The 144,179-nt window shown below is 40.0% G+C and overlaps 3 protein-coding genes across 4 annotated transcripts; 2 read left to right on the forward strand and 1 right to left on the reverse strand.

Moving 5' to 3' along the window:
• Nucleotides 1-8,416: 8,416 nt before the first annotated feature.
• Nucleotides 8,417-71,689, forward strand: LOC139199572 (melatonin receptor type 1B-B-like). The gene is made up of 3 exons (XM_070828622.1): nt 8,417-8,582; nt 69,863-69,981; nt 70,940-71,689. Exons 1-3 carry the CDS (start codon nt 8,417-8,419, stop codon nt 71,687-71,689), a joined length of 1,035 nt encoding a protein of 344 aa, XP_070684723.1.
• A 35,813-nt stretch (nt 71,690-107,502) lies between these two features.
• Nucleotides 107,503-120,505, reverse strand: LOC139200322 (vascular endothelial zinc finger 1-like). 2 transcript variants are annotated; one of them, XM_070829586.1, is made up of 6 exons: nt 120,402-120,505; nt 113,166-113,920; nt 112,303-112,372; nt 111,540-111,708; nt 109,249-109,290; nt 107,503-108,361 (listed from the first exon to the last, which is right to left on the reverse strand). In XM_070829586.1, exons 1-6 carry the CDS (start codon nt 120,432-120,434, stop codon nt 107,997-107,999), a joined length of 1,434 nt encoding a protein of 477 aa, XP_070685687.1. In that variant the 5' UTR covers nt 120,435-120,505; the 3' UTR covers nt 107,503-107,996. The 2 variants fall into 2 exon arrangements, with proteins under 2 accessions (XP_070685687.1, XP_070685688.1); XM_070829587.1 differs by lacking the exon at nt 109,249-109,290.
• Nucleotides 120,506-128,010: 7,505 nt separating this feature from the next.
• Nucleotides 128,011-129,114, forward strand: LOC139200209 (gap junction delta-2 protein). Its single transcript, XM_070829451.1, has one exon. It carries the CDS (start codon nt 128,011-128,013, stop codon nt 129,112-129,114), a length of 1,104 nt encoding a protein of 367 aa, XP_070685552.1.
• The last annotated feature ends 15,065 nt before the right edge of the window (nt 129,115-144,179 follow it).

Genomic DNA, 144,179 nt, shown 5'->3' on the forward strand with positions numbered 1-144,179 from the left:
GTTTGTTTGTGGTCTCACTCAGGCGTTGATTGTACCTGCTGTTATGATTGTATCTTGAAATGGTTTACATCAGTTGAATCACAAGAATCTTAGCTTTCCAATGATATGTCGCATGAGTACCCCACATAACACAGGAGTTGTGTAAATGACATAGTTTTGTACTCAACGATTTTGAAAGAGTTGATTATTGAAACTGTAGTTGTCAGAGTGGTGCTAATAAAAACTGAAGAAATAGACTTCTAGTCATTCATGTCATTTCATGTCACTTTGCTTCATGCATCAGGTAGAGATGAAGCCAAGACAACAAATTTATAGGCTTGTAAGTCAAAACCTACAGAAAGTATTGTTTTATTTTTTTTAATAAAACAAATATAAAATACACAACTGTCTTTTGCTGAGAGTTTCCAATTTTTAAAGGTAAACTGACTTCCCTTATTGAAGGCCTGGACAGTGTCCCTGTCAGAACTATGTAAGCCTCATGAAAAGATATAGGAGCGTAGGAAGTTTGTCAACAGCAAGGTGAAACTACGCTTTGCACAAATTAAGATCATTATCAACATTTTTAATAAGATACAACTTTAAAAGTGACAAACCTATCCCCTAATCAACTCTTTCTGACTTAGAGATGCTACAAAAGGAAAGAGACCCTCGACTAAGCAGCGGAAGTCTCCAGTCCTTCGCACTCAAGAGGGGGAGAAAGGGAGATGTAAGGTAGAGAAGAGGAAGATAATTAAAGGGAGAGGTCAGAGGGCTGTTGAGAGAAGTGGAAAGAGAGAAGTGGAGAGAGAGAGAGAGATACCTAAAAAAGGAGATTAGGGGAGGCGAAAGCTGTGTTGATAGTTTCTGTTAGAGCAACAGTCCTGGTTAAATTATGCTATGTGGTTTTGTGTTTGGACTGACAACTGTGGTTTGTAACTTTCCGGAAAGATGCTTTAGCATATGTCTCAGGGTTATTTAACATTCTTCATTCCTACAACTGCTGTATTTTGGATAGGTGTTATGCTAAAATGAATACCCATTCCAGGTGTGTGCACACAACTGATGTTCCTTGAAATCAGAGATACCTTTAAAGGGAGATGAGGGGAGGCAAAAGGTATGTTAATCTTTACTGGAAGATGTTTGTTTCAGCATAGATGTCAGTCTTCTCCAACAATGTTCTCATAGCTGCTGTGTTTTGGATAGGCACTATATTCCAGTTGTGCACTACAGGTGTGTGTATGACTGAAAATTCAGACATTTCTTTCAGGGAAATATTCTATTGTTGCGTGAAGACTGAACAATAAATTATACAGTGTTCGACCTCAATATGATGTGTATTGTATGAATGGAAGGCTTGATTTAGGAAAATTTTAACCATCATTGTTTAGTATGGATTGGGTGTGGCTTGTCTGTGTTTACAGTTGGAACAGGAACAATTTCAGAGAATTTCTAAAAAAAACATGCATCAACTTCCGAACTAGAACCGTGATTAGATTATAGAGGTGTAACAGTTAACCATGCCATAGGCTATAAAGGGTTTTTTGGGGCCTTCTGACACAGACACAGGGCAGAGATGGTAAAACAGATCTTTTATTGCAGGGAATTGGCAAGATGTTCACAAGCCAGGGAGCAGATGGAGGCTCTCTTTGTGTGAAGGTATGGTCAGTTTAACCTGTGTGCACCAGCACTCAACGTGATTCCCATATCTCACTAAAAAATAACCACGACAATACAAATGACAGGACTCTGATGCAGGCTTGCCATAGCCATCACAAAACTACCCAACCTAAATGTCCATAACAAATGAAAGTCCCCTTTTCAGGAGACGGGTGCCCCGGAACAGAGTGGTAGAGGCCACCAGTGGGCACAGCTGGAGGAGGCTGCTAGCGACATTGGCCACCCCTTGTCAGCTGTTGTCTGGCAGTCTGTCCGTCTGGCTCTCCTGTACCCATTCCCTGTTCCGGAGGAGCACCTCATTGAGCACCACTGTAACTGTTAACCATGCTCAGATTGTTTTCTTAAAACTATAACATGCAATACGATCATGAGTCATGTTTTCGCTGAAGTGTTGTAGGAAAACAATCAAAAGGAATTATCATCTTAAAATTACAAGTTATTGTTTTTGGCAAGTGGAATTAGTATTGTTAGGTGATATTCTAGGTGAAAAATAAGATATTATAGTAAACTTAACCTCTGTAAACCTAGATTGTGTCTTTATTTAATATTACTGTTGAAACAGTCCGAGTCAATAAAAACAGAAGCTGAGTGCTTGGTCCTCTGTCAGTTGGCCAAAAACTTTTTTTTAATTATTTGTTGTGTCATGAAATTTAAGGCAGTGTATATGGTAAAGGTGACATCTAGTGTCCAGAATTACTAATCTTAAGTTTATAAGTATAGTAGAAATGGTGGTCCTTGTTCCGCCGGGCATTTAACCCGGCATTTAACAGTACTTGGTAAGTACAGGAATGTGTGTGTGTGTGTGTGTGTTAATGGAGCAACTCCCCCAATTCTTTCTCACTCTTTACACAGAATACATCCCTTAAGCATTCCCTTGCTCCTCTCTTCAACACCAGCACTTGCCAGTACAGCAATATCGACTAAGCAGCAAAAGGGAGAGCACTGGCCAATTTCACTGTAAATGAATTAAACTGGCACTCTTCCAAAGCATCTTCGTGTATGTGTATAGATTGTATAGGCTTTACATACTTCTTGGTTTGTGAGGACCATATGTCTGCACAGTCCATATGCCTTCACTTCTTTGTATCCCAGTCTAATTCTCTATGTGGGCTAAACCTCAGCCCTCAAGGAACCCATTTAAGTGCTCTTAAGGATAAAACTTACATTTAGAGGCAATCAGGCGGCAATAACACGTTATTTGAAGGGGTGTGCATAAAGGTCATGGCGTGTATATATCACGTCAGAAAAACTAACATGAACAAACATGGATTATATTATATATGTTATTAAAGCGGATCGTTATTACAATGTATTGACATTATTGAAAGTGCAGTCAAGTGTTGAAATGTCTGAATTGTAAGACTTAAGAGTATTTTTACATGGTACAAGGCTTAATTTGACATTCAACAACACATGGTTACACAATGAAATGCAAGTTATAGTCACAAAAGAGAAAAATATTTTTTTTTAGTGGATGAGTTATGTCTTGAAAGATGCTGCTCCGTAATCAGGTGGCAAGACAGAGGTTGCTTACCACATGATAGCAGGCTGAACAGGTTGTGGATGGGGTGGGTTTGGTTTTTTTTAATATCCTTTGGACTCTGTGCAGGCACCTCACCTCACTGATATCAGTACCGTGTGATGTTCTGGATGGTTTTAATCAATTATTCTCTAAAAGTTGACATGGCTGGATATGGAGCACACAGAGTGGAGGAGGTGTAACCACCAATCTGAGTTTGTTTGTGAGGAAGTCCAGTATCAAATTGCTGAATGTAATACTCCAACCCTGATTGCTAAGCTTGCCAGTCAGTTTCATGCAGGAGATTGTGTTGAATGCTGAGCTGAACTCAACAAACAGCACTCTAATGGAGGTGTTGCTATTTTTAAGGCCCTGAGTGGAGGGCAGTGGAGATGGCAGCCTCTGTGAATCTATTAGTGACTTGTTCTGACAGTCCAGTCATGTAAGGGAGTCCCACTTGAATGCTCCTGGTGGTCCCTGTTGATTTAGCAGTGTCTGCAGGTCATTAGTCTTTTCATTGATTCCTAAAACCCTTTGAAAGATGGTCATAATAGTAGTTGTATTCAGCCCTACCCCACACGCAACTCCCTGATCAAAGTTCTGTAATTGATGAGATACTTCACTTGATGATAAGTGAACCAACTCCATGACAACTGAACAAACTCAATTTGCTGATGAAGATCATAAGATGCAATTGAAAGCCCCAGAAAAAAGCTTGTTAGTAAATTCAGGGTGGATCCACATACATATACACTGATATGCAACTACCATTTATCATGTTACCAAAGTTCCTTACCTCAGTCACATGATGTCAACTAAACCCTTTCCAACAACAAAAAATAACAAAATCCATTTTCTGATGAAGGCCATGAAGCTCTGAGAGAAATCTAGTAAGCAGCCCATGAGTTATATTTTTTGGTAAAATACTGTGCATCAATTTATATCAAAAAGCCCCCAGCTGTATACTCCCATGGATCTTATTAAGATCAATTATTATTGATCTTGAAAAGCTTACAATTTGTAAAGGTGTGAATTGCATTGCTCTCTGATCTATGAAACTGCTTTTGCCATCACAGATCACAAGTAAGATTCTCCTTTGCGTTTTTAGATCAGACCAGAGCAGGCATGATAATAAACTTTATCTGTATCAAGTCTCAAAGACTTAGTGCTGTCACAATCATTAAGAACAACCATCAAATTTGTGGAATGCCTTATACTAAATAAAAACTGGAAATGTCCTATTCAAGTAAAAATGTACATAGCTGAATATCATGGTGAAATGAAGGGTTATTCTTTATGCATGCTTGGTAGCATACTGAAACAATGTGGTAGACAAAATAAGTTCAATAATTTAAAATTGCATTCTTGCCATAATTTTCAGCACTACTGCCCATTTTTCCACTCCATGTACTTGCAATTTAGGCTAAAATAGTATGGCCTCCTTTCTAATAGTGGGTAGGGTGAATACTATGAATTAAGATCTCGCCAAACTTTAGTTTACTAGGAAATATATATTCAGGCACCCATGATTTTTAGCAAATATGTGCACCTGCATAAGGATTACTGTATTAAAATAAAGACACCTCCACCAAACCTAATTAATGTTTTCATGTAGCTGATTCAAACCTTAAAATGCCATTATTATGGTAATGTCACTGGGTGCACTTTCAGGTTTCAGCTGGCACCTCACAGCTGTGTGGTTTAATATTGTTTACCATCCAGGGTTGGCAACTCTCATGCTTTTGGTGTGAGACACCTGCTTTCAGGCTCTGCTTCACACTGCCTTAACAAATCTCACACCAAAGAAAGAGGAATGAATGAAATGAATGAATGAAAAATATTATAAAGGTTATATATGTAAGACACCACAGCATCATGCTGGCCACTGGCGCTGCGTCTTACCTCATAAGACAGTACCAAGTGCCAAGCTGGTGTTGGAGGATGCTGCTGCTGAGATACGGTGGCTAACCAGCAGCAACTTTACCATTCAATGTGGCCCTTAGGCTTGTGTTATGGGATACTGGGTCCAATGTTTCACTTGATAATGATTTGTTTTTCTCAGACATGAGTGAAGCTGATTTAACAAATGGGACACCTTTGCCACATGTGGGATATCTATGTGAAAGCTGAAGGTGTTTTGTATAGCCAGTGTGGACTGCTGGTGGTGCAGTAACATGTTTCACTATTCCAGGACAAGGAGGAAAGACTGGAGCTAATATAGAGGCTCACCTTGGCAGTTTATGCTTAGGCACCCTGAAAGACATTCTGTTCACCTTTATTGATAATTATATAACATACTATATTACATTAGCTGATGGTTTTTTCCAAAGCTTCTTACCACAAATGCATTCAATGTGTATGCAACCCAAAAATTGCAAGAATCTTGCAGATAAATCAACTTCATCAAACATGCTAAACCACCCCCAGTGCTACAATTAGAAACAAGAAGAGGTAGAGAACAAGTTTTTGTTTTGTTTTGTTGAGTGGTAGCTGACTGCTCCTCACAGTGCAGTAAAAAGACATTTGGCAGTAAAAAAGACATTTGGCAGTAGCAGAGTGGAGTCGTGCTGGGGTGTGGTTTGACCATGTCCTAGATGTTGGACGGGCCTGAGCCATTTACAGCCTGGTAGGCAAGTATCAGTCATGATCAGTGCAGGGTGTGGAGCAGTGGTATGGGAAAATGGTAAATGGAATGTAATTTGTGTAGCACCTTTCTAGTTTTTTCAACCACTTAAAGTAATTTTACACTATATTCACATCCACACATTAACACAAGAGGAATCTAATTTTTAATTCACACACATTAACACTCCAAAGCACAGCTTCGATAGCAATTAGGGGTTCAGTGCCCAAGGACACTTCGACATGCAGACTGAAGGAGCCAGTGATCAAGCTGCCTGATTGGTGGACGCGTCACTCATCAATTTGTCGCTGTTCTGTCCAGTTCTACTGGCATTTTGTCGACAACAATTTTTGAGATGCCTACTTTACCTCGCTCCTATTCCTTTTAGCATTGCTAAGCCAAATTATTTAATGAGTAAGCACAAGAGTTGTGAATTGTTGGGTGAAAGCACATCTGGCTGGGATAGTTTAATTGGGGAAAACAACAGCTCTGAGTTGTGTTAAGACAAGGGTGGCAAATAAAATCACAATACAAGTTGTTAGTCCAGTGTGATTCCATTATGAGCCTCCAGTGCTCCCTGTCAGAGAATCTCCAAGTATGTGGAACTGGAGGGATGAACAGCATTCTCCCAACAGATGTTCTCTCATTTGATGTTTTGATGATGGTGGTGGACAGAGACGCACTGCAACAACCACCACCAGACAGTATTCACATCACTAATTGACAATTAACAAACAAGATTATTCTAAACTCAATAGCGTGAAAAAATAAAAATGGGCATAGAAAAAACTGTAAGGGGACTGGATTATTGCAACTTCTTATTATCAGTTTGCCCTAATAAGTCTGTGAAGACTCTCCAGCTGGTCCAGAACGCTGCTGCTCGTGAACTGACAAGAACTAAGAGAAGAGATCCTATTTCTCCCATACTGGCTTCTCTTTACTGGCTTCCAGTAAAATCTAGAACGCAATCCTTCTCCTCTCCATTCTCTCCTCCATCATATCTTAAAGAACTCATAGTACCATACTACCCCACTAGAGCACTGTGCTCCCAGACTGCAGACCTACTTGTGGTTCTTAAAGTCCTCAAAAGTAGTGCAGGAGCCAGAGCTTTCAGCTATCAGGCTCCTCTCCTGTGGAATCTCCTTCCAGTCTGGGTTCGGGGGGCAGACACCCTCTCTACATTTAAGAGTAGACTAAAAACCTTCCTTTTTGACAAAGCTTATAGTTTAGGGCTGGCTCAGGCCTTGGACCAGCCCCTAGTTATGCTGCTATAGACTGCTGGGGGACTTCCCATGATACACTGGGCTCCTCTCTCCTCCTTTTCCTCTCCGTCCTGATGCTTCATGTTCCTGTAATGTCTGTTACTAACTTGGTATCATCCCCAGAGCCTTTTTGTGTTTTTTTCATCTCTCAGGTTCCTGTGGATCCTGGTCCTGGTTCTCTGGCTTCATGAATCACTGCTGTGGTTCATCGGCCACCACCACTTTTTACTAATATTTGTCATGTTATTATTATTTATATTTTAACTCTTGTCATGTTTTTCACTGTTACCATATTGCTCACTATTAGTCATACTCCTATTGTCAGTAATATAGTGGCTTATAGTTACAGTTATTATTATGGTTGTTGTGAAAAGCTTTCCCTTAAAGGGGAGTTCTTCCTGCCACTATTGCTTAATACCTGATGCTTGCACATGTGGGGATTCTTGAATCCTTCATTTTGAATTCTTGAATCGTTGGGTCTTGAGTCTAGACCTGCTCTTTATGTAAAGAGTCTTGAGATAACACTTGCTATGAATTGGTGCTATATAAATACAAATTGATTGAGTGATTAATTGCAAAAAACAATCAGAATTTATCAACAAGAAAAGCACAATTAGCAGGTAGGAACATCTCTGCTGAGGAGATATCTTCTCCATCAAAAAATGTTCAATGAGAAATACCTTGTTTGCTTAATTAGTAATAAAAGATAACACTAACTGGACCAAACTAGTGACCATAATCACATACAGTCTTTATGTTTACAGCTGGATGCCTGTCATTCACGCATTCATTCATTCAACTTTATTTCAGACACATAGATCCATATCAGTATCAGTGTCATATCACTACAGTGAACAAAAAACATCTAATGTACACTACAGTATGATATAGTGCTGTAGAGACTGCAACGGAATGCCAGAGTGGGCTCGGAGCGTTGCCTCCAGTCCCATACACAAGAGAGGAGAGGGGAGGGGAGGGCTGGCGTAGTGGAGATGTGTCTGGAGAGGCTGAGAAGAGGAGCGATGAGGAGCATGAGGTCTGGAGAGACAGAGCAAGGAAAAGAATAGGAGGAGGTGTCGAGATTCAGGCGGCGCATCTCTGCTCCTAGCTTCCAGGGTCCCTGGACTGTCTATGGGTCTCAGCGGGCCGCTGTCCGCTCCAGGTGCACTGGCAGCGGGGCGGCGGAGCGGCTCCGGACTCTGGTGCAGGTTACGGGGCTGGACGCAGTGACAGGGCAAGGAAAATCCGCGGTCACTAAGGGACAGAACTGACATTTTTGGGTGTCACGGTGAAGCAGTATGCCAGCGATCACTCATACCGACCGCGGGGTGTGAAGGAGGGGGAGAGAGAGCGGCTATGGACCGGACGGAACACGGGCCAGAGCCGAGACGGGGTGCAGCGCGACCCGCATGGGCAATCACAGCGCTGGCCAGCGTGCTGATCTTCACCACGGTGGTGGACGTCCTAGGAAACCTGCTAGTCATCCTGTCAGTGCTTCGGAACCGTAAACTACGAAATGCAGGTAAGAAGCTTTTGATATAGGAAACACGGTATAGAAGGTACTGTTGTTTGTGCGTGTGTGTGTGTGTGTGTGTGTGTGTGTGTGTGTGTGTAAACAACACGGAGCGGTTCTCATACATGTGGGGTCTGCAGAAGAGAAATGACATTCAGAGGTGAGATGGGCATTATTGTTATTGTCAAGACAATCGTATAAACCGTCAGTGTGTTCACAGTGAAGGTATGTCCTGCCTGAGGCGACAATAAAAACAGGGTAACCCGTTGCCACGTTGTCTCTATATGTGAATCAGCATGAATGAATGAATGAATGAATGATATAATTAATTAAATTAAATTAGATATTCCCATGGATCCTGCAGTTTTCATTCATTCATTGTCTTTTTATTTCATTCAGTGCTTTAGTGGTTGAGTTGTTTTCAACAGTCTCCCTCATTCATCACTGTCTCACCAAACTTGTCAGTCAAATGGATCCATTTTCAGCCCATTCACTGTTTGCAGATTCCATAGTGGGGCAATGCCTCCAGGAGATTAAAGATTCCACCTAAATATATGTGATTTATTATATCATAGTTCAGGACATATGAACTTTGAGTAGTCGAAATGACTAGAAAGGTGATGTACAAATACAGAACATAGGCCTATATGAGATTTAAGCCGGGCTCATACAACTTGTTTAACCCTGTTCAAGTTTCTAGCTCTAAATGTCCAAAGTCAATGTATTATAAAAGCAATTTATGTGAATACTAGGCATACCTTATGAGTTACTGCCCTGCACCGACTGTTAACATTAAAATGTAATCATTATATTCAAGAGCACTTTGAATAATATAAAAAAAAAAACGTAAGCGATTGAAACATTAGCCTTAGTTGTATAAAGGAATCATAGTGCTCTATACTCCCTATCGTGGAGCATGGTGATGTGGTGGTTGGCACTGTTGCCTCACAGCAAGAAGCGAGGTTAGAATCTGCTGGCTGTTTGGTTTGCAGTTTGAACCTGGGGCCAAACGGTACACCACATGTTATGTTCTTGAGCTGTTTGCTCAGTTGTCATGGAGACAACTTGTCATTGGTTAAAAGCTCTGTTAAAAGCTAGTAAGAGGCTCTTGAATGTTTCTGTCAAATGCGATTGTAATTCAAAGCCACATCAGCAGCCTCCACATGGTACAAAATTCAATACAACCCATTAGGACCATAGCTACGTTTAGCACACTAAATAAACGCCCTGTCCCCGGTATCTTTTCTAGGAATTTGGAGTTTTTAACACTAAAGACAAGTTTATCTGCAAATTATACACAACAATACATGAAAGCTAACCCTAGTATATTTTAGGCTAAAATCTTTAATAAACACATAAGATTAATGACCTTGAATATTCTAACAATATTTCATGGCAATCTGTGAAAAAGGTGTTGAGAAATCTGACAGACAGACCTACATCGGCATCCTCAGGTCACTCTGTCAGCGGAACAAAAAAGAGGAGTTCTTCAGATGTTCCTAATTAGAAATGCCAGATTAGATATGCTGCATAAAAAGTCACTTCCCTCTTTTGTGTCCAACTCATGCTTGTGTTAGCTTTGTGGAAGATTGAGAGAAATACCCGCAGATCCTCTATGGCTACCTCTCTCTCTCCAAGTCTGACTGCAGCAGTTAAAGTGTCCGATTTATCTGCTGTCTCACCTGCTCTGACACTCCCTGTGAGGCAGCATTCGCCACACAAACGGAACCAGCTCAGACGCAACAGAATTAGCATGCTGTATATTTATGTTGAGTTCAGTAACGTCTCAGATATCTGATGGCTGACAGGTTATCTGCACGCGCAGTATGACAGCCTTTGTCATTCCAATGACATTGACATGCCCTTCATATTTTGTTATGTAGATGATAAGACCTAAGGCACAGATACTGATAAACAGCACTGAATTTTCATTTGTAAAAATCTTTATTTACTCATTTTCAATGTAGCTTCCACAGATGCTGTTTGCTTTTCATGACTACAGGAGGACAGTGGAAAGCAGGGCTTACCATCATCATGCTGCTTCATAAATTTGATATGGCTCACTATTACACCCACAAAATATATTTATCTAAATCCTACAATTCTGATGTCTTTCCATGTCAGTGTGTGAGACACCCTACGACAATCGAGGGTCCAATGCCATGTGGATTAAAAATCTGAGGTTCAAAGTTTATTCTCAATCTTGTAAACAATTGAGTGAACAATTGAGCTCTTCATGACCCTGATTATTATTATTATTATTATATAACAGAGGAAACCCTACATGGGGATAAAGATCATGATATTGTTTGCTCAAGAAAAGCAAAAAAAAATTGCTCTTTTTTGTGAGATTGTTGTTGATTGTTGTCTGGACTGAAATATCTCAACAACCGTATGGATTGCCATGAAATTGGGCACATATATTCATGGATCCCAGATGCTGAAAAATCCTTGCAAAATGAATAACCCATTAGCCTTAGCTGTCTTATTGTATTTAGGGCTAATTAGCAAATGTCAGCATGCTGACAGGCTTAACTGAGATAGTGAACATAGTAATCATTTTACCTGTTAAATGCAACATTTTGACATTCAAAGCACAGCCGTGCCAAAGTACAGCATCACAGAGCTGCTACCATGGCAGTAGGGGTAAATTGGGATAAATAATGACTTGTTTTACAAATGGATTGTCAATGTTTGCTGGAGTAAGGTTTTTCAGAAATATAGAGAGGAGTGAAGAAAGGAAGCCATGGAAGTCAAAAGGATTAATTAGCGTTGACTTTGGTACTAGTTTTTTTGTTCAATAAGTTAGAAATCCCTATATTTTATATATCTATCCTTAGCGTATATAGGAGACCTTTGTGTCGGTCTGAGCAAGACTCACTATATTCTTGTAGCCTTTAGGCATCTGAGTCACTGCCAGCATTTGTTCAGTCTTCCACAATGTGTCTTGGGTTTCTATTTAACATTTAGCAAAGTTTTAGCTTCTCTGCAGGCAAAACATCCAAGCTTTCAACTCATGACATCCAGCCATTTATTGCGCATCTTCCATTAATTTGTTTTTCTCTAATCCAACCTTCTGGCAAGTCATTATCACCGGCAAAATTCTTATAATTCAATTATAACAATTACGACGATTCAAATTGGCTATGTATATGTATTATAAGTATACAAAATAATTAATTATGTATACATATAGTTATTATTATTTTTTTTGCTTTAATGAGACCCAGCAGATTTTACTTGCCGTTCCAGGTGAAACAACTCGTCATCGCTCCGCTCATATAACAGTGTCTCAATCAGTATAGTAGATTATGTACAGTGCATTCAAATGCACAAGCAAATTACCACAAGCACATTATCACATATTCAGCTCTGGTGGATTATCAGAGAACATCAAAATCCCAAATGAATTGAAATGCTCAGGCTTATTGCCACTCCACTCATACTCATAAACTTATACACTCATCACATAGTTCTGCCAAATAATCAAACAATTAAACTGCCAGTTTGTTGACTACCTTATCCATTTCTGGATAGGATTAGTTTTACACTTGGAATTGGGGCAATGTAATTGTTACTTAATCTGTCATGTAAGTAATTACTACTGTGGCAAAAATTCCCAGCTCTTTGAATCACTGCAAAGTAAAAATAACCTCAGGTAGAATTAGTTCCATCTGAATTGACATCCTTGAGATTTGTCGCCACAATTCTGCAGAGGCCTATACGGCTTCCCAAACCATGTCATCATGTATCCTCTACTTAAATTGCACTTGAAAGAGGCTGAAATGAATCAGCCAAAAACTCTCAAGTATGACCCAGTTGTGAGTTTGCTCCTGCGGCCATGCTGTATTGTTATTATTCAACGTCAGCTGCAGGAGGGATGTACGATGCACCATTCTTTATGCAATGACAACACATAAATGAAGTAGACAGTCACATTTAGGTATTTTTGAAGGCAGATTATATTAGTGTGGCCACAACAGTCCCGTCCAAAAAAGCTGTGAAGAACATTTAGGCAGGAAGGCAGGGTCTAATGAAGAGATTGTATCAAGTTGCATTATGAGAACCATTAGATCTATGGACCATTATTTATCTTGGCCTCTGCTGTTTTCATTTCAACCACTTTTTTCTGCTGTTTCATTTGAATTGCTCAACTTGATGGCAGTGAGGTACAAAATTGCTGGAGTAGCCCCTTTAACATGTCAGTAATTGCACAAAAACATACCCCAGTGTGCTGTATTGTCTCCTCCTAGAGCATTTTTGTCTATAATGACTCGTGTGTGTAAACAAATCTAAACCAAACATAATTCAAAGATGTACAGACGATGCGCTGTTCAGAAATGATAGAAAAGATGTAATAAGTGCTCTCCGTTAGAGAGAGTCAAATTCGTCCCCAATAAACTTCATCAGGTTAGTTGTGCAGTGCAGAATAAAGCGCGACTGATGTTCAGCATATGTTATTTTCACCTTGTGATCTGATGTTGAAGCCTGCCACCTGCACCACTTGACAACAAACTAGAGAGTGGAATTTTGAGTTTTCGAGGTTCAGTGGAGAATGAAAAAAATGAAGAAAAGTGACTTTTTAATGGCTTCAGATGTAAGCCACACCCACCCTAATACACATCGTCTTGTGACACACACAGATAGAGATAAAAGCATTTAATGACACAAATGTTAATGCAACTAATCATATATCATCACACTAATGGGCACACACCAAAAGAAAAAAAAGGATTGTGTGTTTGCATAATCAACCATGTTTTCATACTCAGTAGTCAGTATTCAGATATTAACCCGTTAATTTCACAATGAAGTGACATAATGTGGATCAGGAGTATTATTTCTATAATGATCTGCAACCTTATACTGCCTGAGCACTGATTCAGAACAGTTAAATTGTAGTTTAATGTGTTCCAGTACAATATTTTAGCAGATGACAACTATTTGATGAAATTTGAAGTAATTTCCCTACCTATATCTCATATATACTTATATATTTTATTACATGCAAAGTCCTTACAATAACATAATTTTTTATTTTGTACATGACTATTTTTATATTTCATATTTTCATGTAACAGAAATGGGTCCTTTCCATGACTGTGGTATGAAAACAGTTGACAGTATAAGTGCCTGCTGATGGTTCCTTGGATAAGACACAGAACCATCCATTTACAATTCTGACACTTGCGATATTAAGTGTTGTATGATACACTAGACAATATTTGTTAGTACATTTAAAAATATTTATGAAAGAGGTATGATTTGATTCTGATTTGCTTTAGTTAATTGTTCATACTCTTGAACTTTAAGCACTGGCACAAGCCTGTGGTGTAATCGCCAACCACCTTCCTCCCTGAGTATATCCATCCATCCATCCATCCATCCATTTTCTATACCGCTTATCCTAAAGGGTTGGGGGCTGGAGCCAATCCTAGCTTACACTGAGCAAGAGGCAGGGTCCCAGAGTATATGAAAAGAAGAAAATCATCAGATCCTACAAAAACTGACTGTGTTCCTTTAAGTATTCAGTGTTATACTGACCTCAAAACATATGTACAGCGTGTAACACTGAACCAGAATTCCTGCTTCATGTTTGTGTACCTGCAACAATGAACACAACAGCTCCATGCGCCTCACTAGCACATCATCTTGATTTAATGCTGATGGATCGTCACATATCACGTTTCTAATGTGTCACATAAAGAATGATCTCATACCACCCTCTTTTCCATTTGAGGATTAAAATGTGATGTGATGTATAACTTTTCATTCCAGCAACTATTTTAATCCTGGGAAACCATGGCCGAAACAAAGAGACATGCCTCTGCAGGGCACTGTGGGCCATCACATATCTGGTCTATGTGTGAATGTGTTTTTATGGATGAAGTGCCATCTTATGGTGACAAGATGCAATGGAATGAATGGCTCTTGAATGGGTGTGTTTATTGTGTTTGCTGGACAACAGCTGGAAACTGGATTGCAGCCAGCTGGCAGCCAGCGAGCCTCCGGCTGGCAGCAAAGAGGGCCTCCGGCTGGTGTGGCAATTTTAGGTGGCGACTACTGTAGTACGCCAAAGCGTTTTACTGTAACATTGCTTTGGGGTCTTTTTGCTCACTGTTGGTCAAAAATAGCTTCATTGCAGTTCTAAAGGAGCACTCCTGATTTTACACATCAAAGCTAATTAACAATTGAGGTGGAGCCCAACTCAGCAAGGTGAAACCAGCTCTATAATGTATTCTGTGGCTCTCGAGGATCTTTTAGTAATCTCACTTTAGGCTTGGAGAGTAGATTGTACAGTTTGCAAAATAAACAATTTAAAACTTTTTCTCTTTTCCTACACACATTTTATAGTTTGCTTTGTCTATGTGATTCACTAATTAACAGAAAATTGAGGAAAAGGAGTTTAACAACACTGATAGTGCTTCTTGACAAAGATACTTATAGATACCCTTACTGATACAGTACTTATCAGCAAAATGTACTGAAAGTATCAAAAGTAAAAGTAAGTATAGTGCTGGAAAGTCCTCCCTGTCAGTATCTTATCCCGAAAACCCTGCAAAGCGTTCCAGCTGCCGGTCTGACTTCCTGCCTGCCTCATCTGGTCTGTGCTGGTTGATGCAGTTGAGCTGTGGCCAGTGTCGAAAATAGACCTGGTGTATCTTTAGCGGAGTGGAGGGCCGAGCCGAGCCGCTTCTGGGACACACACACACACACACACACACACACACACACACACACACACACACACACACACACACACACACATATATATATATATATATATATATATATATATATATATATATATATTTTCACAACTTTTGGCTGTTGTTTTTCTGTGTGGTTTTCCCTTGTCTAGCGATTAAGAATGGGTTGGACTTGGCTGTCTCACTCTTGCTATGCACTGATGAAGCTGTGGCTGTTGCTGCTGGAGTATTTAGAGACAAAAATTACGAGTGCTTCAAACTATTATTTTACTTTTTTTACTATTTTACTATTTTATTGCACTAATGATAAATGTTACCTTGTCACATTTTTAGCATTGTAGCTGCACTCAGGTAAATTTAGATGCAGCAGCTGCTTTACTAAAGTGGTCAAACATTCTGCACTACTTCAGATTTATAGAATGTTGAATGTGTAAGTGCTTCATAAGGTTGCTGATGTTACCCCCTTTACATGCAACTAGTTTTTTACATAGTATTTTATATTTACATAGTTCATGAAATTTAGCAAAGTGAGCCCACACTTTCAAACATTTTGCCCTGACTGGAGGGCACAAAATGTAAACACACAGTTACACAATGTCAAATCCCCTGATGCCACCAGAATGGTTTGGAATTTGAAAATGCCTGCTGTTTGAATTAGTAAACTTAAAATACATAACAATAGCGGACCAGTTTGTCAATCAATATGTCGATACTGACCACTCAGGAAACGGTGCCTGATTAACTGTTCTTGAAACCCATTGCTACTAACAAGCCTAACAGGCTTAAGTAAACTGAAATTTAGTAAATTAATGAATCAAGCCTAAATAACTGCTACTTTAACTACCGTAGATACAACTGCTGTTAGGATGACCGCAAAAACTGGTCCGATTTTTATAACTCTGACTCCATCTACTAAAACTAACACCACTTGTAGTGCTAATCACTACTGCTGTAGAATAAATACATACATTTCATTGCTGCTTCCCACAACACAATGTGTAACGTGATGTGATATAGAGCTTTTCTATAGCTTGTAGAATAATAGGGCACATTTCTGGTATAGACCTATGGATGCAGAAGACCAGATTACCAAAACAAATAGATTGCATCTCAGCTTTTGTTCATTGTTTTTACTGACTTTCTTTTTGTTTATTCATTTAAACAGTACACATAAGATAACATATTCATTTTGTCAGATAAAACAACAGCCATAAAAACATCCACATCTACTGCTATGTGTGTGAAAGAATAGTCTCCTCCAATTTAGATTCCTCCTGTGTGAATGAGGATGTAATGTAAAAGCGCTTTGAGAAGTCAAAATGACTAGAAATGTGCCGTACAAATACAGACCCTTTTACCATTTTGAGGAAAATCAAGGTTGAATCAAAAGTCAGTCAAGACATGTGCAAGTTCCACTGAAAGTCAGCGATGGCCCTATCATGGTAATACTATCAAAATCTAAGCTGTCACCCCTCCAGTTTGACAAACTGAAACTGTGGAACTTGAATGGTATGGGCATCAAGTTGCGTTTTGGGAAGTGCGGAATCCAAGGTTTTTAGAGCTTGAGTCATAGGGACGAAATCTAAGGATGTCTTCATTGGTAAATGGCTGCATTTACATCTCCAGTCTGCCTCCCATTCAAACACATACTCACATACTGATGGAAGTAAGCTATCACTGAAGATGCTGGTCTAACAGTTAGCAGCAATTCTGGTTTCAGTGTGTTGCTGAAAGACACTTGGACATGTTGAGTTAGAGATGGAACCAACAACCCTGTGATTAATTGACAACTCGCTCTTCCTCCTGAGCCACCGCTGCTACATCTTAAACACTGCTGCACTGATTAGAAACATTGATCATCATGGGTCAAAACCAGAGGGCTTTTCAGAGCCACCTTTATCAATATCCACACTCACTGTCTAGAGGCAAAGCATGTCTGTATGATCTAGTTTTTCCATGGTTGCTTATCAGGCTTTCTAATGCTAGCATTACTGTCAGCAGCTACGTGTGAGAAGCACAAACCAGGGCTACAATCAGCAAGGGTTCTGCTATCTATACTTGGTGCAACAGCTGAAATACTTACAATGCAATATGTGAATCGTTTAAAAAATCACCTGTATTATCATCATCATGCCAACACAAACCAGTGCAATTGTCTGTACTGTGCAAAAACAGACAGGGCGGCAGGGCGGCTGTGGCTCAGTGGTAGAGTGGGTCGTCCCTCAATCAGAAGGTCGGGGGTTCGATCCCCAGCTCCTATGGGTCAACATGTCGAAGTGTCCTTGAGCAAGGCACTGAACCCCAACTTGCTCCTGAAGCATGGCTTCAGAGTGTGAATGAGTATGAAAGAATAGTCTCCTCCAAATTACATTTCTCCTGTATGATTGATGTGTGAATGGGTGAATGAGGATGTCATGTAAAGCGCTTTGAGTAGTTGAAATAACTAGAAAGGCGCTATACAAATACAGACCATTTACTAGTATGCAGTCCCACTTTGAGACATGATCCTGCTTGAGCTCATGTTTGACATCTTACTTTTTTAATTGCTGTAACTTGAAATGTTGCTGTTTAACTGAGCTTCAGTAATGTAACACTCATTAAAATGAGCTAGACTACTTAAAACTTTATTTGGCCAATCAGCAGTGGCAACATATGGAAAGTGGTGCATCAGAAAGCAAAGTTCGGCCCTATTCACTGTCATCAATTTTGCAAGCCTGTTACTGATAATCAAAGATATACTTTCAGTGCTTAACTTTGTGAATTGAACACTAACATTCCGTAAATCCCAGAGATCTCAGTTTTTACATCAAGACAATGAATAATAATGGTTATAAGGTAAAACATCCAATGACCCATCAAAGGCCCCTTGTGGTCAGGTTGACCAATCAGTTCAATCAGAGAGGGGAGTGCTCATTGATATGCCAGTACCGTTCGAAAGAGTCTCAGAAATCCCGCAGCTAATGAAAAGGAGCCAATTAGAGAGCACTACAGAGGGAGAGAGGGGACTCCTGAGGCACAATGGGTGAGAGACCTTTGATATAAGTCATCCACAGAGAGAGGGAGAGAGAGAATGCCTTCAGCACTGCTCACTCTGCCTGTCTCTCTCCACCTTACCCTTACTTTATGGATTCTGTATTTCTCTCTGCTTCTGTCTGCATCTGTCCTTCATCTTTTTCCAACCATTTCACCATTACATGACCAAAAGCATGTTGACACGCACACATTTTGCACGTTATTCTGATACCATGGACAATAATGTGCTCTTGTAACAGCCCCCACTCCTCTGGTTTCACTGTTTGGCTTCCCACCAGATGTTGAAACATGCCTGCAGGGATTTGCGCCCAATCAGGTCCGACACTGATGCTCAGTGATATGGTCTGACTCCCAAAGATGTTGGATGGTGTTGAGGTCAAGGCTCTGTGCATGTCAAATTAGCGTTTTCCTTGGAGAACCTTTTGTTTATGGAGCTGATTTTGTGTACTGGGACAAACTGTGTACTGTCATGCCAGGTACATTTTCAAGACGAGACCAGGAAAAGCATGACCATATCCACATGTCCACATACATTATTTTTTGCAATGCAGTGTAGGATACAGAAAACATTAATGTTGCAGAATGGCCTTCTGGGTGCAGGTTTTCAACAGTTACTGCTTGGATTGGTGTTTATATATATATATATATATTTTTTTGATGTTGTTTGGTTTTCTTTGTGAATAATGTGGTTGTGACAAATAAACTAACAATTGATGGAAGGCCGTGTTATCTGTTGTTTCAGGCCAAACCAAGGTTTTTAGATTTACAGTACATACTATTTACATACTACATACTATGAGTTCAACTTATTAAGTGGAGTGAACTCCACTTAATAGCACAGGACACACAGTGTCACTAAGTACATACTAGGGGTGATTTCGATTCTATAGCGGAAATTGCTTAAAATGAGCTTTCGATTTTGAATTTCCAAATAAAAAACAGGTTTGGTAATACACCACCACCAATTTTTCAGACACAATGGCCACTGCTGGAGTTGGAGATGATGGAGAAACAACACAACTGCTTTCCTCAAGTCACTGATGTGGCAATATTTTTCCTTTCCTATAAAATATGTTAACAACAAATAAATTTATTGTCTAGATTAGTGTCACAGCTTCATACTATATATATATATATTGAAACATGCCATAGTACTTATGTACATCAATGTTTTGCTTTACAAACCTTTTTTGTTCCATCCACTGTGAGTCCTGCCAATGTGTCTCTTGACCTAAAGGTTTTGTAAACAGACATTCAAGTCACCACAAAAATACATTTTATAAAGTGCTTTACAGTAAAAACGAACACAATTAAACCATGGAACTATAAAAAATAAGTACTTCATAAAGCACAAAGGGCATATTAGGCACGGTTAAAATAATTAAAATAATAAGCAAGAAATTAAAACGAACAAAATCAAGTAAAACACAAGCTATTCAAGAAACTCAGGAAATGAAATACCGTGTGTATAGATGACATCACCTGACACCAGACCATGGTGAGGGGAACATATATAATGAGAACAAGACTGGCCCTAGAATTAACTTGAGGCACACCATACTCGATATGGGAAAAAGACAAAAAGAGATTATCTGAGAAGCAAAACATCCCATGTGACAACAGTCCAATGCAGTACCAGATATGCCCACTAAGAGCCTCAGTCCATCTAAAAGAATGCCATGATCAATTGTGTTGAAGGCTTCACTCAAGACAAGCAGCACAAGAATAGATCATATGCCTGCACGAGCATTCATTTAAAAGGTCACTGTCTTTCAGAAATATTGTTTCGGTACCGTGACATTCACAAAAACCCAATTGAAATGTATAAAAGACACTATTGTTTTCCGCAGAAGCAAGAAGTGGCTTTGAAACATTTACTTCAATGATCTTACAAATAAAGACAGTTTATCAAGGACAGTGGGATCAAGTCCCAGTTTTTTTAGAACTGGTTAGACATTAGTTAGATATATATATTGGCATTTAAAATAATCTGGGACACAACCAGTAGACTGTGAACAATGGAAAATAGGACGTAAATGGGGCCTCACACATTCAAAGCTTCACACAAAAACCTGGAATTATGTCAAGAGGGCTGAATGATATTCTCATATGAGACATAATTTAGAGTTGTAGAGGAGACTTGGCTCGGAGAGTCCAGATGTAGGTAGATCTTTCACCATCCTGTTATATACAAGTAATAACTTTTCATGGCCGCAAAGTGGACCTTGTGACCTGATTTCCTCCATCTATGTTCAGCTTTTCTGCAATTCCTTTTACAGCTTCAAGAACTAAGAACTATGAGCTAAATGTAGTTTTTAAAGGGGTGATTCTATCTAAGGTTGAGGAACACAGATAATTAAAATAATTCACAAAATCATTGCCATGGGAGTTCAATGGTCAACAGAAATTAGAAGCACTGTGCATGACTGTGGAAGAATAAGACTGCGGATACAAACCATAGAAAAGACCTTATCGCAGCAGCAGGGGTTTGAATCCAGCCTGGGCCCCTTGCTGAATGTCATCCGTCCTCTCTCTCACCCCTGCCATTCCTGTCTCTCTCTGTTCTGCCAATAAAGTAGAGAATGCCGAAATGATCTTTAGACAGGAGCCAGTTGAGGTGGTTCAGGCATCTGATCAACTGGAAGATAACCCTAGGCCTGCTGCCACCGCGACCCAGTCCCACTAAATAGTAGAAAATGGATGAATTTATATTTATATTTATTTGATGTTTCCCTTTATTACTACTACTGGTCACCTGTTTTATATCAGTGCTACAATTCCCTGATCCAGCAATCAGGGAATATTGTGCCCTGATTATCTTATTGAACATCTTGAGATTGGCTCTCTCTGCTCAGGATCATATACTTTTACCCCTTTAGAGGCCTTGTGCTAGGTTTCATGTTTTATTTAATTTTGCATTTACTCCAGCTGTTCAACGAGAAAGCCTTTAAAAATTGGTCAACTCCAAACCAAACCAAACTAACAATAAATTAACCACATCCCTTGGAATAACCATACTGGAATTATGCAGAGAAAGGGACAAAACAATAAAACAAAAATGACTACGACTAAGCATTGTTAAGTGAGGGTCATTATTTACCTCAATACAATACAATACAATAAATAAACACTTTAACAGCAGAATAAAGCATCTCCAAGGCAGACAAAAAGATGTACAAATAATAAACTGTAATCTCCACAGAGGTTACAGCCGACAAACACACTCTGTGTGCAAATGTGTAAACCTGCAAATGTGTAAAACTTTAAAGTTTTTGCATATACTGTACTGCATACACATACTATGCAATGTTTCTAGACAACACAATAGTTTTTGGTGTTCTTCTTTGACAATAGATTACATTTGTCAGTGAGTTTATTGTTGTACTCACCATCACAAAGTCATTCACATTTGATTGCAATGTTATGCAACTGTGCTGTTCACAAACTGGTGAATGTGATCTGACCAGGTATAACCACACTCCTAGCACCCCTTGATACTTAGTGAACATGAATATGTATCTTTTCTAGAGTGTCAGCCCAGTGCATTGTGGAGCAAATCTCCTGGACATGGAGCTCTGCTCCACAGAGACACACCTCTCTGCTGTAGCAGCTGATTTGGTTCCTTTCTTTTGTTTCAGTATTATGCAGTAAACAAAAATGTGTTAAATAAACGAGAATATGTTTTATATTTTAGATTCTTCACAGTAGCCACCTTTTGCTTTGATGACAGCCTTGCACACTATTGGCATTCACCCATCCAACCACACCCCTTGACACTCCTAAACCCCCACCACCACCCTGTGTCCATCCTTGACTTCTTCCCAAACCATGCCCTGGACATTTCAGGCATCTTCCCCTGCCCTCAACTGTTCTCCTCTCATTCTTGCCCTTGATGATGCCTACCCTAGCTACGCTCCTTGGTGGATCGCTAAACAACGTTGCTTTCTCCATCCCCTGACCCCCCAATCTCCATTAGCTGTTTTCCTGCATAGATGTATTAAGACACAGTGTCCACGTTACTGCAACTAAAAATATCCTCTGTGGCCCAAAAAGCCTTTCCCCCTATAGACCACCATTACAAAGAGATGTCCGTAAAACTCCTTGAACACCAACCAAACAAGGTGAGTTATGAAATTTTAAGACTTTGAGACTTTCTCATAAGAGTTTTATGTGTGAAGACTATCCGGTTCTTTTAACATAGCCATGCCTTACTCTCTTTAATTTCCTGACCTTTATTCTAACACTAACTTTAACTGATCTCCATTGTGAGGTTTGAACAATTTCATCTGTTAGTCCTCTCTTTCAAACCCTACTTCTCATGTGGCTCTTCATTTTATTTACAATTGTTTTACTTCTCTGTCTGTCCTCTGACATGTTTTGTCTGTTGGATCTCTGGAAAATGAACACAGAAGTGTGATGCCAACAGCAGAGGTGGTTTAGAAAAGAGATGATGTACACTGTAAGACATTTCATGTTATTTCAACTTGCAAATGAAAGTTCACCTGCTGCCTTGAAAACACAAATTAACTCAACTTGAAGACAACCTTTGTTTCAACTCGTGAATTAAAGTCCATCTAGTTGATATGACTACAATGTTCTAGTTGTCTCAACATTGTTTTTTAAGTTGTCTAAGTTTGGACTCAGAGTTAAAACAACAACTAACCTTACATTATCAGTGCAAGAAAACCTCATTTACCTAGTCAAACAAACTCACATTTTGATATTGTTATAACTTTCAAGTTCAGTATTTATATAACTTGCATTTCAAGTTAAGAGGATTAAATTTTAAATGTTTCAACTTCGATGTATAAGTTATATTGACTCATTAGTGCAAGTTTGCTTGATTTATTAATCACAATTAACAGTTGCTTTCCTCCAAGACTTTCTGTATAATTTCCTTAATATTTTGACCATCAAGTTCTCCAATGTCAAGTAACTCATTCCTGTATTGCTGAATTAGAAACATGTAAAATGGTTTGCATGCGGAGAAATAAAGATGCCAGCTGGTTTTTAATCGCCTCTCCATTTCCAAGAGGAAGTTCAGCACCAGAATCATATTGCAGCAACCGTTGGGGTCACAGATGGCAGAAGTGGCCGACCTCTTAGGGAATCACAACAAGTATTGCTTCAGAAAATCATTTATTGTTGAACACACATAACAGAACAAATCACAGCATGGTATTGAACCCAATGGGCACCTAACTTATGGTTCTCCCCAAAACACATTAACCCTACCCATAAGTCCTTGCGGCGCTGCCCTGCCGATGCCACAGTATGAAAGTGATGCCTCAGGATCATTAACAGAATCCTCCCCTTTGTTTTTTCAACTGATAACTTGATGAAGCAAGTTCAGTCAATTTGACAAAATGTTCAATTAGTCAAGACAATGAATAAATGTAAATTTAACCTACAAAAACTAGAATAGCTGAGTTCAAAATATAAAACTTATCAGAGCACTTTGAGTTAAAGAGAACATGTAAATTGACATAACTAAAAGGGGCTGTGATGTTTTACAGTGTAGGTATCAAATGTGCTTAGCCTGCCAGATCTGCCAGATTTTGAATGGCTGTAGTTTGGAAAATGAAAAACTGCCAATTGAATGCTAATTTAGACAGCAGCATTTGATTTCTGTGGTAAATTGTTAACAGGTTATGACTGACTGTTTATCGTACCAATGAAAGAGCAGAAGAGCCACACCTTACAGACTCCCCCATTCTATTTAATGACCAATCTCAGAAATGCAAAGAAAAACAATGTAAGCCATAAATATGAAACACAAACCAAGACGGGGGTAATATGCAAATTACATTTCTTTGCGTTTCACATTCTAGCTCTTTGTTGTATTCAGGAATTATAAGAATTTTGAATAGCAGTTGTTATTGGATAGCGTGTGATATTGCATGTCTTTGTGTATTTATTAATGAACAAAATTACTTAGATAGAACTCTTATTTTTCTGTGAAATTTTAATCATGATGCCTTTGGCCTTTCATTTCTTGCTTCAGTTACCACTACATTACTGTATTTGCTTTCAGTCAGACTGAAAACATGATAAATTTCATTCACACAAGGGATGGGGCAGTTAAGTTCAGTTTATTCTCAGTAGGGTTTATCATTCTTGACATCCCTGGACTTGCAATTTACAGACCTTAATGAAGATTCTGCACCAGCAGCAAAGTATCCCTAAGCCTCATCAGTCCTGCTCTCCTTCCCCCTGCCCTCACTGTGAAAGAACCAACACAGTCTATATTAAGCATCAGAAGGAATTGACAGAGTATCTTTCTATTAATACCTGAGAGGATGTCGGCAAGCATCTATAATTGATAGAGCTGCTGCTTGTGTTGCTTTTGAGAATCTGCTGTGCTCAGATCAGTGTTTTCTTCAGGTCATACACTGTAGTGCTAAAACAAGGGGGAAACATACTGTTCGGAGAGCATTAAATCTTCTCTCTTTCAGATTATATAACCTTAATCTGCCTTTGCATTGGCCTCTGTAGACATGTGCGTTAGTGTGAGAGAGGCAGAGCTTCCATTCAGTGTTGCCCCCCAGAGAGAGATCTGCCTCAGATGACCTATGAAGCCATCTCTCATCCTTCTCTCTTGAGCCATATATGCCGTCCTCGCCTATTCCTTTCCTCTTCCTCTTTAAGGCATTTCTCCTTTTCTCCTGTCATCCCTCTTGTGAATCTCCCCTCTCCTCTGTCCATCTTCCCTAAACAAAAAACACAGAAAGAATTTTTTTTTTCAGATTCAATTTTTTGTTGTCTTTGCATCAGCCATTATAGCAAAATGCCTGCTATCGATTCATCACCTATACCCACTTATCCAAGCTGATATTGGGCGAGAGGCAGGACAACACAAAGAGACAGATAACACTCAACATTGCAACTACAGGTAATTTGTAGTCGCAAATTACTCTAACCTGCAAGGGAGAACATGCAAGGAATGCACAGAAAGGCCCAAGCCAGCCCACAACCCTCTCGCTCTGACAATCTAACCGACAGTGCTAACCACTACACCACTACGTCACCCATGGCATGATGGTGTAGTGGTTATTCTAGAGCATACACAAAATATGCAAACTGACAGAGCAGGTTACCATGGACTTCACTGTGTACTTTTATGCTCCCCAAGAGGATTAACTGTTATTCTGTCCTCTATGACACCACACGTAAAGACATCTTTGCAACATTGGCATAGATGTCTTTTAATAGGCAGACTGCACACTCATGCTCCCAAAGGACTGCTTCGATGTCATTGATCATATGGTATTTCCTCTAGCACCACCATCAGGACAAGTGCCACGATAGGTAGTTGGACAGTGCAGAAGCATGACATGCTGATTTCTAAACTCCAATATTATTGAAAGAACATGGTGCCAACCAAAGCAGTTCATTATTTATAATCAGTCCCACTTTTCTGGCCACAACAGCTGTTTGCACTCCCAATAACATTTAACACAGCCAAAGTGTGTTTTTAGTACACCTTTTATGACGTAAGCACTTATTATGCTAGGATATGCTCCTCACTGCAGTGAACTATGCAGCACATATTTTTATTAACAGTGTGTGTGTGTGTGCGTGTGTGTGTGTGTGTTCGTGTGTGAAGGCTGCTGTCTCTCACACACCCTAACAGTCAACAGTGTTCTTGAGTGCATATTTACAGTGTGTATGCGTGTGTGTTTGTATTCACTGAATGTGTGCATTTTTATCAGTTGGAGTGGAGCCAGCAGCTCTGGTGTCTCTTCTCCTCCCTCTGCTTCCCTCTGTGACTCGCTCAGCTTTCTGCTCTGCTCCTCACTAATGTAACCTGATTTGGTGGATTCCCCTGACATTTACTTATCTGAAAGAGTGCAGGCTGCCATCATTTCACAGTGCTGTAGCTTCCACATCATTACCAGCAAACACAGCTCCAGACAACAAAGGCTGACCCAGCAGCTGACAACAAACACAAACCTAGTGCTTGACAATGAACCCAGCACCTGACAATCCACCTAGCGTCTGCTCTCAACAACAAAATCTAAACCTTGACAACAATCCCTGCACCTAACATCTCACACCTGTGCCTTTAGCAGTAAACCCTTATTCACACTCTGTGTCATGATGCAAAGTCATCTTTGGGTCATCAGACTTCTCTAAACATAACACTGGCTGTCCCGGATAATGCACACACTATGATGCTGATCTTGATACATCTGGTGGACATGTGTTGAAAAAATGTTAGCTCAGCATGAAGGAATATTTCTGTTTATAATAGCCTACCACTTGACTGAAGAAGTATCCTGAATTAAACAATCTAGCATTCCATGTTGTTACAAGCCTGAAGGGTGTTTTCACACCTGTAGTTCAGCTCTTTTGGTCTAGGCCAGGGGTGCCCACACTTTTTCGGCTCGCAAGCTACTTTTAAAATGACCAGGTCAAAATGATCTACCTACATTAAAAATGCTAAACATATATTAACTTCTATATATACTGAGTATACTTTATATTTACAATACATGTTGGCATACACTGCATAACTGCAGCTAATGTAATCCTTGGTATTACACATAAAAATTGACAGCAGTAATGCACATAGGTGACAAACAGTGATGGAACCATCAATATTGCACACGAGTGACAAGAGTAACTGGAACATTCAATACATTTATGGTCACTACCTTCCTCTGATGACTTGCACTGAATGGAGTAGAATATCCCTTCCTATCCTGTTCCCCATCCCAGAGTATCCCTTCTTTAGTAGATATAAATTGGAGGGCTAGCTAGTAGCTAGCGCGTTTGACCGCGCATGTCCCTTCCCGGGACCCGTAGGCCGCCCTGTACGTCAATCAAGTTGCAAACGCGACTTTTTTAACTTATTTTTTTTAACGTCAGGCGATCTACCGGCACTACCTCCGCGATCGACGTATTGGGCACCTCTGGTCTAGTCTTGATGAATCAGCCTGTATCATGGTGATCACTGGTCCCCCATGGACTACTTTGGTTCAAGTCTCTCTCCTTTTCTCACTACTCACTCACCCAAACTCACTACTGTATTCTGTCAGGTAGAAAATATATATATTCAATTAAAAGTCAACAATATGACCAGTTAATGCTATGACCTCCATTTCAATTTATTTCTCCTTCGATTGTGGAGAATCATTTTTGGTGTTTTTGTCACTTTTTAATAGCAGAAGCAGCTCTACTACTTCTGTGGAGGTGAAAATGCTCTGCTTTTGCTGCTTTCCTGTTAAACATTTCTTAACACAAAAACCCTAGTTAGTCTTAGTTTTTGAAGAATTAGAGCTATCTGTAACAGTCCCTACTTTGTAAACCATCCATCCATTATCTATACCGCTTATCCGTCAGGGTCGCGGGGGAGCTGGAGCCTATCCCAGCTGACTCCGGGCAGGGTACACCCAGGACTGGTCGCCAGCCAATCACAGGGCCACATACAGAGACAGACAACCACTCACACCACACCTACGGGCAATTTAGAGTTATAAATTAATCTAGCTTGCATGTCTTTTGGATTGTGGGAGGAACCCATGCTAGCATGGGGAGAACATGCAAACTCCACACAGAAAGATTTCAGGTTCAAATTGGGATTCGAACCTGGAACCTTCTTGAGGCAACAGTGCTAACCACTGCACCACCATGCTGCCCCTTCTGACATGAACCAACATATTTAATTTTCTTTAACATAGGTCATCTAGATGCAGTGGAGTTCCTAGTTGTATACTAAATATGTGATATATTCAGTATACACTACTCACAAAAAGTTAGGGATATTCGGCTTTCGGGTGAAATTTCAGGATGAACCTAAAATGCATTCTAACCTTTCCAGGTGAACTTAATGTGACCTTCTCTAAACCTTTGAATGCGCATGTCCAACTGTTCAGTGATTCAGTACTTTTTGCACAAGTTGCTGTTCTCTAACAAGGTGATTAACAGCAAAATTCACAACAGGTTTGATCCATGAATCGACCAATACATTTCCTGCTTCAGTTAGAATTGGTATTTAAACAGTCCTCCTCATCATACTGTTCACATTGTGACATCACGAGACCAAGACGACACCTAACAATTGATCAACAGCACCTCGCCATTGCGAGGCTTCAAACAGGAAGTCCTCAGATGGAAGTTTTCACTGAGTTTAGAGGGTCACAGAGTGTCATCAGGAGGTTGTAACAGTGATACAGAGTGACTGGAAGAGTCACAGAAAGGAGAGGAGTGGACGTCCTTTGGCCACATCCCAATTTATTGAGACACTGAAAATTTTTTGTTGTGGTATACCCACCACTGTTGTTAGCTTTTCTTTCAATAAATTGTTTAAAACGAAGAAATTACCATTGCATGCTTCCACTTAAATGCCCTACTTTCATGATATAATATCACTGTCGCATTAACTTTTTCCATGTTCCATAAATTTCACCTGAAAGTCGAATATCCCTAACTTTTTGTGAGTAGTGTATATGTGTTCTGATGACCCTATTTGCAACCCTGAAATAAGAACTACAACTGTGATGCTGATTTACGTCAAATTGCATGGTGCAGCTCTCGGGAATTGTAGTTTTTGATAACAGCTCTCTACAACAGTTGGTATTATGATGCTGAATTGTAATCCTTCAAACATGCAGGTCTAGGTTCAAAAGTTACTATTACACATATTGGCTTATTACAGAGCCATGTGGAATGATGTATGTTATGTTGTATATGTATATGTTTTAACTATGTATTTGGTTTAGCTCCATGAAAAAGTGTTAATGTACTCATTTCATGGACAAAAGGCATCTCAGTAGCCCAATATTAAAATTAAATTGAAAATTTAAATTTTTTTTTGAAAAGAAACTTAAAATAAGAAATTGACCGTACAACGAAAATATGGACTGCTCTATGCATAAACAAATGAAGATATATGAATGTGACCAGAACAAAAACTGAATGTGACATGTAGATAAATAATTAAATTGTGCAATTCATGCAATTAATTTAAAGTGCTGGGGTTTAAAGAGGGATGTGAATTGTAAAATCCAGTTTGATAACCTCATCTTCATCCTGTTTATATGGCCATTGTGCAAAATCTGATGCACACACACACACACATACACTCACACACACACATAAACACACACAACATGTGAATGCCTTATATTTTTAAAAAGATTAGTTTCATATTAAAAATCCTCAGCCACATATTCTTATAAGTATAAGATTAATTGAGAAATAGTTACACTGCGTCTACATGATCTGTGATTAATTAGTATTGGTGGCGTTATTTTGAATATCCACCAGCCAATGGATGTGCATCTGTCCAAGGCTACAGCCTGTCCGTCCTTGGGAGCTGGATCTCTCCTTCACTGTGGTGCTCCCGGAGGTTTCTCTTTTCCCACTGGGTTTTTTGAGTTTTTCCTTCCCGAAGAAGGAGGGTCATAAAGGGCAGGTGATGCCTCGGACTGATCCATTGGCCTCATCGACTGCTGGACTCTTTATTAGATTGTTTGTTTGCTTACACTTGTTTATTTCAGTGAACTTTGTAAAGCACTATGAGACACTCTGTTGTGATATTGGGCTATACAAATAAAATTGAATTTAATTGAATTGAATATGGCATTTGATAGCTGGTGTCCTACTGCCTGGATGGCTTGATAGATTGATAACTAGCAAAGGCTACATAACAAACATAAAATGGCTGCTAATGTGGCTAAAATAAAACGGGTGAGTTTTACATCTCACAGCCTTAATCATAGAATTGGTTCATTTGTGACCACATGATTGTATATGTGGGGAGAGATTGCCATCCATTTCTGGTCAAAGATGGTGTTAGATATGTATGTCCTTATTGATCTTTCTCCAGCCACCCACCCACAGCTGATGTTGTCTGTTTCTGGTGTTCATTCAGTGTTCGTTCAGTTTCTTGTCCAGGATCCTTGTGGTTTCACTGATTCACTGACAGTATTCCCCACAGCTGTCACACGTCACATGTGATGATGTCATACACCAATCCAGTCTTTCTCTCAGGGGGGGTCATGTCTTCATTGTGTACCAGCAGAGATCTGAAGATGGTTTGTGGTAAACAAATGGCCATGTGAGCATGTGCCATTGAGATGGTTCTGGGTTTATCAGTGCCTGCTCAGGTCTTAAGTCTGGTTGGAATTCTTATCGTCCTTTCCTTGTAACCGTTGGCTGTGAGCACTTCCTGGACCTACTGCACCTCTCCCTCTGTATCCTCCTACTCACTGCCAAGATTATACGGAAAAACAACCCTGTGAGCGTCCATTTGAGCTTACAGTAGAATATACTGTACAGAAGTCCACTCTGAATATGATTATATGCAACTGCACACAAAGACACCAACATTATAAGCATTATGTGTGTATTTGTATTAAAGCTGATGCTTTGTGCACTGTGTGTATCTCCTATGATGTCATGACACAGGGGTTTTGAATGAATGCATCTATTTTGGCTGTTATTATGTGGTATGTGCTTTTATTTGTGGAATTAGGACACACAGACGCACAGTAAAACATATTGGCATACTGGTTTTATATCCCAATTTCATTGTGATTGATAACCCATAATGTTAACAGTTTATGAGCATTTCACTTAACGTCATAGCCGACTCAAGCTGGTGGATTGGCATAGTTAACAACCAACACTTCGACAAACAATCACTATAATGATGATTTTGGGAACCACTTAGCTTGATCTTCACATACTCAGGTTAAACTCCTCAAAAACACATACATTTCTCTAAGTTGGAGGAATACATCGCTGTCTGTTTAACTTATCTTATCCATTGTATGTGTGTGTGTGTGTGTGTGGTAGGTCACCTTGTGTCAGCAGGAGAGGTTGATGGGAGGTGTCAGCCTCTCTGCTTACTCTTACAAACCACAAGACTAGAAAGGAAGATGACACATGCAGAGAGAGAGAAATAATTCTGAAACAATCTATTATGCAGTCACATGGACACAACACAGATTCATATACAAACACAAAATACTGTGTACACAGTTACACTGTCCCTACCTTTCTCACACACAGACACACCAGTGGTGTCAGTGACATAACAAGGCAGCATGAGGCCTTAAATGCACGATGGTCATAGGATAACAGTCAGACATATCAAAATGTAATGTCAGTAGCAGATGAAATAAGTGAATACATGTAGCCTTCAAACAAGAAGCAACAGCGAAATGCACTGCTCAGGTGATGTCTAATTAAATTATTACTGGGAAAACAAACCGCCATGCTATAGAAGATGACTTGTAATAGCAAGATAGTGATAGGTTAGCCTACTTCACCAAATCTGGTGTTGGAACACAATAACAAATGAAAACATTAGTGACCATTCACTGGCACTGATAAAAGTTATTGGTGACTCAGCACTTTGACACCAATGAAAACGTTCTCATTATTACAACTTACATCAACAGTGCACTCTCTGGGCTTTTGACTTTGCAAAGTTGTCTAAACCTTTTAGAACCAGCTGGCAGGCAAGGGCATTCTCGATCAATAGAGTGGCAAGTGTAGATAAACAGGTCTGTCCTGTTGAGCTCCTCAGGTAAAATTTAATAAGATTCAGTTTGGACAAGGAGCATTCAGCAGATGCTACAGTCGCTGAAATTGAAGAAAAGCAATTAAACATTACAGACCTCCCCAATGCAGCGATGTATTGTTGTTTTTGTATTGTTGTCTATGATCAATATCTTGTGTTCTTGGATTGTTTTCACTTTTGAGATACTTTCTCTTAAACACCCTCAGGTGTTCACTTTTGAGATGCTTTCTCTTAAACACCCTCAGAATGTAGGGTTGTATCGGAAATGCAGAGGTACGAATCATCTTTGTAAATATGGCGTAACTTGCTTGCAGACAAAGTGCCACCTCTGTCATAGTGCACAGGGTTTCAGGCTGTAGACGTTTAAGTATATGTGGGAAACTAACTGTATCTCTGTATTTTAGTTGTACTTATTTTCATTCTTTCCAATATCATTGCAGGATATGTGGGTGTGTGTGTCTGTATATATTTATGTATGTATTATCAATCAATCTTTATTTATATAGCGCCAATTCATAACAGTGTTATCCCAAGACGCTTTACATAAAGAGCAGGTAAGACCAAACTCTTTAATTAAGAGAGAGACCCAACGATTCAGGAATTTAAAATTAAGGATTCAAGAATCCCCACATGAGCAAGCATCAGATATTATATTGAGCAACAGTGGCAGGACAAACCCCTTTAACTGAAGAAACCTCGAACAGAAACAGGCTCAGAGGTGGGCAGCTTTCTGTCAGGGTCCGTGTTGGGTGGAGATTGAACAGAGAGAGAGACAGAGAGAGAGACAAAACAAACAGCAACCAATATACTAACAGCAACTATAGCATCGACAATAGGAATGTGACTAAGAAATTTGCAATATGGTAGCATTGAAATACATGACGAATAACGGGACTAATATCAGTAAAAAATGGTGGTGGCTGAAGATCCACAGCAGTGATTCATGAAGCCAAAGAACCACAGCCAGGAGAGCCAGGACCAGGATCCACAAGGGGAGGGATGAGAAAAGCACAGAAAGGCTCAGGGGAAGATACCAAGTTAGTAACAGACACTAAAGGGACATGAAGCATAAGGATGGGGAGGAGGAAGAGGAGAGAGGAGCCCAGTGCATCATGGGGAGTCCCCTGGTAGTCTAAGCCTGTAGCAGCATAACTAGGGGCTGGTCCAAGGCCTGAGCCAGCCCTAAACTATAAGCTTTGTCAAAAAGGAAGGTTTTTAGTCTACTCTTAAATGTAGAGAGGGTGTCTGCCCCCCAAACCCAAACTGGAAGGAGATTCCACAGGAGAGGAGCCTGATATCTGAAAGTTCTGCCTCCTGCACTACTTTTGAAGACTTTAGGAACCACCAGTAGACCTGCAGTCTGGGAGCGCAGTGCTCTAGTGAGGTAGTATGGTACTATGAGTTCTTTAAGATGTGATGGAGCCTGACCCTTAAGAACCTTGTAGGTAAGGAGAAGTTTCTAAGGAGAAATATGATCTCTTCTCCTAGTTCTCGTCAGTACACGAGCAGCAGCGTTCTGGACCAGCTGGAGAGTCTTTAACGACTTATTGGGGCAGCCTGATAATAATGAGTTGCAGTTGTCCAACCTAGAAGTGACAAATGCATGGACTAATTTTTCTGCATCATTTATAGATAAGATGGGCCTGATTTTAGCAATATTACGTAGATGGAAAAAGGCAGTCCTGGAAATCTGTTTTATGTGGGAGTTAAAGGACAAATCCTGATCAAAGATACCTCCCAGATTCCTCACAGTGGAGCTGGAGGCCAGAGTAATGCCATCCAGAGTAGCTATATTGTTAGAAAAGGTGTCTCTAAGGTGTCTGGGGCCAAGCAGAATAACTTCAGTTTTATCTGAGTTTAGCAGCAGAAAATTGCTGCTCATCCAAGACTTTATGTCCTTAAGGCAGCTGATTGGATTCATCTGCTGTATTATGCTTGTAATGTATGTATTTCTGTTGTATTGTTACTGTGTTTCTTCCACATGATGTTATAACATAAAAAATGGAAACAAACACTAACTTAAGCTGACTTACAACACTTTACCTCAGTAAAGGACAAAGCAAATGTTTATGTGGATCACTGTGGGACACTTAACCAATCTTGGCAGATTTTTGGACAATTTGGACTGTTTTGTTCATATTGCAGTCATTATGTAACCTAGTTAAGATACATTATTAATAATGATGATCGGATAAATATTTGCAAAATAAAAGCGCTTTATTAGCATGCTAGTTTCTATGACACCAAATATATGCATACATGCAGTATATCAAGGCCACAATTTACTACATTGAGCATACAATTAAGAGACTAAATAATGCATTTTTAATATAGGTGTCGTGTTTTTGAGCAAAGACAATGTATCCTCCTGACAAACTATAAATCTACACTGTTGCCCATAAAGTTGGAATAATTGTTCAATACCCCCAATTTTGTTAAAGCCTGAATACACAGTTTTCAAAGGTTAATTGTGGTTTAAGTTTCACTGTGATATGTTTGGAAGAGTTTGATCAATAAAGTTGAGAAGATATACACTTTATTTATCAAGAATAAATCACATTGTCACAATCATTTCATGAGAAGAGGTAAAAAAAACATTTTATTCCAACTTTATGGGCAACAGTGTATTTATAATTAAATAGGATTTTAATTAATTTCTAGCAATAAGTTTGGATGAGATACAACAGACCAGCTGTCCATTAAATACAGTCTCTTCTCAGGGTCAGCTGTCTCATAGACATCCCACACACTGTGTAAGCCATGCTAGTAGCATCTCATGAATACTTCTGCTCAGCCCTTTTGGGCCAAACCCTCCCCCATTTGTTGCCTCAGAGAGCACTCAATAGGGCCAAATGGTGGTTGGAGCCTCTGGAGAGCACATTATGCATGAGCGTGCAGCCAGATGCCGCTCATCCGACTCACACTGCATTCAGGGACAAATAGTTTGTTGTGGGGGTTGCCTGTATATAGACTTATCTCATATGCACAAATGAATTAAAACATGGCCACCATGTGTATTTCGCATGCACAAATAAATCAAAACAAACAAATTGCATCTTGTGCACAGGGAATAGTATTTTGTGTGCTCAGTGTAGTAAAATATGGCCTTAATATATACATTTTTTCCTCTTCTTGGCCTCTCCAAGGCTCCATTGGTTTTTGCTATTGGATCAGATTTTTTAAATTCAGTATGGTATTTTTTTCTCTTGAATCAAGCAGTCTGGCAGTGAGAGAGTAGTGTGAGAAAACAGTTAGCACCTTGAGCCTGTACTGGCTTTCCTGTTGATGGTGGAATGACACAAAGTTGTCAGGAATGCAGGTGCACTGCTGCACACACTGCTTCCTTCGCAGCCATTGGATAAAAGCCAGATTTTAGAAAAGCATCAGTCATCAAAACTAGAGCTAGTCAAAATGCAGGACATTGTCACAATATTTATAATGGGATAGAGCAGTCCTCCATAAAGTGGAAACCTGTGCACCATTTACTTTTCTTAAGAACTGACAGCAATGTCACCATAACTGGACTTCATCTGAAAACAATTCATTTTTTAATGTTAAGGTCTAGTGAACATACGGAAACCTTGATGAGGTGGAGGAGGACTGAGAAGCAAGACCTCTTCATGGGAAAGAGGAATGATGCCTTTAAAGGTTTTGAGTGAGTAACAGTCTGCCTGCTGAAATGTGATGAAAGAAGTATTTGTCATCACTGGGCATATTAGCTAATGGTTGGGTCCCCTATCTCCTTAGGATGTTTTTGAGGAAGTGGAAGAACTTAAAGCAGAGATACAAGGTCAATTACAGGAGTTTAATGTACACTCTTGATTAGCGATTTACTATGCTTTAATAACATGAACTTCTCTAATCAAATCTGCAGGATCTGAAGTATCCTCAATCAAGGGTCAGCGCAGAGCACAGTGGCCTCCTGGAAATGGTATGGGGTGATGTATGTGGCAATGGGCAGCAAGCCATCCATCACCCCACCACTGCTTATCTCTTCGGCAAGGCAGGACACTGTTCAATCAATCAATCAATCAATCTTTATTTATATAGCGCCAATTCACAATAGCGTTATCTCAAGACGCTTTACATATAGAGCAGGTCTAGACCAAACTCTTTAATTAGAGAGAACCCAACGATTCAGGAATTCAAAATTAAGGATTCAAGAATTCCCACATGAGCAAGCATCAGATATTATATTGAGCAACAGTGGCAAGGAAAAACTCCCCTTTAACGGGAAGAAACCTCGAACAGACCCAGGCTCAATGTGGGCGGCTTCTGTAGGGGTCCGCGTTGGGTGGAGGTTGGACAGAGAGAGAGAGAGAGAGATAGAGAGAGAGAGACAGAGAGGGAGAGAGACAACACAAACAGCAACCAACGTACTAGCAGTGACTATAGCACTAACAATAGGAATGTGACTAAAAGATTAGCAGTATGATATTATTGAAAAACATGACGAGTGGTCGACGATCCGCAGCAGTAATTCATGAAGCAGAGAACCACATCAGCAGGACCAGGACCAGGATCCACAGGAACCTGAGAGATGAGAAAGCACAGAAAGGCTCGGGGGAAGATACCAAGTTAGTGGCAGACAGTTGGCTGACATGAGACATAATGATGGAGAGGAAGAGGAGGATAGAGAATAGAGGAGCTCAGTGCACCATAGGAGTCCCCCTGCAGTCTGAGCCTATAGCAGCATAACTAGGGGCTGGTCTAAGGCCTGATCCAGCCCTTAACTATATGCCTTGTCAAAAAGGAAGGTTTTTAGTCTACTCTTAAATGTAGAGAGGGTGTCTGCCCCCCAAACCCAAACTGGAAGGGGGTTCCACAGGAGAGGAGCCTGATAGCTGAAGGCTCTGCCTCCTGCACTACTTTTGGAGACTTTAGGAACCACCAGTAGACCTGCAGTCTGGGAGCGCAGTGCTCTAGTGGGGTAGTACGGTACTATGAGCTCTTTAAGATATGATGGGGCCTGACCCTTAAGAACCTTGTAGGTGAGGAGAGGGATTTTAAACTCTATTCTAGATTTTACTGGAAGCCAATGAAGAGAAGCCAGTACAGGAGAAATGTGGTCTCTTCTTTTAGTTCTCGTCAGAACACGAGCAGCAGCGTTCTAGACCAGCTGGAGAGTCTTTAACGACTTATTGGGGCAGCCTGATAATAATGAGTTACAATAGTCCAACCTTGAAGTGACAAATGCTTGTACTAATTTTTCTGCATCATCTATGGATATGATGGGCCTGATTTTAGCAATATTACATAGATGGAAAAAGGCAGTTCTAGAAATCTGTTTAATATGGGAGTTAAAGGACAAATCCTGATCAAATAAGACTCCCAGATTCCTCACAGTGTTAGTTCCTCACTAATGGAGTGCTTCCTGATAGTATTACCCAGAGGAAGCATATATAAGATAAAAAGTATTGGTCCAAGCACTGAACCTTGTGGAACTCCATGTCAAACCTTAGTGTGGACATGTGTGTGGACAGGATTCATTGTTAATATGTACAAACTGAAATCGATCTAATAAATAGGACTTAAACCAGCTTAATGCAGTTCCTTTTATACCAATGAACTGTTCCAGTCTCTGTAACAGGATGTGATGGTCAATGGTGTCGAAAGCAGCACTCAGGTCTAACAAGAGCAGGACAGAGAGAAGTCCTCTGTCTGATGCCATAAGGAGGTCGTTTGTAACCTTCACCAGTGCTGTCTCTGTGCTATGGTTCGCTCTAAAACCCGACTGAAAATCCTCAAATAGACTATTAGAATTTAGAAAATTACACAGCTGATTAGCTACGACTTTCTCCAGGATCTAGGAGAGAAAGGGAAGGTTGGTCTATAGTTAGCTAATACACCTGAATCAAGAGTAGGCTTTTTCAGGAGAGGTTTAATTACTGCTACTTTAAAGGACTGTTGTCATGTCAACCCCCCTGTTGCTGATTCAGTTATTTGGGATGACTGTACACCATTAAGAAAGAGAAGGAGGGAGGGAACGAAACAATAAAGTAATCTAAAGTAGATGGAGAAAAGAGAGAAAAGGGGAGAAGCTGAACAGCAGACAAAAGAGGAGCAGAGATATGAAAAATGCCAGGATAAGAAAGTAGGAGAGGCAGGAAGCAAGATTTTTGCCATTGCTGGTTGCACGAGTTCAAAGATCAGGTTTAATTTATTTGTGTTTGCCTCATTAAATGTTGTCTAATCAACTGTCCCATCGATTGATATGTGCTTTATTATGGCTCATTCAGTCAAAATACTACAATGCTTTGTAGTCAGGGAACAATAGAAATTGAACAATTCATGACTGATGATGATTGGCATGACTTCAAAGTTACAGGTAAAATTGGGACACAGTGACAAGTGGATTACACTATACACAGGTCATGACTGATCATATATAGCACACATTAAACATAATGTGCATTGGTACCAATGAAAACGATGGTGACAGAATACAAAATATATAACATCTGAACATAGCAATCAAATTTTGCTTTGGTAAAGAAGCAATGGGGTGTGATACTGTGTAACCTATCCTATATTCTATGTAACCATGTTCTTGGAGAGTTGGAACATGGTCAAGAGGAGCAGACATTACTGCAGTCAGGAGATCCCTCACAGCCTCATCTGGTTCCACATCTCTGTTTCGAGGTTCTCATCTATCATTGTGGTTATCTCCTGTTTCAACATCTACCTCATCATGCACCATAATGTCTCTGTTGTCTAGGCAGAGGTTGTGAAGGGTGGTGTAGTAGGTGACAACTTGTCCAAAAGTGTTATTCACTTCTAGGGACTTTCTAGGGAAAATTTAACACCAATGGCTCTTGTTGCGCTTGTTTTTGTACCTGGTCTGTACAGCATTCAGGACAGGACATGCAATATTGTCATTAGACAGATGAGGGCAGTCAGATGGGGTAAAAAGTCATTACCCTGAATGATTATTCTGTCTGGTGTGTAGAGCTGCTGGGCATAGACAGGACTGTTTTTCAGCACATGGGTATTCATGGACAGACCCAGGGAAACCCCTGCACATATCTATATCTTTCCACGATGGTCGCCACGATGGCATGAAAATGGATGTGAATAGCTTTCCAGTAAAATAACAGCTAGCATCGTCTATGGCAGCCATCAATGGCATTGCCACATAAAATGCTGGAGAAACTGTTAACTGGGCAAAGCTAGCACCCATGTCCTCATTCTGGGCTGGTTGAGGAATCCAGGCAATCCCACTATTGCCTGGCTGACCTTGTGTATTATCTTTCTGACTGTAGTCTAGTCTGTTTAGAGCTGAATGGGCAAGCCATTGTGATCAGCTTCATGTGTAGGAGTACCTATAAGTGCTGCTTCAGTAAGCTTGAGCTTCAGTAATGACCAATCACATGAACTCCACTCATCCCCTTTTGAAGCAGCAGCAGGTGTAATAGGGGACAGCGGGACCAAGGTCTCTGAGAAGGAAAGGATGTTTACCTCCATGAGGCACCTGAAGTCCAAAATACAAAAACACTACCCTCCAAATATTAATATACATTCCTGGCATACTGGCTGTTGTGCTTCACTATACGGTGAATAGCACATGGTGAAGGCCGCATGTTTCTTTGTCTGTGGAACTATTAGACTCCTTTCCCCAATGTCCCCCAGTTTCACAGATAGGTGTGAAATCACTCCCGCACCCAGCTCCACAGTCGCCATTGGCCGGAGGGGACACGTGATTTTTCGACCTCAGGCCAACAAAACCAGTTCACCCCCACTGAACTTTCTCTTTTCCGATGCCTCTCCTGGAGGAGAGACATCTCCCCTCTCTTTCCGGACGTCTCTCCTGAAGAGGAGAGACCACCAATTCTCTTTCCTGACGTCTCTCCTGCACTTTTTATTTGTTAGTTTAGTCATAGAGACTTAGTTAGATTGTATGGTTGATTTTGTTTCTGTAACAGCAGATGTCTTTAATACCTACTCTGCTTCAGCTGTACTTGCAACCAAAGTACAAGTCCTTCACCTTAATGCATAACAAATGATGTCCTTGTGTTTTGTTCTGTTTTAATAAATGTTTTAATACCTGCTGTCTCCTTTAATGTTGTACAAGGGTGAACACTGCCAACCTCTACACTGTCAAGAACTCCAAAATCCTTCAGCTAGCTATCAATGTGGTAATTTTGGTAGTAATTATTAAATTAATTATAAAACATAATTCAAATTGATAGTTTAGTATTTTTATGAGACTAAATCAATTAGAACGGCTATATTTTCCTCGTTTTTCGAGGTGGTGCCCCAATCGAGGTGGACTTTATTCAAAGTTCCATTCATTTTAATATTTATTAATTATCTTTGATAATTATTAATTATTTCTGATAGCCAAATTGAACATTACCACTTGTTAAAGCACAACATGGCACTATCAATTTTGGTCAGTTACCAATAAGTCCTGGTGTCTTGCAGAAAGATTTACATAAATAATGAAGCATTACACAGTGACAGGTGTGCTTTAAGTGTAGATAATGTGTGCGAGCCAGTGTCATACACTGCCATCAAGTTGCTAAGGGAGACTTACTGTCAGCTACAGACAGGCAATCAGAATAGGACAGAATATGAATTGTCATTGTACAGGTACAACGGAATTAAAATTTGAATTATCAAATAGGTCAAGAAGGGCAGGTAAAATGGGCAAAAAAGGCTAGCTAAGGTTGCGAATCACATTAGACCAGGGGTGTCCACACTTTTTCGGCTTGCGAGCTATTTTTAAAATGACCAGGTCAAAATTATCTACCTACATTAAAAATGCTAAACATATATTTATTTCTATATATACTGAGTATACTTTATATATACAATATATGTTGGCAAACACTGCATAACTGCAACTAATGTAACCCTTGGCATTACATAACAATTTTTATGCAAAGTATAGTAGCTAGTGCATTTGACCCCGTATGCCCGTGCCCATGACCTGTAGCAGAGAAGAGATCTCAGACTGGTCGGCCTGTTCGTCAATTAAGTCTCCCATAGGGAGGATACAGACATTGATTCATTTTCTAAACCGCTTAGTCCTAATTAGGGATGATAGACTAAAATCATTTTTTTTTAATATCACGCAATCTATCCGCACTACCTTTACAATCTACCGGTCGATCGCGATCAACGCATTGGGCACCCCTGCATTAGACCATCTGGGAGAAGACAATGGCTAGAAGGGCTGATTTTTAACTTACTAGGTAATGAGGGGCAGGTGTGCAGGCAGATGATGCATCAGGTGGCTGGCAGACACACTGGTGTACAGAAGAGGAATGACAGATGTGCAATCATGTGTGTCAGAATCTGATGCAGATGAAGATGCAGCCGCTGCCATAATGAAATTGTCGATAGAAGACCAGTGTCATAGTCTTTTCCCATTTGTTATGGGGATAGCTTTTGATCACGTAACAGGTTGTTCTATGCTTTATGTTGAAGGTGACTTTTGTCTCTGTTTAAATATGGTCTTTGGTGTGAAAGTGAATGCCACTGATCTTTATCCAGCTGACTCCTGGTGGATGGGGTTGATCTCTTCTTATTAGATGCTGTGAGTGGTTTTGGTCTGGTGATCAGAATTTATAGGGTGATTTTGTGTTGCATTCTAAGCTAGTCTCCTACCTTTGTTGTAAATAACATATGTGACTGCGGGCCCTACAGCGTATTAGAGGAGCTAAGATGGGGATGAGTGGACAGATCTTTGACATCGGCCAGCATGGTACAACAGATATATATATATAAAGGCAAAGGTGTGTTTTGTTTGTTGAGGACCACATTCTTTTTGATGTCATTAAGCATAGAGGTAACTTGCTGTGACAGAGCTGTTAAAACAATTCTTATCTAACACAACTGTCCTTGTTCAAAAGATTAAGGCATACCATCATTTTATTAAACTAGTTATCACATTTCTGGACATCTGTCCACTGTCTGTACTCCTTAACCTTAAGGGTTGCGGGGGGGCTGGAACCAACCTACAACAGTCATATTTAATTATCTTTTTTTCTATCATGGCTGCATACAGCAGCAACAAGCATGGCAGAAAGAGAAGGTAACACCATTGCTTCATTGTGGGGGAGTTTCCTCCATAGGAGTGAGCAACTTCAGAAGTATGAAAGTGGTTTATTTATAAAAGGCCAGATCTACAAGGAACCACAGTAATTTTTAAGCAGTGAAAGAAGACAGCAACAGCAAACAGAGACAACAAAACAAACAAATATTTCGAGTTTTGGTGAGTCATAATGCCACATGTAATGACACTAAAAGCAACTTATAAGCGGTGAAAAATCTTGTTTTACCTGACAGCTGGTGCTTTGAGGAGCTATATTACTTACAGACACACCCCTATGAATTTCCTTATATCATAATTTCCTTGATGTTTAAGTAATTTAACTGAAGCCGCTTAGTACTTAAAGAGAAAGAGAGAGAGAGAGAGAGAGAAAGTGTGTTCAAATGTGGATTCTATGCCATAAAATATTTTCAGCAAAATGTATGTAACTGTGGACTGGCATGACACCCAGATTAATTCTTGTCTTGTGCTGTAATCACACCGCAAAATAATGGACACATTGGTTAAATTTCACATCGAATGATGATGCGAAAAAGTCTCATTGTGTTAAGTACGTAGGTAGGTAAGTACAAATAGTAAATATTAAAAAAGCCAGGAATCATGTGGTCATGATCATAACAACCAAAACGAGCATGGTATTGCTGATGAAGCTGCTGAATTTAGTATTTTTTTCACTACTTTATTATATTGTTGTGAATGTTGTTATCACAAAAATACCCTGCAATATCATATTATTTTAAGTCAATATAACCCATCCAAAAACTACATCAAAATCGAAATTTTATATTTATATTATTTATATTTCTAAAGCTACAAAAACTCAACTTGAAGCAACACGTGCAATATTATGTGTAATTATGCCATTTTTTTCCTTTTTTATTCAGACCACATGAGAATGACACAACAAACACTGTTTCATCGAACATTTAGGACTTTAAATGTTAGAGACAATTTAGAATAATCTGGAGTGTTCAGCATCGGCCAGCAGTGTCCTGAGTGTCAGACTTTCTGTCAGCCAGCATAACGTCTGCAGAGGGAAGTGCGTGTTGAATCCAACCGTTCTGGGTCAATTGTTTGTCAATCACCACAGCCTGTAGATGCAGAACCGACAGTCCACTGTGGCGTGACCACTAAATACCTGATGGTTTGAAGAATTGTTGGGCTCCCTGAGGGTTTGTTGGTTTACAAATAAAACTGAATAAAATTGAATAAAAAATCCTCGTAATTTCAGTTTTAGTAAAACCACAGGAAACTAAAATCTGTTTTGTTCATATATTATGTAAAAACCCCACTGCATCATTTCCACCTCATCTGGATGCTGGCACACTGTATGTAAAACTGTATGCTAACATGCACAAATACACACACACATACATATGCCTCTGTGTGTGAAGAATAAACATAGAATACACATAGAATAAAAATGTTTCAGTTTTTTTTCCATAAATTTGTAACTACTTTGATCTTTCACAAAACATACAGAGCCAAACAGTTTAGTGAAGAAAGTAATGACTCAGCCTTTAGCTGTCTGCTGCTTTGAAACCATGTTTCCAAAGAAGTACTGCTATTTGCTGCCCCCCTCTCTCTTTTTGAGGAGTTTAACATGCAACACAAAATATAAACATCATGCTATTTACAAAGGTGCAAATGTGCTTCCAGCAAGACATAGCTAGACTTCAGACTTTAGCCTTTATTGTCTGAGAGGCAGATTTTTTTCACAGCCAGTTCAACACAGAAAAACAGATATTAGCGCAGCAGTATGCAGATGAAGACAATGTACAGAGTTTCCATAAATGCACTGATACATCCCAATGCACAACATTGTGAGCGAGGCAGTTTGTTCAATGCTTATTGATGGAGGGGGAACATTACTTACTACAGTTTATATCACTTAAAGCCAGCACTATTAAGGAATTTCCAGATAAAATTTAAATTTCAAACCAATGTATTTCTATGGGATTAAATTTTTGTGTCTATATCACTCCTTTTTTCCTGTCAGTGGGACTTCTGTAGAACCTGTGCTGTTTTTTCTAATTACATGCATTTTTAAACTATAACAGCTACATTACTCACCATTTAACCACCACATTTTGTTTTGTTTTCCTCTCTTTATTTTGTCAGTCTACATAAGTCCGTGGCGGTCAAAAACAAGTGTTTCATAAATCAACAATACAAGCAGTTTATGCTATGACCATCTATTTCAAGTCATTTTCCTTCCATCCTGAATAACATACATCTGAGATGGCGCCGCAGATGGAAGCCTCGGTACTTCGCTCTCTGGTACTTTGCGTGTTGACACGAACAGTTTTGCAGAGATTTTGGTCGGAGGCGCAGCAGCTCTCTATGGGATTTGCTGGAGACGCAGACGAGGTAAACGCGCAGGAGTGCTCGTCAAATTGAGGCGACGAGGATTACATCAGCTTTTGTGAGGACGTGTGTGTGCAGACCAAAACCATCTGCACATACAACAACAATAAACCTTGGTTCACACCTAACCTCAGGAAGCTGCGTCAGACCAAGGAGGAGGCCTACAGAAGTGGGGATCAGGTCCTGTTCAAGCAGGCCAGAAACAGACTGACAAAGGAGATCAGGGTAGCTAAGAGGAGCTACAGTGAGAAGCTAAAAAACAGCCTCTCAGCCAACGACCCTGCGTCAGCTTGGAGAAGCCTGCAGCACATCACCAGCTACAGAAGACCATCCCCCCCACCCTGAAGGAAACCTCAGACTGGCTGACGACCTCAACAGCTTCTACTGTAGGTTTGAGAAGCAGTTCACACCTCCCAACCACACAATTGGACTCCCTGCAGCCCCCCACTCCTTCAAGTTTCTGGGATCCACAATTTCCCGAGACCTGAAGTGGACTCAGCACATAGACTCTGTCCGGAAAAAGGCCCAGCAGAGGTTGTTCTTCCTGCGTCAGCTCAGGAAGTTTAACCTGCCACAGGAGCTGCTGATCACCTTCTACTCCACCATCATCCAGTCTGTTCTCTGCACCTACATCACTGTCTGGTTTGGATCGGCCACCAAGCAGGACAGGCACAGACTGCAAAGGACAATCAGGTCTGCAGAGAGAATAATTGGGGCCGATCTGCCCTCCATCCAGGACTTGTACCTGTCCAGGGTCAGGAGAAGGGCAGGTAATATCTCTAACATCTCTGCAGACCCCTGACACCCCGCACATAAACTCTTCAAACTCCTCCTGTCTGGTAGGCGCTACAGATCACTGTACACCAAAACCACCAGACACAGAGACAGTTTCCTCCCCCAGACTGTCACCCTGATGAACTCGCACTAGCCTCAGAGTCTCAGGATCCACTGTGCAATAGTTCCACCCCTCTGCACATTTGCAACATTTTGCACTACTTTTTTGCACTGCAATTTCTGCACTACACCTACCTCTATTGTACATACCGTTGTTTTTAAAGAGTTATATATTGTTTATACTGTCCTGTATCCTCTTCCTACTACTTCCTCACTGTACAGAAAGTCAAGCTTCACTGAGTCAAATTCCTTGTTTGCCTATTCAAACTTGGCCAATAAAGTTGATTTGATTTGATTTTGATTTGATAAATCTCTGTCAGTTTTCAATAGTGGAAGCAGCTCAGTTGTTTCTATGGAGGAGAGGATGCTCCATTTTTTACGAGCTGAAGTGAACTGTAACAAATTCAAAATAAAAGCCAAGAGGATAGAATAGCTTTCTATAAAAGTGTAACATGAAACCTAAAGGGCCACTATTAGTCACAAGTCCCACAGCGTTTGAAGTAATTATGAATGTCCCCCGGCATTTATAAACACCGTCAGTTATTTAAACAAAAACTACCTCCTGGTGTTGCATACACACCTGCATTTAAAAGCCTGGCCCTTTTGGCAACTTGGCTTTATAGTGTAATGATAAGACAACTACCTTACAATAGGATGATTTTAGGTTCAAAAGGACTTTGACAATGTGAGAATGGTAAAATCTAATTCCAGTCATTTCCACAGTTATTTTACTGAAAATATTCAATCAATTGATATGATTAAAAAGACAAACAGACAAAAGATTGCAAATATATTTGTTAATACACTTCAAACAAACAAACAAGGAAAAACTCAGTGTGTAGACAGTGGTTCAAAACTTCTAATTTAACCTTGAAACAACAACTTATGCACTTTAGGGTTACTGTACAGAAAATATTGGGTTGAAAAATTAGATTGAAAACATTCGATATTCATAGCTATGAGGACCACACAATCAATCAATCAACCTTTATTTATATAGCGTCAATTCATAACAGTGTTGTCTCGTTTTCCATAAAGAGCAGGTCTAGACCAAGCTCTTTAATTAAGAGGTACTATGAGTTCTTTAAGATATGATGAAGCCTGACCATTAAAACCTTGTAGCTGAGGAGAAGGATTTTCAACTCTATTCTGGATTTTACTAGAAGCCAGTGAAGAGAAGCTAGTATGGGAGAAATATGATATCTTCCTCTAGTTCTTGTCAGTACACAAGCAGCAGCGTTCTTGAGCAGCTGGACAGTCTTTAAGGACTTATTGGCAGCCTGATAAAGTGACAAATGCTTGGACAAATTTTTCTGCATCATTCATAGACAGGATGGGCCTGATTTTAGCAAATATAACATAGATGGAAAAAGGCAGTCCTGGAAATTTGTTTAATGTGGGAGTTAAAGGAGTGCTGGAGTGCTATAGTGGTGCTGGAGGCCAGCGTAATGCCACTCAGAGTAGCTACATTGTTAGAAAATGTGTGACTAAGGTGTTTAGGGCCAAGCACAATAACTTCAGTTTTGTCTGAGTTTAGCAGCAGAAAATTGCTGGTCATCCAGGACTTTATGTCCTTAAGGTAGACTTGGAGTTAAGTCAACTGATTGGATTCATCTGGCTTTATTGATAAATATAATTGGGTATCATCTGCATAACAGTGGAAATTAACGGAGCGTTTCCTGATATTACCCAGAGAAAGCATACAAGATGGCGTCGGTGAGTGCAGCTGCCGTTGTACCTGCTCCGGAGAATTTCCTTTTTATTTTAGTTTTATTCAACTTTTTCTTAAACTCTCTGAACATACTTCACCATGTTGTGCCCTCGTCGTATCAAATACGACAGAGGCCATCCACCTGCTGAACCTGAAACAATAGACTTCATAGACAATCTATTCACAACCTGCAATACTCTGTCATGCTTGTATATACATCCATATTCTGCACAGGTTTCAGACTTTGATTTATTTATTTATTTATCTCTATCTTTATGTGTGTGTGTATATATATATATATATATATATATATATATATATATATAAATATATATATATATATTATTATAATAATTGAGATTTATAACCATAGTATCAACATACTTCTAGTAATCATGGAATTTCCCCTTGGGGATTAATAAAGTATATTGATTGATTGATTGATTGATTAATGCACTAATCTTATAGTTCCAGGGGTCATAGGGGCTTTTAGGTCTTTAAACAACAGACCCCTTCACCCAGTCTGTGTCCAAGAAGCATTAGACCACAGCTTGTCCCTTGTGATCCACAGCCATCTTGAAGTGTTTTCTGCAGCCTCTGAGGCTCTGCTAATGGCATGTCTTTTGCGTACCCCAGTGATGCCCAGGAGACTGTAGGCTTTTCACAGTGGTTTTCCTGCAAAGCCCCTCCCTCCTACTTTGATGGGCAGGCACCAAGCCCTTCTGTGGCATTTCTTCACTAGCTCAACATATTTTGCCTTCTTTCTCTTGCTGGCCTCCTCCACCCACTCCTTCCTGGGCACTGTGAGCTCCAGCAAGACCACCTGCTTAGATGTTTCAGAGAACAGCACAATGTCTGGTCAGAGGGAGTCTCGAGCTTTGTTTACAGCTTGAAAATCTTGAACAAATCTCCACTCATTTGGTTCACATTTATCTCTAATCCTCTTAATTGGGAAAATTGGAGTAATTAATGGAGAGTCACAAGGAACAATTCCCCCTGCCTTCAATAAGGAATTAAAAACTGGTGTTACACCATCAGTGGCTTTTTGTTTAAGAGGATATTGCTGTTGGCAGGGCCTGTAGTTAGATTTTAGTGTGATTATGAGGTATTATGAGGTTCAGCATTTTTAACCAATTCTTTATCATGGAGCCTCTTGCAGGGCAGGGACTAATAACAGTTCCGCTTCAGAAAGCAATGTGTGTGTGTGTGTGTGTATGGTGATGAAAAGAGTGGAACCAGCTGAACTGTGCATGCAGCATATGTGACGTGTGAATGGCATTTTATAAGCTCTCATGGAGGGTGGAAACCATACAGTTGGGTCAGGGGTAGATCCTAAGTCTTCCCATTTGTCATTAGATAGATAGATAGATAGATAGATAGATAGATAGATAGTGATAATGTGTGAATATTATTATATAATGAGTTATGCTGTTGTAATAGACGTATTAGGTATTGTATTAGCAATATAGTAATATAGTATAAAAATATATAATACATAATATAGATATAAATCAAATAATGTAATATATATGCATACGTGTGTGTGTGCATACATACACATATATGTATATATTATATACACACAATGTGATGATATATAATATCAATATAGTGTATATATTAACACATATCACAGATGATATAGTGTGATATACAGCATTGTGGAGTGATGGAGTGTGGGATAAGTTGTTTCTACGGAGGAGAGGATGCTCCATTTTTTACGAGCTGAAGTGAACTGTAACAAATTCAAAATAAAAGCCAAGAGGATAGAATAGCTTTCTATAAAAGTGTAGCATGAAACCTAAAGGGCCACTATTAGTCACAAGTCCCACAGCGTTTGAAGTAATTATGAATGTCCCCCGGTATTTATAAACACCGTCAGTTATTTAAACAAAAACTACCTCCTGGTGTTGCATACACACCTGCATTTAAAAGCCTGGCCCTTTTGGCAACTTGGCTTTATAGTGTAATGATAAGACAACTACCTTACAATAGGATGATTTTAGGTTCAAAAGGACTTTGACAATGTGAGAATGGTAAAATCCAATTCCAGTCATTTCCACAGTTATTTTACTGAAAATATTCAATCAATTGATATGATTAAAAAGACAAACAGACAAAAGATTGCAAATATATTTGTTAATACATTTCAAACAAACAAACAAGGAAAAACTCAGTGTGTTCATAGACAGTGGTTCAAAACTTCTAATTTAACCTTGAAACAACAACTTATGTACTTTAGGGTTACTGTACAGAAAATATTGGGTTGAAAAATTAGATTGAAAACATTCGATATTCATAGCTATGAGGACCACACAATCAATCAATCAACCTTTAAATCAAATAATGTAATATATATATATATATATATATATATATATATATATATATATATATATATATATATATATATATATATATATATATGCATACGTGTGTGTGTGCATACATACGCATATATGTATATATTATATACACACAATGTGATGATATATAATATCAATATAGTGTATATAATAAACACATATCACAGATGATATAGTGTGATATACAGTGGGATAAGTTTTAGTCCAGTTCAGTCACCACAGTTCTGGCAGAGAGAGTTGTGTTGTACAAACTGACGGCACCAGGAAGGATTTCCTGTATCGCTCCTTTGAACAGCTGGGTTGAATGTATCTGTTGCTGAAGCTGCTCTTCTGCTTCAGCCTGTCAACCATTATATGCTTTTGAGAGTGGAACACGTGGGTAAGAACCAGGAACATCAAACATCAGTTTTTGTGATGGTGTTAAGTCAAGTGTAGCTATACATCGGTCTCCTGTCCAAACTAACTGTGTAATGGTCAGTCTTTCATTCAAGTGTTCAGGTTTAAACCATTGTTCTGCGTAGGGGTGATCAGGCCCATGAGAAATATATGAAGTGCAGTGTAGTGAGTCACGTGAGCATTCTGGCTTTTTCCAGCAGGCAGTCATCAGTCCAGCAGACATCACCAGTTGGTAGCTTCCATTTAAAAGCATGCAGCAACTGTTCTGGGCTGAAGTACACATGGGCAATAAATCTTTAAATCTTAGGAATTACACAAATTCCCAGTTTGCACATCAAATATCTCTGAATCAAATTGATTGAACAACACTCTGATAATAAGAATGAATGTTTGAATTTTACTTACTACTTTAAAGCACTATGAGACACTCCGTTGTGATATTGGGCTATACAAAAAAATTAAAATTTAATTGAACTTCTTTTTGGAACTGTGAATTTTTCTTTTACAACTTGAAACCCCAATAGAGTTGAAATAGTGCTCAGTTTTGGAGAAGCCCGAAGCTCTCCTCTTCCATCAACCACAAATGTGTTGGCTTGTTTTTCATAGCGAATGCAGCGTCATTATCCAGAGTTTTATCAACAGTTTATAAAGAGATGAACACAGTCCACTTTGGATTACGTTACAAAACGTTTATTATTACTAAGATACCATTATATTGTTTATATTACTGAATTACATCATAGATCATCTATATGCAATGTTATTACTAATTCGGCTGTACTAGGTATTTGATATATTCGATAGATTTATCTTTTTATAACCCTACTTTGTAAACTGTAAGAACTGCCATATGAAAACCTCATTTTCTAGAACACTAGCTTAAATATCTGACATAAACTAACAAATGTAGTTTTTCTTAACATAGATCATCTAGATGCAGTGTTATTACAAATTTGACTGTACTAGATATTTGATATATTCGATAGTTGTATCTTTAAAAAAAGTGCACTGTGTTTTGGGCTCATTCGACTATTGTTTTGGGCATCAGTTGGCTCCATTAGTGTGAATGGTGATTCAGCATTCACACGCTTCTTCTTCTGCATACTTTCAGCTATAGAAACCATTCAAACATCAAAATGTTCAGCTCGTTGGATTTTACACTTGACATCCCTCATTTAATCCTTGCACTTGTCACTTTTATAGATTTCATCACATTTAAATTAATTGCATCCAACCTCCACTGTTATGCAATTTAATAATTTATTCATGTCACATTTAATTTTTGCTTTTGTCACCTTCATATATTTCATAGACCAACAGTTCATTTGTTTATCCACAGTACAGTGCATATTTTCTTTGTATCGTCTATATTTAGGGCCCGAGCACTGAGTGAGCATCACTCGGCGAGGACCTATTGTACTTCACCATGTTATTAGGGCCCGAGCCCCGAGTGAGCATCACTCGGCGAGGACCTATTGTACTTCACCATGTTATTTCGGCCCGAGCCCCGAGTGAGCATCACTCGGCGAGGACCTATTGGACTTCACCATATTATTATTAGGGCCCGAGCCCCGAGTGAGCATCACTCGGCAAAGACCTATTGTTCTTCACCGTATTCTTATTATTAGGGCCCGAGCACCGAGTGGCACACTCGGCGAGGACCCTATTGTTCTTCTACGTATTTAGGGCCCGAGCCCCGAGTGAGCATCACTCGGCGAGGACCCTATTGTTCTTCTACGTATTATTATTATTATTATTAGGGCCCGAGCCCCGAGTAAGCATCACTCGGCGAGGACCTATTGGACTTCACCGTATTCTTATTATTAGGGCCTGAGCACACTCGGCGAGGACCCTATTGTTCCTAACGTCTTAGATGAAGCTATGGAGAAAAATCTGTGACTTTTCGTCAACGAGGAGGGGGTCTGGCGTGGCGGCAAAGTTCGACCCTTCGCCATGAAATTTCGATCACCCATAATTCGGTCACACAAGCTCCTATCTTTACCAAATTTCCTGTGTTTAATGGCAATCCGGGTCTGAACAGCTGTGCAGGACAATTTTGAACGATAGTCATAGCGCCACCTCTTGGCGGGAGGAAGTGTAACGTTTTACTCTCGAATGATTATCTCCCAGCAGGTTAACCACAGACACCTCAAATTGGGTGAAAACCTTCCCAAGACTTTGATGATGCTACGGTACGAAGGACGTGAGCTTTCGTGAAACGCTGTCCCTGTAGCCACGCCTCTTTCGTAAATGGTCTAAATACTCCAAGGGGGTTCATCAGATCTCCCTCAAAGATTTTCGTTTTCAGAGCAAAAAGTTGATGGAAAGTTGATGGACAATGTCCAATTACAGTTTAAACTTCACCAAACCATCTCAAATGTAGTGAAAACATTCCCCAGACTTTGGTGATGCTATGCTGTGAAGCGCATGAGCTTTCGTTAAAACGCTGTCCCTGTGACCACGCCTCCTTCGCCATAAAACTGGAGATTGCTGTAAAACGGCCAGGCGTGATTCAAACCTCACGAAACTTGCCACACATATCAAGAGGCCTAAAATGGGTAATTTGATCTGGTTTATAGGTTTGGATTTGCTAAAACCGCTCAACGGCGCCACCTACAATATTTTTTCAAAACTTTAACGAAGCAGCTCCCGCACAGTGTTTCACCTAGATCAAATTCACTGTGTATATGGCCAATGCCAAGACCTACAAAAAAGTCTCTTGGGTCCATGTCCTAAAACCAACAGAAGAATTATTATGAATTTTTTAAATTGTGTCTAAAAAGAGGCTCCAAGCAGGCAAGCTACACCGACCTGAAATGTGGTCATTTTAACCTTTTAAATCCTCCAAGATGCTTCTTTGACAATCTTTCTTCTTTCAGTGTAACTACATGCATGGTAAAAAACTATTTTAGCTCACAAATCACTAGAAATAGCAACATTTATTCTGCACTTATTTCATCTGCCACCACAGGGCAATACTGGCTTTCTAATGGATATAAACCTCTTTGGAAGGAGTTAAAAATGGGTTTTCAGTGTGTGTTACTCTACTGCAACACTAATAAGGGAACAACTTATAGTATCTGATCTCATGAACACACAGGTTCTTTGAATTCTACGTGTTTTGTATACATTCTTACTGACTGACTAATTCTTCCACACATCAAATGCTGGATAAGAGTTTAGGATTAACGGACATCTACGTGCCCTCGTTGCCGGGCGGTCGCGGCAACAGCCGCAGACGACAGGATCTCAGTCTCTCGTGACAAAGATGGTCAGATTTATGTGAAACTTCGGAGCGATACGCATGACGTATGCCTGGCTTCCGTGAAGGCTTCCGTGCAGACGTCACGCAAATTCGCCCAGTCTCGGCTGAACCGCGCGGCCACGTCCACGGGTGCACACGCCCCGACGCATGCGCATTTGCGAGGGCCCTTCAATGCTGCTTGCAGCTTTAATTCATTTTAAGTTTTTCATTTTATAATTGTTAATATAACTATTTTTTTTATAACTGTTATAAAGTCAACTATTCCATCCTGCAAATAAATTTGAAATTTTCAATATAAATTGAATATTGGGCTCCTTTATTCATTTCATTCCATAAAGTATGCCTTCAAAGTGCTCTTTGAAACTAGACCTAAAATGCCTTGTGTCCATGAAATCAAAAAATGAAAGCTTCGTCATTGAGCTAAATCAAATACATCATTACACAGGTGTTGGCTTGGAGAGTAACAGATATCAGTATGAAGATTCAACATGGCTCCTGCTTAGTAATACTAACCTTTGAACCTTGACCTCAGTGCATGTTTGAAGGCTTACAATTCAGCATCATAAGGGGTTACACACATGGAACCAACTGTTGTAGAGAGCTGTCATCAAAAACTTCGAAAACTACAATTCCCTAGAGCTGCACCATGCAATTTGACACAAATCAGCAACACAGTTGTAGTTCTTAATTCAGGGTTGCAAATAGGGTCATCAAAACATATATATACTGAATATATCACATATTTAGTATACACAAACTAGGAACTACATTGATCTACTAATGATCTATGTTAAAAAAAATGAATATGTTGGTTTATGTCAGATATTTAAGCTACTATTCTAGAAAATGAGGTTTGGTATGGCGGTTCTTACAGTTTACAAAGTAGGGTTGTAAAAAGATAATTCTATCGAATGTATCTAATAATGTAATTCAGTAATCCAAACGATATAATAGTATCACAGTAATAATAAACGTTTTGTAACGTAATGCAAAACCTGGCCAACAACTTATATTATGAAAATGAAGCCAAAATAATTGATGAAAAAAGCATAAATAATGGGCCTTAAGCATTTTATAAAATCAGAACCAGAATCAGAATCAGAATTACTTTAATAATCCCCAGGGGGAAATTGCTTTTTGTTACACACAGCTCCAAAATATAAGAATAAGAATAAGAATACACTTCAAACACAAAGTAAAATATAAATATATAAAAGTATGAATAAAAAAAAAAAGATGTATTAAAAATTATTATTACAAATTATTACACAGAGGTAAATTACTGCACCAGGTGAGTCCAGAGTCTTATAATAATAATAACAATAATACCACTACTAATAATACTAATAATAATACTACTAATAAAAATATATAACAACATGCACAATCATAGTAAGGCGCTGTACTATATAATACCAATAATACTACTACCACTACTACTACTACCAACAATATTATATAACAACATGTACACTCAGAGTGAGAAGATGTATTATATAATACTAATAATACTACCACTACTACTAGTACCACCAACAATAACACATAACAACATGTACACTCAGAGTGAGGCGCTGTACCATATTATAATAATAATAATAATGATACAAATAATACCACTACTAATAATAATAATATATAACAACGTGTACCTTCAGAGTGAGGAGATGTGTTATATAATACTAATACTACTACGACTACCAACAATAATATATAACAACATGTACACTCAGAATGAGGAGATGTATTATATAAATTATAATAATAATGATAATAATAATAATGATGATGATAATAATAATATAATATATACAACAACATGTACACACAGAGTGAGGAGCTGAATCATATAATAAAAATAATGATAATAATAATAATAATAATAATAGTAATAACATACAACAACATGTACATGTATAATATATATCATTTCATAAAATTACATCATCCTTTCCACACCTGTTGTGTTGCTTGTGGATGCTGTTGCATCCTTCGTAAGGCTGTTGGACGTCCATCGTCATTACAATGTCCCTACGGTTTGCTGGCAAATGATGATGTTTGGCTCTTCTCCTGATGTCATTAAACTGTTTACTTCACTGGAGCAGAGTTATTGTAGGACCAGAGCAACAAAAATCAAATATGTTACTTGCCATGATAATTAAGCCTTGGGTGGAATGTTTCACTGGTGCAATCACTCTATATAGTTAGCTTCACCTACAGTATGTGTCTGTATGACCCTGATGAAGACTCATGTACTGTCTTGCTTCAGCCCATGAGAAAGTTTTGTTTTTTGACATTATAGAGAAGGACAATTACAGTGGGGCAAAAAAAGTATTTAGTCAGCCACCAATTGTGCAAGTTACTTAAAAAGATGAGATGAGAGAGGCCTGTAATTTTCATTAGAGGTATACCTCAACTATGAGAGAGAAAATGAGAAAAAAAATCCAGAAAATCACATTGTCTGATTTTTAAAGAATTTATTTGCAAATTATGGTGGAAAATAAGTATTTGGTCAATAACAAAAGTGCATCTCTACACTTTGTTATATACCCTTTGTTGGCAATGACAGAGGTCAAATGTTTTCTGTAAGTCTTCACAAGGTTTTCACACACTGTTGCTGGTATTTTGGCCCATTCCTCCATGCAGATCTCCTCTAGAGCAGTGATGTTTTGGGGCTGTCGCTGGGCAACACAGACTTTCAACTCCCTCCAAAGATTTTCTATGGGGTTGAGACCTGGAGACTGGCTAGGCCACTCCAGGACCTTGAAATGCTTGTTATGAAGCCACTCCTTCGTTGCCCGGGCGGTGTGTTTGGGATCATCGTGATGCTGAAAGACCCAGCCATGTTTCATCTTCAATGCCCTTGCTGATGGAAGGAGGTTTTCACTCAAAATCTCACGATACATGGCCCCATTCATTCTTTCCTTTACACGGATCAGTCGTCCTGGTCCCTTTGCAGAAAATCACCCCCAAAGTATGATGTTTCCACCCCCATGCTTCACAGTAGGTATGGTGTTCTTTGGATGCAACTCAGCATTCTTTCTCCTCCAAACACGACAAGTTGAGTTTTTACCAAAAAGTTCTATTTTGGTTTCATCTGACCATATGACATTCTCCCAATCCTCTTCTGGATCATCCAAATGCTCTACTACTGGCTTAAGCAGGCACTGCAGGATTTGAGTCCCTGGCGGCGTAGTGTGTTACTGATGGTAGCCTTTGTTACTTTGGTCCCAGCTCTCTGCAGGTCATTCACTAGGTCCCCCCGTGTGGTTCTGGGATTTTTGTTCACCGTTCATGTGATCATTTTGACCCCACGGGGTGAGATCTTGCGTGGAGCCCCAGATCGAGGGAGATTATCAGTGGTCTTGTATGTCTTCCATTTTCTAGTAATTGCTCCCACAGTTGATTTCTACACACCAAGCTGCTTACCTATTGCAGATTCAGTCTTCCCAGCCTGGTGCAGGTCTACAATTTTGTTTCTGGTGTCCTTTGACAGCTCTTTGGTCTTGGCCATAGTGGAGTTTGGAGTGTGACTGTTGTGGACAGGTGTCTTTTATCCTGATAACGAGTTCAAACAAGTGCCATTAATACAGGTAACGAGTGGAGGACAGAGGAGCCTCTTAAAGAAGAAGTTACAGGTCTGTGAGAGCCAGAAATCTTGCTTGTTTGTAGGTGACCAAATAGTTATTTTACTGAGTAATTTACCAATTAATTCATTAAAAATCCTACAATGTGATTTCCTGGATTCTTTCCCCCCATTCTGTCTCTCATAGTTGAAGTGTACCTATGATGAAAATTACAGGCCTCTCTCATCTTTTTAAGTGGGAGAACTTGCACAATTGGTGGCTGACTAAATACTTTTTTGCCCCACTGTATTTTAGATGTCACCAATCAGAACACTGACTGATGTATAAATCCTTTCAGTACTATTTTCAGTTGACAGAAGGTAGTTTCCATTTGGTTACTGTGGCTCTTTGCTTCCCTTATGCCCTTCCCTTCTTCGCATCTTGCCTACTCCCAGTGAGGATGCCAGTGAGAGAACAGACATGAGGATGGAGGACCTGGAGTCATGGAGAGCATGGAGAGCAATTACTCATGACACACAGCATCCCAATTATCAAATATACAGTAAAAATAACAGTTTAAAATAAAACATATGCTGCCTGTTGACTACAGTGCCAACATTTAGATATATACTGCGCAGAAATAATAGATAAAATAATAATAGAAATAACACAAACAGTAAACAACAAAACTTCATTACTTAATGAACAGATAGCCCATAACCTAATTCGTTTAGGATCACAGGTACAGTAAGTCTGTCCGTTTCAGTCTCAAGGTGATATTATAGGATTATAACCATTGACTGTGTAAAGAAGTGGACAAAGCTTCTGGGTCTAAATAGTGAAGCCAATGAGGAAGTCTTTTTAGTGGCAAGCATGGGGGCAACTCTGCTAGCTGCAAAAAGAAGCCCAAATATATGGAAGAGAAAATGACCCTTCTTCTCATATGATTTATTATCTCAGTAAGCAATTTCCTAATGAGTTTATGCTTTCAGTCACTAGTTTCAAGTCTTCAACAGTACGACTGTCATTTCGTAAACTTTTGCCCCATTTATAGTAAAATAGATGATCAAGCTGGGTATGCTTAAGGGTGCATTGTGACTAACCAATTAGACACGATCTTTGTGGAACAAATGTCACTTCTGGCTCCAAAACATTGAGTTGGCAACAGCCATGAAACCAAGATGGCGACCCGTGAAGCCTAACTCAATGCTTCAAAACAGCGGTCCACAAACCAAAAGGCAACATCACGATGGCTACGTCCACTTCTTTTATACAGTCTATGACTATAACAAACAAATCTCAGACCAAATAACAGGAAGCCACAACTCCTTAATGAATAAAATATATATATACAGTAGCTGTACATCTTAACTAGAGTTTCTCTGAGGACAAGACCATGTCTGAATGTCAGGCTTTGTCAGTCCTGAAATTTGTCTATAAACCTTACAGAAATTATAAAAGCAAGAATTTGCACAGGGATTCTCCTCTTTCCTCTTTGTCTCCCTCAAGACACATTTAAGGGATTGGAACATCCTTGATGATAATGAAATTAAAGAAACATTCAGAAAGCTGAATACACACAATAGACTAAATGTCCTGTAAAAAAAAAAGAATAATATACCGTTAAATGTTTCAATCTGTTCAAAGATATCTTGACTCACATTTTTGTACCCTTGACTATAACCCTGCCTGTCAGTGAGCACCATGAACACCAAACATGCTATTTGAATCCTTTCGAATATCAGAGATGTGCGTGCAGATTCAGGGGTCTTGGAGGTTAAATGGTGATGAGAAACTTTGCTGGTGGAAGAAGCTGCTCTGTAGTCACCACTCTATGGCTTGTATTCTGTGTGTTTGTGTATGTGTGTCTGTGTGTGGTCTCAGCATAAGCTTTGATGTGGACCCAACAGCACATGGCCATAAATATGTATGAGGACCATGATGGAGCAACACTGGATGTCCCCCTCCTTTGTCCTCCTTCCACATCCACTACCTTCGTCCTTTGCTCTTCTTCCTCATCCTTCTCTGCTTTCCCCTACTAGACTGTCATCATCAATCAACAGCGAGCTTTGTCATCTCTGAGTCGTCCCTGCCAGTTGAGGTGTTGCAGAATTGAAGGAAAGCCTAATCTCCCAAACAACTGGCTTCCATTTTAAGGAACTGGTCCCTGGATGGCTGGTCCAAGTGGAAGGGGGTGGGTGAGGGGCGGATTAATAAAGAATGTGTCAGTGGAAAGAATGAGGGATGGTAGAGAACAAAGGGATGGGAGGAGGCAGATGAGATGATGGAAGGGGGAATGGAATGTCAGGTAATCAGGGGAAAAGAGGGAGAGAGGAGAGCAGGATTTATAACAGTGGGGGTTGTTGGAGAAGGACATGGTAGGTCACACAGACATTTATGAGCTGTAGGGGGCAGAATGTCAACAGTAAACCCCTTACATGGCCCACGTGCACACTCTCCTGTGTGCTGTAAAGAAAGCGCTGCTGTGTCGTGCATACATTACAATGTACTAAGATCATTTGCTTCCACTGATGCATGACTCACTTTTAATGACTGTCGCACATGGACTATCCTTCCTGATGAATAGCTTCAATTAAACCTTCTCCTAGACCTAGCTCCCAGCCACTGATGCCCATTTAAGTGGTATGGTAAAACAAACCCAGCAGAAGAGGAAGTAAGCTGTCTAAAAGGCAAACCAAGGGAATATAGTGGTACTTTCTTGATGTGAGCTCAGAGTTTCTCAGTCCGTTGCACTGTGGTAGTGATAAAGCAAATCCTCTCTAGGGTTTCTTCCATATTGCTGCAAATGACCCCTGAGGAATACACTGTATTGCTTTTTCACTCTCAATTAATAGTACACATGGCCCCCAGCAGCCTATATTAACAAACCTTGGTGTTTCCTTTAAAGGGATAATTCTATTTCATTTCAACCTGGGTATAATTTTCCTAGTTTTGTCCATAATTTCTTTCAGTCATGATAGCTTTGTACAAACACTGCAATCTCTGGTTGCAAGTGGGAGAAATATCTGCAGCAATCCCACCACAGCATAAACAAGTGCGTCTCCCCCTAGATCCTAGATGTAGGTGTATTGGCAAAATTCACAAACGTTCAATGAACAACTCAAACAAGAACAATTGAAATAGCTCAACACAACTCATATTGCACTCGAAATTCAACACAAAGTGACATTTTTAATGACTACTGCAGTCTCACAATGATTCAACCCCCTTATTAGAATCCCTCATAAGAGCACTCAGTTACAAATCAGGTGTTGTCTGAAGAACACTTGATGCGACTATCAAGGGCCTCGATAGTTGCATCAGGTGTGCTTGAGATAGAACACATCAAATATCTGGACTGGCTAGAGGTTTGTTCACAATGACGTTTGGTTACAAATTGACCAAAAAGTAAAGAGAGGAGATCATTGCCTTGCACAAGCAAGGAAAAGGATACAAGAAGATAGCAAAGGCACTGAATGTTCCTAGAGATACAGACCTGCAGAAAGACTTAATGGCAGCAGGCACTGAGGTTTAAGATTCTACAGTAAGGCACATACTAAACGCTGAAGGCCTCCATGCCTGAACTCCAACACGCGTATAAGACGTCGGCTCCAATATGCTCGTTTAGAGGGCAAGATAGATTCAATCAAGTATCAGGAAATCCTAGGAGAACGTCTTGCTGTCTGTGAGGAAGCTGAGGCTTGAGTGTTTCAACAGGACAACGACCCTAAGCATACCTCCAAGTCCACCAAGGCTTGGCTTCAGAAAAAGTCATGGAAGATACTAGAGTGGTCATCACAGTTGCCTGACTTGAATAGAAATTCTCTGGTGGGATTTGAAGAAGGCGGTTGCAGTGAGCAAACACAAGAATATTAGAGATCTGGAAGAAATTTCTCAGTAATGCTGTCAGAACCTGGTGTCTGCTTATGCATCACATTTGCAGCAGGTCATAACAGCAAAAGGATGTTCTACTTATTATTAAAGATGCTTGTCAAGAAGGGGTTAAATCATTTTGAGAATATTGTAGTCATTAAAAGTTGCATACATGAATTTGGAGAAACCACCTGTAATATCAGTTGTGTTGACCTATTTCAACACACACACAATGAGGGTTTAACAATCTTGAATGCAGCTGTATATCTCCAGGTGCACCGATATTGGTTAATGTTCTGTGTTCCAGTACACATCCAAAACGGTCACACACACACACAGTCCAGGTTGGCAAAAGTGAAATTATTTGGAGTAAAGCAGTTGCCCTCCTTATAAATCCTGAGCTTCATTAGAGCTTGAAATCTTGAAAATAAATCATTAAAGAAAACACTTATATATTAATACAACACGCAGTAAAGAAATTGCCTGGAAAGCTCCATAGTGCAAAATTTGAATACTGGTGAAAAAATGGTGAATGGTGTTTTGTAGCTCCAAGACAACAATCTTTTTTAAACAATAGTCAAATTTTGCACGATGGATGTATGAGGAAGAGGGTCAAAGTTCAAGGTGTGAAGTTATGATGAAGAAGAAGACTCGATGAAGTTCTCCTTGCCTGGAAAATGGACAAGATCAGGCGGTGGCAGCGGGGGGCAGACACAAAAAACTGTTTTCAGTTCAATTCAATTCAATTCAATTTAATTTGTGTAGCCCAATATCACAACAGAGTGTCTCATAGTGCTTTACAAAGTTCAGGAAGTTACAGAGATATTTACATCCAGAGATTCATCAAGACAATAAATCTACTTTTCACAGTGTCTAACAGTGTAAACAGGGTCCAACAGTGCTACTGTTATATAAGAGGATCAGAGAAAGACTTTATCCTTTGGAAGTATCAATATTTTATTGAATAAGCCCACATAGAAAATGTTTGTAAAGGCACTGTCATCAATAGATGATAGCATCCCTAAAGTCAAGAAATGGAACTCCTGAATTTACAGTCCAAACGTTTTCACAGCTAGATAAATTGGCAGGGAGGAAAAGCTGCAAAGCTTTCTTAACTTCTTTATTTATTGTTTTATTTATATTTTCAATGTGTTAATGTCTGTGTATCTGGCATATGGATTTTCTGTGTAATTGTAATTATTTGTGGTCAAAACTAAGAGTCAATCAGTTCTATGATCAGATGACAAGCAAGTGTTTCCCATAATGCCTTGGGTTTTGCAGTCTTTTCGAGCTGCAGCGCCTGGCTCAAAAACCTGCTGCCTTGGTCTTGTGAGGTTATGGTTGATGTCAGAGCAAGTTGGGATCAAGTCAGACAAATCTAACCAACACGCAATGTGCAATGATCTCTGGTGACCAATTTTATGCAGGTTACCTGTTGTCTGTCTCCTCTAAGCAGATATCACCAAGCCATTGTGGCACTGAACCAAATTGTTTTCACATTTTTGCTGGGTCTTCAACGCCAGTGCAGGTCATGTGACTCTTACTGCTGTGCTCTGGTCTAGACATTGCTTGCATTTTAGAGAATAGCCCTTCAGACGATGACACTGTGGAGGACCTCTGTCTGCTGTGGAGAGGTCTGATCAGCCAGGCTTTTTGTGAGTCCTTTTACAAAAATTAACCCAGTCAACTCAGCAGCCCCTTCAAATGAACGCTGGTTATGTCACTGCTGATGCTGATACATGTATATTATATAATGCTACGCATTATAACAAAAAAAACATTAGAACAGTGGCCATGTGTTTTAAGATCATCACATATACATTGTACAAACACGTTCTTCAGATTGAGTCTTTATTTGCCATTTTATGAATGGCTCGCGAGTCTCCACTCACCCACATATTGGTAAATTTAAATATACAAACAACCAAGACACACTGAAGACAGGTGGAGCTAATGGGAATGTTATTGTGGGGAGGGAGAATAATCATTGCTTTTAATGAATGCCCCCTGGGAGTATTGGCTAGTTTGTGGGTGTGTCATAGATACAGCTCAAAATGGTACAGGCAGGTCAGGTTCTGGTAAGAATTCCACCAAACAGGGTAAATTACAGACTGGAAAACAAAACATGAGAAATTACAAATAAGAAGGAACAACAGAAGTGAACTTATGTGTATATGAAATGAAGTCTGAGTAGCAAATGAGGTGCAGGTGGGGAGTGAGAACAGGTGTGTGTCAGTCAGGTGATGAACACGTAGGAAAGTCTGAGGGCTTCTACTGAATAGTATGAACATGTCCCAGAAGTGAATCCCCAGCAACTGATATGTCCAGCAGATTTATACTTTATACCATGAGCAACATTCCAAAGTATTTCTGTTAACAACATATTACAAATTGACGTCAGGATGAAAGTCTGTCCAGGTACCGGACATTTCAACAGACGCAGTGATTGGCTGGTCTGAGAAGAGTGCAAACCTTTGATTTGCAGTGCCCCATTTGTGTGTGTGGTAATAGGTCTGTGGCCGAGGGTTAGTTAAGCTTTCCTTTTACAGCTTCTCTAGTTCAACATGTCAGCAGGGAAAATACATTTAAAATCGCAGGTAAGCCAAAAAAAAGTTTGCTTCATAGATAGTTACTGCAGAGTTGAAACAAACTGCACAGAGTTCATCTGTTGTGGAAGCTATAATACTAAGGGTTGCTTCATCATCATGCTTAGAATAAGTGTCACTCTGTCATCATTAAAGAAAATAACACTGACTATTGGTTAGAAAGAGTAAACATTATTACAACTCCAATATTACAGTTTGACATTTAAATGCCCCTACCTCTTCCCTATGTTAACTGTTAAGGCTCTATAATGACACCACAGCAATTATGCATAGTAAACACACTGACTGGTATAAAAGATGGAGAAGAGTGGTGGCTCTCAACTTCAGGCAATCAGAGAGAATCAGTATTACGTGACAAACAGAATGTTATTCCTTTGATGGTTGTGGATGGTTTGCAAAGAAATTCAAGCCTGGAAACTTCTGGGACAAGGCAGGACCAGGGCAAGGCAGAGCGTATTAACAATAACTCAGTGCAGGGAATGTCACCTGACACTGATCAAACATGCACATAAAAAAAAAAAGAAAAAACTGTAACTTTAAACCATCATAACAGGAACACTTAATTATTCAAATGTTTAACTCTAGCTTGGGTTACTGCAGTTGTTGGTTTTTGGAAGTGATGTCCCTCCAGCATTCAGGAATTAAGAGGCACTCATGGTGATTGCTCCCAATAAGTAATTGCTCCAACACTTACCTCTAATGTGTACAAAATAATTTTATTTTTAGATCCACTGCTTGTTAACTTTATAGGTGGGGAAGCATGCATTTTTCTCTTGGGAATCATGCCGCGAAATTAGCACCTCTATTAAGCCCGGGAAAAGGGGTAATCATGTGCAGCTTCTGGGGGTATGTTTAATGACCATTTAGCAGGTGGCAAACAGAGGAATCTGTTCAAGTAGTCCTCTTGCCCTGCTAAGTACAGTCTAATAGTGAGTTAAACGTATGATTTATTACTGACGACACCTTCATTTTTACCCATTGCCAAGAGCAAAGACCTTGCAAATGAGATCACATTTGCAAGGTAATTATTACTAAATTATGAAGTTTTTGCCAAAACAGTATTTTATAATAATCTCATTATCATGCAGTGCATTTCCAAATCTCGTCCCCACACAGTGTCTCTGTCTGACCTCTACCTCCTGTAGTTCACAACAGGTTGGCACAGCAGTGGAGCTCTCTTAAGTATCACTGCAGATAGCAGTCATTTCAAGGGCTGAGAACTTTGATGAAAAGCTTTAATACTTTGCATTAAAGTATTACCAAATGTGTGTTGCTCTGAAAAGTTTGGACCACTTAGGAGTGATGTCCTACTCTGATATTTGGGGTGAGATCTCAGGTCTGTTTTCAAACAGAAATGGTGACTCTTCTTTTCTTTGTCAAATCAATGTTTCATGATTTCATGATTCCATATGGGGTGGTAATATTGTACTTCCTGTGCTGATTCCACATGGTTATCTCAGTGGTTTTGTCAGCAAGGCCTGGCAGGTTTGTCTGCCATATTGCATTTTTGTGAGAATCTGAAGAGTGAGGGAACTGTGTCCATTGAGGCAGAATTGCTGAAGTACAGGCCAGCTTCACACTGACACAGCTTTTCAGGTATTCATTGTGTTCCTTAGCATTTCAACACTGAATCAAGCAGAAGCAAGTCTGCAAGGAGGCAGACTTTCCTCCCATTGCTAAAAGCAAAGCAGAGATCCTCTGCAGCCTCTCATGGATTGGTTGTGAGATGGCAGAGTTGAGGTCTGAGAACTTATTTTTGATGTTTTAAACTCTATGTCCTGCCAATATTTTCCCTGCATCCACCTAGCTAAATGTGAGAAATATCTTGGGTCAGACTGCTGAGCTAGTAACTTCACTGACATGAAAACAGATTAGAGATAAGAGCGCTCCCATGACACTCTGCTATATTTAGTTGCATTTTGTGTTCAGTGAGATTGTGTAATTTTTCATTGCTGTTAAATGATGAACAGAGGTCACCTCTGGGAGGTGAGTGGCAGGCTGAAAAGGTCACAAGTTGGAGGATAGTAGTAGCTGTGCCTGGAAATATATGCTGAAAGGGGTGGCCTCTGCAACTGGAGACTTGACTGGAGAAGAATGGTTTTGTATGTCACTGTGTATGTTGTTTCTGTCCCTTTAGAGCGTTATCATCATCAGCTCTATTTTCACTTATTACAAGCTGGTTAATGTCCTCTACAAAGCACAAGAATGACCTGGGGACCTCACTTGATTTGGGATGTTACCCTTCACCATCTCAGGAGAGAACGCCAAAATCTACAAGCGGATCATCCGCTGTGGCGACCCCGGAAGGGAGCAGCCAGAAAAGGGACAACAACAACTTTCAGATATCTTAAATGTCCTGTAACTATTAGTTCCCCACACCTCTGTTTGGAAACAGACCACAACTTTCTCAATGTACACCCAGCATAGTCTGCCTAATCCACCATTTTACAGGCTTTTATGTCCCCAGGGCTTGAACACTGTCAACTCTCTTCTCTTCAGTTAAAAATTCAGGGCAAAGGTTCCTCCCTGCTTCCAAGATGAGACACCAGATTTCCCCTATGTCCCTCGTCACTGGTTACCAGTGAAATATAGAAGTGATTTTAAGTTTACAGTTGTTTATCTGTTTATTTAACACTGTCAGAAAGGTAGTCATTCTACAGTATGTCTATTATTGAAGTTGTAGTCCATGGTAGTATTGTACTGGACTGTATTATATTGTGTTGTTTAATGGGGGTCTTAATAAATTGGCCAGTGAGTCTAAAAGTATCATTCAAATGGTAAAGGGGAAGAAAATACATTAAAAGCATAATTTAAAATTGTATGTTCCAAAGTAAAGTGCATGCATGTATCAAGCGAGAGCCCATCACAAAGATGTTACACAGGTTATCAAATGTTTATAATATGATTCTTAAATGACCTGTGGGTTTTGTGAAATATGGGTGTCATTTTACTGTATAGATTACAGACATGGCAGGTTCACACAGAATAAAGAACCCAGAAACATTTGCAGTCATTACAAATGCAGAGGGACAGGCCTAAGGCTTGATCTTAGTACATGAAAAAAGTGAGTGAATTCTGCTCCAGACAGTAAATTTACATCTACCAGAAACCATTCCAGCCCCATCCAATTCAGAGCTTTAGACTTTTTAGCAACCTACAAGGTTTAAAACAGAATTAGTGTAAGGCTGATCTCAGATTGGTTGATCAAAGGCTGAAGGTTCGGACCAAGAACAAAAGAAGACTGCTGATCATGACATTTGGGATACTAAAACCACATTTAACACCTTCCACATAAGAATGACAACTGAAATGGCACCAGTAGGTTTAAGTGGTTGAGTCATGTAAGGGGGAATGGTTGGCTTGAATAGGAGATGTTCTGTGCGTTACAAAGAGAGAATTGTGTTGAAGTGCCACTGTTGTCATGAGCAAGTGTTCTTTCAGTTTACTGGTGGTTTGGAAGAGTGTGTGCTCTCCGTCTCTCAGTCACACACATGCAGTGTGGTGTGTTAGGCATAAAGGTGAGGGCAGGACATGCTGTTTGTTTTCAACATTTCATTGCTGTAGTGTATGAGCACAAATACAAACCTTTGTTTCCTTCTTTCTTTCATTCTTTCTTTTGTTTTGCCTTTCGTTTGTTCTCCACAACCAATTGATCTATAACCACAAGGCGCTTTCTCAGTATAGTAGGTGTGTAGGCGTGGCACCTCTTTCCTTTTCTACAGCCATGGCCAAATCAGGTGAAGGCCAAGCTTTCCCAAAAAAGTGCTACACTTGTGTGATTTTTGCTTCCCAAGTTGGACATTTTTGGCAAGAAAAACTGCTTGTGTTTACATCAGGTAGAGGCAGTTGAGATAACTGCGAGCAGGAGCTAAATTGGGCCGGCGCTGTCGGGGCTCAGGCATATGCTACACACCCACTAAACTCTGCTGTAGCAGGCCAGCCTCTGATTTCAGGGAGATCCGAGGTGCACTAAGAGAACACACACACACACACACACATAAAAAAGCCAAATTTAACCCATTATATGAAGTCTCCTCACCAGTCCTCATCACTTGGAACTGCTGCTTGGAAGTTATCTGGACCAGGTTCCCATTCAGAGCTCATGTCATCTGACCTTGCTCTCTCATTCTCATATTCCAGCTCTGCCTTTAAATGATCCTATTCATATTTGTAGAAAAACAAGGTCAGCAGCGTAGGGTACATCTTAATTTCCAGAGTTACGGTCATCAAAACCTTTCGTTGAGAATGACAGTGCTGTTCTGCACTAAACCTGACACCGAGGTGCTGCACTGTGATAGGAAGTGAATACAGACAAGCTTCATCACTGTGTCTCTATTAATTCATGCTAACAGTAAGACAACAGTACTCTCATGTGGCCAAAATGGACAACACAGTGGTACCCACTGTCACTTGCATCCAGCATGTTGTGAACAAAAAACACAAGGCGCGTCACATGGCCAACCAGATTTTTGATATCCTATAAACCCTGTACACTATTTCAAAACCATTAGGAAAACAATGCTTTGTATAATTACCAAGGGAGTGGATCTCACAGAAATACTTGATATAACACCGTATTAACACCGTATTCCATGGTGGTGGCACATCATTTTAAAACATTATTTGCCACCACCACAGAATACGATGTCACTGGAAATCAACAACCCACAAAACGTTTCTATTTCAGTGTTACTATTATATTGTTTAAATAAATAAATTCATAAATCATCTAGATGCAGTGTTATTACTAATTCGGCTGTACTAGATTTTTGATATCTATATCTTTTTACCGCCCTAATTTATAAATAATAAAATTCAGAAAATGTAAAAAAAAATAAGATAAGACCTGCCAATCTAAAATTTCATTTTCTAAATATCTGAAATAAACCATCATATTTGATTTTGATGCAGTGTAATTTCACATTCTGGTGTACATGATACGTGATATATTCAGTAGATATATCTTTTTGTGACACTATTTGCAACCCTAAATTGAGAACTGTGGTCCCGATTTTAAACAATTTGTGTGTCTTTTTTTTTCTCCCCCTAAAATTGTAAATACTGAACTGATTACAATTGGTCCCATGTATGTAGCCCCTTATCATGCTGAATTATAAGCCTTTATATGTGTTCCGAGGTCAAGATTCAAAGGTTAGTATTAAACATCAGTATTACGCTCAGGGCTCAGAGACAAGGTGGACCCAAATGTAGTGATGTGTCCTCCCGTGCCGAGGCTTCGGAGCGTGTGTCGAGTAATCCAAGATTTTTTTTGTGAAGCGTGTATCGAGGCTTGTGTTGATGACGTATGTGGTGACGTTCGAAGCCTCGCAAGCTGACCCTACCATGTGACTGCTTCAGGAACCGGTTCGCGGGTTTGACGTGCGGTTCAGAATATAAGAGACAGCGAAACACAATGGACTCTCCCCTCAGTACTTGTAGATCAGAGTAAATAATAAACCTGCCTTTGTTATATATATTACCACAAAAACTGGAGCGCCTTTGTATAAGTTCCCTTTAAACAGGCATTTAAACTTTAAAAATCAGGAACAAAAGACTTAACAAGAATAATATTCAGACTCACTAGTACCCCTGGTTTGGAATAACTGAAACAGACAATATATTAAGTGTATTTATTGTTTACTGGCATTATCATTTAAACACAATTGAAGCTTCACATGCCTTGCGATTGGCTGGCGACCAGTCCAGGGTGAACCTGCCTCTCGCTCGATGACAGCTGGGTTAGGCTCCAGCCCCCCCCCCCCCCCCCCCCCCCCGCGACCCCTCAGTGGGACTAAGCAGTAGAAGATGAATGAATGAATGAATGAAGCTTCACATAGCGAAGCCATGGTGTCACTTTAACCACTCTGGCTGTCTTACTTTTATTGTCCACTTGATGGCACAGTAGAGCAAATGAAGCACCATGAAGCTTCGACCCATGTGTGACGCAATTGGATGGAAAGCTTCAATGCTTCATGAAGCTTCATCTCGCCATCACTAGAGACAGATGAACAAACTTTTTAATTTAACAGGATACTTACAGAGACAAGATACTTACTACGAACAAGGCATGGAAAACTATGGCTTGGCTTAGAATACAAGAGACCATTGACGCTCGGACAAGACAAGACAATCTGGCACAAGACAAAGGGAAATGTAGACTATTTATACACCAGGTAATGGGGAACAGGTGGAAACGATCAGGGCGGGGCAGACAATCACCAAGGCGGGAAACACACAAGGGCAGGAAGTCAATAGCGACGAGACATGACAATCAGGAGCCATGTAGAATCATCATACTGATATATGTTGCTCACCAGGTCGAGACTTTTCTAACAATATATTTTGTTTAGTTCTATAAAAGGTTCTATTCGGAGCATCTTTGCCTCCATACAAACGACTGAGCCACTCCCACGATTAAAAACTGACAAAAAAGATGATTTTCCAGGATGGAGGGAGAATTAATTTAAATGGATGGACCCCCAACAGACCCCCCAGACTGCAAACTAGGACAAAATCTCGTAATTAAATGTTGAGTAATGTAGTGGTTAGTTGGTTAGTTTAAAAACAAATATAAAATCAGAAATACACAGCTATTAAAAAATTGTTAGAACACTACAGAATATAGGTTAAGATCAGCTTGTATTGAAATACGTTATACTGTAAAAATTAGATTGAAACATGTTTCTGGTCATTTGTCCATCTATTCCTGTGAGTTTGGGTTAAACAACTAAAGTGTAATGAAGAGTGATGCCATGAAAGGAAATGAATGTGACATCTTTTTAGTTTCTTTCCTGTGTTAATATGTAGTTGATTGGTTGACAATGTCAAGGGGCCTACCATTGGCAAGGTGTGGCCATGCATATATAGGTCACATGACTCAGGTGACTTTCATGTGCTTCTGTCCTTTACAGGAAACGTCTTTGTGGTGAGCCTGGCCTTCGCTGACTTGGTGGTTGCATTCTACCCCTACCCCTTGGTGTTGTATGCCATATTTCATGATGGTTGGGCGCTGGGTGACACCCAGTGCAAGGTAAGCCCTAACTGTAAGAGCTTATTCTTAAAGGATTTCTCTAAAAACTTTGATCTTATTTCTGCAGTTCAGTTCAAGTCAAGTCAAGCCTTAAAGGGCCTTACAAGCTGTATAGCGTACCACACCTCTGTCCCTCGATTCAGATAAGGAAAACCTTCCTCCTAAAAAAGCCTTTGAATGAGATAAATGTGGCCAGGATGGACAGATATCCAATACATGTTTTGTGTACAGAACAGAGAGAAATAATGACAGTATAATTACAAAATGTCATATATTGCAAACACATATAAAGAATATTGATCCGAGAAGGTGGGCAGCTTCCAGATGTGGACAAAACAGGACCTGAGCGTCACGACCTAGAGATCTGACTCTCCTCACTCCTCCAGTGTTTTAAGCCATGTTTTCAGTCTCCTCTGCCTTCAGTTGTAAGGATGTAAGGGCCTTGCATGAGTGACTTTTCTGTGTTTCTCAGCTCTAATGTCATGCTCTACTTGCTGGTAATTTAAACCTAAACTATCCTTTTACTTAAAAAGGAAAGATCTCTGTGACAGAAACACTGAAACATTGCTTTATCAAAATAAACACGAGCTATCAGTGAACAGATCTTTTGTTCATCTCCTCTTACATCACAATGATACTGTTTGTTGAACCCAATAATGGTTTTCCAGATAATATTATACATTTATAGACTGAAATTGGTCTGGTGTTGCCCTGTATTTTGTCCCTCAGTGCCGGTGAAAGTCAATATTATTACTATTTTACTCTTTATACAACAGCACTTCACTTTTGTTAAAAGTGGCAAGCTACACTACAAGTTCCTAAGAAAAAAATGTTTAACACTCTGCCAGTCAGTTATTTCTCATCCAGGAACATGTTAATTTGTACAAAAAACAAATGCACTTATTATTTTGTGGTTTCATTTGTGGTTTAACACCAACCCATCCCCCGTTTCTTGCAGGTGAGTGGCTTCCTGATGGGCTTGAGCGTCATTGGCTCCATCTTCAACATAACAGGCATTGCCATCAACCGCTACTGTTACATCTGCCACAGCTTCAGCTATGACAAGCTGTACAGCTACCGCAACACGCTGCTGCTAGTGGCACTCATCTGGCTGCTGACAGTCATAGCCATCGTGCCCAACTTCTTTGTCGGCTCTCTGCAGTATGACCCACGTGTCTATTCATGCACATTTGCACAGACTGTCAGCACATCCTACACCATCACAGTGGTGGTCATTCATTTCTTTGTGCCAATTGCTGTGGTCACCTTCTGCTACCTGCGTATCTGGATCCTGGTCATCCAAGTCAGGCGAAAAGTAAAATCAGAGGTCCGCCCTCGCATCAAGCCCAGTGACCTGAGGAACTTTATCACCATGTTTGTGGTGTTTGTGCTGTTTGCAATTTGTTGGGCACCACTCAACTTTATTGGGCTTGCTGTTGCTATCAACCCTGAAGCAGTGGCACCTCGAATACCCGAGTGGCTCTTTGTGGTCAGCTACTTCATGGCATACTTCAACAGTTGCCTTAATGCCATCATCTATGGCCTGCTGAACCAGAACTTTCGCAGGGAGTATAAGCGGATCATCATGTCTGTATGGATGCCACACCTCTTCTTCCAGGAGACGTCACGAGGGGGGACCGAGGGCATAAAGAGTAAACCCTCTCCAGGCCTAAACAACAACGAGCAAGTAAAAGGTGAATCTCTGTGATACTGTTATCCTGCTCCTTCATCTCCTCATCGGTCCTCTTCTGTACTAACTTGTGCAATGCTATGAATTAGACTTAATCTCTACTGTGCCAAAGCAATGAAATACAGATAGAGAGACCAATACTGAGGTTAAAAAGAAATGAAAAAAAATAGAGAAAAAAGGAATACTGACTAAATTTGCTGTGTTATTCATTTTTTAAGGGTGCCATTCATAAAATTTAGGGCTCATCAACTTCATTGATTTATTTTCAAGAAAACGCAGGTTATTTTCAAAATAGTGGAGATGGGTTTACATTGATTTTCACCTGGATTTTATGTTACATGCCTAAAACATTGCTCCACTTTACTTTACAGTCACCACAGATAATGGCAAGTGTACCTCAGGATAGGTTTCTGCCAACAAAAGAGGAAAATGACAAAACATGAATTAGCAATAGCATTCTAGTATTAAAAGTGAATTAGTTGAGTTCTCCCCTGAAATTTTGCCACACAAGGACTAAAAGTCAGTCCATTTGTCTAACATTTCAGTTAAGACTATAACACTGCAACAATTACTGGCCATGAAACATGATGTGAACATTTATAAACCCCAGATGATGAAGCCTAATGAATCTTGACACTTCCTTCCATCAGTGGGTTGAAGATTTCACAATTACACAACTGTGAAAATTAAATGTGCAGATTACCATGAAATTTACTGAGCATATTCATATAACCCCATGAATTCAATTATTATTTCAAGTCTAGTATGACTGCAGCGTACAATATGCAATATCCAATGCAAGAAGCAGTGTGGCATTCATGTAGCAACAGTGAGTGTGAGGAAGTTGAGATGGTGTCTGACTGATGACAGATAATCCTTTGATGCCAGTATTGTTGAAAATGCATAACATAAAAAACATTCTCTCAGAATTATCAAAATTGCTATGATCTAACTTTATTTGGGGTGTAGCAGAACTATCCATTATAAGAGGGCTGGTACACTCCTTTCCACTGGCGTTGTTTTCAGGCCAAACGTTACCCTTTTAGTTGGACCACTGGTAAGACTCAAGCAAAATTGTCTGTACTACCCAGTTTCAACCAAAGAGTTCCAGGAACCCATGAAATTAAACCCAGGAACTCCATCACAAACTAAAGCTGCTTTGAAGCACTCTGAAAAACAGCAAAGATTAGGCAAACTAGTTTTTTTTAAAAACAATAGTGGCGTTTCAAACAGATTACACTTATTTAGTCTTGTCAAATCATATAACTTGCGTGGGTTTTCTGCGGGCACTCTGGTTTCCTCCCACAGTCCAGAGACACGCAGGTTAAGTTAAATGGTGACTCTAAATTGCCCATAGGTGTGAGTTTGTGTGTGAATGGTTGTCTGTCTCTATGCGTCAGCCCTGGGATCAACCAGTCCAGGGTGTATCCTGCCTCTCGCCCAAAGTCAGCTGGGATTGCAACCCTGAAGGATAAGTGGTATAGATAATAGATGGATGGATTTTAACCTCAAGAATCACTGCTCTTCATCCAAATATTGATGCCAGTGGCACCAAGTGATTCCTTACTGTATGAATTATGCTGTATACAAGTTATAACAGCTTCTATGGTTTGAACAAACAGTGATTGTCAGTGTCCTTATTAAATTTGACATAATTCCTCGTTCCTTTGAGCAAAAAACAGTGAAAGTTCCTGAGATCCTATAAAGGTTCCTTGGTTCTCATGGTGGAAATGGGGTACATTCTAATTTCTGGGATGAAATTTCAGCCTCTTTGTCTTTGTCTTTTAGCCATGTCTTTTATTCCTGCTATAATTAGATTTTCATGCTAATTTTTGCATTGTTGATCTTTGCAATAAGATTTTAATCAGTTTATATCATTCAAAATAGTTAATGATAACATTTTTTAATGACAACAGCAAAGTTGATGAGCCCTAAACATGCATTGTAACTTAATATGTACCATATTTTGTACACCTCAGGGTGCCTGCCTCCTTTACTGTTTGGGCAATATGTATTTGAAAGTGGAGGCACCAAGAGATTAGTAATTTAGGTGTTTTACATCATGAAGTCCATGATGGTTGTCTGAAAGTCCACACAGTGGCTTCATTATCCTTCTGGATTTCAGTACTGTATTAGTAATGTATTATTGTGCTAAGTGTTTTGGCGCACCAAATGTTTTTAAAGGTATACTGTATAACAGTAATTATTGTATCTTTAATTTCTACAAGAAAAAAATATTTTCTCTCTTTTTTATAATAACCATGGGTAAATGCACTATAGCATGATTAATCCCTAAAAGATGTCTTTCAGTCTTTCACTTTGTTACTGGTGGATGCCTCAAATTTCTAATGGTTATTTCCATGGTTTGTCAAAGGTGCCTGATTTATTGTTCATCAAAATGAATATTTTACCAAAAAAGAAAAGAAAAGTAAACATTCTGACATAAGCCTATTGTGGGGTTACAGGTATATTATTCATCTGAGTTCTTTTACTAATGTCACTCATAAGCTGATGGGGTGATGTGTCAAGGTGTGTTCACACTGAATGGGAAGCCAATTTTTTTACGGCCAAAACACCACAGACAGCACACTTATAAAGTCAAAACAACAACGTGGCTAAACATGAACATTTTCAATGCTTGAACTGGTAAATTGGAGTTGAAAATGCTTCATGGCTTCAGTACTCCAATGTATAAGTGTTGTATAAAGACAAGAGGGAATAGGACATACTGGAGGAAAATACAAGAAAGAACTTCTAAGAAAAAAGAAAGAAAAACTAGAGTTTAGAGATGAGACAGAATTTTTCACACAAACATGCACACACACTGTCAGCACGTATCACAAGCCACATGGCCAAAATCAAGTCATTTTGTGTACATTTTATCTTGCTGAATCTTCATGTCTTTACACTGAACTTATCATCTTAACTGGTTAAATCAATTCACAACAAACATTATCTCAAGACACTTTTCATATAGAGCAGGTCTAGGCTAAACTCTTTAATTAATTGGTGTGAATGCTCAAGCATTCACATTATACATTACAATTCACATTCACCCATTCATACATCATTCATACACTAAGTTTCCTGATCTTCCATCATTGACACACACACACAATTTGGGCAGTTTGGGGTTCCTCAGTTCTACACCGGGACAGATGCACGAGTCATGTAAGAGGACGTATGACCAGACAATTATATTCAAAGAAGGTAAGGTTAGCAGTGCCCATCATCAGAAAGGAATAATGATTGAGATAACAAGCCAACTTTCAAGATATGATATCTTAATATATTAAAAGCATGCTTATATTTTACCATGTTAGGAAGCAATAACATTACATGTAAAGACATGTAAATCCAGTGTGAAGACACACACAGGAAACTGCATAGTTTTGGCCATCTGGCTTGCAATTATGCATATATTACATCTACAGTCACATCGGAACATGCAATCCAGTGTCTGCAAAACCAGCTCCAGCTGTCATATTTGTGCAAATGACACAAGACAAAAATTTGTTTCTGAGTTTGGTCTGAACACACCTTTAGTCATCAGACAAACTCAGTGCTAGAAAACTCTGGTTTGTCTGATAAATTGTTAGAACATTTAGGCTTGTAAGCCTACTATAGAGGCATAAAACAAAAAACTCTGAAGGTATATAAAAGCACAATTGAAGCCCGGGCGACAGTGTACTTATCCAGTTTACAGGTTTAAATCTTAGTAAAGTGTTAATCTTAGTAATGATGAAAATCACCACTTTGTCTATGCATTTCATACTGTACTCCTTATCACTAGCAGAGAACCTGGCAGCAAAAGAAGCTTACTAAATACTTGTGAATAGTGCTACTACTGTTTTTATCCAGTTTATCTTAGTAAAAACCAAGTGAATCAGTTTGAGCAGGCTGATCTCCAGGCTTGTCATGCTGTATTCCATGGTGGCAAAGAATGTGCATGAGTTTTTTGATCAATCTATTATGTTTGAAATGTCTTTAATTACTTCTGCCTTTGCTTTGGGTTGGACAGTTTTAGCTTGGGGTCTAATGATAACTGTGAAAATTTGCTGCTGATTAAGGTAATGATGATGAAACAATGATTATGATTATGATGATGCTGAATGCGTAGGGACTGTATATGTTGGCTGTAAATGCAATGATTAATACAAAAAGAAAAGACATTGTAAAACACTGTTTTTAAAGGAGCACTAAGCGAATTTCTTGTGCATTTTATTCAAAGATTCTTCTTCACTGACTTTTGACTGTACTGACACTTTACTACATAATCATTACTAATTTTTCAACAGTAATCCCTCAAGACTGCAGTGTAATATAGCCGGTTAGTGGCAGGTGCAGTTCGAGGACATACCATAAAATAGCTAGGACTTAGTATTTACCTCACTTGCAGAGAGAACCAGGTCTGTATTTGAAACAGCACTTTATTTCTAATTTTCCACATTATATTTATATTTTTCTGATTTGTCTCTAGGTTGTTGATGACCGAAACCAGCATGTTTAGCTGTTCTCTTGATAAATTCAGTATAATGTACATTTCTACAGCACTAATTCCACCAGTGTAACAACAGATTCCTGTTGAACTGAGATATTGTAGGACAGCTAAATCGAAATCCTCACAGTGTCTTATTTACATGTTAACTATATTAGCAAATAATTTGTATTTGTTTTAGATGCTTATTATTTCAGGCGTTATTTGAACGTGTCTTAAAAGTTATCTTGAATGTTGAATCTATCACGGAGGTTATATTTTTGGTGTTCTATTTCTGTGTTAGGAGGTAGTAACAGATTTCAGTGAGATTTAGTGGAAAATCAGGCCAAGAACCAGTGGTTAGTTTTTGTCAGGTGTATTTCAATCTGTTTCTTAAAAGGATTTCTTTAGGTAGAGGTAATAATAATCATGCACAGGATTCATGAATGATGAAAAAATACCAAAAGAACTCCATGATTGTCTATCTCTGTGTATTTGGCACAGATGAGTAAATAGTAAATATAGTAAATAGTCTCTCATAAAAATGACATTCATAGGATTGTGCAGCCTTGATGGAAGTGCTCTGGTGCTTTCTGTAGTGGAACCCTGAAATCCCACCTGGCTGCGGTTTTGCTTTATCATCTGCACAGCTTTATATCCCACCATAAGCATTTCAGAAGGTTGTCAGACATGGAGCATTTTACCTGACTGACAGCGGACTTGCCCACATTTTGTTAATTTGGTCATTTTCCTTTGATTATGGAGTGTCTAACATGAGCAGGCCATCTTTTCTTATGTTCTCTGTTTTAAAAGAGTTTATTGTAGATATTGACCACTTTGCTGTGCTGTAGCTTACACTCTCTCCACCTACCTCTGGTTGACATCGGGCCTGGTGCCACCAATTCTAACATAATATTGATTTGGTGTGGAATGTATGAATCAAATTGTGCACAGGTGTTTTATGTTGAAAATCGGCCGGATTTTCTATATTCTAGAGTCTTGTTTGTCCGACTTCTTTCCTGCCTGATCTGCCCTGTGCTGCTAGATGCAGCCAGGCTACGGCTTCCAGTGTAGACCAGGCATGTATCTTTACTGGAGTGGAGCGCCGACCCGCCTCTGGGATGCGTCTGAAACGCACCGCAGGGCCTCAGGTGGGATTTGAAGCATTAACTAGACTGGTGCCACGATCAGTTCTGGTGGCCTGTTGGGATTTAGCCTTAAGAATTCCTGCACCTGAGATGATTTGTTGGATAGTGTATTAATTGTAAATTTGAAAACACTGATTTTTTTTCAGATGCCTGTTATTTGAGGTTAAGACTGTTGTTTGTTAGGAAGATTTTAAATATGAATGATTCATGATAATTTGATATAATACTAATTTCTGAGTGAAAGAAAAATAATGCTCTCTGCAGTGAACAACACATTTAGTGTTGACTTTTTTAGCTGTAACTTTTGACCAAGTAGGAAAACAAAAAAAAGCACTTGTCGCAAAATGAGGTACACATGGAGATGAACTGATTCTGAAAGCATTTCTAATGTGGTCAAGGATTCTCAAACAAGTTGTCACTGTGAAGTTATGGACATAAGCCAGGATGTGACATCAGACTTTCTTTCATCCTGTTCATCTGCTTGTCACATGCACACACACACACACACACACACACACCATTATGTTTCACTATCTTTGTGGGGACTTCCCATAGATACAATGTATGCTGTAACTAAAAAACATTGACCTGTCCCTGACGCTGACCCTTATACACACACACACACACACACACCACAGACTTAATAGCAGCAGCACAGCTGTAGCTTTAAAATATTGGGATAGTCCATTCTGAAGATTGTTCTATGAGTCTTAAATCCCCATGTAAATACAAAATTGTAGAATCCAAGGTTTTAAATAAGGCAGCAAGAAAAGCTTAAACAAATTATTATATGTCCATTTTTCTACCTTTTTCTCTTGAGGCCAAACTTTTTCTATCTCTATCTGTATATTTAATCTCCATATTTGAAATTGCAAAAGGTTTGCTCATCCCACAAATACCCAACTCAACAGCTTTTTAACATCTTGTAGCTCATTATTACAACTTTCTTATTTACAGTATGATTAATTCTAAACAACCATCACAGGCAGCAATTTTGAGCATAAAACCTCAGCGGACAGATTTACAGATAATTATTGATGAATGCATAAATGCAATTTGTCATGATTTTTACACTGTTATATTGTTTAGTGGTTCAGATACATATTCACATTTACAATCAGTATTCAAATACCTAAGCTTGAATTTTTGAAGAGTGCAATGTATAATTTCACCATTTACTTTGAACTGTAACTTAATTTGTGGTAAATCAGTTAAGTTAATCTCACTGACTTCTCATATAACTGATCGCTTAGTGGTCCTTTAAGCAGGATAAAGAAAACAGTTGCAAGATATGCTGTATTTATTACTGTGAATTGAGTATAAAGAATGTTTATACTGTAAAAATGTTTGCCACTGTAAGAAGTTAAGATGTCAATAAAAAATATTATTTTTAATTTTCTTGATTGTTTCTTTTACTGTTGGTTGACATGCCAACTAATGACTGACGAGACATTCACATCTGAAGAACTGTCGCAGCTGGATTGAAGTGAGTCAATAGGTAAGTGACCAGAATGCAGATAGTCCAGGCAAAATGAAGATTTACACTTTTATTTAATAATGTAGCTTTGGTACTGGTACATGGGCGGGTAGTCAGAAAGGCAAGAGCAGATGCAGGTGACTCCAAGTGGAAATTAAAAACTATATGTACAACTGGGCTAACCCTAACCTTCAATTGGGAAATGGGAACATGTGTGTTGATAGGTAGGCAGTGAGGTGATGGAGGATAGAGAGACAGACTGTAACAAGAATAAAAAATATATATAATCACAAACATGAGGTCATTCACTATAAAGTGACTGTATAACTAATGATTCATCTCTTTGTTTGCAACAGTGTGGAACTAAACAAACACGCACTTCCTGACTACTGCTGGAGAGAACCACAATAGTGTCTCCCATTCGTTTTCATCATGAATGTAACGTTACCTTTAGCTCATAGTTACTTTTGTCTGCACTTTCTCTGCTATTCTTGTGCGGCTTGCTCACCAGTTTTAGCACTGTTATTTTGGATGAAAAACAATAGTGACAACAACTCAATATAAAACAGATAAAGAAAAGGTAAAGATTTCAAAGCATTTCCTTAAAATAGTTTTGCTAATTTCAAACAATTTATATCTTTTTGAATTATATGACTCCTCCAATCAGACAGCATCATGTCTATAACAAGTTTTCCGTTTTAGCATCATTTCTACATGAACTGGGCTATTTCTGGACAGAGAGAGATAGGGAGGCTGAGAGTGGGGTACTAATACTAGCCCAGAGCAGCTCTCAGTCAGAGTTTAAAGTGTTTCTCATTATTGATGGGCTTGATTACAGAGTGAGAAAGTGCCGTGAAGCCCTGTATCCTCAGGGGCTCCAAAGGCCAGAGGTTTGAGTGTCAATTGGTTTGTGGTAATTGATTATTTACAAACGCGTAATCTGTACCACTACCAACACGACTGGAATGACGAGAGCCTTAAAAGACAACACCACTGTGTTTGCAAGTTGTAAAAGCAAAGGCATTTTTGGACGGATGGTCCCACCATCTCAGGCAGTGATTGGGCTCCATTCATTTCTATTTTGTGCAGCGTGTACATGAGCTATGTTTGAGATTCCTCCTACTCTGGTTGGTTGTTTTTGTTCAGCTGCTGTGGATTCTTGCATGTGACATTAGTAACACTTGGAGGAGCCAAAGGAACCAGACCTTTTGACATTATTACAAGTATCACGTATTACTGTCAAGATATAGTGTTTCAGAAAATATGACAAAATCCTACTTTTATAAAAGTCACCAACTGCTGCTTTAAAGACATGGCTTGTAACATTGGACAAACTAACAAGAGATGCTTTCAGCACCCGTGCAGACCATTCCCTCAGAATACATTAACACGCACTTCCTGACTACTGCTGGAGAGAACCACAATAGTGTCTCCCATTGGTTTTGTACACAGGTGCTGACCGACAATCTCTCTCTCTTAGCTTTTCAGTCTATATAAACAACTGTTAAATGTCACAATCTTATAAGCACAAGCGAAATAGCCATCATGAATGTAACGTTACCTTTAGCTCATAGTTACTTTTGTCTGCACTTTCTCTGCTATTCTTGTGCGGCTTGCTCACCAGCTTTAGCAGTAAGTATGCAGCCTTGTGGAAAGAGGTCATGTGCAATGAGTGCATGCAAAGAGTGCACAGGTATGCTGTCCAATCACTTCATTCAGGCCAAATGAAATGATTGGACAGGCATATTAATGGATGGTTATCTGGAAATTACAATGAATTTAACAAAATTGAAAAATATATATAACCCATATGCCCTGTGCAAGAAGGGCCAAAGCCTCCTCCACCTGCTGGGGAGGCTGAGGTCCTTTGGAGTGTGCAGGAGACTGCTCAAGACTTTTTTAGCTTCGGCTATCTTCAGTGCTGTGGTCTGCTGAGGAGGGGGCAGCACGGAGAGGGACAGGAGGAGACTCAACAGACTGATCAGGAGGGCTGCCTCCATCCTGGACTGTCCACTGGACTCCACTGAGGTGGTGGGTGAGAGGAGGATGTTAGCCAAGCTGACATTCATCATGGATGCCACCTCTCACCCCCTGCATGAGACTGTGGAGGCCCTGAGCAGCTCCTTCAGCAGCACACTGATACACCCACGGGAGGGAGTGCGACTGCAGGTTGTTCATCCCCACTGTGGTCAGGCTGTTTAACAGCAGTGTTACATAAGTCTCCAACAATATCACAGCCACTACCTGCACTTTATTACAACTCACTTGTTTCTTACTACAGTGCGATACTTGCAATATCCTGTGCAATACACACATGTATATATTTTGTATCTTTGTCTCATATTTTCGTATTTGTATTTATTTTTATATTTGTTAAATCCCTTGTTTTTTCACTACTTCTGTTACTGACACTTTGTTTCTGCACCTTTTCTGTCTATCTCTACATTTGTGTTTTTATTCGATTGTAATTCTCATCTCTTGGTAAAGCACTTAGATCAGCATTTGTTGTTTTTAAATGTCAATAAACCGACTTGACTTTACATGTGTCATTAGGGTGCATTCAATGCTCCTCCTTAGTTTTAGATTATACTTAGATTAATTGTGCCAGTGGGAGATATATGTTTTCACAGTCAGTACAATGCAGAAATAGACAATAAAGACATAGACAATTCATAAAATCTTTGTGTACACATGCCCCTTCCAGTATCCCAGCCCACAGCAATGTCAGCGAGGCAGTGTGTTCAGAGCTGCTGTGGCAGAAGGGATAAAAATCTTGCTGAAGTGAGCTCCTCTCCATTTTAAAGTCCTATATCTCCAAGCAGATGGTAGTGATGTGAGGTGCTGATTGAGAGGGTGATCAGCGTCATTTGCTAGGTTCTGTGATGCATCTTTGAGAGATTGGATGTGGGAGGTTAGATTATTTTGAAGGCAGTATGTTTGATGCTGCCAACTCTACCTCTTTGACTTTTATCCTCCCCCCCCCCCTTCACTTTCTATTATTGCTTTCAGCCATTCCTCTGTGCTCACTCATACTTCCGCACATGCTCAAGAGCTGTCTCCCTCTGAGAGCACCGCCCGGGGCATGATGGGAGATTAATGCATACAAATTGCCTCTGCCTGCCCAAACATTACTTAAGTTCCAGGGTGGCTGTCATCCTGGCACAGGAGTCAAATAACTGCTGACAAGAGCAGCAGTGGCTATGGGCATGAAGAGATGGCTAAATATTGATTTCCCCAAATACCTGTGCACCCTGCAATGAAAGCAGCGCCTCAGCACTTCAGCCTAGGACTCAAACTCTGCCTGTTATTGTACGCACCTTGCATGTCAACATTATCACAGAGAATGTCCTTGGTTCAGAGTTACAGGACAAGTCAGTCATACATCAGAAAGACAGAGGGAATCAACTCCAGGTTTGCCCCTACTCAAAAAACCTTCATTGCCTACTCCATGGAACCACAACACACACACACACACACACACACACACACACACACACACACACACACACACACACACACACACACACAAGAGGAATATTCTTTTTATTAGTGGAGCATCATATAAACAGTTAATATTTTTTCGATTTGTCATTTCATCAATTCAATTCAATTCATTTCAATTCAAAAAACTTTATTTGTCCCCAGGGGGCAATTAAAAGGCACATAGAGCAGGCAGTGCAACAATGACAAAAAACTATAGCAGCAGACAAGACAAGAGTACAGCTGTAGCACAAAAGAATATAAATGAAAAATCAAGGCAATGAATAAAATAAAGGTAAAGTAAATAAATAAAATAGAAATAAAATAGAAATAAGGTGAACTCAAAACTTAAATAAAGGAAAGGTTAACGTACTAAACTGTGGCTAACGCTCTAAATGCTAAAATGTTGACAAAGTAATAGAGTTTCTTTAACATTCAGACACTTTGGATGGCTGTTCCAGAGTGGATATTCAGGCCACATCTCTATAGAATTTTATTATAAATTACATTATTAATAATAACATGCAGGACAGGCCCTTTTCTTTACAAAACCCTAAAAACATCATTGTCAATGTTTTTCCCACAATTAAAACAAAACATTAACTGTAAAAAATCATGACATGGCAATTTACTTAGCTAATTCCACAACAGCAGAGTGGATACCATGTGACAGTGGATATCAAAGAAAACATTTCTGTAGACAATTGTTTTTTCGACAATTTCAAACAACCACAGATGTAAATGCATCTGCCACACTAATAAACACAGATCAACAGTGTCTAATGATTTGGTTTTTGGTTGTGCTTCAGTTAATCAAATCAACACCAAACCTTGGGGGGTCTGGGGATACGGTCCCAGAGAGAGATTCTTTCCCATTTAGCAGCTACATGCACCATTTTTCAAACCATTTGGGATAATAGATGCCTAAAAATCTGTGCATCATTTGGGAAAAGTAAGATGGTTGTCCAGGAAAAAAAAAATCAGCCTATACAGACAATATGCTATTTTGTATCTAATTATAATATAATTTCTGCATTCTAGTGATGATATGGAGTAATTCCATCCAGGCCACCAACAAACTAGAGAAGAAAAGTGGCCTAGAAATAGAGGAGAGGGAGAGAGTTCTTAGCTTAATGATTTTGTTTGGATTTGTTTATCTTACTGATTATATCAGACGTGTTTTCACACATATTTATTGACTACAAAGGCAATTCATCTTGTCATGCCTTGACAGCTAAATTAAGCTAATTAACCTATGGTGCTGTCTGATATAATAAGAGCTAGGATAAACATCTATGCATGATGCACCATTGTAGCAGAATGCACTCATCAGACAGTGGCCTGCCTTGCCTGTCTGCTGGACTCAACTAGCCTAAATGATTTGTTGCAACAAAGCTCTCTTATGCATGGATATTTAGATGTAAGCGGAGTCAAACTGTCAGAACTATCCATCAAATCCATGCAAGATAATGAATTCTTCTTGACTTGTGAGATCTGTATCTGCAGAGACTGTCAACACACTGAGCTTGTCCTCTCCTGACACTGGCCAGTCAAACTATTTCATACAACAGATTGTTAAATATGTTGAATATAGCATACTGCACTATATAGGATCAATAAAGAAGGAAATGCTTTGGTATATTTAAAGTGAGAAACAGGCCTGAAATAGTTAGACTCAAATGATCTTGATTTTATGTACAGAACTGGTTTGTATGAGCTGTAAAGGATGTGAATCCTATTTGCATTACAGGGTTTGTATGTGAGTACTTTTGGAAGTTTGAGAAAACATTCAGGGCTGAAGCCTCAGAAGCTATTCCCTCATCAGTCATTCAAATTGAATATTACTGCGCTATATTCCATATTGATGTGCACCATGAAGATGCCTTAGTGCTTCATGACAGCTCTTCATTTTAGAAAAATATGGTTTGACAAAAAGAAAAACATCAGAAAACTAAACTAACTTTTGGTTGGAATTATCAGCTATTGTCTATGGTTGAACATTTAATTTTACACCTGTACTCACTGATACTCACCTGAAACCAGAAACATTTCCGTCAGGCCACAACGAAGCCTTGGTGGATGATACACCAGCAGCATCGTTGGCAGAGAAGGCCACACAGAAAACCAGCCTGAACTGAGTGGCCTTGGAAAGCACTGCAACTTTTGAAAGATCTCAAAAATCAATGTGAAACATTACTATTACCGAAAAAGAAGCTTCACTTCAATCCCTCTCCAGAGAGCTTAAACAAGACAGAAAGAAATGTTGATCATTTGGAGGGGAGACACGGAAGAAATAACATTCGTCTAAACAATTTGCTGGAGGGGCTTGAGAATGTATCATTCAAGTATTACAAGAACTGCTTCAGTCGGAGAAGAGGTCTACATCAGACCAAGCGTATAGATCAGTGTGTGAATGTGTGTGAAAGAATAGTCTCTGAATGGGTTAATGAGGATGTGATGTAAAAGCAAGAGAGGCGCTGTACAAATACAGACCATTTAACATTTACCATCCCTGCGGACAAAGCCTAAACCTGATGACATGTCACAGACCTTACCTTCATTATTCTGTGCCAAACAGGGGAAACCTCTTCCCCTCTGTACTAAAGGGAAAAGATTCAATCCTACCAGATCACACCAGCTCTTGCAACTAATGTGTTACATGTATAAAGACAAATTCATTACTTGGAATGTCATTGTTCTCAATAACCTAATCAAATTCAATAGAATGTTAATCATTTTAAACAGCAGATGTAACTGGATGTATCCATCGGCAAGAGTGAGAGGTCAGGAATGACATCTTAATGTAACGCTTGTGGTCACCGAGCAAACTGATTTCTTTAACAAAAACCATCCCAAATCATAAGTTATATCTGCCATGGGAGACAGTGAAAGCACATCAGAGGTCAGACAATCTCTTATACTGATTATGACAGTTATTCTAGGAAGAGAAACTTATATAATTTAATCTCACGAATTTCACTATATGTTTCCCATTCGTCATATATAATGAGTGCATGATCCTACAGGCGGCATATAATCTTTGCTCAGTAAGATAGTAGAAAACTTCCTTTAACCAAGAGCCACAAAGTATGAATTCAGTGCTATGGCAAGCAGGTTGTTAACACACCTGCTATGCTGACAAGCAATTTACCAAGCAAATAACAACGGTGTACCGTTTTTCTGAAAGTCCTTTAAACTGTACTGCCCTCTATACTTTCTTGAAGATATTAATGGTGAATGGTCTGTATTTGTATAGCGCCTTTCTAGTCAATTCGACCACTTTACATCCCATCCTCATTCACCCATTCACATCATCATTCATTCAGGAGGAGATTCTTTCACACACATTCGACATGCTGACTCGTAGCTGGGATCGAACCACCGATCTCCTGATTGAGGGACTACCACACGACACACTGGGAAACTGGATGCACATTGCACAATGCAAGTATGCAAGCTGGTAAATGACCTGGTCTGAGTGGATTCTCAACCAGGTTTTATAAAAACTGATTCAGTTAGAGGATCGGCAGCTCCGGAGGCAGCTCCGGAGGAAGTAGACCCTCTGCTGGGTCTTTTTCCTGATGGTGTCTATGTTGGACTCCCTCTTTAGGTCCTGGGGGATTGTGGACCCTAAAAACAGTGCTGTTGAGTGTGGTGAGGGGGGGCAGTTATGAGGGCCCCACTGTCTCCCCCATAGGTTTGAGCATGTTCAGCTTCAGGTTGTTATGACCACAACAGAGGGCCACCTGTTCAATATCCTTTGTGTATGTAGGCTCATCATTGTTGCAGATGAGGCTCATGGCTGTTGTATTGTCTGCAGAGTTCAGGAGTTTAGAAGACAGTTCTCCTGAGGTGCAGTCAGTTGTGTAAAGGGAGAAGAGCAGAAGGGAGAGCACATATCCCTGGAGAGCACCAGTGCCCGTTGTCCAGGTGCTGGATGTGATTTTCATCAAACCTCGCCTGCTGCCAACTGCCTGTCAAGTGGGCTGCCGCAGTGAGCTGGGGGGGGTTTAGAGCGGAGGACTTCTAGGATGATGGTGTTGAATGCCGAGCTGAAGTCCACAAACCTGTTCCTGGGGATTCAAGGTGATTGTGGATCGTTTGAAGTGGCTTCACCCAGCTTCAGAGATCTGTTGAAGATCTTGTGTGAGGATGGAGGCCAGATGGTTAGCACATGCTTTCAGACTGGAGGGTGACGCGCTGTCTAGGCTTGGTGTTTCACTAATCTTTTGAGATGGTCCATGTCTGTGGCAGCAGCTTCAACAACACACCCATCAGTGCAGTCAAAGCAGGCCTCCAGTTTTGCCTTGTTGGTCCATCTCCCCACAAAATCCCCACTTGATGAATTTTAGTTTCTGCCTGTAAGTTGAGTGAAGATGAATCAGACCATTATTAGAGTCCCAAAGGACAGAGTGACAGAGTGTTTTTATCCCTGGTAGGTTACTTAATGTGCTATGTGATTTGGTTAGTTCATGGCTGAGGTTTGCTCTGTTAGTGGTGTTTGCGTGCTTTAGTATCTGGTCGACCGGTGTTGTCACATCTCACTAACACAGGCCTGAGGTGGGATGTAAACACCAGCCAGAATAAAGGAGGAAAGCTTGTGCAGTGAATAGAATGGTGAAAATAGTCTCTATGCATGTCTTATTTAACATTGTGATATCTGCACACCTAAACTTTCCATTTATGCTGAAGCATTCATTTTACACCTGGGCCTTCAGTGGCATCCTACCTGAATCAAACCACCTCTTAATACCGTCATTATGACGTCACGGCTATAGAAACCATCAATATTATACAGAAAGGCAGTATAACAGGACGTTGCATTGCAGACAGGTATCTCATGTTACGAGAATGAATGACATCACTAAAGCAAGAAACCCAATTAAAAGAATTCAACAAGTTACCAAACACTCTAACCACTGACTCGGCTCCAAACACAGAGTCGTTCAGTTGCCAATACCAGGCATTCTCAGCAACACAATTTGCTCCTAGGAGCCTGTAAGCCGAGGGTACCGCTCGTAGTTGCTGACCTGAAAGTGGCGGACGAACCCTTTTCCCAGCTGGGACAGGCTTGCTAGCTTCGGGGTGGGCCGGCATTTCCTCAAAATGTCCAGCTTTTCTTGGAAAGTCCGCCTTGAAAATGGATTTCTAAGTAGATCTGTGACCAAATTAACATCTTCTCCTCCGTCAGCCATTGTGGGTTAAAAAAAACTGCTATTAATACTTACGATTATGATAAAGTTTTAGCTTGTGCAGGTCGCTTCAGATAAGAATCGCTAGCTTTGGCTAAGCTCTCTGACCAGCCAATCAGAGGACGTGAAAATACTAACGTCATCGTACGCCTGCTAGAAGGCCCTGGGGTCACCAACTCAAAATCTGATTGGTTAAAGCAACAGTTTCATTGCGATGTATTTTAAGCTACGGGCGCCTGCACTTTTGATTCTGAAGGCCTCAAGGAAGATTTCTTTGACCCTGGCAACACATGATGGCTGAAATATGATTGGATAAAAGCTCTAATATAGACATACACTGCTGGAAGCACCCCAGCCCAGAGACACAGAGACACACTATGAAATGAAGACTATTAGGAATAATCTAAAATGATTAATGGGAAAATATTAAAACGTAAATCAGTGATTCTAAGTTTAGGCCAGCAGAGAAGGCCTTGCTGGCCCTGACGGCCCACCACTGTGCTGAAGTAGGGTCTGCTTCTCCACATTTTCCCTCATAGCACCGTTACGTGATCTGCTCAGAAGAGCTGGAGGCCCCCGCAGATAGAGCGTACTATCTGGGATGGGCTCACCAAGCCAGGTTTGGGCACATCCGCCAGATATATAGATGGGAGCGCAATTCAAAATCCCCTCGGCCTCAGTTTAATGAGCTCTTCTCTTGTTGGAGCTTCCTGCAAATCCCATAGAGAGCTGCTGCTGCTCCAACTAAAAACTCCAAACGCCACATTTTTGACAGAGCCCCCACTGTTTCGGCTTCTGGTTCTCCATTAGATGTTGAACCTGACTGCTGGTATTGAACGTTTGACAAGTGAATTGTTGAATGCTCAAAAGTTCCTCCTTGGTGAATATCATCAGAGAATGAGAGCTGAAAACAAATGTATGAAATACACAGAAACAGAAAATGTACCAGAGACTGCAACACAGAAATAAAATCCAGGTGGGAGGAGGAGCGGGATGACATTGATATTGATATGAGTTAATTCATGTGTCAAACATGGAATTATCAAGTGTAAAATTCTCCACGTATTGGACCAAAGTAAGACTCTATAAAATATATCCAGACATAACTTTTCAGACAGCATTTCCATTTTGCATGCTCTGATCCTGACCATCATTATAAATTCTAAATATGAAATGCGCTTTCACCAAACCCTTGTTTGGAGTCCTCCCTTCTACAGAGGTCATTCAAAATATTTTGGATTTTTTAGCATTCATGACTCTATTGGCTGGATGTCTTGTAGGCTAGTGTTGCAGTGGAAGCCGCCTGTCCCCACAACTTATTTCTTATATCTTTTTCTGTGCTACTTCCATTGAAAGGTTCCTCTGCAAAATTTGATACGTTTTTTTCAGATCCCTTCAAGGTTATCCTGCTGAACGGCATTTTACTGGGTTGGAATGGAAGGACTTTTCTAACTTAGTAGTCTTTTCTTCATAGATTTAAAGAGTAGTTACTATGATTACTTTTGCTTTTCCTTTATATTTTTTTCTTTTCTATATATTCTAATTTACATTCTATGTTTATGTCCTATGAATCCATACTTTACTTATGTCATATTTCACTTTCATACAATCGTCTGGGTCAGAGTATGTGTAAACATGTGCCTTTCACATGGAGGTATGAGGGGAAATGTTTTTTCCTTCCAGACGCATGTTGATTATGCTCACTTCCACTGTATCTGTCATCATGTCTGCAGAATGATGGGTCCATTGTTTGTTCATGAGAAAATTAATAAAAGACCATTTTTTGGTCGTTTGTTTTGCGCTACCACAGTGACTTTCTTTTATTCTTGTGTTTTATCTGCATTATTTTTTCCCCCTTTATTCTCACTTAATTTAAACCCCATATGTAGAAATGCACAATACACTTACCACAACTGGATTTGACCTTTGATGACAATGTGACAAAATACAGAAAGCATGAACTCCAATAACAGACCTCTTCTTGATTTGATTGGAGTTGTTCTCATAAAGCTGGTAAGATGCATTAAGTATTAAGCTGATAAAATGTGTAACATCTGCTTTTCCAGGTGGTGAATGTTGAAGAGGGCTTGTGTCTCCAGGACTCTGGGGTTAAATATCTATTAAAAGCTTTATCGTTTTTTCTTTAAATAAATGCATTTCTGCACTAAGTAGACATTTTGTGCTCAGTCTCTTTCTTTCTCTTTTCTAGCTCTGCCTCCTCTTTATGGATCTGCCTCTTTTCTTCATGTGGTATCTGCATTATTTCTGCTATCTTATTGCTCTGGAATGTGTGTTGTGAAGTACTTTGTAGCTTTGTTCAGAAATGTTTTATACAAATAATGGTCATTTATTATTGTTTGTACTGTACATGACACTGCACAGGGATCAAATGTAATTCAGGTGGAATTAGTAAGGTATAGCAGAGATTGTCTGAACCCCTTGCATTTACTGTCAGACCCTGACTATTTATACCAGACTTCAAGTTAAGATAAGGACGAAATCAGTGCAGTCTCCTGGCTGGAAACAGGTGCAGTTTTCTGCATCTGCTTCAAATGGTACTGAGGTTGTAAGACTCATCGACTGTGATGTGCCAACTTTGAATTTTTAAGTCTCTGGAAAAGCAGTAGACTGAGAGAAGTCCACCAGATACATGGGAAGGTGCTCTGAGGACACCAGGTGGATAGACGTGGAATTACAGGCCCCATAAAACAACATGAGACATAAACACTCAAAGCAGTGGAGTCAGGGGATCTGTTCCAATATCTGCACTCATATTTTAGAGTGTATTCCCAATAAGTCTGTCAGACTATATTTATACAGTGTTACTTTACAGTCAATTGTAAGTCTAAGCAGGGTGTAAATATTATATATGCCCATAATAGACACACATATACATCATCTGTACGCAAAGTAAGTAAGTTAGTTTTATTTAGTTGTTAGTTTTATAAGTCTTCTGCAGGTCTTCAGGTCTTCAACCTGTCCCTCGCCCAAGCAGCTGTGCCAGCATGCTTCAAATCCACCTCCATCGTCCCAGTGCCGAAACACTCCAGCCCGGCGTGCCTGAACGACTACCGCCCCGTAGCACTCACACCCATCGTTATGAAGTGCTTCGAGCGACTGGTCCTGGCACATCTGAAGAACTGTCTCCCACCCACACTGGACCCATACCAGTTTGCCTACCGCAGCAACAGGAGTACAGAGGATGCAATCTCCACTGCACTGCACTCTGTGCTCACACATCTGGACAACAACAACACTTACGCACGGATGCTGTTCATTGACTTCAGCTCAGCATTTAACACCGTCATCCCTTCCAAGTTAATCACCAAACTCGGAGACCTGGGCATCAACACCCCCCTCTGTTACTGGATAAAAGACTTCCTGACTGACAGACCCCAGCATGTTAGGTCAGGACACACCAGCTCAACCACCATCACACTCAACACAGGCGTACCACAGGGCTGTGTGCTGAGCCCATTCCTCTACTCCCTCTTCACCCACGACTGCAGACCTGTACATGGATCCAACTCCATCATCAAGTTTGCGGACGACACGACGGTGATCGGCCTCATCAGCAACAACGATGAGACAGCCTACAGGGAGGAGGTACAGCATCTGGCCGCTTGGTGTGCTGACAATAAGCTGCTCCTTAACACCAGCAAGACTAAGGAGCTCATCATTGACTTCAGGAGGGAGAGCGGAAACACGCACAACCCCATTCACATCAACGGGATGGCTGTGGAACGTGTCTCCAGCTTCAAGTTCCTGGGGACTCACATCTCTGAGAACCTCTCCTGGTCCACTAACACCTCCAACCTGGTCAAGAAGGCTCACCAACGCCTCTTCTTCCTGAGGACACTGAAGAGACACCACCTGTCCTCAAGCGTACTGGTGAACTTCTACCGCTGTGCGATCGAGAGCATCCTGACCAGCTGTGTCACTGTCTGGTATGGGAACTGCTCTGCCGCAGACCGTAAGATGCTACAGCGGGTGGTGAAAACTGCCCAACGTATCACAAGGACTCCTCTTCCAGCCATTGAGGACGTTCAGAGGAAACGCTGTCTGCGTCGAGCTCGCAGCATCCTCAAGGACTCCTCCCACCCTGCCCATAAACTGTTTTTCCTCTTACCCTCCGGCAGGCGCTTCAGGAGCCTCCGAACCAGGACCACCAGACTGAGGAACAGCTTTTTCCCCAGAGCTGTCTCCCTACTGAACTCTGCCCCCCACTGACCCCCCTGCCCTGACACATCACCATACTGTCCTCTGTAAATATAGTATTTAAATCTAGGTAATATGTATATCCCCTCAATCTGTATACGCCTGTATTATATGTACATTCCACTCTTCCAGTCTAATCCGTATATTATATTTATATTTATACCGTAGTCACTAGCACACATGTTCATAGCACTACTCTGTATATAGCACCTGTAATTCTGTATATTCTGTACATACCTTATATATATTCTGCACTTTTTCTACAAATTGCACTTCTGCTTAGATGCCAAACTGCATTTCATTGCCTTGTACTGTACAGGTGTAATGACAATAAAGTTGAATCTAATCTAATCTAATCTAATCTAATTTGGTTACTTTTTAATTACTTTTTGAACAAATGTTTCAAACTGGGCAGTAAAACTGAGAAGTCCTTAAAACATACATTTGAACCAGGCAGTGTAAACTCAGTGTTCAGCACTTATCAGTGTCAAACTTTTCTTAAAAGTTCTTCAATGAGACCTGAATTAAGTGTGTGGAGTTTCCAGCACTGAAGGAATTCTTGTCAAAATGACAAAACCACCTGGTGAGGTCAGCTTGTCACACATGGAAGATGCATTGATTTGATTGGTTCTCTTGCTTGAATTTGTACCACTTCCTGTCTACCAATCAAAAACAATGCTCAAAATTTGACTGCATAGTGTCAAATGAATAGAGCCTGTCTAGAAACAGAGACAGCTCCTTGTAAGCCATCATACCATGGATGGTGTTGTGCTCAAAATTGTCCCAACAGCTTTGCACAGGGAAAAGATGTCAAACACACACTGAATGTTACTTTCTACAAATAAGATTTTTACCAAAAAAGAATGTATTTTGGTGTCTCCTCTCTATAATCACCAACATTTTCTTAGTAACTGGGTCAATATAAAGTACCTTTTGGTGTCCTCATCAGAATCACTAAGTTGTCATTAACATTTTTAATTTCATTAAAATTGTAGGTGTTATTACAAATGTCCATACATTGACACACAAATCAGTACAAGGACAAGTTTCTTAAAATGTACTTCGCTAATTTTATACCGTTTTCTTTGGTTGGGTGTTTCTGCTTTTGCTATGTCCCACATGCTGGACTGCTAACTTCAAGCAGCGTAACAGGACATTAAAAATATTCAAATACTTTTTAAATGTTGTTATTATTCTTACCAAGTTCTTGGGTAAAAAAAGTCATTTTGATTATTTTTTTTCTCTTTTTATAATTATATTTAACATTTTGTACACATCCCTAAAATTGCCGTCTACCACTGCAGTCATCATGGGGTAATTGCCCCATTAAGAAACCAACTGATGTAATCAGTGACATCACCACCCCAATTTGTCTTTCTTCAATGGAGGTTGAAACAACTTCTGCAAGTGCAGTGAGTATCTACACTTATATTTCCTCATTTTCGCCTTATTATTGGTTTAAGTCCTATTTATTAGATCGATTTCAGTTTGTACATATTAACAATGAATCCTCTGTCCACACTAAGGTTAGACATGGAGTTCCACAAGGTTCAGTGCTTGGACCAATACTCTTTATCTTATATATGCTTCCTCTGGGTAATATCATCAGGAAGCACTCCATTAATTTCCACTGTTATGCAGACGATACACAATTATATTTATCAATAAAGCCAGATGAACACAATCAGTTGGCTAAACTTCAAATCTGCCTTAAGGACATAAAGTCCTGGATGAGCAGCAACTTTCTGCTGCTAAATTCAGATAAAACTGAAGTTATTTTGCTTGGCCCCAGACACCTCAGAGACAGCTTTTCTACTACCATAACTGCTCTGGACGGCATTAATCTGGCCTCCAGCTCCACTGTGAGGAATCTGGGAGTCTTATTTGATCAGGATTTATCCTTTAACTCCCACATTAAACAGATTTCTAGAACTGCCTTTTTCCATCTACGTAATATTGCCAAAATCAGGCCCATCATATCCACTGATGATGCAGAAAAATTGGTCCATGCATTTGTCACTTCTAGGTTGGACTATTGTAACTCATTATTATCAGGCTGCCCCAATAAGTCGTTAAAGACTCTCCAGCTGGTCCAGAATGCTGCTGCTCGTGTTCTGACGAGAACTAAAAGAAGAGACCACATTTCTCCTGTACTGGCTTCTCTTCATTGCCTTCCAGTAAAATCTAGAATAGAGTTTAAAATCCTTCTCCTCACCTACAAGGCTCTTAAGGGTCAGGCCCCATCATATCTTAAAGAGCTTATAGTACCGTACTACCCTACTAGAGCACTGCGCTCCCAGAATGCAGGTCTACTGGTGGTTTCCAAAGTCTCCAAAAGTAGTGCAGGAGGCAAAGCCTTCAGCTATCAGGCTCCTCTCCTGTGGAACCTCCTTCCAGTTTGGGTTCGGGGGGCAGACACCCTCTCTACATTTAAGAGTAGACTAAAAACCTTCCTTTTTGACAAAGCATATATTTAAGGGCTGGCTCAGGCCTTAGACCACCCTAGTTATGCTGCTATAGGCTTAGACTGCCGGGGGACTCCAATGGTGCACTGAGCTCCTCTATTCTCTATCCTCCTCTTCCTTTCCATCGTTATGTCTCATGTCAGCCAAATGTCTGCCTCTAACTTGCTATCTTCCCCGGAGCGTTTCTGTGCTTTCTCATCTCTCAGGTTCCTGTTGATCTTGTGGATCCTGGTCCTGGCCCTGCTGATGTCGTTCTCTGGTTCCTGTGGGTCCTGGTCCCGGTCCCGCTGATGTGGTTCTCTGGTTCCTGTGGATCCTGGTCCTGGTTCTGCTGATGTGGTTCCCTGGTTCCTATGGATCCTGGTCCTGGTCCCGCTGATGTGGTTCTCCATCAGCCAATGGATCTGCGTCTGTCCAAGGCTACAGCCTGTCCGTCCTTGGGAGCTGGATCTCTCCTTCACTGTGGTGGTCCCGGAGGTTTCTCTTTTCCCACTGGGTTTTTTGAGTTTTTCCTTCCCGAAGAAGGAGGGTCATAAAGGGCAGGTGATGCCTCGGACAGATCCACCGGACTGATCCATTGGCCTCATCGACTGCTGGACTCTTTATTAGATTATTTGTTCGCTTACACTTGTTTATTTCAGTGAACTTTGTAAAGCACTATGAGACACTCTGTTGTGATATTGGGCTATACAAATAAAATTGAATTGAATTGAATTGAATTGAATTGAATTGAATTGAATTGAATTGAATTATGTTTGTAGTTAGATGATGTCAAGCTTAACATGTCCACCCTGTCAAAAGAGAATTCATAGAAAAACTTTTCAGAAATTCAAAATATATTTGAAGAACAGCATGTCGTCCACTTCAACAATCAATCACTTTGCTAGCTGATGGTCCACCATGTTTAGCCAAAAATGTCCACCCTGTCACTGAGCCCTACATGACAGGGTGGACATTTGTAAAGTATAGTTGTTGGGTTGTTTTTACATATTCTGATAAGATGGTGATAATTTAACAATTCTTTATGAACTTTTTTCTCCAAAAAAGTTCATAAGTCAGAGTCACAGTATGGACTTTTATGAGTCCAGGTGGAGCGGAGACAGCAAGGCGATATCGGGAACGCCGTGATGCTGACCCAGACAGAAGACATAGTACCTTTAAAAAGAGAGGGAGAGATGGCATAAAGACAGAGACACTGGAAAGAAGAAGGGTATTAGAGAGCTCAGTGGGAGAGAGAAGAGGGCAAAACGCAAGAAATGGAGGGAGGCAAAAAGGCAGGGCCAGTGCTTTTCTACTGTCAGAGACACCCCCCAACTCTCCTGCACCTCCAGAAACTCCTGAACATGAGCCTGGGTCCTCCAGGTTAGAATGTGGAAGTTTATTAGAAAATTAAAGGATAGTCAACTGTTTTACATTAACAATTATTTTGTGTTTCAGGCAACGCTCTCAAGGGGAACGAGTTCAACGGAGTTTGAAGAGGAAACTGAAATAATTTAATAATTCATTTTAATAATAATTTTGTTTTGTAATGTTCGCCTTTGTTCAGATAGCTGTTAAATAAATCTACTAATGTCAGCAGTTAACACATTTTTGTCCACCCTGTGATGTCATTGTCCACCCTGTGATGTCACTGTCATTTTTCTGTTTTATGAAAATAAACAAGTTAGTTAGATAGATAGATAGATAGATAGATAGAAATACTTCATTGATCCCAGAGGGGAAATTCTGGTGCTACACGAGCAAAAAGAGCAAAAGCGAGTAAAAGTGACCACCACCATGAATACAACAATAAATAAGCAGATAATAAATAAGCAGATAAATTGATAAAAAGATTAAAACCAAAGTGCGAGTTAAATTAAGTAAAATAAAATAAAAACTATAGTGCACGTTAAAGAACAGAAGTACATATTTGTTAAATAGCAGAGGGTGCTGAAAGCTCTCTGCCAGCCAAAGTTGACTTGTTAAAAAGTGTTATGGCTGTTGGCAGAAAAGATTTTCTGTATCTGTCGTTGTGACAGCGGAGCTGAACCAGTCTGTTTGAGAAGCTGCTCCGCTGTCTATCCAGTAGTGGGTGAAGTGGGTGGTCAGGATTGTCTAGAATGGACAAAAGTTTGTTCATAGTCCTCCTTTCCACCACCACTTCAATAGTGTCCGGTTTGCAGCCAATCACAGAGCCGGCCTTCTTAATCAGTTTGTTTAGTCTGTTGGTGTCGCTGGCTCTGATGCTGCTCCCCCCAACAGACCACTGCCCAGTACAGGGCACTGGCTACAACAGACTGGTAGAATATCGCCAGCATCTTGCTGCACACGTTGAAGGATCTGAGCTTCCTCAGGAAGTAGAGGCGGCTCATCCCCTTCTTGTAAATGGCGTCAGTGTTGGACCTCCAGTTCAGTCCATTGTCAATGTGGACACCCAGGTACTTGTACTCCTCCACAGTGGCAATGTCCTCTCCCAGGATATTCAGGGGCTGTGTAGCTGTCCTCTTCTTGCTGAAGTCGATCACCATCTCCATTGGGATGCAGGTGAGTCCGACCAGGCAGCATGGTGGTGCTGTGGTTAGCACTGTTGCCTCACAGCAAGAAGGTCCCGGGTTCGAATCCCGGTTTGAACCCGGGGTGTTTCTGTGTGGAGTTTGCATGTTTGCATGTTTGCGTGGGTTCTCTCCGGGTCCTCCGGCTTCCTCCCACAATCCAAAGACATGCATATTACTCTAAATTGCCCATAGGTGAGAGTGAAAGGTTGTCTGTCTCTGTCTCTGTATCTGCGATTGGCTGGCGACCAGTCCAGGGTGTACCTCGCCTCTCGCCCGAAGTCAGCTGACGGATAAGCGGTATAGAAAATGGATGGATGGATGATTCCGACCAGACCACTCCACAAAATCACCCACCAGACCCCTGTACTCCTCCTCCTGTCCACCTCTTATACACCGTACAACTGCCGATTCATCAGAAAGTCATCTGTAAGTGATTGTAATTTTTTATTTATATAGCGCCAATTCACAACAGTGTTATCTCAAGACGCTTTACATAAAGAGCAGGTCTAGACCAAACTCTTTAATTAGAGAGAGACCCAACGATTCAGGAATTCAAAATAAAGGATTCAAGAATCCCCACATGAGCAGCATCAGATATTATATTAGGAAACAGTGGCAGGAAAAACTCCCCTTTAACGGAAAGAAACCTCGAACAGACCCAGGCTCAATGTGGGGGGCTTCTGTAAGGGTCCACGTTGGGTGGAGGTTGGACAGAGAGAGAGAGAGAGACAGAGAGGGAGAGAGACAACACAAACAGCAACCAACGTACTAGCAGTGATTATAGCACTACCAATAGGAGTGTGACTAAAAGATTAGCAGTATGATATTATTGAAAAACATGACGAGTGGCCGACGATCCGCAGCAGTCATTCATGAAACAGAGAACCACATCAGCAGGACCAGGACCAGGATCCACAGGAACCTGAGAGATGAGACACAGAAAGGCTCCGTGGAAGATAGCAAGTTACTGGCAGACATTAGGCTGACATGAGACATAATGATGGAGAGGAAGAGGAGGATAGAGAATAGAGAGGAGCCCAGTGCACCATAGGAGTCCCCCTGCAGTCTGAGCCTATAGCAGCATAACTACTAACTATATGCCTTGTCAAAAAGGAAGGTTTTTAGTCTACTCTTAAATGTAGAGAGGGTGTCTGCCCCCCGAACCCAAACTGGAAGGAGGTTCCACAGGAGAGGAGCCTGATAGCTGAAGGCTCTGACTCCTGCACTACTTTTGGAGACTTTGGGAACCACCAGTAGGCCTGCTTTCTGGGAGCGCAGTGCTCTAGTGGGGTAGTACGGTACTATGAGTTCTTTAAGGTATGATGGAGCCTGACCCTTGAGAGCCTTGTAGGTGAGAATGATTTTAAACTCTATTCTAGATTTTACTGGAAGGCAATGAAGAGAAGTCAGTACAGGAGAAATGTGGTCTCCTCTTTTAGTTCTCATCAGAACACGAGCAGCAGCGTTCTGGACCAGCTGGAGAATCTTTAACGACTTATTGGGGCAGCCTGATAATAATGAGTTACAATAGTCCAATGGATCTATGGATATGATGGGCCTGATTTTAGCAATATTACGTAGATGGAAAAAGGCAGTTCTAGAACTAGGACAAATCTTGATCAAATAAGATTCCCAGATTCCTCACAGTGGAGCTGCAGGCCAGAGTAATGCCATCCAGAGTATATATGTTGTTAGAAAAGGTGTCTCTAAGGTGTCTGGGGCCAAGCAGAATAACTTCAGTTTTATCTGAGTTTAGCAGCAGAAAGTTGCTGCTCATCCGGGACTTTATGTCCTTAAGGCAGATTTGAAGTTTACTCAGCTGACATGACTCTGAGTTGTATTTAAAATCTGAGGTGTACAAGGGGAACAGAACAGGAGACAGCATAGTTCCCTGTGGAGCTCCTGTACCACTGACCACCACATCATACAGAGCGCTGCCCAGTCACACAAACTGCGGCCTGCCTGTCAGGTAGTCAGTGATCCAGGAGATGGTGGGAGCGTCCACACTCATCACCTGCAGCTTATCCCTCAGCAGGAAGGGCTGGATGGTGTTGAATGCACTGGAGAAATCAAAGAATGTGACTCTAACAGTGCACCCATCCAGATGGTTATCTTCACAAGTTAGTAAAACCTTTTCACATTTTCCAATCACTGCCAAATAATACAGTTTGAAAGACAGATCAGATCACTGTTTTTAGAGATTTTATTTAGAAAAGAAAACGCAGCTATCGCAGATTCTTTGACGACACAAACAATTTGCAGTTATTTCATTATTTTCAAAAGACTCTTTTGCTTTCTGAAAATGTACATTTTATAATCACTATGTTATAAAAATGTATTTATTCTCTTTTGAGTTTGTCCTTGACAGGGTGGACATATTTTACGATTTGCTCATACTTTATCTGCTTGCAGTAAATTCATAAAAAGTGTGGGCGCTTGACCAACATGCTTTTAAAACAGCCTGAGGTCAACTTGATGCAAGAGATATGAAATTGAGTGGAAAATTGTAACTTTTTGGGGGAGGAATCAAGATGTCTCAAAGGCACTTTTTGGTGATATTGACCCAACTGAAATTTAACTACTTTTTTCTCAGTGAAATGGATTGCAAATACTTTTTAGTACTGTTTGTTTCACTTTTTATGACAAAGAATTAACTGAATTCACACATTGCTTGACAAACTCATAACTGTACATTTAAGTAATGGGTCTTTCTTGTAATCAGTGACTTAATCATTGTAAAACACAGAAGTCACTCATTTTAAACATGTTTAATGACATTGTTTCGTTTGGGTCTCTTAAGTTAGAGTGACCTTTATTAGTGAATATCACAAAATCTTAAAATTAACTGAGCAGCAGATATTGCCATGAGTGTTGAGGTTGAATGTAGAGTAAAGCTTGAATACAAGGACCTCTACTGGTGTGAAGGTGATTTCTACAAGACAACAACCCAAAGCTTCTGAGAACACCATAATCGTCTGAATAGTCTGTCAAGTATTTCCAGAGAACACTTGTTTCAACATCTTAATTCTTAATCTACAACTGAAATAATGATACAGCAACAGGCCCAGGACTGACATATCAATCAATCAATCACGCCAATTCACAACAAGTGTTATCTCAAGTCACTTTCCATAAAGAGCAGGTCTAGACCAAACTCTTTAATTAAGAGAGAGAATTCAAAATTAAGCATGACATGAAGCATCAGGATGGAGAGGAGGAGGAGGAGGAGGAGAGAGGTGCATCATGGGAGTCCCCCGGCAGTCTAAGCCTATAGCAGCATAACTAGGGGCTGGTCTAAGGCCTGATCCAGCCCTTAACTATAAGCTTTATCAAAAAGGAAGGTTTTTAGTCTACTCTTAAATGTGGAGAGGGTGTCTGCCCCCCCGAACTCAAACTGGAAGGAGATTCCACAGGAGAGGAGCCTGATAGCTGAAAGCTCTGCCTCCCACATTCTGGGAGCGCAGTGCTCTAGTGTAGTAGTACGGAACTATGAGATCTTTAACATATGATGGGGCCATTAAGAGCTTTGTAGGTGAGAAGAAGGATTTTAAATTCTATTCTGGATTTTACTGGAAGCCAGTGGAGAGACGCCAGTATGGGAGAAATGAAATGCATATCAAACAAGAGCTCGGGTCTTAAGGTAAATAATATCGGCCCAAGCACTGAACCTTGGGGAACTCCATGTCTAACAGAGGATTCATTGTTAACATGTATGAGCTGCAATCGATCTGATAAGTAGGACATAAACCAGCTTAATGTGGTTCCTTTTATACCAATGAAGTGTTCCAGTCTCTGTATTAGGATGTGATGGTCAATGGTATCAAACACAGCACTCAGGTCTAACAAGACAAGTACAGAGAGAAGGCCCCTGTCTGATGCTATAAGGAGGTCATTTGTAACCTTCACCAGTGCTGTCTCTGTGCTATGGTTCGCTTTAAAACCTGACTGAAAACCCTAGAATTTAGAAAATTACACAGCTGATTGGCTACTACTTTCTTGAGGATCTTGGAGAGAAAGGGAAGGTTGGATATAGGTCTGTAGTTGGCTAATACACCTGAATCAAGGAGACTTTTTCAGGAGAGGTTTAATTACTGTTACTTTAGGACTGTGGTACGTGGCCTGTTGGTAAAGACTGATTGATCTGATGTCCAGTAAGGACGTGTTAATTAAGGGCAGGACTTCCTTAAGTAGTCTAGTAGGAATGAGGTGAAGGAGACAAGTTGAGGGTTTGGATGAGGAAATCATCTAAAATTTATTAAATTGGCCTTCTGTGCGGCCTGCTTAAGGACAGTGCTTGTTTTCATTTCTGGCTGTTTCTAGTACTTATTATTATAGTAGTATTTAGTATTATGCTGCATGGCCTAAACTGTATGGGCATCTCACCATTTCTGTTGCGTATGATGGTAACGTGTGACACCATAGGTATTCAAGTGCTGCTATTACAGCCTCCATTATTTTGGCTTCTGGCTTTCCATCAGGTGCTGAACCTGGCAGCAGGTATTGACTGACTCATGCTCAGACATAAGAGCATCACTGAGGTCCAACGCTGATGTTGGGTGATACAGATGCTGACTTACAGTCCAGTTCATACAAAAGGCATTCAGTGCAGAATAGTCAGGTTTCTCCACACCAAACTGGGCGAACCATTTCTTTAAATAGCAGGTTTTGTGCACAGGGACACTATTGTTGAAACAGGACTTCCTCACGCTGGAAACACACAAATACCTAAAATATCATTGGACCATCAAGATTTTCTTTCACTGGAACGGAGGGACCTGACCCAAACCAGGAAATGCAGCCCCAGACTAAAAAGGACATTTATGTAGTGAGCTCCACAAACAAATAAATTATGTCAGTAAGTCAAATTCCTTTTCATTGTACCGTAGTAAATCTTAGCTCACTCAAACAATAACACACTTCACACAGCTTGCCACATTTTCCAAGTTTAATAGTTAAAGAATGAAAAAACACCGAAATGTTTTTGTCGTCACATACAGACCATGATTTGGCACAAAAATCCCCCACAATCAACTCCAATAAGCAAAGTCACAGAGGCACTTTCATCATGAGCAGGCCAACTGTGAGCCAGTGAGCCGGTGAAGACACTGAGGAGCCTGGAGATCAGAAACATCCATACAGACCGGGGACTTCAGTGACCATCTCAGCCTCCCAGAAACTTTAACTAAAGCTAGAAAAGCAACTAAGACCAGAAAGAAGCACATCCCTCCTGATCTAGGGGAGCGCCTCGAGTGCAGGGGTGAAGTCCGGAGATTCAGCTGAGATGGACAATATTGACTTTCCTCTGTGGGACTCAGCATGGACAGTCCACAATCATGTTTTATCGTTTTCTTTTATTTAGACAAACCCAAATAAAAGGCACATAAAACATTGCGCATGTTTCCATAATTATTCTCAATGGACATACATTTAAAAAAAATGTAGGAATGTTTTACCTTTCTGCTAATCAGAAAGCCTAGCCTTCGTATATACAAAAATTACCATTGTTAATGTTCTAATACAAAAAGATTTATAAAAGTTTTTTTTTCTTGCATGTGTCTGTCATAACTAACATGTCCTCTGAACTAAATGGTTTGTACAAAGATATACATTCATTTGCCTTCACATCTGCCAAATTCATCATACAAACTTCACAAAAATAAAAAATAAACGTAATCTTCCAAATCATTATTTGGCCAAATAAATGGTTGGTTTTTCACATTAGGTTGGAGTCAAATTTAAAAACAAAAAAAAAATGAAACCACATGGTTAAATGTCTCTGTTTGCATTTCCACAGCCTTAACTCAAATAAAGATCTCAATTGAAAGATGTTCAAGGTTGTTCCTGAAGTAGAATGATAATTTCACAATCATTACGTTTAAACAATAAAAAAAAAAAAGCTAATCACAACATAGTTTGGTTGCCAGACCTGTGGGTCCCTCGGCCATCTGAACTGATGAAGGCTTCCTTCACAAAACAATTCCATCACAAAGCACATCTAGAGCAGGAAGCATAAACGTGTGGAAAAGTCTTGCAAAGTATTTCAGGCACACTTGTTTACGGCCACTGGGGAAGGACAAATGACACCACATACTTCCTTTCATCCTAATTTTTTTAGTGTTTTGTTTTCATTGCAAAAAAAAAAAAAAATCACTAACCTAATAACTGTTGTTGAACTCAAACTGGACAAGCTCAGTCATCCACATGCAAAGTTGGAAAAAATAACATAATAAAAATGGGAAATTAATACATTTCCATGTTCATAATGCCATTCCACATGAGAGCACTTCCCTTGGTGGACAGTGTTGGCATGCATACGATAAAATGAGTGGGCCAAACATCTGGGCTGCCAAAATACAGATGTGGCCAGGTGAACTGTAAAAACAAACACCAATCATTGTCCCATTCCACCAAACTGAAATGTCCCTTAAAGTACCACTCTTCTGTAGTGTGCACAACCTACAGTTTGCAAGTGCTTCAGAGTTCCTGCACTGGAAAAAGAAAACAGATCTTAACTACAAGGCTTTACATCTACAAACTAATTCACTTGTGTTCCCCAAGACTCACACAGCCAGGGAACTGTAGGGCAGTATGCAAGCCTGGTGTGGGAACTGTTGGGGCTGAGATCACAAAAGAGACTTGTTAACATGTTCGCCCCTTTGTTCAGTGACTGTCTACACTTCAGTCACATGACAGCCCTCAGGGGGGTACTCTAGGTAGAGCTGTTGGTAGAAATTAATCAGTTTTTTGCAGCAATTTTTCACCCCGTCCTCTATATACAGAAGATGCGTTGGCGAGCACTTTAAGCCATTGTTTTCCTGCTTTGAGTTTGTTTACTGTCTCACAATTAAAGCCTCAGTATGCAACAATGATATCAGATGATATAACATCAACTGAAAACCTAGTTCTGCTGTCAAAATGGGCACTTTGGACTTTGTACATCTCTCTTGAACTCGCCCCCCCCCCCCCATTCTTAACAACACTATTTCTGTCTCTTTTCATGTGAACCACTAAGCACAACACCATGATTGTTGTCGAGGAGAGGCTGTCTGAACGTGCAAGCTAGTTAGCACAGTTCAAGGTATCGAGACTCCAAAGACTCGCAAAAGGCAGAGCCATTTAAGAGAGATCAAGATGTGAGCTGAAGTCTGGAGCAGCTATGATGGCAGGCTTTTCCATCCTGCCTTCCAAGTGTGGCCATTCAGAACATCTAGAAAAAGCACTTTTGTGGTCAGAAGACATGCCATAAAACCTTCTTTGCTAGAAGTATACTGAGGCGACCCAAAAGAAGAGACGCCTGCTCAGCTGTAGTATTTCAGCTTTAGTATTTAAGTGATGAAACTGTCCATCCAAACATCTGCACCCAAGGCTAGAGGTAGATGGGCCTTTTCTACTGATACTACACTCCAAATCATCTCAAACTGTTGAATCGGATCGACACAGGAGATTGTGATGGCCTGTTCACCACTTGGCCTCAGAGACCCTCTGACTACTGCTGGACCCTTTCCTTGTTCAAAGTATGTGGTCCTTGGTGGGTTCACACACCAGCTACGATGTTAAGATGCGTCTTGGCCCATGTTTTAGCACTTGAATGCACATCAAATCCAGGTTCTTGTTTGTGCCACAACCTAACAAGACATTTGTTGTGTACAACTGGGTTGATTAGAAATTCCAATTCCAATTGTCAGGACCGGCAAGTAAGCATACTGTGCCCTGATCTTCGTCTTGATGCAACAGCTAATACTACAAGACCTTAGTGAAACACAATGTCAGGACTGGTCATATTTGCAATGGCCTGATGTGCCAATTTTTCCCAAATTCATATAGCAATGCTGTCTCCCATGTTTACATGAGGATTCTTGTAATCTGGTCATTGTTCACTATGTGCTGTTGAAACTTTAAAGTTGAGTTGCTCCACAGCCTCCATGATGCTCAAACCAAAAACATCCAGATTCGGTAAAGACTTCACATATTTATGTGTTATAAAGTGGAGTTATTGGACACAACATGTATGCAAATACACATGCAGGGAGAGGAATGGGGCAGTAACTTGCAGGGGCTAGGTCACAAATTTGTCACTGTGTGTGCATGCATATTGAAATTTGATATCCTTTGTGTTACTTAGCAACATGAACAAACGGGAAAACAAACCCTCTTTTGTGATCACAACCTAAATTTTCCAGTAAAGATAAACTGCCGGGATAAAACATAAACACTCCGAGCTATGAAAGTGAGATCTACAGAGAAAATGTACCTTAAAAAAGGTTAAGGCTGGAGTCGTTTTGTAATTATTGTTACCCTGAAGAGACAACAGCCAACAATGAGTTTATCCTGCTGACATGCATATTCTGTGTAGCTTGATACTGTGTCACAGAGCAAGGACAATCTGAAGGGAATAAATTGCTCTGTGTTCATCTCAGTGAAGAAGCATGCCAACCAATTCAATGGTGTAGCGGCTTAATGTGGTTTCTCTAATTTTTAGATATAAGATGGATAATCTACATCAAGCTGCAGCCACACAGATAATACTTGTTAGGAGGACAATTGTTACTGTTTGGCCTTTTATGGGATTTGTTGCTAAAAAGAAACCGACACCGGCCTTATCCTTTAATTAGTCCATTCATTTCTCTGTCCTCTCCAGGATGGACGGCCACATCAGTGGTGATACAGTTCTTGCATTGCGAGCCTGTGGTAAGGAGGGAGAGGTTCTCTCTCCCACAGGTAAAAGGCAATAAAATAGTGTTTCATATTTACAACGAAAAGGTCAGTGTGTAAATTGTTGAACATGGTGTTAAAAGACTATTCTCAGTAACCTTCCTGAGTTTGACTGACAGTGATGTGATCCTACACCTGCTAAAGTAACCAACTGAACATGCCACAAAAGTTAACTTTGGGACTGCGTGTGTAGCACTAATGAACCACTGGATGGCTCTATTGACTTCTACAGTTAAAAATAAAACCTCAGTAATCAAAAATTTAAAATCATTTGACCTTTGATAATACTGCCATATTAAGGGCAAAACCTAGGGGACATGCTTTCAGTACAAGACACTCCTCTTTGCTGTACCTTCAACTGTCATGTCCTGATATAAATACGTACAAAAATGTCCAAACAGATGCCACAGATAAACTTGTGTAGAATATCCAGCAGTTACGACTGACTGGTTTCCAGCAATTCTAAAATACAGACATGGGAGGAGTTGATGGTTAATGGATTTAACCAGCCTCTGAACCATCGGTGAAATCCACAATATCACTCACCCTCCCCCAATATGGAAGCTTTGTTTTTTTTTTGTACTTAAACTTTAAAATACATAAACTATCAAATACTGATAAGTCCACTAAAAAAACAATAGAAAAAAAAACAAGAAACAAAACTTGCCTTAAGAGGAAGCATTTAAGAACGACTCCAGCAATACACATCCATTTAAGGAGTTGTTAACCAATGCCTAAGGAAAAGTAAGGTATCACACATCAGCCATCTTTGAATCAGATGCTCAGTTGAGGAAATCATTTTCAACTGGTCACTTTTACAAGATCTACACTGTCCTTCAGTGGCTAAATAGAAACTAAAGAACTCAGAAAAAGGGGGCTCTTAACGGGTTTGCCTCTCAACAGCATATAATGCATTTACTGCTGCAATGAGCGGGCTCACCCTTAAGCATCTGTCATAGTAAAACAAACTACTCAAGTTTGAAAACATGGGTAAGCAAGGGGTAAAGACAACACAACAGGGGTGAACATGTAGCAGCTGATATTGTGATAACTGCCAAATAATTTTAAACCATGTCAAACTGGAAGAAAATACTCTTTTACTCTTTTGGTTTGAAAGTGTAATGATACCTGTTGACATGATGACCAGTAATACAAGCAATTAAAATACACCTTATCACACTCTAAAATTATGCAAAAGTAGAACTATTATTGCAAAAATATTGTAGGAATTAGATGCAAAGACCTCAAACTAAGTGGATAAACACAAGAACATGTTGGTTTCAAATGAAACATCTGTCAGTAAGACTAGTGAGACCGCCCCATGCCGTAGCTCCAAGGCTGGTAGTACAAAGGGGGGAGAGGGTTGGGTGGCTGGAGGTGCCAATTTCATTCCTCATTGTTTCAGAAGGAGTTTTTAGTGTCTCATAATGGTCTAAATGGGGTTTTCAGAGGAGAGGTTTCCCTTTATCTTTCAAAATAAAGCAATCGGGGGGAACAGCTATACATAGAAAATCTTTGGCATAAAATGGTCATTATTTACACAGAATATCTGCACAAAATATCAACCTTGAAGCATCCACCCCCAACTGGGGTCACGTCACGTTAGCATGTGAAAGAAGATATCTGACGTGTTATGCGGCCAGTGACATCATTCGGGTAATTCAGCAGTCAAGAGGTAACATATGAGCTTATCTGGGCGTGAAAGTTCATTGTTGACCTTGGAGATAAGAGTTTGGCAAAAAAAATCTGAATTTATGGACCACGTGCTAGCAGCTGTATATCATGACCTTGATCTGAAGGAGGAGAATGGAGGCCAATCACATCTGACACTAAAGACTATCTCTGAACGGAAAGTGGTAGGCAACCCCCATCTACTGATGAAGAAATGGGAAAAATGAGTACGTAACATTAAATTCTAATGTCAAACCTAACTAACTAGTCCTTCAGAAACGCAACTAATAGGTACATGTGAAAGACTTGTCAACAGCTGTGACCACAACAGGACGGTGAGCAACACCATTAGACTAGGACTGGGTAATATCGTATACTTACTACAGTAATTTGTTATTTGTCAGAAACTTTGCGGTACAGTTGACCCTGAGGTGTCTCTTACTACTGGCATACTTGGCCAGTTGGGCAATGTTGCAGATCCATGAACAAGACTGCTTTAAGATGATATTTGATTTACAGAATTTTTGCATCAATGTGATGAAGTACTTTGATTTTGTTGGGTAATTAAATCACTGGGTTAGCAAAACACAAAGTCCCATCTACTATTAATAAAACTGTTCTCTAATACATTTCTATAATTTTCCTATATTACTTTAACTAAAATAAGAAAAATAAACGCATGCGTGGATGTAAGTTAAACAATTAATTTCTATTCTGATTAAGGGTATTTGAAACATTTTTTCCTTCTATAAATGACAAATTATGCTGTATTAATGAATCTTGAAAGTAATAATTTGTTACCATCTATGTGGTTGTATTACATTAGTTATCACCCTTTCAAGCTATACACTAATCAAGCCATTTAAAAGGCCATTTTACTAAGATTTGACAGGCTTATCTATTATTAGGCAGTTAAAACATTATCGGCTCTTATATGGGCTAAAAAAAGCTCTACCAAGGAGGGGAGGAAGGCAGAACTTGGGATAGAAAAGGCATGCTCTCCATGGGCCTCATGGCGATGTTGAGTGGCCCGGTGATATTCATGGGCATAGGAGTAGTGATAGCCACTGGGTGGGCGATATTCATGTGTGCAGTTGTGGGGATGTTGACAGAGGCCAAGTTCACAGGGCCTGTGATGGTGACAGGGTGCTGCAGGTTGACCGGTGACGTGATGTTGACCGTGCTGGTGGCGATGTTCATCTGAGCGGCGATGGTGACAGGATTGCTGGCATTGCCACTGCGGTTCACAGCCGAGGTGATGGCTGCCGAGTTGGTGACCGGCGTTGTGGTGGCCGAGTTGTGCACGTTGTTGGCATCTGTGTTAAAAACAAAGAGACAGATAAAAGTAATTTCAGGGCTGGTCAACCTAGTAGAGATACACAACCACTCCAAAACACGGAAAGCCAACTGCCCTCTATGCTCCTTGGCTGTTAAGCTGGGTCACTGGAAATACCAACACATCATTAATTCATTATGTCAACTGTGGTAATATTGTTGAAGAAACCTACCTTTGTGAGAGTTGTCAATTAGGACTTGGAAGGAGTTATTTAAAATCTCTCCTACCGTCAACTCACCTGAGGGGTAAATTCAAAAAGCAGGATCAATAGACTAACCAGCTAACTGTCCATTTGTTTTATTTCAAAACTTTCACTTCAAACAGTAACACATTATGTAGGAACATCTTAAGCTCTGTGATTGGCTAAACTGGATGCACACTACACTGCACAACTGCCAGTCTGACCATCCCAGATAAGTTCCAGAACACGCCAAAGGGTGATTAACAATTCGTCTCATCCATGCTGAGACAAATATGCTTATGATATCTGGTGGTTCTGAGGAGTAATTGGTTGAACAAGCCAATTTCAATCAATCTGTTCAAAGTCAAGACAGGAATGACGGTCAGGCATTTCAAGATGGCCTCTAATGAAAATCAAGGTAGTGTGCATCTAGCTTTAGTTTTATGGGTCCAGTTTGTGGTTCATTTAAATGATCTACTGATCCTGCTTCATGAAATTTAACCTTACATTAGCAAAACTCTGCATCTTCAAAACAGAAGAACCTTCATTACACCAGCTCTCAGAGAAAAGAAATGCTTCTGTACTTGGGTGACATTGTACGTGAATAAAAACTGGCCACTTATGTTTAGCAGATTTGCAGACGTAATTGAGTGTTTAGGGGTTTCTGCTACGAGCTACTGGATTACCTTTTCGTGGCCCTGAGTGGTTCCACTGCCAGTCACTTATGCCTATTCAGAAATACAGACACATATTGGGTTACAAGAGCACAGGGCAGCAGGGCTATCATCTGGGAGACAGCTCGGCATGGTTAAGTGGTGTGTATATGGCATTAGAACGGGGTGTTAAATACTAAACATTGTATGATGCTTCATGGTTTTTAGTGGAGTCAGGAAGAAAAACACTATGCTTCTTTTATTTGATAGCTGTAACTGAAGTCAGAATACCAAACAAATATTCAAATAATCTACAACAAGCATTTGCTGCTACTGCAGCATAAATCTCACACACTCTTAGTGTGAAGCGGAGTGTCATGTTTGCTTTAGTCACTTCAAAGGGATGCTATACTACACACAAAACAGAGTGCACGAACCATCATTAGTTTACCTTAGCACTAATCATGACATCCAATACATCTCTTATCAAGTAGTAATCAAGTGATTTCATTATACACCAGCACATGAAAATAAAACTATACTGAAGACTTGGTCCCAAATGAAGCAGCACAGACTGATATACTGACTTGTAGTATGAATCAAGTTCCAGAATTGCTGAATCATAAAATTCCTATAATACAACTTGTCTTTTTTTTGTCCTCTCCGCCTGGTTGAAATCCACACCTGTCAAAACCCATACCGCCAGTTCGTAACAAAGGTTGGCAAAGCTCCTCTAGTGTCACAAAGGTAATTATACAACTGTTCTCACAGACTCTATTCGAATAACTAGCAAAGGTGTATCAAGATAGTAACTTAGAGTTAGTGTTTGATTTTACTCTCAGACCTCTTTGTAAATTGGGACCGTATTGTTTTTGTGTGGTCTGGGATGAGAAGTGTGCTTGAGAGATCTAGCAAAGATGAGGTATGCAAACAGCAATGAGAATATGAATACACCATCATAGGGTTCGACACTGCTTTGACACTACTTTAGCTTCTTAGACCAGCAAAACCAAAAAAAATGCAGTTTCAAAAGTGAGCACTGAGAACCGATTCCACGACAGGATCAGACAAGGCAGCGAGCTGTTGGTTTGTCTTGAAGTCTGATGTGTGGCCTGGTGGTCAAAACACACTGCATTTCCAACTTTTTTAGTGATATGTTGTAATTTCAACTGCTGAGTTTAATGTATTAAATGGCTCTAACTGCAACCATTGCTGTCAGATGAGCTGCTGGGTCACTGGGATTTCTTTATCAACAGGAGCCATGAACTGAGCTAATGCGCACACATACACACACACACACACACACACACCGCTAACAGGAACACAGACAGTAACTATTACCAAGTTAAAGAACAAACCAAATTCCCAAGTTAAAGAACAAATATCTTTCTTGCAAGTCAGTTTCTTCATAAAATTTGAATTCCAGTTATGTGCTACACTCTCAACGGATTAGTAATTAAGTAACACATTTGCATGACCAACATCCTGCATGAAGAAAACGTATGTTATGCGGACAAAGTGACACTACATCATGAGTTTAAGAAAATTCTAATTTAAAACGCTCACTGGCTGGTAGCTTGCAGCATGGAGCATGTGTATCAAATCAATAAGAGTTAAATAGGGGCAGCATTCAGACAGACTTGGCTCTGAGAGAAAACATCATTACAGTAAGTCATGCAAAAATGCTTCATTTTGTGAAGTTTACTTTATAGAATTGTAGTCTTATACTTCCTGTTATCTTTGATAGTTTGTTGAGCAGTGATATAACCTGCATACATGTCTCCATTCTTTAATAAACACATTTAAGTGATTACTGCCAGAAATGTTTATGTTAATGATAAAGTGAAAAGGAATACAAGTGAAAAAAAAAATGCATCAGATCAGATTCCAATATTATAAAACTTAATAAAGTCATAAATAGCATGTTGTTTAGAAGCCTGCTTTTGTAAAAAAAAAAAAAAAAAAAGAAAAAAAAGCTGCAGTTCCACTCTGCAAGCTGCAAACATACAAATTCTTGATTGAAAGCCGATGATGGCAGAAAGTTCAGCAGGGCACTGACAGGAACAACCGACTGCTGGAGCAGCCATTTCAGGCAGCGTTAGTCTGTACAAACAATTGTTCAATGAGTGGGGTCTTGATTAAAAAACCCAAATCATTATCATGACAAATAATGTATCCAATATGTCAGTGGTCTTCAGGAAGTGTACAGATGTGTGGCTGTGGTGTTTCGTGAGTTTAAACCTGGCATTTGTTGAAATTTCAAACTGAGAGGGGGCAAATTAGAAAGGAGATTTAAGACAAGTAGAAGAAGACCTGTGGCCCACCTTTATTGTTGCATGGGTTGCTGAAGCTGGCCTGGCCATGCGTCTTGAGGTGACTTGTGATGTAGGCAGCGCTTAGCATTTTTCCACAGATATTGCAGGTCACTTTGCCTTCATGCCTGATCATGTGGGAGCGCAGACGGTCTTTGGTAGCAAAGGCGGAGGTACAGGCCTGGACAGAAAATCAGAGAACACCATTTGTTTTCTTGCCATGCGACTGAGATTCCTGCATCACCAAAAAGACAAATGGAGACTCCTTGCATGCAAAAATTAAAAATATGTACCAATTTTTTCTGATTCCAACCACATGCATGGGAAATTGCTAGAGGGGCTGTAGCAAAATGTACAGGCAGTGGGACAACACTTTAAGCTCATGCAGCACTGCTGCCTCTTCAAACGCTCATATCTTGGTAATCATGTACGATCAGCAATTTATGTTCTGCCACAGACTCTGAACTGGCTTTGCTACTACAGGACATCAACAATGTTGATTTTAACAATGAAAAACTTATTGTTTTCTGCTGAGCCAGAGCTCTGTACTGTTAAACAAGTGTAGTCTAAAGTTCACTACATGGCAACTGTATGAACTGTACCAATGGTGACTAGGCTGTCCAAGCTGTAGCTTCTGGGTTGCCTCTAATGTTTCATTTGACGTGGCTTTACAGTTTTCATTGATGCTGGTCATCATGTATCAATAAGGACACAAGTAAACGTGGAGTAAACGTGAAAGCAATATGTAGAAAGGAGACCGAGCCATGACACTTACCGTTACTTGGCACTTAAATGGCCTCTCTGAGGAATGGACATGCTTGACATGACAGCTTAGGTGATCAGGTCTGCAGGGTGAGATGAAGACCAGAGAAATCTTTCATCTTTGGCTTTACAAGTAGTATCATTTAATTCACATAACACATTAATGCTGGGTAATACGGCAGATCATTTTGTCATGATACACATTTCAGTCACGATGTTGACATTAGATTCAACAAATTGGAAGTGGTCGACATTCATCGAATCGTTTCCACTTACAATACAAATGGCAGGAACAGTGCTTTGAGCCAATCTGACTAAATTCTTGAAAGCTATATTTTGAACAATGCTTGTTGACAAATCGAGTTATTACAACAATCCCTGCTTTTTTGTCATTTAAAGCTGTTCCTTGTTTTAGAACAAGATTTATCGCCAAATAACACAAAAATTTTTACAGCCAAGTGTGTCACTTCAGACCACAATAATTACTAAAGGATGGTCGCTTTATTGTTAACACCATTAATTAGGTTTACACAAACAGATTATACAAGAAGTTGCTCTCTTTACTTTTACTTTTAACAGAGACGTCCCAAGTCGATCATAAAGATCAAGTGTGGGGCTAATCCAGGCATTTTTTCACAGTATCAGCTGCAGTAACAGTGATCAAAATCCTATCCCTTCTTTCCTCAACTGTGTGTTTTGTCCACCTCAACCTGCTAGGGTTACTCTCCATTATGACTCTGGGCTCCACACCACAAGCATTTCGCTCGCATGAAGGTGAAAATTAGTATGAAGGTGAAAAATTATTTGATTTTTAAAAAACTAAATATACTGTCTGGGAGTGTAACAACAGAAAGTTCTGAAATTATGTCCACTTACCTGGAGAAGCCCTTCCCACAGACAGAGCAGATATAAGGCTTGTGAACTCCACCATCATGGGAGCGGACATGGTATGTCATGCGATCCTTCCTCTTGAACCTCTGCTGGCAGATGGGACACTCAAACGGCTTCTCGTCCGAGTGTGACAGCTTGTGACGGTTGAGGTGGTACACATCTCTAAAGGCCTTACCACACATGTCACAGCCATGATTCTTTTTCACCGGCTTGGGGGGCTTCTTAGGGATGCTCTGCTGCTGTTGGTGTTGCATTGGGGTCATGATGCTAGTGCCTGTGGATGTCGATGTGGTGGCTGTAGTCAGGATACCAGCTACAGTAGTAATGTATGAAGGGTTTCCGCTATTCTCACGTGGTACAGTGGATATGAGCGGCACCATAGTGGGGGCTGTTTGTGTCTTCTTAGGCCGCGAAACCATCTTAATGCCAGTGTGGCAAGACTCGTGCCGCCGTAGGTGGTAGCTGTCCCGGAAAGCCTTGTTGCAGTAGCCACAGATAAAGGGCGTCTTTGATTTAGGCTCCTTTTTGACCACGGCAACTGGAGGCCCTCCACCACCTCCTCCCCCAGTCCCACTAGCCACATTGTCTTTAAGAAGTTCTGCAGCACTGACAGGGGGTTTCTGGTCCAGGGGAATGGGCAGCACCGGTTTTTGATCAGGTGGCTCTGTTCCCGAGCTGAGTAAAGGCAAGAGGCTGTTCCCGGCTACTTGGTGCTGGTGATGCAGAGCCTCATTGGCCTGCTGTAATGAAAGATACAGAACCATATAAAATGATGTTAATAGTCATCCTCAAATTACATATGAGGCAAAACACCAATAGAGCAGAGCATTGGCCATCAGAACAACAGAAATACTACATTTCCACACATGCTTCTCTCTATAGATAAAGAACACTATATATACACGCACCACTTTTCAAAATATTAAGGAAAACCATCAAATCATAGATGCAATGCAGATTTTCTTTAATTGCTGAGCTATCAAGCAGATTAATATGCGTATTTCAGTGAACGTTGGCTTTAGACTGCAGCTTCATTACGAGGGGAAATGTACAAACCAGCCTGGACTTAGTATTGGTAAATTATGTTGCAGGCAAAAACAGGCCCAAACTAGAATATGCTACTAAATCTAAATTCAGGGCTCCACACTGCACCAATTTTTGTCAATGCGTGAGTTAAAATTTTGGTTCCAACTCAGATACCAATGATGATGAAAATGCAGCCAGTGAAGAAAAAGCACAGTCACTTTCAGCCACAATGGTTAACGCACAGTGGTTGGAGAAGTACTCAGACATATTTTACATATTGGTAATATTGGAACTTGGACATACTGTTACAAATAACAGTCCTGTATTAGAAATGTTAAGTACAAGAATATTAGCATCGATATGTAATTCAAGTACCACATGTAAAAGTACTCATACAGCATTTTATTTCATTTCAGAATATTGTTATTGGATTATTTCTAGTAGTATAGTATTAACATAATCATCACTTTAAAGATGCAACAGATAAAGGTGGAGCTCATTTTTATTTATTTACATATTAAGAAACAGCTAGTAGCTTGTGGATTTTTTTCCTCATTTTATTTCATTTCATATATTAAATGAGATTTTGTGCTGTTAATTCGATTCTGCAACAAATCTAGAAAGTAAAGTTAGGTAAATGTAAATGTAAAAGGTAAGTGTAGTGGAATAAAAAGTACAATATTTGCCTCTGAGATGTAGTGGAGTAGAAGTAAAAAGCAGCAGAAAATATAAATATTATAGTCAAGTGCAATATCTCAAATCTGCATTGATTAATACCATGCTTTACCAAAAAGAAGGGTGTGAGCAAATCATGTTCTGGTGCAACCAACTGAGAAAGTTGGTATCACCAGTGGAAAAGTTATTCTGGAGCCCTGACGCTGGTATAGAGTAGGGATCGAATATCAATGGTGTATTTTGGGGGTAAAGTAAACATCTCAACACACTCCTTGAATACTGCCATATGTAGTAACCTTTCTGAAGGGCTGCGTGTTAAAGTGGCTGTAACAAATATCAAATTTTGCTACATAGCAATGGGAAAATATGTGTCTATGCCTTTGAAGGCCTGTGAAGTCGACCGTGGTATTACAGATTCTACGCACATGCAAAACAGAAATTCTTCAGCTCGAGTTTTAGCCAGAAAGTTTTGTAAGTTTTGCCGGTTGTTGTCCATCAGCTGTAGCATGCAGGTCGGCTTAGCCTGGTTAGTTAAGGCGAAAACGCTCGACAATTAGTGTCAATCTGTATCCTGACACTGTTCAACTGAAGTTGAGTACGTCTGTGGAAAACCTTAAAAACAGGTTATTTACAATGCCATCATCTAAATGTGTTGACTGGAAGATAAGTCTTTCTCCTCACAGCATTCAAGCAGCCTCTCACTGCAGATTCAGACTGTGCCAAAGTAATAACTAATGCTATAAAATGTTTATCACTGCTGATATGCAACCATACTTGGCTGCAGAGAAAACAGGATTTAAGCATATGGTGGAACTGCTGGAGTTACACAGCAATTTAACTTCATGTGTGCATTGCAGTCAGTTTGTTGTTTCTGACCATACATACAAACATTTTTCTAATTTATATGAGCGTAAGCTGCAGTTGTTCAGGAATTATGAATATATCAAAGAACGCTTATGATGAGCATTACTAATGTTTTTTTTGCATGTGCCATTTATTTTTTCTTATTAAATGTTGCAGTCAGAGTTGAGGTGAAGTAGCCACTGAGGAATGCTTTTTGTGCTAGTCATCTCTTTTTTTTCCTCTTTTTAATATTGTGGACATTCTATCGTGGTAATATCGTACGGCAGGTTTACATACATTTCTCATCCTCACTCATTCTTCTTCGTATAGCTGAACATTACAAACTTCATCAAGGTAGGGGCCCTTGGAGTTCAATTCATGTATTGGACTGCATTAGTTTGTATGGGTGTATCTAATAAAACAGGAATTCTGTCATACAAAAAAAAAAAAAAAACAGCAGTTTCTAAATGTTAAAGATGACTATGGAATTCTGCCCCCTTCTTTATTTATAGAAATTTTACTAATTATATATTTATATTATATTTATTATATAACGGTAACCCAAATCAAAACTCACTAGAAGCACTTCAGCATCAGGCTCACTGAACATTCAAAATCCCTCCTCAATAACTCCAAACTGCTGCTAAATTGGTTTGGGGATGGATGGTGGAGCAAGTTTTTTTGTGGCGGGATGCAAAAAATTACAAAATCATGCATCTGAGTGTGTGAAAAGCAAAACAATAAAAATGATGTAGACAATAAAGAATTGAAAACTGCGTGGCTCAAATAAATGAAGCAATGACAGGCACAGAAAATGCATCCAAACAGTAGTTTAAAAAAAAAAAAAAAAACACACTGTGTATGGAGGATATCTTAAGTCTGCAGCTGCTGGCAGGCATTGTCTGATTGGTCATGGCAGATCCCCAATGGGATAGGACGAACAGAGGGCGGGGGGCTTGTATGAATATTTTGGCCAGGGAGAAAGCAGAGATTCACACTGTAACGAGCAACTTTACAACAGGTAAGCCTAGAGATGTGGCAATTGAGAAAGCCTTATTCTTTTCTGTAATCACCACTGGGCAGGGTTAAAGACATGACCCATGGCTTTTCAGGTTCAGCCAAGCATCCCAACCCAGTCAGCCAGGAGGGGGGATGTGGTCTGAGGGGGGCAGGATCCCAAGTGCTGCTTTTCCCCCCACTGTGTTCTTTAATGGACAACACAAATCTGAGCACTGATGCACTTATGGCCCTCTGAAGAGGTTTGGGGGGTAGGGGGTTGTTCAGCTGCCGGCCACGTCCCTACTTAGTGAAGGCGGCCACGCTATGTGTTTTAACATGGGGGAAATGAGCTGGGGGCCGTCACAGGTTGTCGACTTGCTTTTATATCCGCCACACTGTAGCAGTGCTCAGACTAGAATCATTACAGCAATTAGCATTTCTTCTCGCATATGTGTATGCAAGTCAAAGACAGCCAATCTCTCTTTCTCAGCAACAACAAGGAGAGCAGCCTGCTGTTCTATCACGCTGCTCTGATGATTTTGATACAAATCTGTTGTGAAGGGTCAGGTCCTTTTCAAGATAAATAGTACTGAAAAAGAGTTAGGAGCATGGAAATTAACAAGAAATAGTACAAATGAAACTAATCCAGTTATTGTTTTTTTTTCATGGCAAGGCGGGGTATGGATTCACCATGACCCAGTCCCAGTTGAGAGAATATTATTATGTCTACAAATCTGTCTCTGCATGATGCCATAATATAATGCCTTTGTCTCTGCACAAACCGCAGACGACAACAGTTCTGACTGAAACTTATTTTCATTTGCTGAACATTTTTTGTTTCAATGACAATGTTTTTCCGCCTCTAAGAAATATTGTTTAATTCTTAACTGTGCAGCCAAAGATGTTATACATACGAGGGCAACAAAAAAAAAAAAAAAATCACAACTTTAGAAAAACACCTTCAGAGTTCAGATAGAAACAGTAACAGTTTGTGGGGCAGTCTCCCCAGTAGCATAGTCTGACAACAACTCCAACCCCATCATAATGCCTAGAGAACAATAACGAGTGAAGTTCATTAGAATGCAGCCTCATTAGATGCTTCATCACATGAGGTGAACCAAGTGGACCCTGAATAATAAGCCTCCTGATAGTCTCTTTGTCCCCTACACACCAACCACAGGTATTCTGGCCATGTTGGCCTTTAAACCAAATACTAACTAAGTCATAAATACTAGCCGCCAATAGCTGCACAAAGTTACAGCCTACACATAAGGTGAGCCTTGCTATTTGAGTATGACAAATACCATGGCAACTGAAGCTTAATGGAATCAACTACTGTCAGTGTCTACAGACTGGGAGCCTGTGTCTTGCTGTCAGATAAACAGGCTGAAGTGTGAAATCATAGCATTTCTATTTCAGATTTAAAAACCAACTGGGAAAGAGGGATGGTTATAACCATAACAGTACTACACTCATATTTTGAATAGACAATGACGGTAACTGTCCATTGGAGAATTTCTAACACTTGGAGGGACAAGAAACTCTTGGTTAAGTTAGTATAAAACAAGTTGCAACCAAGTTAATAAAACTTTTGTTTATTGTGTCTTGCTATTACAATGATATTACATCAAAAATGTTAACAACTGCAATATTACACAGAATTTTAAAAAAATTTTAAAAATCAATCTGACTAACTAACCAAAGAATAGCCATGCAAAAAGTTGTAACAGTGATGTAGAAAAGATTGAGACGGTCATCGAATTTTGGTATTTGGACACAGCAAATTAAGCTGGCAAAATAGTTGACCGTTTCCTCAAAATCCCTTAGCAGCCTCACTTTACTTACAGCATCTCCCAATCAGCAACAGATCTGACACAGCTAACAAACAACAGATGTGATCAGGCTTGCAAAAGCTTATTTCACCAAGTGTAATTTGCCCACTAGATGCATCAGCAAGCAAAAGCAGAAAATATATGTATTCAATAAACATTAGCCTGTTCATTGGAATCATGTCAACTGTAATAGTTCATCATTTCTTAAACTGGGTGACACGTCCTGACAAAACCTTAAATACATAACTTTAGGAAAGAGATAACACACAAGTTCCAGAGATATCTGGAGTAAAAACATCCAGTCACACAGCTTAATCTTCTGCTGCCATGCCAGCAGCAATGAAGTAAGACTAAATGTTAAGTACAGTACAGGTTACTAGATAAGTTCAGGCAATGTAATTACAGTGAATCCTAGAATGATTTTGGATCATTTCAGTGGATCTGTTATAACAGCTGTGGTTACTAGCCTCCCCATAGCCAGAACTGATATTTTGTATCCTACATATCCTAACCGATGGCTGGGTCAGTAACAAAAGTGAAACTTGACTAAACTGATAATCAATAAACATGATATAACCCAATGATAGAGAAGACTTTTATGCTTCTATGTTAATATTCATCTGGAGCAGATGATAGAACAACAGATATCCTTGAACTGCCCAAAATCATCTGATGAGTAATTGTAACATCTAACAACTTATATTCCATTGTCAATAAGCAAAAGCATAGTATGACTGCAGTCATACAAGCAGCTTTCAGGAGCAGGTCCTCAACTCACTGATTAACTGAAACAAATCATAGACCATTAGAGGGCCTCTTATTAACTCTTCGTATAGTTTACTAGATTAACTACTTGGCACTGCTTTCTTTTCACTACATCTCAGATCCTAGAGTGTTATTTGCGTTACTTGCACGCCTTTCGTGGAGGAGGGCCGGTAACTAATCTAATGTACATGTGTGCAGAATGTGTGTGCAGTCAACGTAAACAAGTTGCACATGTTATATTATGTTTCTTTTAAAACAAAAGGCCACACTTTCACATTTACATAGTGGGCGGCGTATAGAAGTTCAAGAGTAGAGTCAGTGTTGACTGAACGTTTACGTACATTACATTCTTGTTTGATATCCGTAGCTCCAAATGTGCGGTAGAAGAGGAAATGTTGTAGTCTTACAGTGTTGTTTAATCGCTGCCGTCCGCGTGCTAGGTAGCCCTCAATTTACAGTGTTAGCGTTAGCCTACATCTTGTTAACGGAGGTATGCCTGGTGTAGCGTTGACGTTAGTAAAACCCATTCAGTTGCCCTGGTTCATTCCCAGAACTTGGAGTTTGGAACACACAATGAATCACTGCCTTCCAATTATTGTTATCTGTACCGGGGCAACGATTGCTGTGGTGCTGACGAGAAAAGTACCCATGCTAGCTAACCCGTTACCCTGTTAGCTTAGCATACCTACATGCAACAGCCATAGCTCGACCTACTAGCTAATTCGCTAGCGCGCGCGCATCAGCACCACTGGCAGCAGAAATTAGCTTCACGGTGATTTTGTGCGAAATGAATACAACCTCACAATATACGATATACAGATCAGATAACAGAACCACCACCAACAAGGCGGCCTTTAATAGTCTCTGTAGACCCGACCCAGCCGGAGGACTCGGGTTCGATAAAGCTAGTTAGCAGTTTGCTACACAACCCACACAGTCGAGCTCGTTAGCAGGCTAACGCTAACACCTTTGTTTTGCTTGGCTAACTCTGATTCATTTCAGAAAGTGGTATAAAAACATTCACTCCCCTCCGATAGCGTTGATGCAGACTCTCAGACTACTGCTGTACTGTGCCACTTACTTGGAATAAAAACGTACTCCAGCTCGGTTCCATTGCAACACTTGGCAACACAGGCTAAAATCTGCAGGAAACCTACAAGGAATCTACAACAAAGCAGCTAAACATGGCAGCTAGAACTTCCTGTAACCCCGAGGGCTGAACCAAGTCCAGTGGACTTTTTAGGACGACTGGACTTGAATGGAAGAATTCAGATTTCAAATATTTCCAGTTTCATCAAACGCCCTCCAATGGACATTGCAGTAAGACGTAATATAATAAAATATAATACACTTACTATAAAAACGTCGGGCTGTTTCAATATACATAAATATGATGAATGACGTAATGTTTTCATAAAAACAACAATTGATTTTAAAGACAAAAAATCACCACCCACACCAGGATAATCTCGTTATCCTTTAAAATGTAATATTGAGGTTAACAAATTCTGTCACCTGAGCACTTCAAAAGATGGAACATACTTTAAAATTTAGTGGATAATGAGTAAAACCACAAAAAATTGGTTGAGTCTGCAAAGTGCAAAAGAGTAACCTCTGACACTGTAGGAGAACAGGAGAAAAGGTAATGAAGGTATAAAGGTTGATATAAGTTTCATGTTTATTCCTATGGAAATGTATTGTTTAAATATTCTTCAATAAAGCGGTCTCCCTCAATACCAGTGCATGAATAGCACATTTAATTAACATTTCCACACCTATTTATCCTTGCAACAATTCCTCTGCTATCATTTTGCCTATGAAAAAGTAGATAATAAGGAAATAGTTATATTTCATTGCATGAAGACAAAACAGTATAAAATGAACAGTTGGAAGTTTGTGAATTTAAAAACATTGAGCTATATGAACATAAATATACAAATATTCAGCTGCACATGGAAGACATTTGGAATTATTTGTGATTACAAAAACAAAAAAAATTCAATTCAATATGTCTTAATCAGGGGCAATTGAAACTCATTCTCTAAGATATAGTAGTCTGCCCATACGAGGTTGTGACCTGCCATGCTGAATTAATCCAGCAATAAGCAACATCCTGGTAAACTTAAACTTAAAAACACACAAGTAATAATACTTCCACTGTGCAGTATTTACCTGCTTGTGCTTATTACAGTTATAGCGCTAATTGTTGTTAGCCAGTGGGTTAACAGAGAGCTTTTATTACTGCAATTGTATTAACATAAATGTTACACAAATAACACTATTTGTGACAGTGGGAGGAATGTTGTGCTACTGTTTATATCCAGCATGATGACAGAGATACAGGGAAACGTGAGTTTGTTTATTTGCTGCGTTTCATGTTAAATGAGGAAAACGCAACTTTCTTTTAAGGACACAACAGCCAGTTGAAAACAGGGCAATGCAAACAGACTGCATACGTAGTTAATTTTTAAAGGGGCATTTTGGCCACACTCCAGGACATCCACTGCACTGGCAGTTTGGCCATTTGGTCAAATGGTATAAATCCTATCCTGTATTCAGCAGCATAACTCACACATCTCTTTCCATTCGAACCAAGAGGGATGCCATGGAGGGAGAAATAGCTGCACTCCTCTGATACGGAGCCACTTTTGGTAGTCCCTTACTTGGAGGTTCCCCATATTTCCTGGTGCCCAAGAAATCAGGGTGGTGCGAGACCCATACTTGACCTGCACTTACTGAACAGTTATATTGCAGAGACCTTTTTGCATGTTGGCAGTCAAACAGATTCTGTAATGTATTCCGCCATGCAACTGGATGTCATCCACAGACCTGACAGTGTGCTTCCACATCCCTATTCTACCATGCCACAGGATGGATCTGTTTGTAGTGGAAGGACAGAGCTATCATACTTGTGCTCGTTCTCCACGTGTGTGGACATGGAGCTGGTGCAGCTCAGGGAAAAGGGGGTGAGAATCCTAACCCACATAGACGACTGACAGGAGGTTGAAGTCCACACAGTGCTTCTCATTCAGCATATCACACAGCTGGGTGTCACTATCATTAACAGCAGGAGCGCAGTTGAGCCAGGAGCATAGACTGTATAAAAGAAGTGGACGTGGCCCCCAGGTCTTAAAATTGAAGCCAATGCACAAGTGCCTTACACCTGCATTCTTTCTAATGGCCAGCAGGGTGCAACTGTATGGAAGTCTATGAGAAAATGACCCTACTTCTCACTTGATTTATTACCTCAGTCAACCATTTCCTAATGAGTTTAAGGTCTAAATTGCTAGTTTCAAGTCAGTATAGCATGATTTAGTAAATGTATTGTCTAAAATGGACTATAAAAGCAGGGTATGCTTTTACCATGTAACTAACCAATCAGAGGCGGTGTTCAGGGAATGAACATCACTTCTGGCTCCAAACTTGAGACGGCAGTCCACAAACCAATCTGTGATGATCCAGCTATGTCCACTTCTTATATACAGTCTCTGGCCAGGAGATCCAAACAGATTACCATAGTGTTGGCAGCTTGTGCAAATGCAGCGGTTGGGCTCCCATAAACTTCCCTACATTTTCCCATGCCCATACATTTGTTATCTTTTTACCTTTATTACTGAAGAACATATTGCCTATGAAAACATGTATTAACTTTGACAGAACTCTCATCAAAAGGAAGCAAGGGATTGAATAAAGACAATAGAGCTGTTAGAACTCTGGTGGTGCTCTGTAGACCGTACACCCCCTCAATGTATATTGAGAATATATAGAGAACAATAGAGAAATAAGATTTATCAGGTTTTAGTCCGGTCAATTCAGTGTTATCATTGGTCTTTTCATGGGATTTGTTGAATCTAAGAAAAATATAGAATAACACTGTCTTACCCTTTAAACTGACATTCAAGGATTTTAACATTCTGGTGAAAATGATTTTCTCTCATAAACTGTGAAAACAGGGAGAGCCATGCAACACTCATCCAATATTTCAAAACAAAGTAGTTTTGACTTACTGCAAATCAAAATATATTGAGAAATGTCACTCTCACACACACAAATCTAAAAAAAGATTTCTCCTTACACGCAACATATGCTGACCATTTGCAGAGCTGCTGCAACACTATGCTTCCATTATAATCAATGAAACTACAGCTACATCTGCTCAATGAACAGATGCACAGGATAGATGTTTGCTCAGGCTGACACCCCTTCACCTTTCCAGTGGACGGGGAAAGAATAGACTAGACTTTTGTTGGTCTTGAGAAGTTGCAGCATTTGATAACTGACACACTGTAGCCTATCGGCCTCCAGTATTTACTGCCACACCAACAACTTACTACCAACCTTGCTGCTCGCTAGAGGAAAATCAAGGCATAGGATTCATGCTCTGTCAACTTGATGCTACGCCACTAGTTGACAGAGAATGAATCACTGAGTGGCTATGCTGAATGGTTTAGCCTCATGCCAACAGTAATGTTAGCCAAAGGCTCATGGCTGTATCTAATTTAAGTTCATATCTATGTAACGGTCAGCAACAACATCAGGACCATAAATACAACTGGGAGGATTGAAGCACTCGTTATGAAGCATATGAACCATGTGCAAACACCTGTACCCCTCTGGTGGGAGGGTCTTTTATAGTGTATATTACATTTTGTATTTATTTACCTGCAACTTGCAACATTTTGTACATTTTTATTTTGCTTATTTATTTGTTTGTATTCATGGTGGTGGTCACTTTAACTTTCTATGCTATTGTAACACCAGAATTTCCCCCCGGGGATCAATACAGTATTTCTATCTATCTATCTATGGGAGAGCTGCAGGAGCCTGCCCCAGCTCTAATAGATTGTATCCGTATAGAGACAGAAAAGCAAAGTTTACAGTTTGCAGGTTTAGGGGGTGTTACATACTGGAACTATTTCTTGGCAAGGATCAGCGGAGTGCTGTGAATGTGTGCATCTTCCTGAAGTCTTGTCACAGTGAGGTTGCAAAGTTTGATACCAGAGACAAAAATCAAAAGCTGTCTTCACCTGACCCAAAGTGTTTCTCTCATTCATTAACTGCTCTTCATCTCATTTTAGAGCGAAAGCAAATAAGTAGGCTGCAACCATTTTTCCAAATTGTTGTGATGTTGCTATTTTTTTAAACGCTCAGTGCCGACAAGGTTTTCTGCTGTCTGAGGAATGCAAATACACTCTAGAAGTGTGAAACATAATCTATAAATCAACAGTTACAATCAAGCTAGGTGACTCAGTATACTAATTTTATTTAGTGTGACTATGATTTAAGTGTAGGTCACATGTGTCTGACCTGTGTTATTTAGTTTTGTCCTAAAATGCTGAACATTATTTAAGTCTTTAACACAAACTGCACAGTTTGTCATTGGTGCACTGCTTCTAGACCAGTGTCAAGAGCAGGTGCTGGTGAAGATCCTATACATCTCCAGTGTATTAAAATGATCACCACCGACAGCCCTGTGGAATATTTACTGTGATTGTTGTTTCCAGAAGGAAAACTGGATTCCTGGATGCGACATTTCTGCGACTCACTGCGAACGATGGCTGTGTTCAGAGGACATTTTGACTGACCCTGTTAAGATCTATGTCACCTGTAACTCGAATGCTTATGGATTTTTATTGAAAGCACTTTTTCATCATCTATTGCTTGAATAGAGAGCTACCCTGAAACCTGCTGCCATTGCCTTGTGCCCTGATTTGAAAATGTTTGAAGCATCATCTGGAAAACAAAAGAAATGTAGAATAATTTATTCCTCTCTAACTTGTACTTTCCGAGCTGGCTAATACAGAACCTTTGCATAAGCCTGCATTGTGTCCCCTTTCTAGCTTGTTCCATATGCTTTTTGTTTGACTGTTCCCGGTTGTTCAGAAAAGGAACCCCCCCATTGTGTTTTGAAATCTTTGTTGCACTGTACATTGCCAGCCTTTGTTGTCACATAGCACAATGCTAGCTTCGGACTGGCTCAATATGTGTGGTCAGCCTATTCTCCCTTCCCACACGCAACAGGATTCATTTCATCAACACATTAAGATTAAAAATAGCCATGCAAACTGCATGGCAAAGGGTATTTTCTAAGGATTTAATCTGGAAAGCTCAAGGACACATAAAAGTGAGTTCAAATTACTTTCTCTTACTCATTTTTTAAAACTTTCGTCCGAATGTCTATACTGTACAATGCAAAGTAGTCTTTTAAAAACTGTGTCTGACAAGGAATAAGAGTTACAAACTCACGCACATTTATACATGCACAGTGATATCAGGGCTTTAGCTAAAATTGAAGGTGCAGAAGACAGTTCTTCAGGAAGTAACAAGTAAGTTTCTGAGATTTTGGGAAACTGATGTGCAAATTACAGTTTGTGATTTAAAGTTAATGTTTGAAGTTACATAACAAGTTTAGATACCAATGTATGTTAGATCAATTACCTTTGAATTCAAAAGTTTTTAGGGCCATAGAAATAGATAAATAAATGAATGCAGTCCCTACCAGGATATATTTCCTGGCCAAGTAATGAAAACTCTCATTCTCATCTTTAATATAAGACAAAAGCGACAATACAATTTCTAATCACATTACCAGTGTCAGACATGAACTTTTATCTCATCATTTCATCAGTTATCATCATATGTTTACATTAACAAGTGATTTGAACCCATAATATATTATAATGTACAGCTGGTCAATTTGACACAAAATATTGTTTATAATATTGCTTGTGCTATCAGAACTGCATCCATAGCAGTGGTCTGTTATACACGACAGCTGTCCTCTGTACACAAATAACATACCATAGAATGTCATAATGGACCAATTAGAATCGAGTACTCAACAACATCTATATATATGTACATGATCACACTACAACCATGATGCAACACATTTATCTACATTATAGTTTTTTGTTTTTTTCATTTCTCTACATCACTGTTTCATCAGTCTCTTCAGCAAAATGCAGCCAAGCACACCAATTAATCTCACGCCCAAAACACGCCATACACATATCAGGATAAACTCTGGCAACATTTGTCTGCCAACAGTAGCACCATGACACTCATTATATTTTGATCATAAAAATGCTAGGAACAGGCAGCATTACAATCATTGTCACTCTTTTCTTTTTGTTAGTTAGCTGTTAACCAGTTAACATTTGTTTTTAAACTTCCACCACTATTGTTCATGGTTGCTGACAATTAAACTGGTTTGAGTGGCAGCTGGAGTTGGAGAAGCACTGACGAACACCTCATTCCCCACCATGTCTTATTATTGCAGTTTTAAGTTTTTTTACAATCGCTAACATCCCTTTGTCCAATCTGGAGTCACATTCCTAAAACCCTAAACACAGTTAGCATAACATCCATCTACACCATTGACACAAACATGATTGTTTTCACACAATAGGCTGTGAATTAACATATTTCTAAAATGCTCAAGTTGCTTTTACATACAAGTTCACCCAGTACCAAAATTATGGATCATTCTTTGAAATTGAAATATGTATATATATTGAACATGTCATTGAGAAATAACTGATTTATCGGGATTCATTTCTGTTAAGAGAATTAAGAGTTTTATTAGTATTAAGAAATAAGAGACAGTATCGTAAGTATAGGTAAATGTTTTAGCACTTGTAAAAAAACTATTGTACAGCAACACACCTACATCACACAATTAGCCAAATATTTATTTTTTGCTTAAAATCACATTTTGCCTGTTTTCTATCCAAGAGGAACATAAAGTCAACCATACCACATTGATTTTCAAAATACTAATTACTGATGGCACTATAAAAAAAGTTATATCTGCATACAACAGACAATATGAAATCCATTGTTTTTTTCTAATGTGAAAGTTTTAATTTTATTTTTCGTTTGAGCTTTGAATGTGTGCATTTTAAAAGCTTTATTAGTATGACATTGCTGCCAGGGATAAAACAAACAAACAAACAAACATTCATGACCTTTGGTTGCAAATGTGCTCAAATAAAATACAGAAAAAACTATATGATCTATATAACCTATATGATCTTCAGCATTCGGTCACATGTTCTCGTCAACATCACATCTTATGTTGTCTTTTGTTATGAGCCTACAGTAGAAACACTTGGCTTGCCAGAAACTGGGTTCTGGCAGGTCAGAAATGATTTTTCTCTTTCTGCTCCCCTGTGTTGTTCTGTAAGTCTCCTTTTTACTCTATATAGTAAGTCTATATGTCCATGTCAGTGAAAGAGCCAACACCTGGTCAGACTGAGCATGGAACCAGCGGTGTTTGGTCTATTTTACTTAACCTAAATCAGCTATTTCTCAATGTTTCACTAGTCTGTTCAATCACAAATTCTTATCAGCTGTTTAAATATAGTTTATGGACTACTGTTGTTGCAGAAGTAGAATGCTATGTACAAGCATTTGTAAATAAATTAAGATCCATAATTCTGGCACTGGATTAGTTTGTATGTAAAGGAAATGTAAGCACTTCAGAAATGTGTTCATTGATTGCATATTGAGTTAAAACAATATGAAAGGTGTCACAGGTATGGTCTACAACAGACAGAAGTTAGTCTCATTGTTAAGAATTTTGAAAATGTGACAGATTGGACAGAAGGATGTTAGCGATTGTAAAAAAAAACAAAAAACTGTAACCTTACTGATGACACCTTTTACTTTCTCTCTAAGGCTAAGCCATGGGTGACTGGTCCATACTTGGTCGCTTCCTGTCCGAGGTCCAAAATCACTCTACCGTGATAGGAAAGATCTGGCTCACCATGCTACTCATTTTCCGTATTTTGCTGGTGGCCTTGGTGGGTGACGCTGTGTACAGTGATGAGCAGTCCAAGTTCACCTGTAACACCCAGCAGCCTGGATGCAACAATGTCTGTTACGACACCTTTGCCCCTGTTTCGCATCTACGGTTCTGGGTCTTCCAAATTGTGCTGGTCTCCACCCCTTCCATTTTCTATATAGTTTTTGTTCTGCATAAGATCGCCAAGGATGAGAAGTTGGATGGCGAAAGAGCTCAGTTGGTAGCCCAGAGGCCTACGGGACCAAGATGTGGGCATATAGGAAAAGATGGCATGGACGCCCTGAGGGTCGGCATGCCTACCTATTGTCCTCATTATAGGGAGGAATGGGATGCAAGGGAGAGGGAGGGAGTAGAGCAAAGCCTTCTGGAGGATTATGGAGAGGTAGGAGAGGACCCCACTGAGCAATCCAACCAGGTTCTGCTCATCTACATCCTTCATGTGTTACTACGATCTGTCATGGAGATCACCTTCCTGGTAGGCCAGTACTTCTTGTTTGGGTTCGAGGTGCCTCACCTGTACCGCTGTGAGACCTACCCCTGTCCTACTCGTACAGACTGCTTCGTGTCACGTGCCACTGAGAAGACCATCTTCCTGAACTTTATGTTCAGCATCAGCCTGGGCTGCTTCGTGCTCAACATCGCAGAGCTCCACTACCTGGGCTGGGTCTACATATTCCGCATCCTCTGCTCAGCCTGCTCCACCTGTTGCAGTCAGGAGAGGGACACCATCAGATTGTACTCAAACCACAACCCCCTCCTGCTGCAGCTCAGACATTCTCTCAGGGGCCAGCTGGTTCTGCAGACCCCAGCAGCCATGACTCCAGAGAAGACTGGAGGCTTGCTCGCACACGGCCCAGCTATCTCTTTTGAGACAGACTCAACTGTGGAATGCACCTCCAAAAGGAGTCCAGAGAGCAGAAACAAAGTAAAGGTCAAGCTGGCCAACATGGCCAGGCTGGGACGGACTAAGAAGTCTTGGATATGAGAGTGACATTTTTCTGTCATGCCATTATATTTGTGAAATCAGTCTGAGAAAGTGAACTCCAATGCCTGAAACGTATCCCACATTCATTTGTAAATATAGACATTTTCAGTCCTACAAAGTCAGTTTCATGCATCATGCAATAAGGGACCTGAAATTGTTAATGAGCTTCACCTGACAGTAAGGGCCGCTTTCTCCTCAGCGCTCAAGTGTTTTCTTGCTCTGTCTTATTGAAAGTCTGACCCCTGTTCCATGTCTTACTACACCCAGTATCATAGAGGGGTGTGGTTTACCCATCATTCATACAGGAGGAATCTGGAGGAGAGTATTCTTTCACACACAGTCACATGCTTCAGGAGCAAGTTGGGGAGCAGGTTGCAGTTCAGTGGGGGGACACTTCGACATGCTGACTCATAGGAGCCGAGGATCGAACCGCCGATTGATGGACGACCCACTCTACCTCTGAGCCACAGACGCCCCTGATGTCATAGGCCCTAGAGTACATCACTGTTGCAAGATGAGAAAGTTAAAAACAAAATGAAAAATGATTTTCAGGCTGCACAAAGTTAAGGCACCAGTACACTTCACCGTGCTTGCTGGATAGTCAAACAGTTTTGGGGCACTGCGTTTTCCAAAACCGACACTCCAACATTCACCTACTTCACACAGCAATTCCCAGCTGAGTGAAGGTAACTAAGCCAGCAGGCTCTGAGTGTCTTTCTCATCATGTGCTTTTTATTACTTACACAGCTATTTCTGTCATCTGTTGTGTGTACAGCCTAATGTCTGAAAATGTGTGCCTTTACATTTAGATGATTATTTTTCTATGACGGTTGGCTTTACATCCCTCTTTTTAAGTGTGACTGCTCAGAACAGCTATCAACATTTTTGCCTTGTGAAGTTGTCTGAGAACTTGCCTCACAGTTTTTCTACCCAGGCCTTTCTCTTTAACCATGCTGCAGTTGCAATAGGCAGATATTGTAGAAAGATTTGAAAAAGAAAATTCTTTTCAAGTATTGACAAACTAGGCTGGTGATAAGTGTGATCATTCATCATGACCGCTAAGCAAAAACTCCATTTTGTTGATGAAGACATGCAGTTGAGTTGGAAGCTCTGAGAATGGTGGTACGTAGACCTTTAGTCGAGAATTTTTTTAGACCAAATAATTTACTCAGATTTACTTATTGTTTCATTTCACAAAATTTTCCAGTCATTCCAGTTCCAGTTATGAGCAGATCCTGCATAAAGTCAAACATTTTTAGAGTGATTTTCTTTACGCCAGTGTGAACAACCCAGATGCTCTGCTATAGATACAACATAGAGTCAGGAAATGGAACCTAGCTTCATGCTTCTGTTCAGTCTTTCATTATGTTGCTGTATGACAATAAAGGTATTTTACATTCACAGGAATGCAAAAACGGATGTTCAGTTTGTACAATGGTGCCAGGCATTGGTTTTTTGGAAGAGTGGGTTTGTGATGGACATATTTGGCACATAAATCACGTCTTCGTCTTTAATCAATTTTCTTAACCTGTATTAGAAGACAAAAAAGTTGTCATTATGGTTCTATTTGAACTTTTACAACTACTTCTTAATTTTTTTAGAAGGTTTTAGTGTGTTGTGATTATGTAGCCGAGAGCGTGCCACTGGGACACTTACAGATTTTTAGTATGATACTGTAATTATTTTCTTGGCCCGCTCTAAGCTCCGTATTTGATGAGAGCAAAATCCCTTTTATTTTGCTGTGTATATTGGTGTTGTCAACCTTCCATTTTCTCATAGAAGAGTTCTATACATTTCTAGTATCTAACAATTTGAATAAAGCTGTATTCAGTTAAAGCACTTTGTGTCTTTCTTTGATTAATCACGCAAAATTATACCATGATAATCGTCCTGTGTTTGGAAATGAAGAAGGCTTCATTCTATGCATATACCACATCATAAATTTACAGACAGTTTGCAGTCTGTGATTGCTTTGTTCTATATTTCTTTAGTGATAGAGTGAGACCTGTGATATCAAATGCTTTTTCCATGCTGACTACAGACAATTCCAATTGCATTTGGTTGAGTGAGACCAAACTTTTAGGTCGTAATCAGACTGACAAACTGAATGTATTAAAAAGAAATAAACTAAGAAATAAAAGCACAGCAGTTCATACTTGGAGTCAATTTCCATATTATAACATTAAATTATTCAAATCATTATTTCATCTGTAGTATGGTGAGTACAGCATGTGAAATGCTGTATCTTTACATGTCCACTTGATGCATGTTAAATCACTCATCTGTCATTTGTCCCTACATGTCAATGTCACCTGATCAAAATATCAAAATTAAACATGTTGAAATAAAATTCACTTTTAGTTATTTCATACTTGCCTTAAAACACTGAATCGATATCCTGACTTTGTTTTAGATGCCTCTTTAGTCCTGCAGGTGGTGCTCTAAGCTTGCAGTTCTTCAGAGTACTTGTAGTTCTGATGTGGGACGTTACAATTTTATACCTTTTCTTTGCATGACTAAATTCATTCTCTTATATAGCTACAACCTGAACCAGGAATGTTACAATTTAAGAAGTCCTCCTTGGAAGAGAGTGTCTGGTGATTTCAGTCATTCTTTGAGTAATCCCTTTTTTAATGGACAGTGGCAGTGAAGAGGCAGAAAAGGGTACACATTATAATTCACTGTGCACTCTGATATCTTGAGCTTTTGTTTCCAAATTTGCATTAGGTGAAAGGCTTAATGAGCAGACTTTTGTGTGTTTATTTAAAATTCTATCTATTCTAAAATCTACACTGTTGCCCATAAAGTTGGAATAAAATGTTTTTTACCTCTTCTCATGAAATGATTGTGACAATGTGATTTATTCTTGATAAATAAAGTGTATATCTTCTCAACTTTATTGATCAAACTCTTCCAAACATATCACAGTGAAACTTAAACCAAACAACAACAAAATTGGGGGTATTGAACAATTATTCCAACTTTATGGGCAACAGTGTATTTTGTATGTTTTCCAATAAAAGTACACACACTAATCAGGAAGATACCGCTGATATAAATTATTATTATATTATTACCTCTGTTCAAAATTTGTGTACAGATTAAATGTAGGTGAAATACCTTTACTGTGTTTTAATTGGCATTTTATGTGATCAATAGTTATGTAGTACTTATATGACCAAGAGTTGCATATCTATTAATCTTTAAAAATGTACCATGTTCATGTAATCCATAAAAAAGTGTCTTTTAGTTCACCATAATAGAGACAAATCTATGCAGAAAGTACATTTTTCTTGCAAATAGAAACTGTTTGGTTAAAGCTTCTATTTAAACATCTGAATGTCCCCTTTTTAAACAATGTTGTGATTGTTACCACTCAAAGGAACTAACCTTAGGTTAAAGGTACATTTCATAATTTTGTGGAAGCAATTCCTCCCCACACACAGAGAAATGTTCCCTCCTACGCCTAGTCCATCATCAGACACTAGACTGGTGCAACCATTGTACTCCTGTAGGTCCTACAGGTATCCCTATAGGTGAGGCAGGCGACCAGTCACAACAACATCGATATTCACCTTACATATTCTTTTTATAACTGCGAGAGCAAAAGGTTGAACGTTGAATAACGGAAATGAAAGTGTGTTGCATTTTTAGCAATAAAATTGAACCAGAACAAGACGTTATGACACTTCCATCCATGCGCATAATTGCCACGAGGGACTGGGAGACACATCTTCACCAATGAATGAATGAGGGAAATTTGAATTTGTCACCAATCGATAGAGATTCAGGCTCATACTTTTCTGTGTTACATCACACTGAGTCAGGTGGAGGCAGAATTAATTGTACCAAGTGCAGGGGTGTACCACAAAACAAACAGAAGAAAAAGATGCCCTGTGTGTATGTGGGTGCACCTCACAGGTAAAAAGAGATGACAGAGACAGAAGAGGCAGACAGACAGCAGACTGATAAGACACAGCATTGGGCCTTCTCCTAAATATTTCTTTACTGACCACAATGATCCGTACTCGACCACACCCAGCGTGGCTTCGTGTAAATAATGTAGCAAGAATGCCTGTTTCATTTTTTCACAGAATGTAGCCTAATATAGCTACACACATTAAAATTAAGTTCATCAATGTGCATGGTGCTTGTAAAAGACCCCTCAAATCCGTTTGACATGATAAATACAGACCAGACCAGACCAGTACATAGCAGACTGCCTCATGGACACTTTCACAGCTGTGATTGTCTTGTTGACTTGTTCCAGATGTAGATGTTGTGATCTGATAAGAATATTGAGAATATCATTAGGAAAAGAACTAAGTGGTAATTAGTATGCGTTTTTTAATAGCTGATTTAAATCCAAAACGCTGAACAAACCTCCTTCAGAGCAGGTTCGATGTGCAGCATTATGGAGTTACCATGGAGATCTTACCAGGTTAAAAGAAAGCAACCTTCATGACACTGAAAACTCTGGCCTTAGGCTCAACATGCTTCGCTAACATCTTAATCTTGCTTGATAGCATGCCTGCAGCCTTGATCAGAAAACGTCTGGAAGGAGGCATCAACAGCCGGGAGAGAGAGGTCCCAGGATGGCCGGTGGTCCACCACAGAAAAACCTGAGTGAAAAGCGAGGATAAGGAGGAGAAACTGGGGAGAGAGAGAAAGAGTGTGAAGTAAAAGAGGGAGAGTTATAACACAGCTTGGGTGCTCATGTGCTTATGGGACCCAAACAAACAGAGGGTTAGAGAGATGCAGTAATTTCAGAAAGTCACCATGACGAACATGGACTATAAGTACCAGGCTTGATAGATATTCCCACATGTTCCCCTCCAGGCTTATGCTTGGAGCATGCGTTTAGTCATGTTTGTGCGCATGAGTATGTGTTTGAGTGTATCTGTCTGTGCGCAGCTAATGTCACCAACTCTAAACTAAATTCTAAACAAAAATGGTGCTAAATAACACTAAAAGTGGTCCTTTGGCTTTGTAATCATACGGGAACCTCTTTTGATATTTGCTCCCAAGGTCCTACTGTAAGGCCAAACGGAGCTGGCTGAACCCACAATGCAGACAAGGACACAGGTTGGGTAGGTTGGGAGACAAGTAGGTTTATTCACAACAATGAACCAAAGCAGGGCTGCGGAAGAGACCAGGGGAAGCAGGCTGGTGGAGTGGGGAACAGGACCGGAGTGGAGACCAGGGTAGCAAGCTGGTGGAGTGGGGAACAGGACCGGAGTGGAGACCAGGGTAGCAGGCTGGTGGAGTGGGGAACAGGACCGGAGTGGAGACCAGGGTAGCAGGCTGGAGAGGGAGACAGAACCAGAGCAGAGACGAGGAACAAACACAAGCCAACACGACAAGGAGTCTAGTAACAGGGAGCCTGACGTATACCATGTGGAAACAGACAATCTGGCAACGAGTGAAGAACTGAGCTGGTCTTATAAAGGCAGGGGAGGAGCAGGTGGCTTGATTAGTAATCAGGAACAGGTGAGTGTGGAGATGCAGGTGCGTGGGTTGATGACAGGGGGAGACAAACACACATGAGGGAGAGAGACAGGGGAGACAGGGAAAAGACACCAGGATCCTAACACCTACACAGTAGGGTTGCTCAGACTGATCAAACGTTATCTGCCGATATTCAGTAAAGATATGCAATTTGTGATTGGGATTAATTCTTTCTTGTCGCAGATTGTGAAATTAATGTATAAGTTATGTATGTAATTACCATATACTATAAGAAAGTGGTGGACGAAGCTTCCGGGTCTGAAAAGTGAAGCCAATGGCGAAGTGCCTTAAACCTGCATTCTTTCTAATGGCCTGCAGGGGGAAACTCTGCTGCTTGCAAAAACAGGTCTGAATGTCTGGAAGCATATCAGGAAATGAGCCGACTTCTCACTTGATTTATTGCCTGAGGAAACATTTTCCTTCTGAGTTTATGGTCTCAGTCAGTAGTTTCAAGTCTTCTTCAATACAGCATGATGTTAATTTAGTCAATTATGGTCCCATAGAGAAAAATAGACAGTAACGCACGGTGTGCTTTAGGCTGGGACTACCTTGTGACTAACCAATCAGAGGAGTATCAGTGCTGAAACTTAACCATTCAATCAATGCAGAAGTTTTCATTTAATGAACTTATGGTTCTAAAACCAAGATGGCAATGCCCAAAATGCCAAACTCAACACAAACTAATGGGTGACATCACGGCGGCTTTGTCCACTTCATTTATACAGTCTATGGTAATTACACTGCATATTTGAATTGTCCTTCTGGCTACTTTGAAAACACAATATACGCAAACTGTTCGTGGAGGAGATGTGCTACAGAATGTATCTATTTGCTAATCTTCACCTGCAGCACACAAATGGCACAGGGTTATGTGAGTCACAGGTAAAACAAGACATTAGGTTTCGTTTTGGGATTGTGGTTTCTTGGAGCCAGCACAGTGCTGTACACATTTTTTATCCAGTTTGTATAATGTGGGTAAGTTGACATCTACATAGCCCACTATGTGCCCCCCCCCAAGTGAAGTGTCTGTGACACAAATTTAGACAATAATTGATTACAGTCTTTCTTGTTTTCTTTAATACAAATAATCTGTGTGTGATCAGAGACCAAAGAACCAGCGTAGGTCTTAGTCCATGTGATCTGTTGTGAGACAGGTTCTGTTGTCTTCTTCTTCCGTTTGGAAGGACATGACTGAGTTGATTATTTTACACTTTCCTTGTGTTTTGCACTCGTGTCCAGTCTTTGTTTCCTGTTTTATTTTGTAGTAGGCTTGTCTTGTTCTACATTACTTCCTGCCCTTGTGTGTTTTCCCACTGTTGTGATTGTTTGCACTAGTTCCTTGTTTGATTCGACTGTCTTAACCTCCCTCCTTAGCCTTCCCTTCATATACCTGCCCTGATCCTTTGTTTCTTTATCCCTTCACCTGTGACAAAGAATATCTCAGATATATCATCATATCCTTACACCCGATGACAGACCTGAAGAATCACAAGTCGTACCTTAAAGAAACATAAACAATGCAATGAATGGAGACCAATTCATCTATTGGATATTGACGCAAGATATTTGCATTAATAAGGTAATTGATACGATGGATGAGATTATAAGGATGGGCAAATATATCTAATATAAGATAAGCACTGAATGATTGATTATAACTACTATATATTAGACTATAGTTGGGCTGTAGGTGTGGAGATCATAAATATATTTGGTGATGCGGTTCATTTTAAATGTCATACAGAATTTAATAGGGAGCCTACAGGGGTTTTGTGACAGTCTGACAATCCGACAGTGAGCCGATGTCCTTCCCCTTATGGTGTGCTCCACCTGAGGTAAATATCCAGACACCATCACTTGTTGACTTTTTTTTCACAGATCATCAATGCATTTATTACATCTTGCCTGAACCAAACCCTAATAGAGGGGCGAAGCCCCCTCCTTTCCTTCCACTGGGCTGTACGTAGTCAATGGCCAGAAGCAAATAATTACACATATGATATCTGACAATTAAAAGATAATTTTTCAAGTGACGAATGATGGATCCAGAGAGTAGGTCTTCTGGTTTGTACCCAGCTCCAAAATGTCTGCAGCACTGACTTGAGGAAAGGAAAGATTATTCTGGCTGAGTAGTTTTCTGTGATAATGCTGAGGGCACAGAGCTCTTCATAAGCCTCAGAGGGGACAGTGAGGCCAGATTTCTGTAGAGCCTCTCATGATTGTTACACACTCGATTAAAGACTCACTGTGAATTATTATTTTGTTCCTTTACTTTGCAGTCTGCAAAATACACAAACATTGTTACACGTTGCCGTCCAACCATTTTGTTGCACTATGGTACAATGCATATGCCTTAGTTTACTCCTCCAGTTACTGCTGGACACAAGAACATCAGACACTGAAGGGTCTGGAGCATTGTAAGACATTGTCATGTCCAGTGTTTCTGTGCAGATGTCAAGTTTCTGTTAAAGATGGATGTCTAAGAGGAAGGATGGGGAAAGCTGAAGGCGATGGTCAGATCAGAGAAAGCCAATCCAGGCTCAGAAGGTGGGGGTGGGCGGTGCTTATAGAGAAGACCAGATCCAGGTTATGACCTTTTTAATGCGTGGGACCTTTGGTTATCTCCAGTTCAATACAAATGGTCAATGGACTGCACCTGTACAGGGCCTGTCTAGTCTTTGTGACCACTTTAACACTGCATTTACATTCATCCATTTACACACCATTCATACACTGATGATAGGTTGTCAATCTTCCATCAGGATCTAATGATTCACACACACTCACACAGCTTCAGGAGCAATTTGGGGCTCATTGTCTCAAGGACACAACAAGTAGGCCGTTGAACTTCTGATTGATGGACAATCTGTTCTACCTCTGAGCACACTACCTCTGCCCCAAAAAAGTTTGATTAAGAACTTGAGAAGTGAGAAGAAAATGAACTTGTATGAATGTGTAAGTCAGCGGTGCAGATGGGGACGAAGAGCAAAACAGATGTAAGCAGCTCTGATGAGGAAACAGGGCCCTATGACTGAGCCACAGAAAATGCTAAAACATGCATGTCATCCAATCAACCTATCTCAACATGTGATATCTTACACTTGAATCAGCCAACATTATGCAATGTTAGAACTTCCTCATAGTAATTACACTGTTACCCATAAAGTTGGAATAATTGTTCAATACCCCCAATTTTGTTAAAACCTGAATACACAGCTTGCAAAGGTTAATTGTGGTTTAAGTTTCACTGCGATATGTTTGGAAGAGTTTGATCAATAAAGTTGAGAAGATATACACTTTATTTATCAAGAATAAATCACATTGTCACAATCATTTCATGAGAAGAGGTAAAAAACATTTTATTCCAACTTTATGGGCAACAGTGTATAATGTTATGATGTAATTCTCAAAATCTCATATTATTTCTTCTGAGTCCTCACCTAAGTCTAAACTTTCATTTATATCATATCAACATTTTAATTATATCATTTTAATCAGAAAGCATTCAAATTCTTATCTCATTCTCATCTCATCTCAGACTTCTGCACTGATTGAATGGTTAGGTTTCAGCACTGACACTCCTCTGATTGGTTAGTCACAAGGTAGTCCCAGTCTAAAGCACACCTTGCAGTATTGTCTATTTTACTCTAAATGGGACCATAATTGACTAAATGTATTGAAGAAGACTTGAAACTAGTGACTGAGACCATAAACTCAGAAGGAAAATGTTTACATCTCAGTCTCATACATAATCAGGCTGCTGCTAAAAGCTGTAGTGTTTCCTTCACCCAACAAAAGTGATCAACATGTACTTCATGGAAGACCCACATGAGTCTGTTCCTGCCGAGTGGTCATCTATGTCATTTACAGTTGGGATTGATTCCAGGCATTGCATTGGCCTTTTTTGTGTCCACTTGTGATGTGTGTGGTGGTTCTGTGGTTGGCATTGTTGTCTTACAGCAAGACGGTCCCAGGTTCATATTTGCTGGGCTTCAGAAATGCAGTTTGAGCCTTCCAGATCTTAATATATAACCTAGATACTATGCCTGAAGCTGTGGGCCCCCTTCATGACAACCATAGGACCTCATCACAAAACTGGCCTCCTATTCTAGCTATACATATCCACTTAGCTGTCCAAAGCTGTGATTTAAAGGATAAGCCAGGTAGAATTTGCATTCTTCTTCATCATCCACAAATTTCATGAAAAGATGAAAAAACGAATGACCACCCCACCCTGTTTGTTGGTCTCAGCTCCAAGCCTGTGGCTTCTTACTGAAGCACAATGCTTTAAAATGGCTCACTCATATGTAGTTTTAACTGGCCACTGTAGTTTTCACACGTAACTAAAACAGGAGGAAATAGAGCATTTGTTGGGGACTATTTTCAGCAGCAGATTAATCCAAATTTGGTGCTCTACTGCGTATTTGGGGCAGCAGGACGGTGTGCGTGGGATTGTGTCAAAACTACAGTGTGTGTGTGTGTTCATAGTAAGGAACATGTCACCCAGCGCAACTTTGTGGCTCATTGGTGTGTTTTAATAGTTTCTGGACAACACTGAAGCTCCAGTGCACAGAGGAAGAAGCTATATCAACCAATACATGCACAATACTTGTTAGTAAGATCAAGTCATTGTTGGTTTTGGTCATTTCATTGAACTTGTTGACAATACGAGCAATATAGCAACCAGATATAAAATTTAAAAACAACTCGAAACATGCTTGGGAACTGCTATTGACCTTAATTCTGACTGCTGTTGACATGAACTCAACATTTAACCAAGTCAAATGTTTTGAGAGCCATCTTGGACACCGACAGTGGAATAGAGAATTTTGCTGTTTTATGTCTCACTCAAAGGAAGAGCTACCACTCTGACCTTTTTTCCCCAGCCCTGCTACTTCACTGTTATGTGCACTAGCAGACGAGCCACGTGCAGCGCTGACACTGCCAGCTGTTAGATGAAGCTCTGCTTTGATGTGCAGAGCCACAGCTCTCTGATGGAAGTTCATTACAATGAGAACTAACAGCTTTAGTTTAAAAGCCTCCTTGATGTGCCTGCTCCATGAACGAAAAACAGGACACAGTAGCGTGTGATGGTGTGTGTCTGTCATTGCACTGAAGTAGAGTGAACAGGCAGCAGACAACACTCTTCAGCATGCATCCAATGCCGTACATTTCGTTTGCAGTCATACATGCTTCAATTAATAAAATGCTTGGTGATCATGATGATGATGATGATGATGATGATGATAATGATGGAGAATACAATGAGGGCCAGATTTAATGTGGCTTTTGCAGGCTGTTTTTTAAGGCACAGATGTGATGCATTCTGCCCCAAACACACAATGTATTTATCAAACAGGTGCAGAAGGCTGCAACACAGTTTGCATGTCATTTGCTCGAGTGCTGGCAGGGTGCACCTCTCTCCTTCCTGTTGAGCAGTTGGATATTACCACTGAATATTGAGTGCATGATTGCGCTTCCCAATGGACATGCAATGAAACCATATAATAATCTGTTAAAAAGCAGCTTTAACAGCAGCACTCCTCCATGATAAATCTAATAAAACCGTTTGTGTCTGCAATGAGTTAATATATAGGGTTCAATCAAGAACATCTTGGTTGTGGTCCAGCTAAGATTGGGCTTAAGCATTCGTTGCTGTGAAAACAGTTCTGGGTGAATTCTAAACCAGCTGTGCTGAACCAAAAGATTCAGACTGATGTCAAAGTTTCAACATTCTAATCCGATAACTCAGTTATCCACATACGAAGAACGAGGCCCTCCTTTAATGTTTTGTTTCTGTTTACTTACATTAGTGAATATCATTTGCAATTGCAATTTGCACATCCTGCTTATAACTATTATATAGTTTTGCAAACATCACCAATTTGCACATCTCTTCTTTGTCCTCGAGGGGAAGCCCCGTGCTTATATTGACAAATGCAGTTCTGTTTTAATCTTAATGCTCATTTATCTCTGACCTTATTCTGTAATTTAACAAATTGGGAATTTGGAGAGTTCTTCTGTATCACGCTGCATTAACACAGGAATTTTCCGTCCTCCAACTGTTTACACACCTACACCAGTATAGCCCTTTGTGTTTTACTGATGCGGTGGTATTATTGGTCTGAAAACGCTTTAGTGATTGATTTTAGGTTTGAAAATCCATTCAACCCCAGAGCCCCTCAGCAACTCTATAGTTGTAAGAACTCTGCGAGGCTACAGTATCTATATTAGATACCAAGATACCATCTATCCTCCATCACAGGGATAGATACCTACACAGCAATATGAAAATGATAAATATTGATATATGAATATCAATGACAACTGATGATAAATATCGATGTATGATCCCCAGAGTATCCCCAGCTTTACTGGCAGCAAAGAAAACTGTCTTAGCTGCTCCACTCTGCTTTCTCCTCAGCAGCCCACTCCAAGAACTTTTTGTTTTTTGCGTGTCTGTAGACTCAAAGCGAAAAGTCATATAGCTTGGGATAATGGTGCCTGTGAAAAATGAATGAAGGGGAAATTAAGAGAAATCCCCACCCTGACTACATTCACACCTCCACACACCTGGACAATCACGGCCTGCAATGATCTCCAGATTGTTTTTGAAAGCCACCAAAATTGTCAGATTTGCCGCTTCATACCACCGTCAGATGTCATCAAGCACTTGGTCTGAAGTGTGGGGCCCAGAGCACAAAATGGTGAGAAATTGCCCTTCTTAAAGTAGTGATATTTCAGATTTTAGAATAACCCAAAATGCTGAAGAAAAAGGTGTAATTTTGTTCCTTATGTTGCTTTGTGGTGTGACTTCAGTCACGGCAGTTGGCTCCTGCAGACCAAAGACATAGAATGTGTGTGGAAATTGACTCCTCCAGGAACCCAGATGGTTAATTAAGTCACAGTTTGTCATCTCTTATAATCTTTGCATTTGATAGCAGTCCAGCCTTATGTGTTCATCTTTAGTGAAAAGAGGAATACTTGGGGGATCTTCTTATCTGTGTTTCCTAGTTTGATCTCAGAGAGTGGCTTCTTATGAAAACATCCGAGTAGCTCCTCCAATTTGTTCAAGGTCCCGAGGGTTTCAAGACTCCTCGCCAGCTCCGCTAACAATGACAGCATGCTATTCAAGCTCATCTGTTAATGTTTAGCTGCTTGGATAGACATTACATTCTCATTTGCACTGATGAAATCGAATGCCAGCAAAACGAAAGCTAAGGAGTATAAATCTGTGAACATACCATACCTTATTTTGCTTTTGCTTCATTTTAATTTTAAAAAAAAGAGAAGATATTAGAGCTTCTTTCCCTGAATTCATATTCTCATATTCTTTGGCAAAAGCTTTATAAGTATAATCAAATCCGGTCTAACAATCTGTCTCTCCCTGCTGACTAATGGTGACAACATGCTTATTTTCTGAGCAGATGTGATGTAGCATAGCACTGTAGTAACATACTACATCACAGCTGATGTGGTCACAGGTGCAACAGCATTAAGGGGCCAGTCAGAAGTGGTTGGATGGTCGAATAGCTTCGGACATCTTCCCCCCCTTCCCTCCCACAAGCACACCTCTCTGACGGTGGAATAGTGAGGTCTCTGCCCGACCTTTCCTGGAAGTCTCCAATCAACCAACAATCAATCATCCGAAACCCTTCCTGCCACTGCAGAAGAACCAGCTTCTAATTTCTCTCTCTCAAGCTTTTCATTTCATTCTATGTCTTTCATGTGAACAAGCCAGTGCAACACTCTGAATGTAACCCAGAGGAGACAGCGTATGCCCCTTTAATCCCCATATTTACATGACTTTCCCACTCTCTATGACAGACAGATTTTCACTCCACCTTTGAGTGTGGCAGTTTGGAATGACTATAAACACTTTTGATGTCCAACATGGTCGGATGGTAAGTTCTAAGACCTAGTTGTTATTTCAACTGTCTGCATATAATGGAATGAAGCTATCATTTGTTTTCGGTGAGGACAGTCTCTGTCAACAGGATATGACAGCTATATGATTCAAAACGCAACATATGTTCTTCTCCTGATCTTATCACAACTATGTTTATTAATGTTTGATCTTGATCAAATAAATGTGGTCCTGACAGGCACCCTAAAATAAAAAGACATTTTTTATTATCATATTTTGATTATTTGCTTCTCTTGTAGTGATGTACAAGGCACTGTGGATTGTGACCTTAATACTAACACACACGCACACACACACACACACACACACAAGAATTGGTAGTACATGACAGGATGAATAGTTTTTTCTTCGTCTCTCTCAAATTCAAATTCATGTTCAAATAACCTTTATTGGCATGGCAGTTCCAAAACCTCTATTGCCAGAGCAGTACAGGAAATTATTAATATGGGCAAATAAGCAACAGAATATATACAATGATGTGCAAATATAAATAATCATATGAAATAATACAATATCCAAAATACAATACAAATATGATAATATGAATATGAACACAATCAAATTGATGTATTAATTATACAGTAGGCCTATATACAGCAAGTCTGTGTGTGTGTGTGTGTGTGTGAAGCCATACTGAAATGAATCCCCAGTTAACAGTGATGTAATACATCATATGTAGAAACAGGGTAATTATCCCTCCAATTACATTTCAACAGATCCCATCCCACTACCTGTGTGTGTGTGTGTGTGTGTGTGTGTGTGTATGTGTGTGTCTAGGTCATTCACTGTCCCCCAGGTTGTGGCATGTTGATACATATCGGGCTATCTCTCTCTCCCTGTCTCTCTCTCTCTCTCTCCCTCTCCCTCAGACAGGGCTCAGGGAGGAAATAAACAGCAATCACTGTAGCATGACGAGAGGCAGAGAGCAGCCAGCTTTAATTGAGCTCTCACTTTCCTGCCCCCCCAGCTGTTTCCATTGCTGGAGACAAACATAAGGAGAGCACTGCAGCACCATTACAATACACACTACAGGAAGATTGCAGATGACTGTGTTACTTATGAAGGCTTAACTCTAACAAATCATTATGGCATCACAGTACACAGTACACATAACCATGGGTGTAACGGAGGGAAAACCCTGTTCATATACTGTGAAATCTCAAACAACGGCTTTTATTCATGTCTACTACAAAGACAGCAAGTCATTTATGTAAAGGCCCCATATTATGCTCATTTACAGGGTCATACTTGTATTTAGGGGCCTTACTAGAATATGTTTACATGGTTTCATGTTCAAAAACACAGTATTTTTCTCAAACATGGCTATTACAGTCCTTTTCAGCCTCTCTCAGAAACACTCCATTTTAGTCTCTTTAGGGCCGCCATCCCCAAAAAGCCCAGTCTGCTCTCATTGGTCAGTTCCCACAAGCCTGAGCAGGTATCGCCCACCATATTTACGGATCATCCCCACAGAGCTACAGAGCTGACTGTAGCTGCAGTCGTGCCACAATAACCGCCTCTGAACCAAAAACTTAATGCTTGTGCAGGAATATTATGTGCAATCATGGGGATGTATTGGGATTGCTCATAATATCAGTATAACAGTAGGGCTAAGTGTACTATATGTGGA

This window comes from Pempheris klunzingeri, chromosome 4 (assembly GCF_042242105.1).
Source record: "Pempheris klunzingeri isolate RE-2024b chromosome 4, fPemKlu1.hap1, whole genome shotgun sequence".
In the NCBI taxonomy this organism is placed as follows: Eukaryota; Metazoa; Chordata; class Actinopteri; order Acropomatiformes; family Pempheridae; genus Pempheris; species Pempheris klunzingeri.

What these genes read in the sequence shown, in the direction of transcription:
- LOC139199572 (XM_070828622.1), top strand. Translation starts at nt 8,417, where the DNA reads ATGGACCGGACGGAACACGGGCCAGAGCCGAGACGGGGTGCAGCGCGA. An exon ending in CCGTAAACTACGAAATGCAG is followed by an intron (nt 8,583 to 69,862) that starts GTAAGAAGCTTT and finishes TGTCCTTTACAG; the next exon opens with GAAACGTCTTTGTGGTGAGC. An exon ending in TGGGTGACACCCAGTGCAAG is followed by an intron (nt 69,982 to 70,939) that starts GTAAGCCCTAAC and finishes CGTTTCTTGCAG; the next exon opens with GTGAGTGGCTTCCTGATGGG.
- LOC139200209 (XM_070829451.1), top strand. Translation starts at nt 128,011, where the DNA reads ATGGGTGACTGGTCCATACTTGGTCGCTTCCTGTCCGAGGTCCAAAAT.
- LOC139200322 (XM_070829586.1), bottom strand. Translation starts at nt 120,434, where the DNA reads ATGGAACCGAGCTGGAGTACGTTTTTATTCCAA. An exon ending in TGTGGGAAGGGCTTCTCCAG is followed by an intron (nt 112,373 to 113,165) that starts GTAAGTGGACAT and finishes CTCACCCTGCAG; the next exon opens with ACCTGATCACCTAAGCTGTC. An exon ending in CCACTCAGGGCCACGAAAAG is followed by an intron (nt 108,362 to 109,248) that starts GTAATCCAGTAG and finishes TTTTTAACACAG; the next exon opens with ATGCCAACAACGTGCACAAC.